The sequence below is a fragment of the Dendrobates tinctorius genome, unplaced genomic scaffold (genome assembly GCF_039654945.1).
Source record: "Dendrobates tinctorius isolate UK_male_01 unplaced genomic scaffold, ASM3965494v1 ptg000126l, whole genome shotgun sequence".
Lineage (NCBI taxonomy): Eukaryota > Metazoa > Chordata > Amphibia > Anura > Dendrobatidae > Dendrobates > Dendrobates tinctorius.
The window spans coordinates 1,374,024-1,518,202 of NW_027361794.1; the positions used below are offsets into that span (position 1 = coordinate 1,374,024).

Here is a 144,179-nt window from a genome sequence, read left to right on the forward strand (position 1 = left end):
ACACACAGAAATAGCAATGTCGGGTATAGGTACATTAGTAGCGGGAGGAAACACCAGGAGTTCAGTCTTTGACAGGTTCAGTTTCAGATATAGTGAGGACATGATATTAGACACAGTGTTTAGACAATCGCCAGTGTTTTCTAGAAAGGCTGGCGTGATGTCAGGAGAAGAAGCGTATAATTGGGTGTCATATGCATAGAGATGGTACTGGAAACCAAATCTACTGATTGTTTGACCAATAGGGGCAGTGTACAAGGAGAAGAGGAGGGGGCCTAGAACCGATCCTTGAGGAACCCCAACAGTAAGGGGAAGGTGAGAGGAGGAGGAACCGGCAAAAGAAACAGTAAAGGAGCGGTCGGAGAGATAGGAGGAGAACCAGGAGAGAACGGTGTCCTTGAGGCCAATGGAATGGAGCATAGTGAGGAGGAGCTGATGATCCACAGTGTCGAATGCTGCAGAGAGATCCAAGAGAATTAGCATGGAGTAATGACCATTTGATTTAGCTGTTAGCAGATCATTAGAGACTTTAGTGAGGGCAGTTTCGGTGGAGTGTAAAGAGCGGAAACCGGATTGGAGAGGGTTGAGAACAGAGTTTTCTGAGAGATAGCGGATAAGACGGGAGTGGACCAGGCGTTCCAGGAGTTTAGAGATGAAGGGAAGATTAGAGACAGGTCTATAGTTAGCGGCACAGTTTTGGTCGAGGGATGGTTTTTTAAGTAGTGGATGTATGATGGCATGCTTAAATGAGGAGGGAAAAATACCAGAAGAGAGAGAGAGGTTAAATATTTTAGTTAGGTGAGGGGTGACAGAAGGGGAAAGGGACTGGAGATGTGACGGAAATGGGTCACTGGTGCAAGTAGTTGGGCGAGAAGATGCAAGGAGGCTGCTTACTTCTTCTTCTGTGACTGGTTCAAAATCAGAGAGTGAGTTAGATGCAGTGGGGGAGGGAGGACAGTGCATGGTATGAGGGGATTTGGAGATAATTTCCTGTCGGATCTGGTCAATTTTTTCTTTGAAGTAATTGGCCAGATCGTCAGCTCGGAGCTCCGTGGTTGGGGCCTGTACTCTTGGATTGAGTAAAGAATGAAAAGTGTCAAAGAGACGTTTCGGGTTATTGGACAATGAGGTGATGAGGGTGTTGAAATAGGTTTGTTTGGAGAGGTGAAGGGCAGTGTTGTATGTTCTAAGCATAAACTTAAAATGGATGAAATCTTCGTGTAGATTGGACTTTCTCCACAGACGTTCGGCGCACCTGGAGCACCGCTGCAGGAAACGTGTTTGCACCGTGTGCCAGGGTTGTCGCCGTCTGTGTTGTGGTGTTCTATTTATAGGGGGTGCAAATTCATCCAGGGCACTTTGAAGTGTTTCATTGTAATGCTTCAATGCAGAATCAGGACATGAGAGGGAGGAGATAGGGGCCAATGAAGACTGCAAGTTCTTCAGAAGTTTCTGGGTGTTAATGGCCTGTATGTTTCTATAAGTCTGGACAGTGGGGGTGACCTGAGCAGCCTGGCAGTTCTTTATAGAGAATGAAAGAAGATTGTGGTCAGAGAGCGGGAGAGGGGAGTTTGCAAAATCATCCACTGCACAAAGCCGAGAGAAGACCAAGTCGAGGGAGTTTCCGTCTTCATGCGTTGGAGAATTAGTAAGCTGCGAAAGGCCAAATGAGGAGGTTAGAGATAAAAGGTGAGTAGCAGATGGGGAGAGGGGAAGAGCAATGGGGATGTTGAAATCTCCCATGATGAGGGTAGGGATGTCACAGGAGAGAAAATGTGGAAGCCAAGTGGCAAAATGATCCAGGAACTGATGGGAGGGGCCGGGAGGACGATACACCACCGCCACTTGCATGGAGAAAGGGGTGTAGAGTCTGACGGCATGGACCTCAAAAGAAGGGAGGACAAGTGAGGGTACTTGAGGGATAACCTGAAAGGTACATTTTGGTGATAGGAGCAGACCAACGCCTCCACCAGCTCTATTGTCTGATCTTGGGGTATGAGAGAAGTGTAGCCCCCCGTATGAAAGAGCAGCAGCAGCGGTAGTATCTGACTGCTGGATCCAGGTTTCATTAAGACCTAGGAGGTTAAGAGAATTAGAAAGGAAGAAGTCATGAATGAAGGAGAGTTTGTTACACACTGAGCGAGAATTCCAAAGTGCACAATTAAGAGAGACAGATGGCATGCAGGGAATATTAATAAGATTAGAGGGGTTTCTGAGTGTAGCAGTGGGGGGGTTTGACTTTCTATAACATGGGGGACCAGGGTTGGGAGCAATGTCTCCTGCGACTAGGAGAAGGAGGATAGAAAGAGTGAGCAGATGGTTAAGTGATTTGTGAGAGCGTCTCTGGTGTTGAATGGTGGGACTGCCTGGATCTGTGCAATTTAACAATGTGAAAAGAGCGTGAGTGCTATACATAGGAGATGAAAGAAGCGAGGGGCCAATATGGATGGAGTGTGGAGAGTTAATGCCAGGGCGGTGGATGTGTGTGAATGCAGCGGCATATGGTATATATTTATATAAACTTATTACCCTCACCCACAAAGCCCTCCATGGCTCAGCACCACCCTACATCTCCTCCCTTGTTTCAGTATACCACCCTACCCGCGCCCTCCGTTCTGCTGATGACCTGAGGTTAGTATCCTCAATGCAATATGAACGCCGTCTTAGCTCTATCTTCTTCTGACATGGGCAACTGCCAGTACCCACTGGCCAAGTCAAGGGTCGAAAAATATGTTGCCTTCCCCAACGCGGACAGGGATTCTTCTATGCGGGGCAGTGGGTACGAGTCTTTAATATTGCAAGCATTCAGTTTACGATAATCCACACAGAATCGTAGCGTACCATCTTTCTTCCGGACCAACACAATTGGGGCCGCCCAGGGGCTTTGACTTTCCCGTATCACCCCTTTTCACAGCATTTGGGCCAGCAAAGTTTTCACATCTTGATAGAGTTGTGGTGGAATCTGTCGATATCTTTCTCGGATAGGGGCCACTCCTGCTGTGGGGATCTCATGAGTGATGGAGGTGGTACACCCAAAGTCGTCCTCATGGCTAGCAAATACTTCATGGTACTGTCCAAGCAATATTTTTATCTGTGAGAGTTGGACTGCAGTTAATTCAGAAACCTCGGCACGCATCTGCTCCAAAATATTTTGGCCCTTCTCTTGTGCCGAGACTTCATGGGCCTGTAAGGTTCGTATTGTTACTTCCCAAGGATCCTCGGGGTGTACTCGTAATTGAACCGCAGGAGATGGCAGCACTTCTTCTAAAGGCCTTACTAGTTTGGCCAGTACAGTCCGTGTTTTTAGAACGGTGTCTCGGTCTTCAAGGTTAACACAGCGTACCAGGATGGTTCCTTTTTGCACCGTAGCGAGGGAACGGGCCACCAGTATGCCAGGAGGTAGGTGCTCTGAGTGACACAGCTCCACCTGCACCTCCACACCCTCCAAAGGTATCGAGGCTCGAATTGGCAGGGCCACCACTGTTTGTCCAGGAGGCAGCACAAGCAGGGGAGCCGCTGACGCGATGACCTTGCCTAGAGCCTCACCCTCCTGGCAGTCCTGATGCACCTGCGCACCCCGCACCAGCTGCTGGAATACCTGTCGATGAGCTGTGCGAGAACCCCACTGCTTCAGTATCTTTTGTGTGGGATCATTAAGCAACAGGTTACCAAACTCTTTTAAAACATTCATGCCTAGGGTGACGGGGTGTCGTTGATCAGCTCCTCCTTGAGTCAGCACCACCCCTCTGCGGCCAAGGGGTTTACCACACAGCGTCACCTGCACCCACACTACCCTGGCAACCGGGACCGGCAGTTGGTTAGCGGCTACTAGTTTGATCATGGGCCCCCACTGAGGCCTTGCTGCCTCTGGAAAGTTTTGTTGAAAGTACGTTGCGGACATAGTGGTTACTTGTGACCCCGTGTCCACCAGACACCGGACGGCCCGGCCCTCTACTTCTGCCCAAACTACCAGACACTTTGCTACCAAATCTTCGGGACTTCCACCACCCCTAGTTGTGGTTTTCGGCTCCGAGCGGCGTCCCCCCAGCCCGGAGCCCTTTAGTTTAATGGCCGCCGAGGTGGGTATTTCCCACGCTGCGGACACTCTCGGGCGAAGTGGCCTGGTTCTCCACACTCATAACACCGGGCCGGTATAGACCGACCACCCCACGGAGAGCGTGACCCCCAGGGACCGGGATTAACGCTATGTCGTCCAGTCCCAGGCTCGGTTCTTCTCTTTACTTCAGCCAACTCGCCCTTAATATTTTGCAATTCTTGCTTCATTTCCTCCACCCACTGAGGCTCCTCAACTGCGTTCGAGGAGGCCTCCACCCCTCGGACCTTTCCCACGGGGACCGCCATCCCCTGCTCTTGCTCTCCAAGCCGTGCCTGACTTCCCACTTCTGAAAAGTCTATTTGGGGATTCATTCTGATCTGCTCCCGTAATGCCTGCTTTATTAATGGATCTCGCAGTCCAGTCATCAGTAGGTCACATAGGGTAATGTCAACAGGTCCTACCCCTTCCCCGTCTTTTCTTTCAATAGCCGTATGCAAGTCTTGGAGTACATTCATATACTGAGTAATCGTCTCCCACTCTGCCTGCATTCGACTAAACAGACCGGTCCTTAACTCTCCCACATTAGTGGGATCCCCATGGGTCTGTTCCACTATCTGTAACACCTTTTCAAAAGTGTTGCGGTGCCCCAGAGGTTTCAACATCACTGACCTCCGTACCTCCCCGTCTAGGGCCATAAGTGCCACTTCGGCTTCCAGGTCAGGGGTCATTGGGTGCATCCGAAAGAGCCCCCGCATTCGCTCTGTCCAGCTCCATAGCATAGTATTGGAGCCGGAGAATCTAGGCAGGTTGTTCAGCATGGCCCCCAATGAAATGCTGGTACGGGGACCCTCATTATTTACAGAGCTTACAGCTCCCCAATGTTCTGGGCCACCACTGTCCGCGCTCCGAGACTGCATCCTGCCGACTACGCCAAGTGTAGGGTTCGAGCAGGCTCACAGGATGCAGTGACGAGACACGAGACTGAATGTGGTGTGAAATAAACTTTTATAAATTTCAAGCCGCAAGGGCTAAACTGTTTCAACAAAAAAGGGGTAACACCTATTTGTCCTCGCAGGGACTCGGAAAACAACGTACAAACTAAGGGTCCTTATTTCTCTATAGTGCACTTAGCCTTCCGGGCGTTGCTCGAGTTCACAGATACGACCACTCAGGGATTGCAGATGTGGCTGCCTTGTGATCCACGATTTACCGGAAGGACTTGGGCTCGTCCGGCCCTGAAGAAACCAGAACGGTGGGGTGCAGCAGGCCCTGAACCTATAGCGAGGTGGCGTCCCCTGAGGCCGGTGATGATGGGGCCGCAGCTGTGGGAGAAGACAGGGGGGCAGTGTCCTGGCCGCTGTACCGGATTGCTGCCTCGTCACAGCGGTCGCCTGAGATCCCGGTCCTGTCACACCACGGAGAGAATCAGCGGGTGTCACTTTATCTGAATGTATGCGGGGAGGGACTCCAGGGGAGAGTCTCTTACGCGTCGCTTGTCAGTCAGTCCCAAGGTTTCCCTTTGCAGTCTCCTGCCTGTCTCTCTTCCACACACCGTCAGTTACCGCAGTCCTCTCTGTCACATGGCTCCCTCTCTCCGGTCAGGCTCTCTCCCAACTGCCACCTCAGCGCGCCCCCTGCTCCTTTTGCCCTAGCCCCGCCCCCTGTTTTCCTGACAACTTCAGTCGCATGTCTCCCTTTGTAATCCCCCTGATGTGGTTCCTTTAATAACCCTGATGGCGGTCCCCTTGGTTCCGGCCCAATCACTATATGGGGGTCCTCCTCTCCACACATATATGTATACCCCACTTGGGTAATGTTTTGTACTTTTTGAAACCTTTGCACATCTCTACCTCTTATAATAACTGCAAAGTGTATTGTGATGTTCCCATCATGGTGTCTTTCAGCTGGTCTGAGACAGATGCCTTGGCTATTTTTTTTTTTTAAATTGGCACATTGTGCAAAAGGTGAAACTTGTACTCCCTATCTCTACCTCTTGTAATAACTGCTAAGTGTGCTGCTAGCCAGTCGAGGTTGCATACTGCTGTGCGAGATGTGAGCACGTTGTGCATTTGGAAGCCCAGATACTGGATCTAAATGTGCAGCTGGCAACACTGAGATCCATAGACAATATGGAAAGGAGTCTTCTGCTCACTGAGCAGACGCTCAGTGGGATAGATAAGGGGGGATGCTAGGTTGAAGCTGCAGGACAGTGAAGCAGCAAGCTGGATGACAGTTAGTAGGCGGGGTAGAGGGAAGAGTGCCAGGGAGGCTAGTCCTGATCTGGCACAACCCAATAAGTTTGCTAAGTTGGTAGATGAGTGTCAGTGCAGGGGTAGCACTGCTGCAGCAAGGCATGTCCTCTGAAAGCTGGAGGAGTGTCTGCTCCAGTAAGGAGGGAAATTGGAGAGAAGAGCAGGCCAGACAGGTGCTGGTAGTGGGGGACTCAGTTATTAGGGGAACAGATAGATCAATCTATAACAAAGACAAGGATCGTGGAACGGTGCGCTGCCTTCCTGGAGCTCAAGTCCGACACATCGCTGATCGAGTTGACAGATTACTGGGAGGGGCTGGTGAGGACCTAGCGGTCACGGTGGAAGGTCCTTAAAGATTATTTCAGGGAATTAGGCTGCAAGCTTAAAGCAAGGACCTCCAAGGTGGTATTCTCTGAAATTCTGCCTGTACCACATGCCACACCAGAGAGGCAATGGGAGATTAGGGAGATAAGTAAGTGGCTCAGGAATTGGTGTAGTAAGGAGGGGTTTGGGTTCCTGGAGAATTGGGCCAACTTCTCAGTTGGCTATAGGTTCTACGCTAGAGATGGGCTGCACCTCAATGGGGAGGGTTCAGCTGTACTGGGGAGAAAATGGCTAGAAGGTTGGAGGAGTGTGTAACCCTAGCATGCATGAAGTCACAAATCTACACTTTTACGTAACGGGGGTGTAATAATACTACAATTATGCCTAGATTCAAAGTTCCCTTCTAGAATGTTCCTCACACTAAGCTCTGCTACATCTATAGCTGCGAGCCTGTTTCCCCCTAGCTCTCTTCTTCCTCCCTCTGCCTGCGTGTGTGTAAAAGGCCCGTTACACTAAGCGATATCGCTAGCAATATTGCTATAACGTCTCTATCGCTATGTGTGATACTTACCTCCGACCGGCTACCCCGCTGGTTATCGTTGATCGTGCAAGAATGTCCTTGGCGGTTTCTCATCGGCCACTTCCTGCTGGGCTTCCTGCTGTGGTGACGAGCGACGCGTGCGGGAGGACGTCAGGATCGCCTCGTCTAGCAGGTAAGTAGCGACCCCCGACCGCTGCTATGTCGCTGGTGAGATCTGCCTGTTTGGCAGCTCACTAGCAACCACTTAGCGATGCACCAGCGATCCTGACCGCGTTATATCGTGGTCGGGATCGCTGGTGCATCGCTAAGTGTAACGGTATCCTAACACTAAACCTCTCACCCCTCCCTCAGGAATATAGTAATTAGCAGAAACCAGTCCTTTGTCTAAGACTGTGTGCTCTGTGTTTCAGTGCTATCCTATGAGGGGGGCAGCATGATACCCTATGAGGGGCTGCATTAGACTATATGAGGGGAGTTGCATTATATTCTATGGAGGGGCTGCATTATACCTTATGAGGGGGCTGCATTATATTCTGTGGGGGGCTGTATTATACTATATGAAGGGGGCTACATTATACGCTATGGGGGCTGCATTACACTCAGGCTGGTTGCATTATAAACTATGAGGGGGCTACGTTACTGTATATTCTATGAGTGGGCTGCATTATATTCTGTGACTGGGTTACATTAAACTATATGAGGGGGCTACTTCATATACTATGAGGGCGCTATATTGTACCCTATGAGGGGGCTACTTTATATTCTATAAAGGGGGGGCTATCCCAACCCCTGCTACATAATTAAGACGTGTACTACTTTATATTATATCCTGATATTAGCTCATTTTACCGCACAATTGGTGGTCTTGTATTTATTTCTATGTAGCTACATAGTGACCCCAAGAATGGTTTTTCTGGTGGGCCCAAGGTACTCCAGTCCGACCCTGGCTGAGCGCCTCTGCGATTGGGTGCTGGTGTAAGCTCTATATGAGAGCTGACTCCCTGACATAACTCCCATGATCAGTGCTAGCACCGATCGTGGACACTTAACCCCTTTGATGCCGCTGTAAAAAGAGACAGCGATATTCAGGGGCATCGGTCAAGGAGTGAGCTCACTGTGTCCTTCCATCAGCACAATGCGATGAGATCACATTATGCTGATGGTCTCCATGGGGACCCTTGGCTGCAAGATGGCCATGGGGTCCTTTAGGAAAGGTGGACTGTGTGTGCCTGTTATGAGGAGGAGCCACCTCCCTGCCTGTCAGACACTGTTTTGATGCTCTGCAGTGCAGAAGCATTGCAGATTATCAGATCAGCAATCTGTCACTATTCAGTGATGTCCCATAGTGGTACAATGTAAAAAAGGATATTAAAAAGTGTTAATATTTGTAAAAATCCCCAAATAAACAAAAAAAATTAATCCAATAAATACATTACCTTATGTAAAAAAATGGAAAAAATTACAAATATTTGGTTTTATGATTGAGTCACCGTAGGAGGCAAAAACAGAAATGCTAGCTAAGTCCAGAAAACCAGAGAAGTTGGCAGCTATCGGATTGCAGACCCCTGAATCTATCCACAACAACTAGCAGTAGCCGTGGGGGGTTCCTACGATGCCCTAGACCCCTCGATCACAGCCGAAGAATTAAATAGGCCTAAAGAAAGAAAGGGGAAATCTAAACTGCCCCAGAGCAGACCCCAAAGCAATAGGCAGCCCCCAACATATAATGACGGTGAAGCAAGATGAAAACACTAACACAGACAGAAAAATAGACTGAGCAAAGACGGGGCCCAAACTAACTAGATAGAAAAGGACAGGAAGGCTGCTGTCTGCAATCCATGAAAAACCCTATGAAAATAAGAGCCAACTAACTGACAGTGAAAAAGGCCCTGTAGACGCTAGGCTTCAAAAAAGCTATGTCAGTACTCAGGAATATTCTGAAGACAGAGCTACAGGCAAAAGGAGATTCAGCTCACCCAGCAGGGAATGGCAGAATACAGAAAAGCAAGGAAAACAACAATCAAACACAAATGCTAACAGGCAAAGCAGAGAACTTAGCTTTAGACGAGCAGGAATCAGACTGGTGTCCTAGAGGTCCACAGAGAAATCACCCGCAGGGCAGAAGGGCGTCGGCAGCCTTATATCCAGTCCGTGACTCCACTCAGCCAGTCATCCTCATTAGGCTCAGGTGCCTGATAATCAGGCTCATTACCTTCCTTTACCAGAATAGGGAGTTCACCAGATGTCAGTGACGAAGGGGAAAATGAACTCACAACAATTTGGTATCGCCGCGTCGGTAACGACAACCTAAAAAACTGTCCCACTAGTTAATCCCTTCAGTGAACAGCGTAAAAAAAACCAATGCTTTATCATCATACCAAAGAAAAAGTGCAATAAAACATGATAAAAAAGATGAATGTAAATAAGAATGGTACTGCTGAAAACGTCATCTTGTCCTGCAGAAAAAAAGCCATCATACATACAGCTCCATCAGCGGAAAAATAAATAAGTTATAGCTCTCAGAATAAAGCAATGCAAAAACAATTATTTTTTTATAAAATAGCTTTTATTGTATAAAAGCGACAAAACATACAAAAGATATAAATGTGGTATCACTGTAATCACACTAACCCGAAGAATAAAACAGTCTTAGCTATTTTACCACATTTGACACAAATGGGTTTGAATGACTACTAAAGATAATATCCTCACCAGTGACCTGTTTGCTTGCAATCATTGTGTGTGCATAAAAGCTGAGTGAGTTTGTGGGATCCAGACAGACTCTTGCATCCTTCATCCAGCCACTGACATTTCTGGATTGTGAGTCATGGGAAAAGCAAAAGAACTGACAAAGGATCTACAGAAAAGGTAGCTTAACTGTATAAAACAAGAAAGGGATATAAAAAGATATCCAAGAAATTGATAATGCCAGTCAGCAGAGTTCGAACTGTGATTAACAAATTGAAATTCAGGGGCTCTGTAAAAGCAAAACCACTGTCAGGTAGACCAACAAAAATTTTGCCCACAACTGCCAGGAAAATTGTTCGGGAAGCCAAGAAAAACCCACAAATAACATCAGCTGAAATAGTGGACTCTCTAAAAATTAGTGCTGTGGCTGTTTAAAGATGCACAATAAAGGAGGCACTTGAAGAAAAATGGGCTGCATGGTCGAGTCATCAGAAAAAAGCCATTACTACACAAATGCCAAAAAGAATCTCGCCTACAAAACAAAACAGTACAGAGACAAGCCTCAAAACTTCTGGAACAAGGTAATTTGAGACTAAAATTTAACTTTTTGGCCACGACCATAAATGTTACATTTGGAGAGAGGTCAAAAAGGTCTATGATGAAAGGAACACCATTCCCTACAGTAAAGAATGGAGGTGGATCGCTGAAGTTTTGGGGATATTTGAGCTACAAAGGCACAGGAGTCTCGGTCAAAGTTGAAGGAAAGATGAATGCAGCATGTATCGGAAAATACTGGAGGCAAATTTGCAAACATCAGCCCGAAAGTTGCGCATGGGACGTACTTCGAGGTTTCAACATGACAACGATCCAAAACACAAGGCCAAGCATTTACAGAAACTGGAGGCTTTTTGAGAAGAACTTTGCCATCTGAGAAAATAAAGAACCTCATCCGCAACTGCCACAAAAGAATTCAAGCTGTCATTGATGTTAGAGGGGGCAATACACGGTATTAACAAATGGGGTATGTGAACTTTTGATCAGGGTAATTTGCATGTTTTGGGTTATCATTATGATTTAAAAAGAGAAAACACAGTACTTTGACAATAAATGGCTTCACCCAACCACTAACCATGAGTGGAGAAAAAGTTTTGGTGTTATCACTCATATTCTCTGAAAAAAGGCCAAGAAAGCAAAAATTATGCAGGGGTATATTAACTTTTGAGCACAAACTGTATGTGATTTACTAAGAAAAAAGAGGGGGAGAAGCCAGCGCTGCTTGTGGTCAGAACGTAATACAAGAAGTGTGAAAACACACATAGGTTTCAATCTGTATTCAAAAATGAGACATTTAGCAAAAAATTGATCAATTGTTTGAGCTACCCCGCCACGTCAAGGCAGTCTCGTATGGGGAGTCCTACTCTACGTTTTTTATATTCGCTGTGCCATTACGGCCTCCTAAATGTATAAAAGCAAGACCTCATTACATGCACACTGTACCTCAAGCATTTCAGAATCGCTCCTATGGCACCAGAGAGGACAAGCGCAGATAAAGATTAGCCAGGTCCATGCAGACATTTCAGGTCCAACCTCCACACTGCCTGTCCAGCACCACATGATAAAGGACGATCCAGGCCCAGATACAGGTGCGTAATCAAATAAAGCCTAGGGCAGGGCAGGGCTGCCGTTTAATGTGAACAGCAGCCTAGATCAATCACTGAGAAAACAGAAAGAATGGCGTACCTGACCCAGCGCGCACGGCTACAGTGGTGGTCAGCCACAAAACCAATATCAAGAAAAAAGAGGGGGAGAAGCCAGCGCTGCTTGTGGTCAGAACGTAATACAAGAAGTGTGAAAACACACATAGGTTTCAATCTGTATTCAAAAATGAGACATTTAGCAAAAAATTGATCAATTGTTTGAGCTACCCCGCCACGTCAAGGCAGTCTCGTATGGGGAGTCCTACTCTACGTTTTTTATATTCGCTGTGCCATTACGGCCTCCTAAATGTATAAAAGCAAGACCTCATTACATGCACACTGTACCTCAAGCATTTCAGAATCGCTCCTATGGCACCAGAGAGGACAAGCGCAGATAAAGATTAGCCAGGTCCATGCAGACATTTCAGGTCCAACCTCCACACTGCCTGTCCAGCACCACATGATAAAGGACGATCCAGGCCCAGATACAGGTGCGTAATCAAATAAAGCCTAGGGCAGGGCAGGGCTGCCGTTTAATGTGAACAGCAGCCTAGATCAATCACTGAGAAAACAGAAAGAATGGCGTACCTGACCCAGCGCGCACGGCTACAGTGGTGGTCAGCCACAAAACCAATATCAAGAAAAAAGAGGGGGAGAAGCCAGCGCTGCTTGTGGTCAGAACGTAATACAAGAAGTGTGAAAACACACATAGGTTTCAATCTGTATTCAAAAATGAGACATTTAGCAAAAAATTGATCAATTGTTTGAGCTACCCCGCCACGTCAAGGCAGTCTCGTATGGGGAGTCCTACTCTACGTTTTTTATATTCGCTGTGCCATTACGGCCTCCTAAATGTATAAAAGCAAGACCTCATTACATGCACACTGTACCTCAAGCATTTCAGAATCGCTCCTATGGCACCAGAGAGGACAAGCGCAGATAAAGATTAGCCAGGTCCATGCAGACATTTCAGGTCCAACCTCCACACTGCCTGTCCAGCACCACATGATAAAGGACGATCCAGGCCCAGATACAGGTGCGTAATCAAATAAAGCCTAGGGCAGGGCAGGGCTGCCGTTTAATGTGAACAGCAGCCTAGATCAATCACTGAGAAAACAGAAAGAATGGCGTACCTGACCCAGCGCGCACGGCTACAGTGGTGGTCAGCCACAAAACCAATATCAAGAAAAAAGAGGGGGAGAAGCCAGCGCTGCTTGTGGTCAGAACGTAATACAAGAAGTGTGAAAACACACATAGGTTTCAATCTGTATTCAAAAATGAGACATTTAGCAAAAAATTGATCAATTGTTTGAGCTACCCCGCCACGTCAAGGCAGTCTCGTATGGGGAGTCCTACTCTACGTTTTTTATATTCGCTGTGCCATTACGGCCTCCTAAATGTATAAAAGCAAGACCTCATTACATGCACACTGTACCTCAAGCATTTCAGAATCGCTCCTATGGCACCAGAGAGGACAAGCGCAGATAAAGATTAGCCAGGTCCATGCAGACATTTCAGGTCCAACCTCCACACTGCCTGTCCAGCACCACATGATAAAGGACGATCCAGGCCCAGATACAGGTGCGTAATCAAATAAAGCCTAGGGCAGGGCAGGGCTGCCGTTTAATGTGAACAGCAGCCTAGATCAATCACTGAGAAAACAGAAAGAATGGCGTACCTGACCCAGCGCGCACGGCTACAGTGGTGGTCAGCCACAAAACCAATATCAAGAAAAAAGAGGGGGAGAAGCCAGCGCTGCTTGTGGTCAGAACGTAATACAAGAAGTGTGAAAACACACATAGGTTTCAATCTGTATTCACGCTGGGTCATGTTCGCCATCTTTTCTGTGTTTATTGTGATTGATCTAGGCTGCTGTGCACACTCACGGCAGCCCCGCCCTGCCCCAGGCTTTATTTATTTTTGCATCCATGTCTGAGCCTGCATTGCCCTTCATCTGTGTTTGCTGGTCAGGCAGTGTGTGGAGGTCAAACCTGAGATGTCTGTGTTCAGACCTGGTTGGCCTTCATCTGCACCTGCTCCATCTGGCCGCACAGGAGTGATGCAGTCATGCTTCAGGTATGGATTGCATTTGATATGGTCTTGCTTTTAAAACATTTAGGAGGCTGCAATGGCACAGTGAATAAATACAAATGTAGAGTAGGACCCCCCATATGAGATTGCCTTGGCGTGGCGGGGTGGCTCAATATATTGATCAATATTTTGCTAAATGTCTCATTTTGAATGCAGTAAGATATGTGCATATGCACCTCATGTTATGCGTTCTGACCACTGGCAGTGCTGGCTCTTTTCTCTTTTTATTGCAAATTGGTTTTGTGGCTGACCACCACTGTTGCCGTGCACGCTGGGTCATGTTCGCCATCTTTTCTGTGTTTATTGTGATTGATCTAGGCTGCTGTGCACACTCACGGCAGCCCCGCCCTGCCCCAGGCTTTATTTATTTTTGCATCCATGTCTGAGCCTGCATTGCCCTTCATCTGTGTTTGCTGGTCAGGCAGTGTGTGGAGGTCAAACCTGAGATGTCTGTGTTCAGACCTGGTTGGCCTTCATCTGCACCTGCTCCATCTGGCCGCACGGGAGTGATGCAGTCATGCTTCAGGTATGGATTGCATTTGATATGGTCTTGCTTTTAAAACATTTAGGAGGCTGCAATGGCACAGTGAATAAATACAAATGTAGAGTAGGACCCCCCATATGAGATTGCCTTGGCGTGGCGGGGTGGCTCAATATATTGATCAATATTTTGCTAAATGTCTCATTTTGAATGCAGTAAGATATGTGCATATGCACCTCATGTTATGCGTTCTGACCACTGGCAGTGCTGGCTCTTTTCTCTTTTTATTGCAAATTGGTTTTGTGGCTGACCACCACTGTTGCCGTGCACGCTGGGTCATGTTCGCCATCTTTTCTGTGTTTATTGTGATTGATCTAGGCTGCTGTGCACACTCACGGCAGCCCCGCCCTGCCCCAGGCTTTATTTATTTTTGCATCCATGTCTGAGCCTGCATTGCCCTTCATCTGTGTTTGCTGGTCAGGCAGTGTGTGGAGGTCAAACCTGAGATGTCTGTGTTCAGACCTGGTTGGCCTTCATCTGCACCTGCTCCATCTGGCCGCACGGGAGTGATGCAGTCATGCTTCAGGTATGGATTGCATTTGATATGGTCTTGCTTTTAAAACATTTAGGAGGCTGCAATGGCACAGTGAATAAATACAAATGTAGAGTAGGACCCCCCATATGAGATTGCCTTGGCGTGGCGGGGTGGCTCAATATATTGATCAATATTTTGCTAAATGTCTCATTTTGAATGCAGTAAGATATGTGCATATGCACCTCATGTTATGCGTTCTGACCACTGGCAGTGCTGGCTCTTTTCTCTTTTTATTGCAAATTGGTTTTGTGGCTGACCACCACTGTTGCCGTGCACGCTGGGTCATGTTCGCCATCTTTTCTGTGTTTATTGTGATTGATCTAGGCTGCTGTGCACACTCACGGCAGCCCCGCCCTGCCCCAGGCTTTATTTATTTTTGCATCCATGTCTGAGCCTGCATTGCCCTTCATCTGTGTTTGCTGGTCAGGCAGTGTGTGGAGGTCAAACCTGAGATGTCTGTGTTCAGACCTGGTTGGCCTTCATCTGCACCTGCTCCATCTGGCCGCACGGGAGTGATGCAGTCATGCTTCAGGTATGGATTGCATTTGATATGGTCTTGCTTTTAAAACATTTAGGAGGCTGCAATGGCACAGTGAATAAATACAAATGTAGAGTAGGACCCCCCATATGAGATTGCCTTGGCGTGGCGGGGTGGCTCAATATATTGATCAATATTTTGCTAAATGTCTCATTTTGAATGCAGTAAGATATGTGCATATGCACCTCATGTTATGCGTTCTGACCACTGGCAGTGCTGGCTCTTTTCTCTTTTTATTGTATGTGATTTACTGTCCTCGGCTCAAGGAGCTGAACTGATATTGATTTTACAGTGTCAATAATTTTATGTTCATCGGAGGACGTCTCCTCCTGATTTGACAACTGTATCTATAGGTATAGTCAGTTCAGTAGGACCAACCATAGGAAATGGGATGAGTCATTTATTAGTAATGGCTCATCTGAAGAAGTTTTAATATGAAACGTGCGTTGAGGCGGTGGAGACCTGTCTTATTTTACATCCATGTAAGTGTTGCTATCTTGCTTGTTTTAATTATGTATGTTTTTAATTAGTGGGAATTGTGATCCCTAAATATTTGTGGTACATGGTCTTTGGGAAAAACTTGCTAGATATGGCTTGAATACATTAGTTTATATATTACATGATGTTGATCCCCCTATTTTGTCAAATGCCCAGTAGTATTTATGCACTGTAAAATATGTTTTTTAATATTTATTGATTACAATAAAAATATTTTTATGGGTTACACTTCTTTTTGGTCATTTTCTTTTCTAACCATTTCTTGCTTATAAGCGTTTTTTTAGCTAAATACAATATATATATATATTGTGAGGTAGCGCTGTCATTTAAGTAGGGGATCACTCGCTTGGCAGCCACAAAATCAGATCCGGCACCAGGTTTTCCATAAACTCAGAACGGTCCATGCGGTTTATTAAACATCATAAACCATGACCAGCAATATATAAACGGCATAGCGTCCATGACAAAGCTTCACTCTGTTAGCAATGTCCAATACGCAGGCTTTTGAGCCTCACAGTTATATCTCAACCCGTCAGGGTTCTCTCATGGCTGCTTCTCCATATTGCAAACATTCATTCCCTCCAGGGAACTCTCAGGCACTTGCAACCCTTACTCACAGTGTCCACACGTGCTGTCAGGCAGGAAGCCCCATCTCAGTGGGACCTTCCACACTGGACCAACCGGGTCCAAGCATTCACCCCCTGTGACCTACCCTGGCCACATCATATGGTTCATAGCCACGCCCACCGGGTCACATGACTCTGACCTCATCACAGGTCCTTCAAGCATTTACACACTCTTTCCAACAGTGCTTTAAACGCACCCCCTGGGTGGGTTTGTAGGTAACCAGGCCCGCCCATCTCTCTAGTTGCCTGGAGACTTCTCCCTTACACATTGAAACAACACTTCAGCAATATCATTGCTGAACAACACATAAGTCTCCATCCCGAAGCCACCCACTTTGGGATACATAACGGCCATTCCGTATTCTGCCATTCATCCTTTCTCCTGGGACATCCACACAGCACCCCCTAGTGGACTCAGTGGTTACTACACCACAATATTTATATATATATAAGGCTCAACTGTGTGCATGTATCTATGTATGTGTGTATGTCCGGGATTGGCATCCACACCGTTGCAGCTACAGCCACAAAATTTGGCACAGTCACACGTCTGAACCCCGAGAGCGTCCTAGGCTATGTTGTGAGGCAAAATTTTAACCCCGCGTGTTCCAATTCACCAAACAATTTTGCCCCTATCTACATAATGGGGTAAAAGTGTGTGTATCAAGCCCCGCCCCTCATTATGATGTCATAATGGTTGCCATGGCGATGCTGATGTCATCATAGGTTGCAAGCTCCGCCGCTCATTATGATGTCATAATGGTTGACTATGGGATGGAAGATGTGTGATGGGTATATGGGCACTGGACTATGGGATGGAGGATATGTATGACGGGTATATGGGCACGGGACTGTGGGATGGAGGATATGTATGACGGGTATATGGGCACTGGACTATGGGATGGAGGATATATATGACGGGTATATGGGCACGGGACTATGGGATGGATGATGTGTGAAGGGTATATGGGCACTGGACTATGGGATGGAGGATATGTATGATGGGTATATGGGCACGGGACTATGGGATGGAGGGGATATGTATGATGGGTATATTGGCATGGGACTATGAGATGGAGGATGTGTGATGGGTATATGGGCACTCGACTATGGGATGGCGAATATGTATGATGGGTATATGGGCATGGGACTATGGGATGGAGGATGTGTGATGGGTATGTGATGGGTATATGGGCATGGGACCATGGGATGGAGGATGTGTGATGGGTATATGGGCACTCGACTATGGGATGGAGGATATGTATGATGGGTATATGGGCACGGACCTATGGGATCGTGGATATGCATGATGGGTATATGGGCACAGGACTATGGGATGGAGGATATGTATGATGGGTATATGGGCACGGACCTATGGGATCGTGGATATGTATGATGGGTATATGGGCACAGGCCTATGGGATGGAGGATAATTATAATTTGCTATAACTGACCACAGTTAGTTACTATGCCCGGGCAGCGCCGGGCTCTTCAGCTAGTGTATATATATATATATATATATATATATATATATATATATATACACACATATATACACACGCACACACACACACACACACAGCTCTGGAAAAAATTAAGAGACCACCACATCAAAACCCTGTCATGGGCAGCCCATTATCCAGACCTGAACCCCAATGAAAACCTCTGGAATGTAGTCAAGAGGATGATGGATAGTCACAAACCATCAAACAAAGAAGAACTGCTTATATTTTTGAGCCAGAAGCAGAGTGAAAGACTGGTGGCAAGCATGCCAAGAAAGCTGTTTTTTAAAATCATGGTTATTCCTCAAAATATTGATTTCAGAACTCTTCCTGAGTAAAAACATTAGTATTGTTGTTTCTAAATGATTATGAACTTGTTTTATTTGCATTATTTGAGGTCTAAAAGCACTGTTTTTTTATATTTTGACCATTTTTCTTTGTTAGAAAAAAAATGCAAAATTTATTGCTTGGAAGTTTGGAGACATGTTGTCAGAAGTTTATTGACTAAAAGATTTACATTTTACTCAAAAATATACCTATAAAGAGAAAAATCAGACAAACTGAAAATTTGAAAGAGGTCTCAATTTTTGCCAGAGCTGTATATATATAGTGGGATTTTTGATGCTTAAATGGGTTGTCCACTACTTCGACAACCCCTTTTCATTCCTCAGGTTTGATCCTGTTAAAATAAAAACAATTTTACAAACCTCCCATACAGATGACCTTCCAGAGGTGTCGGCACCCGGGGCTCATGTGAGCCCTGAACAAATCAAACATTAAAGAGAAATTGGAGAGCAGCCATACCCCTGGCTTACAGTTGATATTCAACACGTCCGAAGGCGGGGACAGTGAAGCTGGCCTTGATTGGGTGCAGGGCTTGTGTAATGTAACGTCACATGAACCCTGGGAACGCGAGTTCCGACAGCGCTGGGAATGGCACTGGCAAGGTAGGAGATTATGACTGATTTTACTTTAATGAGGTCAAACATGAGGAATGACAAGAGGTTACCTGGTAGTTGACAACACCTTTAAGAAGGTACATTTTTCAGTTAAAACATTTACATTCTGAATACGAAAATGGCTTCTACCCTGTGTGACTGCTCATGTGACTAAGAAGAGATGATTTCGTTACAAAACATTTCCCACATTCTGAACAAGAAAAAGGCTTCTCCCCTGTGTGAGTTCTCTGGTGCCTAAGCAAACTTGTTTTCTGATTAAAACATTTCCCACATTCTGAACATGAAAAAGGCTTCTCCCCTGTGTGAGTTCTCCGATGCTTAAGCAAATCTGATTTATGGTTTAAACATTTTCCACATTCTGAACATGAAAAAGGTGTCTCCCCTGTGTGAATTTTCTGGTGCCTAAGCAAATTTGATTTATCGTTAAAACATTTCCCACATTCTGAACAAGAAAAAGGCTTCTCCCCTGTGTGATTTCTCTGGTGCTTAAGCAAACTTGTTTTCTGATTAAAACATTTCCCACATTCTGAACATGAAAAAGGCTTCTCTCCTCTGTGAATTCTCTGGTGCTTAAGCAAATCTGATTTTTGGTTAAAACATTTTCCACATTCTGTTTTCAAATATTTTTTATTAGGTATTTTAGCAGAATTTACAAACATGCTCTTTGTTTATGTAGTAATTCACCTTGATAAGTAGGGAAAGGGGGGAAGGAAAGGGATAGGAGTAGGGAAGGGAGAGAAAGGAGTTTTGATAGTAACATAGACAGAGCTGTACATATTTGTATATCTACTACAAAAAAAATTTATCTGTCTTAGTAAGATAATCTTTGAATTTCCATGTTCAAACTATGTACATTGAAAATAGCTGGGAAGCTACTTTTAGCTTAAGGGTAAGAAAAAACTTATTAACAAGAAAGTCTTAACTAAACTAAACTAAATCTTGGTATTCAGTGTTCCATATGCTCCATTTATTGTCATATTTATGCAAGCATCCATTTGCTATTGAGAATTTTAGGTCCAAGCTATTATGTGTCTTTAGTCTATCCACAATGTCAGAAAATCTTGGTATGTCAGTTCTTCTCCAGAAGGAGGCTATCATATTTTTAGTTATCAGTAAAAGGTGTATTATAACTTTTTTAGTTGAGTAATGTACCTCTTCCAAGCCCAAGGAAAAAAGAGCTGTTTGAGGGGAAAGTGTAAAGTTCTTGTCGAGAAGTTCACCAATATATATGGAAATCTTATTCCATAATTCTGTGAGAGCTGGGCAGGACCAGAAAATATGTTTCAAATCTCCCTTGAGCCCGCACCCCCTCCAACACAATGGGGATGAATCTGTTTTGAAATGTCATATTCTAGAGGGAGTTAGGTACCATCTTGTTAAAATTTTGTAGAATGATTCGTGAAGTAGTATTGATATGTTGGAAGAGTACGAGTCCCTTATTGCCCTTTCCCATTGACCCTTTGTTGCGCAGAACTGGAAGTCTTTCTCCCACTTGAACATATATTTGTTTTTTGTGAAGTCGCCATCTTTATTGAAAGAGCTGCAAAGGAATTTAGTGCTCCAGAAAATCTTATGGTTTGGACTGTTTAGAAGAAGGTGAACCACCTCTGTTTTCGGAGGGACCAAGCTGACAAATTTTTGTATATACTCCTTGATTATGCAATATTGCATAAAGTCTGAGAAGGGTAGGTTGAATTTGTTTCTAATCTCGGAAAAAATGAGTAATTTATCCATTACAAGAACGTCTCCCAACTTTCGAATGCCATTTTTTGACCATATTTCAGGCACAGTAAATCCGTAAATAGACGCGATCAGGGATATTGGGAAATTTTCTTTCAGTTTTGGCTTCTCAGCTCTGTTCGGTGAGGCCAAATGATCCCAAGCTTGGGTAATTGCCAGAAAAATAGGGTGATTTAGTCTATATCTTTTTAGATGGAATATATGATTGAGGAGAAGATTTTTAAGTGGGTTTGAGGAACTATGGTCTCTTTCTAGCATCATCCAAGAAGGTTCTGCATTCTCACTTATCCAATATTGGCTTTGTTTGATAAGAATGGCGTAGTAGTAAGTTAGAATGTTCGGAATCCCCATTCCTCCGTTATATTTATGTTTATAGAGAATTGTTCTGTCTACTCTAGCTCTCTTCTCTCCCCAAACAAAGGAGAAGATTTTTTTGTTGCAGCTATTAAAGAATGTTATTGGAAAGGAAAGAGGGAGAGCCCTAAAAATGTATAAAAGTTTCGGGAGTATCACTGTTTTTATTGCTAGCACTCTGCCCACCCACGACAGGCCTATGTTTTTCCAGGGTTGGAGATCATTTGTGATAGTGGCTAGAAAAGTCTCGCAATTTGCTTTAACTGTATTGCGTAATGTTTTTTTGAACACAATACCCAGGTGTGATATTTGGTCCTCCTCCCAACCAAACTCTGATATATTTTTAATAGAGTTTATTGTAGTATCTGAAAGGTAGAATTGCAAGATTTTCGATTTACTATTATTAATTTTAAAGTTTGATATTTGTGAAAATTCCTCTATTATCTCGAGCAGTGTTGCAATGGATTGTGTCGGGTTTGTGAGTGAGAGCAGCATATCGTCTGCAAACAGACTTATTTTGAATTGTTTAGATGGAGTGTTGATCCCTGTGATTTTTTTCGTTTATGCGAATTGCTTTGGCTAAAGGTTCTATCGCCAAGGCGAACAGCAGTGGCGAGAGGGGGCACCCTTGTCTTGTCCCATTATTTATATAAAAAGATTTGGATAAGGTGTTATTTATGTAAATTTTGGCCCTTGGTTGGGAGTATAGGGTGAACACCATTTCTATCCATTTGTTGTTGAAACCAAAATTTAGTAGAACAGTTTTTAGGTATGACCAATTGACCCTGTCGAACGCCTTTTCGGCATCTAGTGTTAGGAGTATTGAAGGAGTTCGAGTAGAGTTAATTCTGTTAATAATGTTGACAAGTCTCCTAGTGCTATCAGAAGTTTGACTGCCTTCAATGAAGCCTGATTGATCATCATTGATTAGTTTTTGTAGTATTCTCTTTAATCTTGTAGCCAGTATTTTGGAAAAAAATGTTATATCTGAATTTATCAGGGAAATTGGGCGAAAATTTTTCACTTCTTCTAGGTTATTTAATGTCTTGGGTATCACAATGAGAATTGCCTCCAACATCTCCCCCGGAAAAGATCCACCCTCCGAAGCTTGATTGAAAATTTTAGCCATATAAGGGATGAGTATATCTGCAAAGTTTTTGAAGTATTCATTTGTTAGTCCGTCTGGGCCCAGTGATTTTTGTAGCTTTAGTGAGTTTACCGTTTCTATAATTTCTGAAATTGGTATAGGTGAGTTAAGTTGTGATAGGTCTGGAGGATTGATTTTAGGAAGTTGTAGTTTCTTAATAAACTCATTTATTTTTTGGGGGTCTGGTTGAGGGATTACGTTCTTTAGGTTATATAGTTTCCTATAGTAAGATGCGAATTCCTCTACAATATCGGTTGGGTGATGTTTTATATCTCCGGCTGCATTTTTTATTTTGTATATTCTACTACGGATTCTCTCACTCTTCAGTTTGGACATCATGAATCTCGTTGGCTTGTTCATTTCAGAGTATACTTTAAATTTTGATACTTTAACGATTTTATCAAAGTCGTCAAGAATAGCCCTATTTAATTCTTGTCTCAAGTTAAGTATTTCCCTGTAAATTTGCTGAGATTTTATGTTAGTCTTAGGCTGGTTTCACATTAGCGCTTTTTAAGCGCACGCACGGCCGGGGTAGCTCCGCCCCCGAGCCGGCTCTCTGCCCGGCGTGCCCGCCCCTTGCTTGTATCGCCGCCTCTTAGCGCACAGCGGCGCCTGCGATCGGCGCACCCTATCTTTAGCATAGGGTGCACAGATCGTGCGCAGGCCGTGCGCTAGTTGCGCTTTGACCTGCGCTGCGCACTTTTGACGGTGCGCCGTGCGCGCCAAAATCAAACTTTTCGGATTTTGGCGCGCACGGCGCACCGTCAAAAGTGCGCAGCGCAGGTCAAAGCGCAACTAGCGCACGGCCTGCGCACGATCTGCGCACCCTATGCTAAAGATAGGGTGCGCCGATCGCAGGCGCCGCTGTGCGCTAGGAGGCGGCGCTACAAGCAAGGGGCGGGCACGCCGGGCAGAGAGCCGGCTCGGGGGCGGAGCTACCCCCGGCCGTGCGTGCGCTTAAAAAGCGCTAATGTGAAACCAGCCTTAGAGAGATCATTTTCCTTTGAATTTATTTGTTTTTGTATAGCTTTAATTTTTTCTCTTTTTTTCGCATTATGTCTTGCTGTAATTTGGATCAGTTTCCCTCTTATTACCGCCTTATGTGCACACCAGACTGTAAGTGGGTTCATTTCCCCTGTGTCGTTTTCTTTAAAGTATTGTTTTAATGTCGTGACAATTTTGTTTCTATATTCTGGAATATTCAGTAGAAAGTTATTGCACCTCCATACTGTGGAATTTTTAAAGAATGGGCCAACCCAAATTTCCGACAAAATGGGAGAGTGATCAGAGATTGATCTGTCTAGTATGGATGAGTTTTTTATTTTAGTGAGAGTGAAAATGTCTGTGAGAAGTAAATCTATTCTCGCCGAAGTTTTATGTGCCGCTGAGAAGTGCGAATATTCTCTGGATGAGGAATTCAGTCATCTGTATGTGTCATATAGCTCGTTATTTTGAATCCATTTACTGAGATTACCCGATAATTGGCGAGTTGAAGAAGTGGAGTCCAATACTCCGTCAGGAACCATATTAAAGTCTCCTAGAATGAACAGATTGCCCCTCTTTTTTAACTGGACTTTCCTCATCACTTTGTTGAGAAAACTCAGTTGTTTTGTATTAGGGCAGTACACATTAACAATTGTACATTGAGTCGAATTGATTTCGCACACCAAAACATGGTACCTGCCAGCGGGGTCCACCACCTCCTCTATAAGATGGAATGGCACTGTGTTTTTTATCAACGTGATCACTCCTGCCTTTTTTTGGGAGATGAGGCTGAGAAAGAATGTAGAAAGTCCCTATGGGTGAAATTTGGATGATTACCTTTTTTAAATTTCGATTCCTGGATGCAGACGACGTCTGCGTGTGAATTCTTAATTTCTTTCCACAATGTGTATCTCTTCCATGGGCTATTAAGACCTCTGACATTGTAGGACATACATTTCAGCTGCATAATTCGATGTGTTAAAGGCGCTAAAGGAACACCAAAAGAGAAACAGAAAAAATTTCAACAATCAGAAACAAACGGATTTGTCAAATACAGTACAGTATGACTGGTATGAGCAAGAAATTCAATTCTAGGTCTTTTCCCTGAGGAAGTCTCGACCTGTTGGGGGAAAAGTTCGTGAAAAAAGAAGAAAGTTCTCCGTTTTTTACCCCATGGTTATTGAGACGATTGCCCTGACTTTTCCAAAGTCTCTTTAGTTCTTTAAAGTCAGATCAGGGATGAGATTTAAATAGAGCCATGCCTTCCTCCAAAGAATTAATCACTACGAATTTATCTCTATGGTTGAACATCAGTTTAGTAGGGAATCCCCATCTGTACTGGATGTTTTTGCCTCTTAAAATATCTGTTAAAGGCTTGAAGGATCTGCGGGAATCCAGAGTATGTTTTGAAAGATCTGTAAATATTTTTAGTTGGTGGTAAGGTTCCGGGAGCGAGCCCTTGGCTTTGACATAATTCTGTATCTTTTCCTTGGTGGTAAAGAAATGCAGACGAAGGATCGTATCTCTTGGTTTGTCTGCTGTGATGCCTTTGGGTTTAGGAAGTCTATGGATTCTGTCAATGCACAGGTCTAGAGTATTGAGGTTTGGTATTGTTTTTTTGAAAATTTGACAAATTCTGGTAGTTCTGATTGGCTTACTTCTTCGGGGATACCTCTGATTTTCAAATTATTTCTCCGACTCCTGTCCTCTAAGTCAGCCATTTTGGTTCTGATATCGTTAACTTCTTTTTTTAGAGCGATGTTTTGACTGGTTAGTGATTCTGTCTTCTTTTCAAGGACGATTATTTTGGATTCATAAATTTCTAGTTTTTGGGTAAAACCTCTGCAAACCTCCTCGAAAGCGGCGTTATGTTTAGCAAAGCCCGTATTTAGTTTTTCGTCAATTAGTGAAGTTATTTTTTGAAAGAATATCTCCTCGTGGCTCATGTTTGGAGCCATTGATTCAGATTCAGGTCGATCTTTTTTATTTTTATTTTCTGATTCCGAATTTCTCTCCTCTTCTGGAGCACTTCTCTTAGTCGAGACAGAAGTATCCATCAGCTGATTCGGTGCAGAGGAGGAAGTCATCGAAGAAGGAGGGTTTTTACTTCTAGTAACTGGAGTGGTATTTTGAAAGGTGGATTTAGCACCGTTTGATTGTGTAGTTATTTTATGAGTTTTATAGTCATCAGCTTTTTGGGGAGATCTAAGTTTAATAGGGCTCAGCTGGTTGGGAATATCTGTATTTGATCTGGAATAAGATGCGGAGGTTCTTCTTTGGTTTTGTAATGGTTTTTTGTTATCAGACTTTTGTTCCATTTAGGAAATTTGGTGTATAAGCAAGCTATTTAAATTGGGTCTCCTAATTTCAGTAGACAGGTTCCCGGCTTTAAATAACTAGAGCGGCAGGATGGACACCCTCCGTGTAAGTCACATATAACTCAAGTTTGGAACTACCTCTTTAAATGCCAAAGCTAAGAAGGAATAAAGCTATTATCCTCAAATTCTCAATTGTCACAGAGAAATATTTATTTATCCACTAGGTGGAGCAGTGGCGTTGAGAGGAGATACTAGGCCAGACTTTATTATGGGTACTATGTACCTTAGAGATTTATTATCAATCCACAGTGACTGCTTTATATTCCACAGCGTTGCTCCCTGTCCCTCAATAAACAGCAATTTCACCTATAGCACCTCCCGTCCACTTTATGTAAAAATTGCGCTCTGCAGTCTATAATTCTACAATTTGACTCCCGGTCTCTTGGACCTTGAACTGTGTAAGTTACACTTTGTGAAATTCCACAACATGCCCCTCGCTTAAGCAGTAACCCCGTCTCTCTCTCATATGTTAATGCTGGGGAAGTGATTTCCCAATTATAGTTTATATCAAACTCCACAGCAAAGTCACTCACTGGCCAGTCCAGGGTACAACCCCCTCTCTATATTTGCAGAATGTTATAGTCCATAGGGGAATCCCGTTACCGGGCTTACCTTGTACCCCTATTTGCAGGGAGGGTGCTGACACTACTGTGTCGCTACTGTGCTTCAGATTGGTGACGCAGTTTCGGTGATCAAGAACCCAGACTCCGGTCTCCGTCCCCCGACGCTGCAGGGGGTAGAAGTGGCCCGCGGTTCCTCTCCACCGGCGCTTCCACGTGACCAGGCGCAGTGTCCTCCGGTGGGTCTGTCCTTCACAGCAGTTTCCTCAGCAGTGGTCCGGGTAAGTCCCCGGAGCGATCGCTGTCAGTCTCCGGTCCCTGCCCTGGTTGCGATTGGCAGTGTAATGATGTGTAGATGCAGGAGCTCCGGCTATGAAACCGGCGGCGCATGAGACACCGCAACCTCCCCAGAAGACCGCTCCGCAGCTGCGGCCCCAAAATCCTAGGTCCCAACCGCTCTTCAGCTGGCAGGCAAGGGACCTCCTGATAGCCGGGGGAGAACAGACAGTTTCTTCCTCTGTTTTCTGCCGCAGGTCGCAGTACAAACAGGGTCTAAGATGGCGGTGTGACCATGAGGGCTCCCAGCTCAAAATGTTCAGATCTTCTTATCACAAGATCTTTTTAGTCTAGAGAACTGAATTTGGTCTCAAATTAAGCCCTGTGAGTTAGGCTTTAGGTAGGAGGCTAATCCTGGCCAGTAATGGGTCTCAGAGTCGCTTTTGACGCTTTTTGGTGGGGTTTCTGTGGGAGCTTAGGACTCTTGCTTCTTCATGTGGCAGAAGCCAGGCCACACCCCCCCATTTTCCACATTCTGAACAAGAAAAAGGCTTCTCCTCTGTGTGGGTTCTCTGGTGTCCATCAAGTTGCGTTTTCTGGTTAAAACATTTCCCACGTTCTGAACAGGAAAATCTATTCTCTGCTGTGTGAATCTTAAGAAAAGACTTTTCTAGGGGAAAACTGTTTCCATATTCTGAACGTGAAAATGGCTTCTTTGCTTTAGGACCAGTAAGTTTTTTAATGCTTATTTTGCGACTTTGATTTTCCTCAGTAATTGGTAATGAATCAGAAGACAGAACCTGTTTAAAGGAATCAGATGATTGATCTTTGCTGTGAAGGGATGATGATATATATGAAGTAATGGCATTCACTTCAGTTGTATCCTGTGGGATCTCAAAATCTTTCGGTTTAAAAACTGAAGATGTCAGCTGTCCCTCTGATCTCCTGGTACAGTCATCTGCTAAGAATAAAACCTATTATTTTTGGATAAAATATTCTTGAATTTTTCATTTTTTAATATTTCCACTTAAACTGTTAGTAAAAATGACAAGTTATATAAAATATTGAATCATTGACTGAGACAATGAGAGTTCATAGTCTAATAGAAAATATCACAGGATGAACCAGCAGAGCATCAACTCATCTCATAAAAAACAAGTCTCTACATAGGTCCATCGTCTGTCAATGGAAAAACAGAGGTCTCCACATCATTAGTGGCTCAAAGGCTCTTAAAAAGCAACAAGGCTTCCATAAACCAATCCAGCAATATCTACTATCCCAATGTTAGCATCCATGTGTATCATAAGTTGAGGATCCAAGAAAAGCACTTCTGAGCATCCGCGCTGCTTTAGTGATAAGAATTCTTCAGAAATCCATATAAATCTTTCAAGTTCTTTATTATATGTACTACAGAAACTACGCGTTTCGAGGTGACAAACCGCACCTCTTCTTCAGGTTACAGTACAGAGTTGAAACTCTGTACTGTAACCTGAAGAAGAGGTGCGGTTTGTCACCTCGAAACGCGTAGTTTCTGTAGTACATATAATAAAGAACTTGAAAGATTTATATGGATTTCTGAAGAATTCTTATCACTAAAGCAGCGCGGATGCTCAGAAGTGCTTTTCTTGGATCCTCAACTTATGATACCTAGTGGACGCTGTCCACCTGCACGAGCTCTGCAGCAGCTATATGACTGCAACAAACGTTGAGAGTGGTTGTGTCTGAACACAACCCATAAAGGGTGAGTACTCCAGAGTACTTTTATATTTTAATTGATTTATACCAGGTGAAGCCCTATGTCTGCGCCCCCGCCCTTGTTTTCTCTTATACAGCATCCATGTGTAGGGAGAGTGTCTGGGCCAGAACCAAGGGGACTGCCATCTAGGTGCCTAAGGGAACTGTACCCGGGGAATGGAGGAGGATAGTGGACGGCTGAGAGTGACAGAACAGCAAGGGGACGGGCGAGTATAAAAGGGGCAGGGAGCACGCAGGGGAGTCAGTTAGCGGAACGGCAGATACGGAGCAAGAGACTGTGGGGGTGTGAGAGAGCCAGAGCGACAGACGGTGACCAGAGAGGAGACCACCAGCAGAGGGGAGATTTACAGTGGCCTTCGGGGAGGAAGCGCCGAGCTTACTGACAAGAGACTACCGCTTCACAACAATCCGGGGTCACGAGCTGTCCACGGTCGTCCATAGCCATTGCCGCTGTGCTCCAGCCCGTTGCGGCCTGTCCGCTGCCTCTCGCGACCGCTGCCACTTCACTCCAGCCCGTGGTTGCGGCCTGCCCGCTGCCTCCCCGCTTCAGCCCGTGGCTGCAGCATGTTCATCACCGCCCGCAGCTGCCATCACCCCGCTGCAGTCGGCAGTTGGGCCCTGCTCCTCGCCTACAGAGAGACTATTTGCACAGGCCCAGGCAGTGCACATGGCCTACCAACCGCCACTCCTCGTAACTGCGACACAACCCTGCTTGGAGACTGGAGTCTCCTTGAACTCGCTAATGAGCGGAACCCCGCTGTTTTTACAGGGGGTTACCTCATCAATGGACTCCCTCAGGGCCTCTTGTGCCCCAACTCCTCCTGGGCGCTGGGGCGCCCAAAGACTACGCCAGATCTTCAGCAGCTGGGCCCAGCGGCTGCGGCGCCAAAGCAGCTTTGTAGGATAGGCGAGGGGAGTCCTCATCCAACAGGAATGGGGGGGTGATCCACTTCTTGCCGCCGACAGACACGAGACAGAGACAGGAGTTATATTCAACAGGTCCGTTTTTATTGGCCGCCTCTCTGACGACCACCGCACTTCATCACAGGAATTTCACTGTTCTCTTGCTCACAGACACGGGTACCTTCACTTTTAAGTTTCACCGTCGTGGCGTCCTTTGTGGCTCTTCCCACCGTGGCTGCCCTAGGCAATTCCACCACAGCGTTTCACCATCAAAGTACACTGTCCACTTGGTACCCCCAGACCGTCTCCGTCTGCGGCTAGTGTCCTTTTGGGTCACCCCCCGTGACCGTCTCCACTGTGAGTCACTGTCTGAAGGCTTTTACCGTCTTTCTCCCTACGGTAGATCTTCCTCTCTAGTGAGCTCCCCTGGCTGACTGGACCTTCCAGAACCTTCCCTCAGCCTTTATACTCCCAGTCCTGGTAGCTCCGCCCACTATTACCTGACAGTTACCTTTGACCAATGACAGTTACCTCGACCCATGGCAGTTACACAGTCACTTTCTCCTACACTCCCCACTGCTCTCTAATGGTCAAACTACCACATGACACCCCTTTCTCTGTATCTCAGCCTATACTGCGCTATCCCTCTGCCTTTCTCCACAGGCAGACCTGTCAGTCAGTTCAACCTCCCCACAGCTTCATCAGAGACGCCGAGGGACGTCAGGACGGATAAGTGACACTATAGGAAATAAGGACCCGTAGTCGACCATACCGCGGCCCTATAGTAACCGGCCTTTGCCGGGTTAGTCATGTTCTCTTTAATAGTGTTTGTTTGTGCTGAGTCCCTGCGAGGACAATAGCTGTTACTTTGTTTTGGTTGCTTAGTATAGCCCTAGAGGCTTCAATTTATAAAAGTTACTTCCCAAAGTACAACTCAGTCTCACGTCTCGTCACTGCATCCTGCGTACCTGCTATCACCTACACATGTATTTGGCATTACTATAATGAGAGGAAGCCACTTAATTTACAGTGTGTGTGTCTCCTGGGGCACAATCTGGGCGCTATGTGCTGGGTAATAAAAAGGTATATTTGCAATTATCACTCCAACATCCACTGTGTGCTAATTTCCAGAAAGAGCCTGTGGATAAATTCACTGAGGGTTATAATTTCCCAAATTTTGCAACTTCATGGATATTTCTACTGCTCTGATTTTCTGCCCTTTTGACATATTAGGGCTTCTGCAAATGGTGAGTCCCATCTCCTCTGGGATCTGCTCCTGCGATGTCTGCTTCTGTCACCAGGTGCAGCCTTATTCATTTTCCAGGTGTCGCTGGTAATGGAAGAGACGTTGGAACCAGAAGCTCTGGGTGGCACAAACTCTATCCAGCCACTAAAATTAGGGTGCCTGTGACCAGTAATAGCATCTAGTCTAGCAGAATGGATGAGTGAGCTGTCCAGCTGGAGTAATCTGCTCCCTGCTTCAGCCAACTGGAAAGCACCACACTACTGAAGCTCGAAGCATATAGCTGGAATCTGCCACATACAGCCATGTTCTCCTCTGGTTCAGTCCTCTGTGCTCAGCTCCAGATTTGTGTATTTGTTTCCTGTTGTGACCCCTGCCCGTTTACGGATTATTTTTGCAACTTCTGATTTTGTATTTTCTTACAGGCCCATCATAACATTTTTTTTCAAGTGATTTTCTAAGTTGTCAGCACATTCTACGTATCCTGTCATATGACTTTATAACAGTAGCGTAGCTACCGGGGGGGGCAGAGGGGGCGGTCGCCCCGGGCCCTGCTCTCTAAAGGGGTCCACCGGAGCTACACTAATGTAACTGTATCGGCGTGCACAGCGCGCCCATACAGTTACATTCTGCAGCAGAGCAGGGAGAATCGATCTCCCTACTCTGCCGCCCAGCCGCTATGGGCCCCTGAGAAAGCAGTGGGGGGCCCCCCCGCTGCCAGCAGTGGGCTCACAGCCAGCAATGTTATCCTGAGTTAATCTGTGCGTTCAGGACCTGTGATGAGGTCACACAAGGGGCGGAGTCAGGGGGTCACATGATCAGGGACTTCAGTGGCTGGCTGCAGGACTCTGCTGTGCTGGTTGTCATGCATTGGTGCTGGATAAGGTGAAGTTTATGTGTGGGGTCGGGAGGGGTTTACAACCAGGTGGATGTAGCAGAGCTGTGTGTGTATGAGGTGTACAGAGCGGAGCCGTGTGTGTAGAAGGTGTACGAAGCAGAGATATGCATGTATGATGTGTACGGAGGAGCGGAGCCGCGTATGTATGGGGTGAGCGGAACTGTTTGTGTACAAGGTGTTCGGAGCAGAGCTGTTTGTGTACAAGGTGTACGGAGCGGAAACGTGTGTCTACGGGGTGTACAGAGCGGAGCCTTATGTGTCCAAGGTGTATGGAGTGAATGGGGGGTGCTGCCTTATATTACAGGCTGCCTATAGGGGGGTTGGGGGGGTGCTGCCTTACATTACAGTCTGCTTATGGGGGGCTGAAATATACTATTGACTTTGCCCATGGGGGGGCTGCATTATACTGTAGAGTCTGCCTATGGGGGCTGCATTATACTATATTGAGGACTATCTGGTGTATTATACTATATGGAGGCTATCTAGGGGGCCATCATACAATGTGGAGATTATTGAGGGGGCAATCATGCAGTGTTGGAGCCATCATTGGGGGATACTAAGGGGTCAGTATGTATACAGTGAGGGGGCATATTACTGTGTATAGGGGAGCTGTACATGGGGGGACTCAGGACATTAATAAATGTAAAGTGGGCACTTATTGTTATAGGGGAACTCAGGTTACAATGACTGTCAAACGGGGCACACAGAGGGCAATATTACATTCTAGGAGACAATATGTGGGCACTGTTTTCTAGGGCAATTGCACCCGGCATTACTATATTATAGAGGGATGCTTTAGCATTTAGAGGTCACACAGAACCACACAGTAGGTGCAGTAAAAGGGACACATATGGCAACAGCGGCTCAGTATTGGGGTATCAGTGCAGTAATAGGGACACGTCAGCAGCGGCTCAGCATTGGGGTATCAGGTGCAGTAATAGGGACACATACGGCAGCAGCGGCTCAGCATTGGGGTATCAGGTGCAGTAATAGGGACACATATGGCAGCAGCGGCTCAGCATTGGGGTATCAGGTGCAGTAATAGAGACACATACAGCAGCAGCGGCTCAGTATTGGGGTATCAGGTGCAGTAATAGGGACACATACAGCAGCAGCGGCTCAGCATGGGGGTATCAGGTGCAGTAATAGGGACACATACGGCAGCAGCGGCTCAGTATTGGGGTATCAGGTGCAGTAATAGGGACACATACGGCAGCAGCCACTCAGCATGGGGGTATCAGGTGCAGTAATAGGGACACATACGGCAGCAGCGGCTCAGTATTGGGGTAGCAGCAGGATGAGGAGTTTGTGCAGGTTGGGGATAGATGGTGATGGGGCTGGAATATGAGAAGTGAAACATGTCTTTGTTGTATTCTCCGTAGCAGAGTCGTGGCTGGAGAAGTTGTCATGTCGGTCTGGGCCAGATGGAAAAGACGTGAAAAGTGAACGATTCCATCAGAAAGAACGTCAGCGGTAAGGCAACTGTAACTGTGTAACTGTGCAGTAATCATTTGTATGTTTTGTAGGAATGGTATTTACCACTGACCATGTAATATCCATGTTGGTCTTTATATTGGGATTATTTTCAGTAACAGCGCAGTCATCTTCTACATCCACTATTAGTGTGCGTCACCGAGTTGTAATCGAAGTTACCTTGTTAGGGGCCCACTCAGAAGTTTCGCCCCCCCTAAAGCAAAACCCTAGCTATGCCTCGGCTTTATAGTTTACAGATTTGCGAAGGTAACAATCAGCGACTTTCACAATTTCGCAAAGTAATTTTAACATTTTCAGATGGAGGAGAATATTGTGGTCTAAAGGCAAAATGGTGATCACACAATTGTGATATGGCCGGACTACACCACCGATAAAGCAGCCACAGTCAGTGACTGAGAAGAATCTGTGAGTAATCTGCATTTAGTGGTTACTACTCACCTGGGCGGCTATCTGTAGGAATCTCCTCTTTACACCGCTCATCACCCCTCACATATGTCTCTGTAGTATTAATATGGGTCAGATCTTCACCCTGAAACAAATATTGTAAAAGTCACAGACAGATGGAGAAGTCACATCTATGATCAGCTGTAATCCTGCCATCTCCACCTTCTCTCCATCTACCTGATGATCCTGAGGAACATTGGGATCTTCTTGTTTACAGTCCTGTGGAAGAAGAGGATGGGGACATCTCTCTGGTGTTGTCCTCTTACTGGATACATCTGGAGGAAACACATACAGGGACTGAATTCATTCTTTACATAGAGATAATTATAGGCCGTGTGTATTTAGTCCTGTTCATTACCTGGTGATGTGAGGGGCTGGGGAACCTCCATCATGATGTCCTTGTACAGATCTTTGTGTCCTTCTAAATACTCCCACTCCTCCATGGAGAAATAGACGGCGACATCCTGACACCTTATAGGAACCTGACACATACAATGATACAGTCATCCCCCCAATCCCTTCATAGCGTTGCTGTATAATGTCCCAGCATTCCCAGCAGTGTCACCTCTCCAGTCAGCAGCTCAGTCATCTCGTAGATCAGTTCTAGGATCTTCTGGTCATTAATGTCCTCATGTATCAGGCAGTGAGGTGTAGGCCTTGTGATTGGGCTCAGGGGTCTTCCCCATCCCTCAGACCCAGGGTCCTGACTGCGCTCACTAGAGGTCTTCTTCACTACTGTGTAATCCTGGTAATGGAGAGACACATTAATAAATCTCACTACAGACATTTCCAGAGTCCTCACCTCTCCAGTTCTGTCCATCTGTTATTCCCATAGATAAGAATGATGTAATGTGACGTCATCAGGATCTCCCACCTCTCCAGTAAGCTGGAAGAGGATCTCTAGGGTGAGGTGTAATATCCTCTCTGCCATCTTGTCTCTGTCCATATCCATCCTTGATGGGTAAATCAGGAAAATTCTCTTCTATAGAAGATCTTCACTGAGAGGATCCGATATTGTAGAGACCTGAATGAGAAGATGAGCCGATGTAACATCATAAAAATCCTGTGTAATAATACAATTACTGGAGATAATAAGGGAAACATATGAGGAGATTTATTATTATTATTATTACAGTATTTAGTTTTCTTCTTTACACCTAGTAATAAAACCTTTATATTTTAGGCCACAGACAACAAGCAGTTTCTTCCTCGGAGTCGGCAGCTGAATACGTTTCTCATAGACTCATCTTCCATAACGCTAATTCTCGTCTCATTTACCGACACTGGAATTGGCATTAGCAATACTGCAGGAGATATTCATTACACGTGACAGGAGAAATAACTACTTCATGCATCTGTTTTCTCTCAGAAAGGAAATGTAACATCAACTGTTCTTCACTATCCTATTAAGTGAATAGAAGAATCCAGGATATCTATAAACAGAAAGATAGTGAGGAAACACTTAGCTAACCTAAATGAATTCAAGTCTCCAAGTCCAGATGAATTACACCCCAGAGTACTGAAGGAGATAGCAGAAGAAATTTTTGAACCCCTCTCCATAATCTTTGAAAATTCTTGGAGAACAGGAGAAGTCCCAGAAGACTGAAGAAGAGCAAATGTTGTTCCTATCTTCAAAAAGGGGAAGAAGGTGGACCCAGGCAACTATAGGCCGGTGAGTCTGACTTCTATACCAGGAAAGATCTTTGAACAAATTATTAAACAACATGTATGTCAGTATCTGGATAAGAATGAAGTGGTTAAACAGAGTCAGCATGGGTTTGTAACTAATAAGTCATGTCAGACTAACTTAATTTCCTTCTATGACGGAGTCACTGATTGTGTGGATCAAGGAAATGCTGTAGATATAGTATATCTTGACTTCAGCAAAGCATTTGACAAAGCATCTCATACAATACTTATTGAAAAAATGACTAAGTATGGAATGGACAAGGCAACTGTTAGGTGGATTCATAACTGGCTTAGTAATCGGACCCAAAGAGTGGTCGTAAATGGCTGCACATCCAGTTGGAAGAATGTCTCAAGTGGGGTACCACAGGGCTCTGTCCTGGGCCCTGTATTGTTCAACATCTTTATCAATAATTTAGATGAAGGAATTGAGGGTAAACTGATTAAATTTGCTGATGACACAAAGCTAGGAGGGATAGCTAATACTAGAGAAGAGAGAGAGGATTCAAAAAGAATAAATAAACTGGAGCAGTGGGCAGCAACTAACAGAATGGTTTTTAACAGGGAAAAATGCAAAGTACTACATCTGGGCAATAAAAATGAAAAAAGCATAAACAGAATGGGAGGAATAGGCCTAAGCAACAGCACATGTGAAAAAGACTTGGGTATACTAATAGATCACAGACTGAATATGAGTCAACAGTGTGATGCAGCAGCAAAAAAGGCAAATGCAATTCTAGGATGTATTAACAGAAGCATACAGTCTAGATCACGTGAAGTCATTATTTCCCTCTACTCCTCTTTGGTCAGACCTCATCTGGAATATTGTGTCCAGTTTTGGGCACCACATTTTAAAAAAAGACATCAACAAACTGGAGCAAGTTCAGAAAAGAGCGAAAAGAATGGTGACCGGTCTGCAAACCCTGTCTTATGCGGAAAGGTTGCAGGATTTGGGAATGTTTAGTTTGCAAAAGAGAAGACTGCGAGGAGACTTAATAGCTGTCCACAAATATCTAAAGGGCTGTCACATTGTAGAAGGATCAACTTTATTCTCATTTGCACAAGGAAAGACTAGAAGCAATGGGATGAAACTGAATGGGAGGAGACACAGATTAGATATTAGAAAAAAACTTTTTGACAGAGTGATCAATGAGTGGAACAGCAGCCACGAGAAGTGGTGAGTTCTCCTTCAATGGAAGTCTTCAAACAGAGGCTGGACAGACATCTGACTGGGATGATTTAGCGAATCCTGCTTTGAGCAGGGGGTTGGACCAGATGGCCCAGGAGGTCCCTTCCAACTCTACGATTCTATGATGAGGACGACATCTTCATCTTCTACTACGGCTCTAGAAACATATTTGGCCAGAGTCCGTCACTGACACCATCCCCACCGGCCGTCTATATGAAGGTTTCCCGTCTTCCCCGCACTGTAATCTTCTATCACGTTAGATCTCAGGTCTGAGTCACACACAGAAGTTTGAGGCTTTTATAAAAGATTTTTTGCAAGAACAAGACAGGAGATATCTGAGGCCAATGTCTCCATGTACAGAGATTGTTTCCTATGGATATGATGTGTTTAGCATTTTCTTGTAGGCTTCCATATGGAAAACACCAAGAACAACAAAAATTGGGGATGGAGGATTTCTAGGAACATTATACTGTGTGTGCGAACCAAGAAAGGCACCGTACTATTTTTTTTGGTATGCCATCCCTGCATTACATAAGCACGTATTACAGAATATCAGCTGTGCTCTGGCCAATGCAGTCATAGGGAAGGTCCACTTAGCTACAGACACATGGACAAGTTCTTATGGACAGGGATGATACATTTCCCTGCGGCACACTGGGTTATCCTGGTGGTGTCTGGGTCAGAGTCACAGGCTGGGACATCACACATCTTTCCCACACTAAGAATAGCGGGCCCACCTTCCATCAGGGTTTCAAACTCCTCATATTCCAGCTCATGTCTCTCCTCCTCCTCAGTGGAACTAGCCTCCTCATGAGTTCCCAGCTGGGAAATCTGCAGCATAGTAACATAGTTATTAAGGTTGAAGGAAGACTTTAAGTCCATCTAGTTCAACCCATATCCTATCCTAACTTTCCCTAACATGTTTATCCAGAGGAAGGCAAAAAAAAAATCATGTGGCAAACAGTGAGCTTCACATTGGGGAAAAAAATTCCTTCCTAACTCCACATACGGCAATCAGACTAGCTCCCTTGATCTACGCAATATTAAACAAACTAGTGTGTATAACATGTAATATTAAACTTTTCAAGAAAGGCATCCAGTCCCTTCTTAAATTTTATTAGGGAATCACTCATTACAACATCATATGGCAGAGAGTTCCATAGTTTCTCTGCTCTTACAGTAAAGAATCCGCATCTGTGAGTATGCTTAAACTTTCTTTCCTCCAGACGTAGAGGATGCCCCCTTGTCCTGTCACAGGTCTAAGAGTAAAAAGATGATTAGAAAGGTCTTCGTACTGTCCCCGCATATATTTATACGTTGTAATAAGATTACCCCTAAGCCTTTGATTTTCCAAACTAAATAACCCCAAGTGTAATAACCTGTCTTGGTATTGCAGACCCCCCCAGTTCCCTAATAACCTTAGTCGCTCTTCTCTGCACCCGCTCCAGTTCAGCTATGTCTTTCTTATACACCAGAGACCAGAACTGTACACAGTATTCTAAGTGTGGTCACACTAGTGACTTGTATAGAGGTAAAATTATGTTCTCCTCATGAGCATCTATGCCTTGTTTAATGCATCCCATTATTTTATTTGCCTTTGCAGCAGCTGCCTGACATTGGCCACTAAATGTGAGTTTGTTGTCCACCCATACACCTAGGTCTTTTTCAGTGACAGTTTTGCCCAGTGTTTTACAATTAAGCACATAATTATACATCTTATTTCCTCTGCCCAAGTGCATGACCTTACATTTATCCCCACTAAAGCTCATTTGCCATTTATCAGCCCAAGCTTCTAGTTTACAAAAGTCCTCCTGTAATATAAAATTGTCCTCTGTATTGATTACCCTGCAGAGCTTAGTGTCATCTGCAAATATTGAAATTCTTCTCTCTATGCCCCCTACAAGGTCATTAATAAATATGCTAAAATGAAGCAGACTGTGAGACTGGAGAGCTCCGGGAGTTGAACCCTCAGGACCGTGACGACGAACCTCCCTCGGGCAAGCTGGCCAGGTGTACCACCCCCGTTACAGGGAGTATTAGGGGCAGACCCAGGGGAGACTATCGCCGCAAAAGCTGATACCTGGGAACAGCCGGAATGAGACACAGGCAGGGAACGTACAGCCGAGCAGATGGGAGATGGCGACAACCACAGGGGAGACTGCTGTAGCTGCGGGGACGGAGGTGGACGGCAAGGGAGGAGGCAGGAACGGATTCTGGGAGAGACACTGAAACAGGCAGACGAAAGCAGGAACGGACTGGTCCTGGAAGGGAACACAGGGAGGTCACAAGTAGGGAAGTAGTGGAGGACCAGGAAAGGTACAAAGTGCAGAGACAGGAGGAACGCAGGAGAGTGTGGACCCGATATCAAACGTGAACCACAATTGATAGTCAAGCAGAGAGCATAGGGTGAGGCTGCATGATATAGGGCACGCTGCAGGACTTCCGGGTCAGGGTGCAGCAGTATCATGGGGGCCAAGGGATAGGGCACCTTAGTCTAGGGGGGCGAGCCTAGGTGTGTACCTGCGTACCTGAAAGGCAACAGCGGCCGACCGCAGGACAGGAAGAGAGGCAGTTGATTGACAGGCGCCTGCAGTGGAGGCGGGCCGAGAAGACCAGGAGCGCCGGGGAACCCTGGGCGGCGTGGAGACACGGGAGGCGGCCGGGACCACCGGTGCTGTGACAGGGGGAGCCGCGGCAGAGGCGGCCAGAGCAGCGGTGACAGGAGCAAGGGCAGGGGAAGCTGCGGCAGCGGCGGTCAGAGCAGCAGCCGCAGAAGCCGCAGGGCAAGCGGGAGCCGTGGAACAAGAGGTGAGCGTGACAGTACCCCCTCCTTACGCCCCCTCTTCTTAAGACCGGAAAGGACTCTGGCCAAAATACGAGGAGCCTGGATGCTTTCCCGGGGCTCCCAAGATCTCTCCTCAGGACCGAAACCCTTCCAATTGATTAAGAAGAGGGTCTTACCTCTAGATCTTTTCATAGCGAGAATGTCTTTAACTTCAAAGACATCCTGTGTGGACACAGGCGGGGGCGAGCAACCAGTGGAAGGATGAAAGTGGTTAAGTATAACAGGCTTTAATAGGGAAGCATGGAAGGAATTAGGAATCCTTAGCGAGGTGGGAAGTTTTAACTTGTAGGCCACATCATTGATACGAGCTAAGACCTCAAACGGACCTATATACCAAGGATCCAGTTTATACGAGGGTTGCTTCAGACGGACAAATTTTGAAGACAGCCATACTTTATCTCCGGGTTGGTACAGTGGAGAATACAGGCGTTTTTTATCGGCATGTCTCTTGATCCTGCCTTGAGCTCGAACAAGCGTGGTTTTGGTCTCCTGCCAGACCCTGGAGTACTCCTCAGTCAGAAGATCGGCCGCCGGCACACCCGAGACAGGAGGTACCGGCAGAGGAATAACAGGATGTTGCCCGTAGACAATAAAGAAGGGTGATTTGGAGGAGGATTTACTGGTATGGTTGTTGTAGGTGAATTTGGCCCACGGGAGCAAGCTGGACCAGTAGTTCTGGTGGGCGTTGGAAAAATGCCGGAGATAAGTCACAAGGATCTGATTTGTACATTCTGCCTGGCCGTTGGTCTGGGGATGATAGGAAGAGGAGAAGTCCAGCGTTCCTTCCATCATACCGCACAGGGCCCTCCAAAACCGCGAGGTGAACTGAACCCCTCTGTCGGAAACGATATGCTTGGGGAAGCCGTGAATCCGGAAAACATGGGTGACGAAGATCCTCGCCAACTTGGGCGCAGAGGGTAAACCTGGCAGAGCAATAAAATGGGCTATCTTGGAAAATCGATCCACCACGACCAAGATGACGGTGTGGCCAGAAGACCGAGGCAGATCAGTAATAAAGTCCATTGCGACATGCTGCCAGGGAGCCGAAGAAACCGGAAGCGGATGTAAGAGTCCAGAGGGTAGGTGCCGAGGGACTTTGTTTCTGGCACACGACGGGCAGGAGGCGATAAAACTTCGGACATCTTGAAGAACAGATGGCCACCAATAGAAACGAGAGATGAGAAGGAACGTTTTCTTGAGGCCCACGTGGCCGGCTAGCTTGGAGGCATGACCCCAGCGTAACACTCGCTTCCTCTCGCTTTCTTGCACAAAGGTCTTACCCGGCGGCAATGAAGTCAAGCTAATGGGTGCAACCATGATAACTTTACTGGGGTCTACAATGTGTGATGGCTCTTCCTCATTATCAGAGACCAGAAAGGACCTGGATAAAGCATCTTCTTTGAGATTCTTGTCACCGGGACGGAAATGAAGCTCAAAATCGAACCGGGCAAAGAATAGCCTCTGTGCTGACAGGATGTATGCCAGGTTTTTGTGGGGAGTACTACAACCCGTCTGTCCCACTGATAGTGTGAATTATCCAGGAACAGAAATAGCACTATACAAATTCATAATAAAACATATATTTTATTGAAAACACATTAAAACAAACAACTGATGAAATCTCTGTGATAAGACACATAATCGGCTTATGAGTACAAAATATAACATGAAGAAAGAGTGGGACAGACGGGTTGTAGTATTGTATTTTGGCACTTCAAAATTATTTGTTGGATCTTGTTTTTTGATTTAATCTTATGGTCAGTGTAGATTTTAAACGGATGTACAGCCCCCTCCAGAAGATACCGCCACTCCTCCAAGGCCAATTTGATGGCGAGCAGCTCTCTGTCACCAATGGCGTAGTTTCTCTCTGCGGTAGAGAACATCTTAGAAAAGAAACTGCAGGTGAGCAGTCGACCGAAGGAAGATCTCTGGGAAAGAACTGCCCCGGCTCCAATGGCCGATGCATCTACCTCGAGGATAAAGGGTTTGTTAACTTCAGGACGATGGAGTACGGGCGCTATAGCAAAAGCTTGTCTCAAGGTTTGAAAGGCATTTTCAGCTTTCCGTGACCAGAGGTGAGGGTTGGCTCCCTTACGGGTTAAGGCGGAGATAGGAGCGGTCAAGGTAGAAAAGTGTGGAATAAACTGCCGGTAGTAATTAGCAAAACCAAGGAATCGTTGGATCGCCTTGATTCCCTGGGGACACGGCCATTTGAGCACGCTGACACTTTTCCAGGGTCCATACGTAGGCCAGAGTCAGAAATGATATAACCCAAGAACGGCAGGGAGGACTGCTCGAAGGCGCACTTCTCGAGTTTGGCACAGAGTCGATGCTCTCTTAAACGTAGTAAGACTTGGCGGACGTCTTTTCTGTGGGTAGCCAGGTCCGAGGAAAACACCACCACACAGGAGTAGAGAAAGTCTCGAAACACATCGTTGACAAACTCCTGGAACACTGCGGTAGCATTGCACAGGCCAAAGGGCATGACCAAATATTCATAGTGGCCATCTCGGGTATTGAAAACGGTAATTAGACCTACCGGTAATTGTGTTTCCAGGAATCTATCCTGACAGTACACTGGAGGACGTCCTTCTCATCCGGAGTGGGACAGGAAACCAGGAGAGTTCAAAAGGATCCTCCCCCTACCATCCCTCAGTGATCTCACAAAGTAACACATCTGGATGGATGCAAACATAGTTTTTATTCAAACCAACATTCTTCATACACATGTTACATCACAGTTGTATGGAAAGTATTATCGGGAGGGATCTAACAGTGCTGTCAGGATGGATTCCTGGAAACACAATTACCGGAAGGTCTAATTACCATTTTCCAGGTCACCACCTGACAGCACACTGGAGTAGTACCAAAGTATATTGGTCTTAGGGTGGGATCACTGCGTGGAGTACCTTTCTCCCAAAAGTAAGCTGTGTGGATGTTATGTCTAGTTTTTAGTGCTTGGAGACAGTACTAAGACTGGTCCAAGATGCTGCCCTGCAGATCTGTTCTGCCGAAGCTCCCCCCCTTTCTGCCCATGAAGCGGCCATGGCCCTAGTTGAGTGGGCTCTAAGGTTCCCCAGGGGAATCTGACCCTGCGCTCTGTATGCCATGCTAATAGTGGATCTAATCCACCTTGCTATTGTTGATTTTGACGCTTTCTTCCCCTTGTTGGGGCCTCTGTATTGGACGAAAAGGTTGCTATCCTGCCTCCAGGGTCTGGTGGCGTCCAGGTACCTGAGTACAGTTTCCCTTACGTCCAAATTATGGTAGGCTTTTTCCCTGCTATTCTTGGGAGACTGGAAAAAGGAAGGGAGTACTACTTCCTGGTTCATGTTAGAGTTTGAGATAACTTTGGGCAGGAAAGCCAGGTCAAGTCTTAGGACTAAACAGTCACTAAACACCTGTAAATAGGGATCTTGGGTTGATAAGGCCTGTAGTTCTAACCTTTTGGTTGAGGTGACTGCCACCAGAAAGGCTGTTTTGAGAGAGAGATTACCGATATTTATCTCTGCCCCTAGCTGATATGGCTGTTTGCATAACGTATTGAGGACTAGGTTAAGGTCCCAGGGTGGTATGCTCTTCCTAATTAGGGGTTTAAGCCTTTTCACCGCTCTCGAGAACCGGGCTACCCATGGATGTGATGAAAGAGCTGTGTCATAGAACACGCTCAAGGCTGCTATCTGCACTCTCAGAGTGCTGGGTCTAAGGCCCTTTCTGAACCCTTCCTGCAAGAAATCAAGTATCTTCGGGATGTTGGGCTGGTCAGTTCCGACTGTCGCCTCTCCACAAAAGCTGCAGAACTTTTGCCTGATCTTGTTATATATCGCTGCGGTCACGGGTTTCCTACTGGCTTGTAAGGTAGAAATAACTTCGTCCGATAGCCCCCTTGCTCTTAGGACCTGCCGCTCAGGATCCAGGCTGACAACTGGAAAGCCTCCGGTCTTTGATGTAGGACCAGGCCCTTCTTCTTGGCCAGTAGGGAACCACCAGTATGACCCTGGCTCTGTCCTCGCAGATTTTCCTGAGGACCCGTGAAATGAGGACTAGGGGCGGGAAGGCGTACAACAGTCCCCTGCTCCAAGATTGTGATAGGGCATCTATTCCTGCCAGATTTCCCAGGGGGTTCAGGGAGTAAAAGGTCCTGAGCTTTGCGTTCCCTTTGTCCGCGAACAGGTCTATTGCCGGTTGTCCCCAACGATCGCACAGGCTTCTGAACACTTTGTTGTTGAGCTCCCAGTCTGTCGCAGTTATCCTTTTCCTGCTGAGGAAGTCTGCGATTTGGTTCCGAGAGCCCTCCAAATGCATGGCCAAGATTGAGAGGACCTCCTTTTCTGCCCATCTGAAAATCTGATCCGCTAAGCCCTGAAGTGTTGGGTGTCTTGGTCCGCCCTGGTGATGGAGAAAGGCCACTGTTGTGGTATTGTCTGACATAATTATGACATGTCTGTTCTTCACGTGAGACCCGGCGACGAGCAATACTTTCCAGACTGCATGTAATTCTGACGTTGGAGGACCTGTTGCTGTCCTCCGGACTCCATCGCCCCTGGTAGTACCTCCCTGCGAAATGTCCGCCCCAGCTGAATAGACTCACGTCCGTTGTTACTACAACCTCCGGAGACTGAACCCATGAGACACCCCTCTTTAGGTTTCTCGGAATGGTCCACCACAATAGCAATCTTCTGGCTTGGGGGGTCAACAGTACAGTATCTTGCTGTCCAGTGAGCCCTGCCTTCTGTCCCAGGATGCTAGGACTGTGCGTTGCAGGTCGCGGGAGTGGAACTGACTCCATCTGACACAGGAAATGCATGAAGTCATCAGCCCCAGGACTATCATTGCGTCCCTGATCGATACCCAATTCTTTGAGAATTGCCGGATCTTCTTCGGCATCAGGGTCTGCTTTTCGGTTGGTAGATAAGACATTCTTCTTTCTGAGTCTAGCATGACCCCCAAGAATTTAATTCTGGGCTTTGGTATAAGATCTGACTTTGACCAATTTATGATCCATCCTACACTCTGCAGCGTGGAGATCAAGGACTGACAGTCGGCCCTGAGCTGGGCTGCCAAATCGGCTAACAGGACCATCAAAATCTTCCGGTCCCTTAAGTAGGCTACTACCTCTATCATTATCTTTGTGAAGACTCTTGGGGCTGACGCAAGGCCGAAGGGTAGGCAGCGAAACTGATAATGGTAAATCGTGCTGTCTCTTTCGACCGCGAATCTGAGGTACTTTTGGTGATCCGGGTGGATAGGAACATGATAATACGCGTTTTTTAAATCTAACGTGCACATTACTGCTCCCTTCCCCAGGAATGGAATCGTAGATCTTATTGATTCCATTTTGAAGCGTCTGTATGTTACCCATTTGTTTAGGGGTTTGAGGTTTATTATGGTTCTGTTTTCCCCCGAGTGTTTTTTTTTTGCAAGGAGGCTTGAGTAGTGCCCTCTGCTTTCTTCCTGGGTGGGAACCGGAGTGACCGCTCCCATGTGTAGGAGATCCTGAATGTCCAACCACATGGGGGAAGCTGAACTGAGACGCGAACTGGTGACTAAAAACTTGTTCGGGGGCAGGGAGTTGAATTCTATCTTGTACCCCTGAGAGATGATCTGTAGTACCCAGGGGCTGGAGGTAATTTTCTGCCATTCTCCTGCAAACTTGAGCAATCGCCCCCCTACTCTGGTGGAGTCATTTTTTCCGGGAGCTGGACCCGGGGCCGGAAAAGATGTTATCTCTGTTCCTATTTCTACCCTCGCCTCCTTTGGGGTAGCTCCATCGACCTGACTTCCCCTTCCCCCTGTAATCCGTTCTCTGGTTGTAACGGGGTCTACGAAAGGGCTGGTATCTCCTACGCTTCTCTTCAGAGAACCCCTTTTTTTCATCTGATGCTTTTTCCAGGATGTCATCGAGCACAGGCCCGAAGACCCTGCCCCCCGAGAAGGGAATTGAGCACAGTTTATTTTTTGATTGCATGTCGCCCGCCCAACTATTAAGCCAGATAGCCCTTCTGGCTGTGTTGGACAAGGCCTGGCTCCTGGCCGTGAACCTAACTCATTCTGCCGAGGCGTCGGCCAAAAACCCAGTAGCTAACTTAAGTAAAGGGAGGGACTTCAGAATGGTTTCCCTCGGGGTTCTATCTGACAAATGCTCTTCCAGGTCATCTCTCCATAGATGCATGGAGCGTGCTACTGATGTTGCAGCTATATTCATCTTTATGACCGCCGCTGAGCTTTCCCAGGCCCTTTTTAAGAGCCCACCTGCCTTCCGAGGGGTTCCTTCAAGCTTGAGGAATCCTCGAACGGAATTGCCGTCTTCTTTGACACCTTTGCTACGGGGATGTCTATTTTGGGACCTCCTCCCAGACTTTGACCTCTTCCGGGTCAAACGGCAGACGCAACCTAAAGTCTCTGGGGATAGTTAACCTTTTCTCTGCCTCTTCCCATTCCTCCAGTATCATTGCCCGTATAGGGGTATTTACTGGGAAGACCATTGAAGTCTGGGAGCGCAATCCCCCCAAACATTTCATCCTGAATTGAGAGGGAAGGAGTGGGTTCCTTGATCTGCATAGTCTGCTGTACAGCTCCCAATAGTTCGTCTGTATCCCCAGACAAAAACAGATATTTCCTTCCCCTTTCCGGGTGCTCTCTGATCTCCTCCTCCTCTGCGTCTGACTCAGACAGAATGTCTTCAGAAGACGTATCCGACTCCCTCTGTCTTTTTCTGGATGACTGGGGATTCGCCTGCGGGGTCTGGGAAGTGGCTAGACCGGATACCGAGGCCTGGACTTCCTCTCTGATTATCGCTCTCATGTTAGACATGAAAGTAGCCTGCTCCTCCCCCACTATACGCTTTGCACATGCATCACAGAGGGTCTTTTGCCACGTGTCCTTTAGCTTCTTAGAGCAAACTGGACACTTCTTATCCTTCCGCTTAGGGTCCTTTCAGAAGTAGAGGCTCCCACCTAGAACATATAAAATATGGGTTCTGTAGGGTCTATCATTATGGGCTTTGCAGTGACCTCTTCAGAGGTTACTCACGTGACCCTGGCTCTCTGCTCCCGTCTCCGTCTTAGCCTGGTCCTCCATTGGTAATGATGGAGATCGCCGCTGTCTGTCGGCCACTGTGGAGACACAGACCTTTAAGTGGAGACGTGTCTCCTTCCTGGCCCCCCTGAGCAGAGCCTGCGTACCACCTTGTAGCTGCGATGTTGATCCGTTCCTACGGACGCCTGCCCACTTCCCTGGTGGGTCTATGCCGCTGCGGTTTGTGGTACCGGGCGGTCGCTGTCAGAGGGCTTTGCAGCTACGCGACCGGCAGTGACGCATCCCCGGCCGATGATGCGACCAGAAGTGACGCGACCGGAAGTGACGTGTCCCCGGCTGACGACGCGCCCCCGGCCCTCGACCCGCTCCTGCTGGAAGTACCTTCTGCGCGCCCCAGCCTGCGCGTCTGGATGGGGGCGACTGCTGCGGTGCCCTCGGTCTATGCCGCGCGCCTGCTGCTGCATGCCTCTGTCTCCGGGCATGGCGACTCCCAAGTTCCCTGGAGCAGGTGGGGGAAGGCGCGGTAACTGTCAGTGAGCCGCTTGTGGGCTCAGTGGGCTCCCAGAGGCGGTCTGGCAGTGGTGGAGTCCAGAGTCGAGAGCCCCCATAAGGAGGAAGCGACTTTACATCCGGGAGCAGCACTACACCGGGATAGCTGAGGGACCCTCTGTCGGGTGTCAGCTGCAGATCTCTCCAGGTAGGAAGGGAAAAGGCTGGGCCCCCCGATCCTGACCATCTGCATGGAACGGTCGGATATTCCTCTCGTCATTCCTATCCACAGTGGGACAGGAAAAACACTGAGGGATGGTAGGGGGGAGGATCCTTTTGAACTCTCGTGGTTTCTTGTCCCACTCCGGGTGAGAAGGACATCCTCCAGTGTGCTGTCAGGTGGTGACCTGGAAAGCGGTCTTCCATTCGTCTCCGGAATGAATGCGAATCAGATTATAGGCCCCTCGGAGATCCAATTTCGTGCAGACCCGTGCTCCCCGTAGGCGGTCGAATAGCTCCGGAATGAGAGGCAGCGGGTATTTGTTTTTGATGGTGATATCATTGAGACCCCGGTAGTCAATGCAGGGCCGAAAGGGATCAATCCTTCTTCTTAACAAAGAAGTAACCTGCTCCTGCAGGCGAAGACAACTTATGAATAAAGCCTCTGGCCATGTTTTCTTGGATATATTTTGTCATGGCCAGAGTCTCGGAGGGGGATAGTGGATAGATCCGACCACGGGGTGGAGTCGAACCGGGGACAAGGTTGATTGGGCAATCGTAGGGCCGATGCGGGGGCAGGACCTCCGCCTCCTTCTTGTTAAAGACCAATATTTAGGAATGGTGTGCACTCAGGTCGTATTAGAAGAGATAGGTGCTGGTGAATTGGACCACTGGGGCCCTAAACATGAATAGAACAAATGATTCACCGCACTCAATAACTTGATAGTAGGCAAAAATTCGTAATTTTATTCAAAGTGTCCAATCCATCAAAGAATGTGCCCAAACAAGATTAGGATATGTACAATCAAAAATACCCGACGTTTCGATCTTCCCGGATCTTAATTATGGGGTACACTAAAACGAAAAAGAACGTTGAACAATAATTATGCAGTAAATATTCAAATAATAATAATAATAATAATAAATTTTATTTTTATAGCGCCGACATATTCCGCAGCACTTTACATTTCAGAGGGGATTTGTACAGACAATAGACATTACAGCATAACAATAATCACATACAGTAGATTATAACAAATACCAAGAGGAGTGAGGGCCCTGCTCGCAAGCTTACAGTCTATGAGGAAAGAGGTAGACACGAAAGGTGGGTGGTAACAGTTGCCTTGATTGTATGGACCAGCCATAATGTTAAGTGTGTAACAGTACAGACACAGAGGGCTAATGGATGCATAAAGCATGTGGGAACATGATGCTGGGAACCTGGTTATGGTAAAACTTTTGGCTCTGCCACACAGGGATAGGTTAGGTTAATGTGTTGAGGCGATAGGCCAGTCTGAATAAATGCGTTTTCAGGACACGCTTAAAATTGTGGGGATTGGGGACTAATCGTATTGACCTGGGAAGTGCATTCCAAAGAATTGGTGCGGCACGTGTAAAGTCTTGGAGACGGGAGTGGGAGGTTCTGACTATTGAGGATACTAACCTCAGGTCATCAGCAGAGCGGAGGGCGCGGGTAGGGTGGTATACTGAAACAAGGGAGGAGATGTAGGGTGGTGCTGAGCCATGGAGGGCTTTGTGGGTGAGGGTAATAAGTTTATACTGAATTCTGGAGTGGATGAGTAGCCAGTGTAATGACTGGCACAAGGTAGAGGCATCGGTGTAACGATTGGTGAGGAATATGATCCTGGCTGCAGCATTCAAGACAGATTGGAGAGGGGAGAGTTTTGTAAGAGGGAGACCGATTAGAAGAGAGTTACAATAGTCGAGACGAGAATGAATAATTAAAACAGTAAGAGTTTTTGCAGAGTCAAAAGTAAGAAAAGGTCGAATTCTAGAAATGTTTTTGAGGTGCAGATGACAAGAGCGAGCCAGTGATCGAATGTGGGGGGCAAAGGAAAGCTCGGAATCAAGTATGACCCCAAGATAGCGGGCATGTTGCTGGGGAGTAATAGTGGAACCACAGACAGAAATGGCAATGTCGGGTGTAGGTACATTAGTAGCGGGAGGAAACACAAGGAGTTCAGTCTTTGACAGGTTCAGTTTCAGATATAGTGAGGACATGATATTAGACACAGCGTTTAGACAATCGCCAGTGTTTTCTAGAAAGGCTGGCGTGATGTCAGGAGAAGAAGCGTATAATTGGGTGTCATCAGCATAGAGATGGTAATGGAAACCAAATCTACTGATTGTTTGACCAATAGGGGCAGTGTACAAGGAGAAGAGGAGGGGGCCTAGAACCGATCCTTGAGGAACCCCAACAGTAAGGGGAAGGTGAGAGGAGGAGGAACCGGCAAAAGAAACAGTAAAGGAGCGGTCGGAGAGATAGGAGGAGAACCAGGAGAGAACGGTGTCCTTGAGGCCAATGGAATGGAGCATAGTGAGGAGGAGCTGATGATCCACAGTGTCGAATGCTGCAGAGAGATCCAAGAGAATTAGCATGGAGTAATTACCATTTGATTTAGCTGTTAGCAGATCATTAGAGACTTTAGTGAGGGCAGTTTCAGTGGAGTGTAAAGAGCGGAAACCGGATTGGAGAGGGTCGAGAACAGAGTTTTCTGAGAGATAGCGGATAAGACGGGAGTGGACCAGGCGTTCCAGGAGTTTAGAGATGAAGGGAAGATTAGAGACAGGTCTATAGTTAGCGGCACAGTTTTGGTCGAGGGATGGTTTTTTAAGTAGTGGATGTATGATGGCATGCTTAAATGAGGAGGGAAAAATACCAGAAGAGAGAGAGAGGTTAAATATTTTAGTTAGGTGAGGGGTGACAGCAGGGGAAAGGGCCTGGAGGAGATGTGACGGAAATGGGTCACTGGTGCAAGTAGTTGGGCGAGAAGATGCAAGGAGCCTGCTTACTTCTTCTTCTGTGACTGGTTCAAAATCAGAGAGTGAGTTAGATGCAGTGGGGGAGGGAGGACAGTGCATGGTATGAGGGGATTTGGAGATAATTTCCTGTCGGATCTGGTCAATTTTTTCTTTGAAGTAATTGGCCAGATCATCAGCTCAGAGCTCCGTGGTTGGGGCCTGTACTCTTGGATTGAGTAGAGAATGAAAAGTGTCAAAGAGACGTTTCGGGTTATTGGACAGTGAGATGATGAGGGTGTTGAAATAGGTTTGTTTGGAGAGGTGAAGGGCAGTGTTGTATGTTCTAAGCATAAACTTAAAATGGATGAAATCTTCGTGTAGATTGGATTTTCTCCACAGACGTTCGGCGCACCTGGAGCACCGCTGCAGGAAACGTGTTTGCACCGTGTGCCAGGGTTGTCGCCGTCTGCGTTGTGGTGTTCTATTTATAGGGGGTGCAAATTCATCCAGGGCAGTTTGAAGTGTTTCATTGTAATGCTTCAATGTAGAATCAGGACATGAGAGGGAGGAGATAGGGGCCAATGAAGACTGCAAGTTCTTCAGAAGTTTCTGGGTGTTAATGGCCTGTATGTTTCTATAAGTTTGGACAGTGGGGGTGACCTGAGCAGCCTGGCAGTTCTTTATAGAGAATGAAAGAAGATTGTGGTCAGAGAGCGGGAGAGGGGAGTTTGCAAAATCATCCACTGCACAAAGCCGAGAGAAGACCAAGTCGAGGGAGTTTCCGTCTTCATGCGTTGGAGAATTAGTAAGCTGCGAAAGGCCAAATGAGGAGGTTAGAGATAAAAGGTGAGTAGCAGATGGGGAGAGGGGAAGAGCAATGGGGATGTTGAAATCTCCCATGATGAGGGTAGGGATGTCACAGGAGAGAAAATGTGGAAGCCAAGTGGCAAAATGATCCAGGAACTGATGGGAGGGGCCGGGAGGACGATACACCACCGCCACTCGCATGGAGAAGGGGGTGTAGAGTCTGACGGCATGGACCTCAAAAGAAGGGAAGACAAGTGAGGGTACTTGAGGGATAACCTGAAAGGTACATTTTGGTGATAGGAGCAGACCAACGCCTCCACCAGCTCTATTGTCTGATCTTGGGGTATGAGAGAAGTGTAGCCCCCCGTATGAAAGAGCAGCAGCAGCGGTAGTATCTGACTGCTGGATCCAGGTTTCAGTAAGAGCCAGAAGGTTAAGAGAATTAGAAAGGAAGAAGTCATGAATGAAGGAGAGTTTGTTACACACTGAGCGAGAATTCCAAAGTGCACAATTAAGAGAGACAGATGGCATGCAGGGAATATTAATAAGATTAGAGGGGTTTCTGAGTGTAGCAGTGGGGGGGTTTGACTTTCTATAACATGGGGGACCAGGGTTGGGAGCAATGTCTCCTGCAACTAGGAGAAGGAGGATAGAAAGAGTGAGCAGATGGTTAAGTGATTTGTGAGAGCGTCTCTGGTGTTGAATGGTGGGACTGGCTGGATCTGTGCAATTTAACAATGTGAAAAGAGCATGAGTGCTATACATAGGAGAGGAAAGAAGCGAGGGGCCAATATGGATGGAGTGTGGAGAGTTAATGCCAGGGCGGTGGATGTGTGTGAATGCAGCGGCCAGGATAAAAATTACACAAATGCATATGGTATATATTTGTTGTACTCCAAATGTACAGAGAGTAGATGTATATAAATATCTTACCTGTCTCTTGCCCTGTCTAACTGCCATGTTATAACTGCCAGAAGTACTTCGATTACATGTGCATAAATGCCACCCCTGCATAAATGCTCCCCCTAGCTAGGTCTGAATATATAGGAGGTTAAGGCTAAGTTTTTTTTTTTTTTTGTTTTTTTTGTGGCTCTCTCTGCTCGTTAATCAATCACACTAAATTGAGTGTGAACCTGAAACGATCATTTATAATGTCACGCTCACCTGTTGTAGCTGTCAGGAGTGGCGTGACAGGCGAGCGTCAGCGGGCCCTGAAGATGCTGAGACTCCAGGGGAAGGAGTCTATGACAAAGAACTCTATGACAAATAAATACTGTCATGAGTTATTCAGGATTCTGGACAGATGGTGCAGGGGTTAATAGGGAGAGCCTCTCTTTGATGCCAGGGAGGGTTTTTATAGCCTTAGGTGAGCACCCCTCCCTGTCGTTTATACTCCTAACTAGAGTGTGCCCGACCCTGCATCGCTAGTGCCTCTCGCCTTTTCTCGTACGTTGTTTGGTGTATGATCTGTTCTGGACTTGGTTTACGTCTCTTGGTTTCAGATATGGTACTGTACTGCTCGACCCGTGTATGACCCTCTGCTTCCCCTGACTGCTCTCTATCATCCTGATTCTGTGCTGCGTTGCCCGACCCGTCTGACCCTCTGCTGCACCTGACGATCCTCTGCCATTCTGAGTCTGTACTGCGTTGCTAGATTTGTGTATGACCCCCTGCTTTATCTGACTATCGCCGCTGCTCAGCCCCTGTGTGACTTAGTCTCCTGCCTGTCACCGCTGCATCCCGGGGGGTAAGCCCCGCCCCCTCCTCTGACAAGCGGTCACATGGTGGAAGGTCCTGCGGGTACTGAGTGCCTCTCCATCGCTCCTCCCCTCCCGCAGGTCCTGTGACCGTTTTCCTGATCTCAGATACTGCGCCCCTGCCCGGCCACCAAGAGTGACCTTCCCCTGGAGTCTCAGCATCTTCAGGGCCCGCTGACGCTCGCCTGTCACGCCACTCCTGACAGCTACAACAGGTGAGCGTGACATTATAAATGATCGTTTCAGGTTTTTTTTTCCTCTGAAGAGGAAAAAAAAAAAAAGGGAAGTGTGTGTTATCCTCATGGATCCAATGCAGGCTCTATCCGAGCAAGTTAAGCAGCTTTCACAAATGTTCCAAAAAATGAACGTAGAACAACGAAGTCTGGCGCACACTCAGCAGCAGCTGGTCAGTACTGTGCATGGGGCTATGGCTCCTGAGAGGGATGTGTCCCTCACGTCCCCTGAATCTCCGGTTAAATTACCTGATTTCTTTTCCGGAGACAAAAAGGAGTTCAGGGCTTTTCGGGAGGGATGCAAATTATTCTTCTCTCTGAGGCCCCGTTTGTCTGGGGGAGAATTTCAAAGGGTGGGGGTAGTGATTTCCTTGCTATGGGGTGCCCCTCAAGCTTGGGCATTTTCACTAGCACATACAGAACCCGAACGTATGACTGTAGATGCGTTCTTTGAGGCCTTGGGCCGTATTTATGACGAGCCTGACAGAGTACGCCTGGAGGAGGACATGATGATGAGGGCATGTCAGGGTCGGCACTCTGCGGAGTGGTTTTGCTCGAAGTTTCGGCGGTGGTCAGACGAAGTCACTTGGAATGATGCTGCACTCCGGGGACTCTTTCGTAGAGGTCTGTCGGAACGCCTTCAGGACGCTCTGGCCCTGCACCCGCCTCCCGATACTCTGGACGAGGCTATGACCCAGGCGGTACGGATGGATCGCCGGCTGAGAGCCAGAGGAGTGATGCACTCTGAAACATCTTTGTTCTTCGGAAGCAAGGAGGTGGAGGCCAGTTCTGTGCCCATGGAAATTGGCGCCACCTCGATCCGAGAAAAGTAGAGGAGATGTCGGCGTGATAAACAACTATGTTTCTACTGCGGGGAATCAGGACACTGGAGGAGAGACTGCCTGTCTTGTCCGGCGCCTGCCAAGCCGTCGGGAAACTACTAGGTCTGGGTAGTGATCGAGGAGGCTGCCCAGACCCTCAGGTAGGGAGGAGGAGGAGGCGCGCCGAGGAGATGGCTGCTCTGGCATGAGGCTCCTGAGTTTTTTAGTTTTTTACCCCGTTTAATTGTTAATTCTCCCTTTGGTTCACTCACCATTGCGTAGCTACCGGATTCGGCAGAGCTGGGAGTAGTGTGGAGACTGCGATCAGCTGGGACCAGTGTCTTTCTGTCCTCGTGGAGCTCCGTGCCTGGATTCAGCTGGGAGAGTGAAGCTGCTGGCTGGCTGCCTGCCAACTTTCCTATAACTTGTACCCATTTCCAGCAAGCAGATGATCCCTGGATAGGAAACCTGGTGGAGTGTGCGGTGCTGGAGTTGTTCTGGAGATCTTGTGGTCCACGTGGAGCTGTAGGACTACAGGATTTGGCAGAGCTGGGAGTAGTGTGGAGACTGTGTGGAGACTGCGACCAGCTGGGACCGGTGTCTTTCTGTCCTCGTGGAGCTCCGTGCCTGGTTTCAGCTGGGAGAGAGTGAAGCTGCTGGCTGCCTGCCAACTTTCCTACAACTTGTACCCATTTCCAGCATGCAGATGATCTCGGGATAGGAAAGCTGGTGGAGTGTGCGGTGCTGGAGATGTTCTGGAGATCTTGTGGTCCAGGTGGAGCTGAAGGGGTGAGCTGGGCAGGTTTGGACTGACTGTTGGCGTGTCCCCTGATGTCTCTGTCTTGTTGCACCCATGCCCTCCCCCCCAGCAGTGCTGGGAGCACCCTTTATGGAAAGTTGTACATTTAACTCTGCTAAGCTGTGACTGTTCAGTCTTTATAGCTACAAGCTGAGTGTAATCATGGCCACTGCACTCTGTAAACCTACTCTTATGATTTCAAGGGACGATTTATTATTGTGGAATCATCCGCAATTTCTCATGGACTCCCCTTCTTGGAGCATGATTGCTAATTCAACAATTGAGTACATAAAATCCATTACTTCTGTGAAACCTGTAGAGGTGTACTGCAAGAGAGGTAGGAGAGGAGGCGTCCTGGCACGCCTTCGGAGGAGAGGGTTCAGAACAGCTCTTCCTTCACTCCACTTGGCTAATGTCCGCTCCTTATCTAACAAAATGGAGGATCTGAGCTTACTTTGTAACATGAGATCTGATATGGCCAATTCAGCTGCTCTTTGTTTTACTGAGACCTGGTTGAATGAGACCATCCCTGATTGTAGTCTGGATCTACCTGGTTTTGTTATCTACAGAGCTGACCCTGATTGTGTAGCTTCAGGTAAACAAAGGGGGGGTGGGGTATGTCTCTACATCAACACTAGCTGGTGCTGTGATGTTAACATACTGGGAAAAGGTTGCTCTCCAGATCTAGAGTACCTTGCACTCAATTATAGACCATTTTACTCTCCAAGAGAGTTTTCATCTATGGTTCTGGTTGCAGTATATATTCCCCCTCAAGCATCTGTTAAAGCTGCTATTGGTGAATTAGCTTGCAAAATATCAGAATGGGAGAAAGGATCTCCAGAAGCATTTGTGATCGTAATGGGGGACTTTAACAAAGGAAAACTCAACCTGGATCTCCCCAAATTTACTCAACATATAAACTGCTTCACGAGAGAGAACAATACGCTTGATCACTGCTATACAGTCATAAAAGGGGCCTACAGGGCAGGGAGGAGAGCAGCAGTGGGCTTTTCAGATCATTGTCTAATTCATTTAATTCCAGCCTATAGGCAAAGGTTGAAAACATCCAAACCTACAGTTTATACAAAGAAGACATGGTCTGAGGAGGCAAAATTGCAACTACAAGCATGCTTTGAATGCACAGACTGGGAGGTATTCCAGGAAACATGCTCGGGTCTGGATGAATGGGTTGATGCAGTGTCCTCATATATCCGTTTTTGTGAAGACACGTTTATTCCATCCAAATCTGTCCACTTTCGGGGAAACAACAAGCCGTGGTTTACAAATAAAGTCAGGTTGATCCGTAAGAGAAAAGAGGAGGCTTATAAAGCAGGCGATATTACTGAATTCAAGAAACTTAGGAACTCTCTATCTAAAGAGATCAAGTTAGCCAAACACGAGTATGCAAAGATTCTGGAGGAAAGGTTCTCATCAAAAGATACTAGATCTGCATGGAGAGGATTAAGAGAGGTCACCAATTATAAAAGCCACCCCACTATAGTGAACCCCAGCAGAAGTCTGGCAGCAGAGTTAAATGAATTCTACTGCAGATTTGAGGCAAGCTCTACACACAGTGGCTATTCATCTCTAAGCTCCTCAGTCTGTTCATATAAAGATCATTCATTGTGCAACACCCAAGTAGTGATCTCCGAGGCAGAGGTGATACGCATCCTAAAGGGACTTAAGGTCAAGAAGGCACCTGGCCCTGATGGTGTATCTCCAATGTGTCTGAAAGTATGTGCTACCCAGCTTGCCCCTATACTGACAAATATATACAATGTGTCACTGAAAGAGTGCGTTGTACCTCAGTGTTGGAAAAATTCCACAATTATCCCTGTCCCCAAGAAAGTGGGATCCTCTGAGTTGAACGACTATAGACCAGTAGCACTCACATCTGTAGCTATGAAAGTCTTTGAAAGAATTATGATGTCCCACCTGATAAAATTCACACAGAAGCTATGGGACCCGCTTCAGTTTGCCTATAAGGAGAATCGTTCAGCAAACGACACTGTTAATCTGGCACTGAATTACATTTTGGATCATACAGATGAACTGCACTCATATGTCCGGATTCTTTTCATGGACTTTAGCTCAGCGTTCAATACCATTGATCCGAATTTACTTCATAAGAAAATGGTAGCTCTTGGAGTCCCTCTCAACTTATGCTTGTGGATTTATAACTTCCTGACAGCCAGGATAAAGAGTGTAAAAGTTGGACCATTCACTTCGGACACCTTGGTCACAAACATCGGGGCACCTCAGGGGTGTGTTTTGTCCCCATTACTGTTTTCTCTCTATACGAATGATTGCATCTCTTCAGCAGACTCAGTAAAAATCTTGAAATTTGCCGATGATATGACACTGATTGGTCTCATCAGGGGAAATGCTGAAGACTTGTATCGGAGTGAGGTGGAAAGAATATGTGACTGGTGTAAAGCCAATAATCTTGTACTCAACACTAAAAAAACTGCTGAGATGGTTGTGGATTTTAGGAAAGATCAACATGAGATACTTCCAATCTACATCCATGACGAAGTGGTTCTTAGGGTCACAGAGACCAAATTCCTTGGTGTTATCATCTCCCATTATCTTAAATGGGGGAAAAACGTGGATGTTGTTATAAGAAAAGCACAACAGAGGATGTTCTTCCTGCGTCAGCTGAAAAGATATGGTTTGTCTAAGAATCTGCTGATCTTATTCTTTAATGCTGTCATCAGATCTGTGATTTGTTCCTCTCTGATAGTCTGGTATGGGGGAGCCACTGCGCATGACAAACTCCGCTTACAAAGGACTTTCAGAACAGCAGAGAGAATTATAGGTTCCCCCCTGCCTAAAATCCAGGATCTTTATGATAAGAGTATTCGATCCCACGCATTGAAAATTTCATCCGATCCCTCTCACCCGGGATACTCCTCATTCCAACTACTCCCTTCAGGACGTCGCTTCAGAGTCCCCAAATGCAGCACCAACCGCCATATGAACAGCTTCTATCCACTCTCTGTTCAACAATTAAATCGTCATGTGTAGACTATATACTGTATCTGTCTTGTTAGATGTTACTTGTTGTATCTGTTGTTATATATTATGTTGCCTCTTTGCCACAAAGAATTCCTTGTATATATGTAATATGTACTTGGCGATAATAAATTTGATTTGATTTTGATTTGAGGTACTTTTTTCCTCATGCCCTAAATTTTTTGCTTAATATCGAACTGGTGGTAGACAATCGTTTTATTTCTACAGCCTTGGTGGACTGCGGTTCATCCCTGAACTTGGTCAGTTCCAGCACCGTCTCCAGGGTCAAGATAGGGACAGTCAGGTTGGAGACCCCCCCTGAAAATAGTAGTCATTGACTCTTCCCCTCTCACCCGTTCAGGTATCTGTTATGTGACCAATAATTTCGTTTTACAGGTTGGTTCCTCCCATGTTGAGGACATAAGATGTTTTGTGATGGACAATCTGCCCGAAGGGCTGGTATTGGGCATGCCGTGGCTTCAACGGCACAACCCGGTAATTGATTGGGAGAAAAGAATAATTGTTAAATGGGGCCCGAATTGTATTGACTGTTCCTATAAAACTATTTGTTGTGTTTCCCCTGCAAAACCTGTCTTTGAGTCTTCTATTTGTCCGGAGGGTATTCCGGAATACCTGAAGGAGTTTGAGGACATGTTCTCCGAAAGCGAGGCCGAGGCATTACCCCCACACAGGGCCTACGACTGCACCATTGACCTGATCCCTGGGGCCAAATTACCCAAAGCCCGTCTATTTAATTTGTCAGGGCCCGAGCGTCTGGCAATGAAAGATTATATTGCAGAAAGTCTCCGTAAAGGACATATTAGACCTTCAGTTTCCCCAATAGCAGCGGGATTCTTCTTTGTCAAAAATAAAGATGGTGGCCTGCGTCCCTGCCTCGACTTTCGAGAACTCAACAAAATTACCATCAAGAATGCATATCCCTTACCCTTGATTCCAGATCAGTGCAACCAACTCTCGGGAGCAAAGTGGTTCTCCAAATTAGATCTTAGGGGGCGTATAATTTGATACGAACAAAAAAAAGGGAGACGAATGGAAAACTGCTTTCCTCACCACTGAGGGGTTATTTGAAAACCTTGTGATGCCATTTGGCCTCTCTAATGCTCCAGCAGTTTTTCAAAACTTTATCAATGTAATATTTGCGCACCTAATTGGCCGCTTTGTTGTCACTTATTTAGACAATATTTTGATTTATTCAGCTGCCAAGCACTCTCATTTATCACATGTGAAAACCGTTCTTCAGAGACTCAGGGAGAATCAATTGTTTGTCAAATTGGAAAAGTGTACATTCTTTGTTCAGGAACTAACCTTCTTAGGGCTAATAATTTCTCCACAGGGGTTTCGGATGGATCCCAAAAAGGTGCAGGCCATTGCAGAGTGGGTTCAACCCCAGGACCTAAAGGGCCTTCATCGCTTTTTGGGATTCGCAAATTATTATCAGAGATTTATTAGAGGCTTTTCACAGATAGTGAAACCCCTCACCGACTTCACATGTAAAGGGGCCGATAACAAAGATTGGTCTCTCTCGGCCAAACAATCCTTTTTGATTCTGAAAAATTGTTTTATGTCCGCTCCAATACTGGTACAGCCTGATCCATCACTGCCTTTTGTTGTGGAGGTCGATGCTTCCGAGGTGGGGGTGGGGGCTGTTTTGTCTCAGGGACCAGCTACTCTGACTAATCTCAGACCCTGTGCATTTTTCTTCAAAAAATTCTCTCCGGCGGAGAGAAATTACTATGTGGGAAATAGGGAGCTCCTGGCAATAAAGCTGGCTTTTGAAGAATGGAGGCATTTTTTGGAGGGGGCAGAACATCCAATTACGGTCATCACTGACCACAAAAATCTGGAGTACATTAAAACAGTGAAAAGATTGACTCCCAGACAGGCCCGGTGGTCACTTTTTTTTTCTCGGTTTCAGTTCTCTATTACCTTCCGGCCTGGATCTAAGAACATGAAGACGGATGCTTTGTCACGAAGTTTTGAACCAGTGTCTGCCCCCGAGCCACCGTCATCCATTCTTCAACCCGGGGTGGTTATAGCAGAGCTATCATCAGAATTGGAGCAGGAGATTGTGGGGGCTCAATCTTTAGCTCCAAGGGCCAAGCCTCCTCATAGATTGTTTGTACCACAGCATCTACGTTCTGAGTTGTTATGGGAGTTTCATGACTCTAAGTTGGGTGCTCACCCAGGTATTGCAGCCACATGTGAGGCAATAAAAAGAGTGTTTTGGTGGCCATCTATGTCTGCAGAAATTAAGGAGCAGGTCACAGCCTGTGGGGTTTGCGCCCGTTTTAAGAGCTCTCATTTCCGGCCGGCCGGGGAATTGGTACCTTTACCAATTCCGAGAAGACCATGGACTCATCTGTCCATGGACTTCATCACCAATCTCCCTCCATCCCGGGGTAACACGGTGATCTGGGTAGTCGTGGATAGATTCTCAAAAATGGCACATTTCATACCCATGGCCAAACTAACCTCAGCCGAGGTTCTTTCTAAGCATTTTCCTTCCCAAATCATTCGTCTCAATGGGGTACCTACTAATATTGTGTCCGATAGGGGGACACAATTTATAGCAAAATTTTGGCAAGCTCTTTGTAGGAAGTTGGGAATTTCTCTGTCTTTCTCCTCAGCATACCACCCGGAGAGCAATGGACAAACGGAGCGCACCAATCAGTCATTGGAACAAATCCTCCGGTGTTTGACTTCAACATTGCAAGATGATTGGTGTGACGCATTGCCCTTGGCGGAGTTCGCTTTTAATAATCGGATTAATAAATCCACTGGTAGGTCACCTTTTTTCATTAATCTGGGATTAAACCCGCATTTTGGTGAGTTTTCAAGTTTGGATTCAAACTGTCCGGGGGCCGAAGATTCGGTTAGACAGATTGGTGATCTGTGGGCTAAGGTTCGAGCAAGTATTGGGAAGGCGCAGGAAAAGTACAAACACTTTGCTGATAAGAGGAATCCGGGTCAGACCCTACACTGTGGGGATAAGGTATGGCTCTCGACACGAAACATAACTTTAAAACTGCCGTCCGCGAAGCTGGGCCCCAAATTCATTGGTCCCTATGTGATTACGGAAGTGATTAACCCGGTGGCTTATCGCTTGCTCCTTCCGTCTTCTTTGAAATTGCATAACGTTTTTCATAGATCCTTACTCAAACTGGTAGGGTCGGTGAGGGAAGAACCCACACCGTTACCGCCCCCGGTATCGGTGGAAGGTCATCTGGAATTTGAGGTACAAAACATTGTGCAGTCTCGATGGGTTTGTGGTTCTCTGCAGTATCTCGTCCATTGGAAGGGGTATGGTCCAGAGGATCGATCATGGGTACCGGCCAGGTCAGTGCACGCAGATCGTCTGGTCAGGGCGTATCATGCGCTATACCCGGGGAGGCCTCGGGGTCCGGAGGCCCCCCGTTGAAGGAGGGGTACTGTCATGAGTTATTCAGGATTCTGGACAGATGGTGCAGGGGTTAATAGGGAGAGCCTCTCTTTGATGCCAGGGAGGGTTTTTATAGCCTTAGGTGAGCACCCCTCCCTGTCGTTTATATTCCTAACTAGAGTGTGCCCGACCCTGCATCACTAGTGCCTCTCGCCTGTTCTCGTACGTTGTTTGGTGTATGATCTGTTCTGGACTTGGTTTACGTCTCTTGGTTTCTGATTTGGTACTGTACTGCTCGACCAGTGTATGACCCTTTGCTTCCCCTGACTGCTATCATCCTGATTCTGTACTGCGTTGCCTGACCCGTGTCTGACCCTCTGCTGCACTTGATGATCCTCTGCCATTCTGAGTCTGTACTGCGTTGCTAGATTTGTGTATGACCCCCTGCTTTATCTGACTATCGCCGCTGCTCAGCCCCTGTGTGACTTAGTCTCCTGCCTGTCACCGCTGCGTCCCGGGGGTAAGCCCCGCCCCCTCCTCTGACAAGCGGTCACATGGTGGAAGGTCCTGCGGGTACTGAGTGCCTCTCCATCGCTCCTCCCCTCCCGCAGGTCCTGTGACCGTTTTCCTGACCTCAGATACTGCGCCCCTGCCCGGCCACCAAGAGTTACCTTCCCCTGGAGTCTCAGCATCTTCAGGGCCCACTGACGCTCGCCTGTCACGCCACTCCTGACAGCTAAAACAGGTGAGCATGACATATACAAGACATAACCAGAGGATGGATAGATAACAAACAATGTATATATACAATGACAAATATATAGAAGGACAAAAGAACAAAAAGACAGAAACATACAAAAATATTACTGAAGCGTTGCTAACCAGCTATAGCATTTCGGTGTGGTTGATTGACAAAAATGAAAAAAATTTAAAAAATTGAAAAAATAGCTTCAGGAAATTAAGAGACTAGAGACTATTAATTTACCTTAATGGAAATAGTAGCGGACCTAGGGCACTTGGACAGGATATACGTCCCCTCTAGGTAGGTACTATAGGTGAAAATATATATAACTGTTAGTTGCTACATATAGATAGAGTGACAGGCTAAGAGAAAGGTACATGGTATACCTGGAAGGCTTAGAAAATGTTGAAAAGGGCTCAAGTGGATGCTGCCAGATTTTCGTAGCGGAAGTACTATAGGTACTATAGATAAAAATATATATATATAACCGTTAGTTGCTACATATAGACAAAACGACAGGCTAGGAAAAAGGTACATGGTATACCTGGAAGGCTTAGATAATGTTGAAAAGGGCTCAAGTGAATGCTGCCAGGTTTTTGTAGTGGAAGTACCATATATTAGTTTTGGCTGGATTAATGAAAAAGAAAATAAATTAGCATAATGTCTTCTATGATTAACCTATCTTTTATCTTATTTTTCCAATTTTACTTTTATTTTTATTTTAATTTTTTATTATTCCCCCCCTTTTTTTGTGTTTTTTCATTTTTCATAATTTTTTCATTTTTTTTGTCTTTTTGCTTTTTCTTATTTCTATTTTTATCATTTTGTTTTTTATTTTCTGTTTTTCATTTTCATTAGTATTTCTTCAATGTCTTTCCCCATCTACAAGATTGCTTTTTATTACAACCTATATATTACTAATATGCTGCCCCTTGCTGTAATCTATCCTATCCACCATTAGAATATCAGCCCGACCTCAGTGCAATGTTCCTATCTCCCCCCTTCTGCCTTTACTACGCCTTTGTCTGCACACAAGTACGCCCCCTTCTCCATGACAATGCTGCAATAACATTGCAGCTCTCGTTTTGGCCGCACAAGCGCGGTCATTCATATATTATCGCGGTCTCTGCAACCACTGTGCATGCACGGTGTCTCCTTTCAATACAGTGCTGTGTCACTTCCGGGCCGGATGACGCACTTCCGGTCCGGCCGTACACAGCGCGGCATTTAAACCCCGCCATGCCACGGACCAGCACAGTCTTCCATCCACCCCAGGACAGGGCGCGGGAGCATCGCCTTTACCGCCTCTTTCCCTATCTCAAGGACTCCCCAGGTAACCTGCGGCACTCAAGTGCATTTTATATTGCACCCTGATACTGGTAACATTTCCTTCACTGTGTGCCACTCACTCTACAGGTGGAAACTATTACATGACGGCCATTACAGCCCCAGGCGAAAACCGCCCTACCACAAGGTATACTATTGAACTTGGTATATACCTCTAATGATCTTTATAGACATTATGCTAATTTATTTTCTTTTCATTAATCCAGCCAAAACATATATATGGTACTTCCACTACAAAAACCTGGCAGCATTCACTTGAGCCCTTTTCAACTTTATCTAAGCCTTCCAGGTATACCATGTACCTTTTTCCTAGCCTGTCATTTTGTCTATATGTACAGTTGTGGCCAAAAGTATTGACACCCCTGCAATTCTGTCAGATAATACTCAGTTTCTTCCTGAAAATGATTGCAAACACAAATTCTTTAGTGTTATTATCTTCATTTAATTTGTCTTAAATGAAAAAACACAAAAAGAATTGTCCTAAAGCCAAATTGGATTTAATTCCACACCAAACATAAAAAAGAGGGTGGACAAAAGTATTGGCACTGTTCGAAAAATCATGTGATGCTTCTCTAATTTGTGTAATTAACAGCACTTGTAACTTACCTGTGGCACCTAACAGGTGTTGGCAATAACTAAATCACACTTGCAGCCAGTTGACATGGATTAAAGTTGACTTAACCTCTGTCCTGTGCCCTTGTGTGTACCACATTGAGCATGGAGAAAAGAAGACCAAAGAACTGTCTGAGGACTTGAGAAACCAAATTGTGAGGAAGCATGAGCAATCTCAAGGCTACAAGTCCATCTCCAAAGACAAAAGTAGAGCTTTTTGGGCAAAGGCATCAACATAGAGTTTACAGGAGAAAAAAAGAGGCATTCAAAGAAAAAAACACGGTCCCTACAGTCAAACATGGCGGCGGTTCCCTGACGTTTTGGGGTTGCATTGCTGCCTCTTGCACTGGACTGCGCTTGACCGTGTGCATGGCATTATGAAGTCTGAAGACTACCAACTAATTTTGCAGCATAATGTAGGGCCCAGTGAGAGAAAGCTGGGTCTCCCTCAGAGGTCATGGGTCTTCCAGCAGGACAATGACCCAAAACACACTTCAAAAAGCACTAGAAAATGGGTTGAGAGATAGCACTGGAGACTTCTAAGGTGACCAGCAATGAGTCCAGACCTGAATCCCATAGAACACCTGTGGAGAGATCTAAAAATGGCAGTTTGGAAAAGGCACCCTTCTTTATCAAGCAATGTGCTCATAGTCAGTACAAACTTAAATAGTAGTAACACATGTGTATACAATTTCAATAATTAATCTGTTTTACATATGTGTTACTACTATTTAAGTTTGTACTGACTATGAGCACATTGCTTGATAAAGACGGGTCACCGTTGAAACTGAAGACGAAACAACCTCCTCCATTATTCTAGTCATCACCCACAAAAAATGCTGGATGCAATTCCATATAGTCAATATCTACGTGCTAAGAGAATAGTTAGCAAAGATGAAAAACTAACAGAGACAGTCGACAATATGAGTAAAAAATTTGTACAGAGGGGGTACCCCAAAAGTATATTGGCTAAACAAAAAAGGAGACTGGATGAGGTGGAAAGGAGAGATTTGTTTGAGGAGAAAAAACGGGATGATATGAGTAGAATTCCTTTTGTAAGTAACTTCTGTGAAGAAAGTCCACAAATATCTAAAATTATAATGAACCATTGGCCGATTTTGAATAAGGGGTGTCCACAAATAGAGGAATTTAAAAAAAAACCAATTCTTGCATATAGAAAGAGTAGAAGTCTGGGTGACAGATTGATTAAAGCAGACATTGGGTCATTAAAGCAAACTAAGCAGTTGACTCTAACAAATACTCAGCGGAAGGGTTGTTTTCCCTGTTTATCTTGTGTAAACTGCCCATTAATGCTTAAAGGCTCCACATTCCAAAATCCGCGTACAGGACATACATTAAACATCAGACATTTTTTAACGTGCAACACAGATTATGTAATATACATGTTACAATGTCCATGTCCACTTTATTATATTGGAGAAACAACATGTGATCTGAAGACACGGTTAAATCAGCATAGGTGCGACATACGGAAAAAACGCAAAGATCTGCCTGTCCCTAAGCACTTTAATGAACAAGGACATACAGAGAAAGATCTGAGATTTAGAATTATAGATTATGTACCGGTACATAGACGAGGAGGGAACCGTACGGAAGTTTTAAAAAAATTGGAAATGAGATGGATATACGAATTGGGGACATTAAAACCGGCAGGATTAAACGTTGATTTTAAGGTATATATGTATTGAGAAACTTACCTTTTTTGGTTATAACTTTCCATGTAACCTGACTTCTGTGTGATGTAAGTGCTATTGATATTTTACTATATATGGATATGTTTATAATTATATCCTTTTTATTTTTTTTCCAGTTCTATGATGCTGTGAAGATAGTGACTACAAGATTATGAAGGGCACTTAATAAAAGGCGTTATGTAAAAATATGTATTTTTTCATTTTTCTATAGAATGAGTTTCATGGCCATTTCACTGCAGTGTACTAATGCCTGGTATGTGTGTAATAGAGTGAATGGGAACTGCATAGAGAGTGACATCTGGTGGTGAAAGGGTATTCAGGATTGGGTAATGCTGTAAAGAGAGACTATGTGAGGTCGTTATCTCTTGTAAAAACAGCAACACAACCATATTGTCACCTTGGTGGGTGCCTCTAGGGTTTGTGACCTTTCCAGTTGTAAATCCGCAACCCCAGGCACTAATACATGTATCTACATGGAATCAGCAAAAGGGCTGTGGCGCCCTGAAGGAAAATGGCAGTTCTGAACAGTATGTTTAGTGAGCATGCTCAGGTATCCTGCATTGATCGGCCTTGCAGTGATGAATCACATGTTGGAGCTGGGCAGCGACAAACAACACTGACCACAGCTAATTGCCAGCAGTGACAGAGAGCTGCATGGATATGAGTAAAGTATACCATTTCTTTAACTATATAAGCCTTAGTACCTTCATAAGTTGTGTCATGATCGTTTTTATTGACAAGCTGAGTCTTTTTAAAGCACTGTATATGCACTGTTGCACTTTGTAATCTAGATCTTCGGACATATGCACATATGTTGTATGGAGCACCTGTAAATGTTACTATGGCAATGGCCATTTTGAATATGTAAAACAGATTAATTATTGAAATTGTATACACATGTGTTACTACTATTTAAGTTTGTACTGACTATGAGCACATTGCTTGATAAAGACGGGTCACCGTTGAAACGTTGCCACTTGAGGATCAGTAAAGTATCCACTTTTTTTTTTCACATTTAATTTGAGTGCTGCCTATTTTTTTTACTTTTGTTAATTTGGCTGTTGGGACACTGCTGAATAGGTTTTGCACCAACTATTTAATTTTGGTAGTGCTGCCCTTTTTTTGATTTATATATATATATATATATATATATATTCATCTTTAGTACCTATAGTACTTCCGCTATGAAAATCTGGCAGCATCCACTTGAGCCCTTTTCAACATTTTCTAAGCCTTCCAGGTATACCATGTACCTTTCTCTTAGCCTGTCACTCTATCTATATGTAGCAACTAACAGTTATATATATATATATATATATATATATATATTTTCACCTATAGTACCTACCTTAACCCCTTACCTACAATTGACGTAATATTCCGTCCATGTGTCCATGGACCTAATTACCATGGACGGAATATTACGTCATCGCGATCAGCGGCGCCCACGTGGTGAGCGCCGCTGATCGCGGCCGAGTGTCAGCTAATTATCATAGCTGACACCCGGCACAATGTGTCAGGGGCGGTCACGGACCGCCCCCGACACGTTAACCCCTTGCACACCGCGATCAAACGCGATCGCGGTGTACCGGGGGTTAAAGGGAAGCATCGGCAGGGAGGGGGCTCCCTCCGTGCTTCCCTGAGCCCCCCACGGCAGCGCAATGTGCAGCGCTGCTGCGGGGGGCTCTTTCCCTACAGGCCCCCGGATCCAAGATGGCGACGGGGGCCTGCAGGGAGCTGACTTCCTCACTGCCTGCAAAGCGCAGGCATGAGGAAGTCTGCAGCAGTGCCTGTGACAGATCGCTGATCTGTCACAGTGATCTGTGATGTGACAGATCAGCGATCTGTCACAGGACAGTGATGTCCCACCTGGGACAAGGTAATAAAGTAAAAAAAAAAAAAAAAAAAGTGTTAAAAATAATTTAAAAAAAATCGCTAAATAAATCAGTAAAAAAAAAAAAAATATTCCCCAATAAATCCATTTTTTCAAAATAAAAAAAACCAAAAACAATAAAAGTACACATATTAGGTATCGCCGCGTCCGTAATGACCTGCCCTATAAAACTGTCCCATTAGTTAACCCCTTTAGCGAACCCCTTAAAAAATAAAAATAAAAAACGAAGCAAAAAATAATGATTTATTATCATACCACCGAACAAAAAGTGCAATAACGCGCGATCAAAAAGACGCATATAAATATGCATGGTACCGCTGAAAACGTCATCTTGTCCCGCAAAAAACAATCCACCATACAGCATCATCCGCAAAAAAATAAAAAAGTTATAGCTCGCAGAATAAAGCGATACAAAAATAATTATTTTTTATATAAAATAGTTTTCATTGCAAAAAACCGACAAAACATAAAAAAACGACCTAAATGAGGTATCGCTGTAACCGTACTGACCCGAAGAATAAAACCGCTTTATCAATTTTACCGCACGCGGAACGTTGTAAACGCACCCCCCCAAAAGAAATTCATGAAACGCTGGTTTTTGTTCATTCTGCGTCCCAAAAATCGGAATAAAAAGCGATCAAAAAATGTCACGTGCCCGAAAATGGTACCAATAAAAACGTCAACTCGTCCCGCAAAAAATAAGACCTCACATGACTCGGTGGGTCAAAATACGGAAAAATTATAGCTCTCAATATGTGGTGATGCAAAAACTATTTTTACAATAAAAAGCGTCTTTTAGCGTGCGACAGCCGCCAAACATAAAAACCGCCATAAATCGTAAATCAAACCCCCCGTTATCACCCCCTTAGTTAGGGAAAAATAATAAAACTAAAAGAAAATGTATTTATTTCCATTTTCCCGGTAGGGTTAGGGCTAGGGTTAGGGTTAGGGCTAGGGTTAGGGCTAGGGCTCAGATTAGGGTTAGGGGTGTGTTGAGGTTCGGGTTGGAGTTATAATTGGGGGTTTCCACTGTTTGGGCACATCAGGTGCTCTCCAAAGGCAACATGGCGTCTGATCTCAATTCCAGCCAATTCTGCGTTGAAAAAGTCAAATGGTGCTCCTTCCCTTCCAAGCTCTGCCATGTGCCCAAACAGTGTTTTACCCCCACATGTAGGGTATCAGTCTACTCAGGACAAATTACAAAACAACTTTTGGGGTCCAATTTCTCCTGTTACCCTTAGGAAAATAAAAAATTGGGGGCAAAAATATAATTTTGCGGAAAAAAATGTTTTTTTTATTTTCACGCCCAGGCGTTATAAACTTCTGTGAAGCACTTGGGGGTTCAAAGTGCTCTCCACACATCTAGATAAGCTCGGTGGGGGGTCTAGTTTCCAAAATGGGGTCACTTGTGGGGAGTTTCAATAGTTTAGGTACATTAGGGGCTCTCCAAACGCATATGACACCCGCATACCAATCCATCAAAGTCTGCATTCCAAAACGTCACTACTTCCCTTCCGAGCCCCGACGTGTGCCCATACAGTAGTTTTCTCCCACATATGAGGTATCAGCGTACTCAGGACAAATTGGACAACAACTTTTGGGGTCCAATTTCTCCTGTTACCCTTGGGAAAATAAAAAAAATGGGGACTAAAAGATGATGTTTGTTGAAAAAATACGATATTTTTATTTTCACGCCCGGTCGTTATAAACTTCTGTGAAGCACTGGGGGGTTCAAAGTGCTCACCACACATCTAGATAAGTTCATTAGGGGGTCTAGTTTCCAAAATGGGGTCACTTGTGGGGGGTTTCCACTGTTTAGGTACATCAGGGGCTCTCCAAACGCAACATGACACCCGCAGACCATTCCATCAAAGTCTGCATTCCAAAACGTCACTACTTCCCTTCCGAGCCCCAACGTGTGCCCATACAGTAGTTTTCTCCCACATATGAGGTATCAGCGTACTCAGGACAAATTGGACAACAACTTTTGGGGTCCAATTTCTCCTGTTACCCTTGGGAAAATAAAAAAATGGGGACTAAAAGATCATGTTTGTGGAAAAAATACGATTTTTTTATTTTCACGCCCGGACGTTATAAACTTCAGTGAAGCACTGGGGGGTTCAAAGTGCTCACCACACATCTAGATAAGTTCCTTGGGGGGTCTAGTTTCCAAAATGGTGTCATTTGTGGGGGGTTTCTACTGTTTTGGTACATCAGGGGCTTTCCTAACGCGACATGGTGTCCGAACTCAATTCCAGCCAAAAACGTCAAATGGCGCTGCTTCCCTTCCGAGCTCTGCCATACGCCCAAATAGTGGTTTACCCCCACATGTGGGGTATCAGCGTACTCAGGATAAATTGCACAATATCTTTTAGGGTCCTGTTACTTTTGGAAAAATAAGAATTGAGGGTGAAAAGATCATTTTTGTGGAAAAAATATGATTTTTTAATTGTACTGCTGTACGTTATAAACTTCTGTGAAGCCCTTGGGGGTTCAAAGTTCTCACCACACATCTAGATAAGTTCCTTGGGGGGTCTAGATTCCAAAATGGTGTCATTTGTGGGGGGTTTCCACTGTTTTGGTACATCAGGGGTTTTCCAATCGCGACATGGTGTCCGATCTCAATTCTAGCCAAAAACGTCAAATGGCGCTGCTTCCCTTCCGAGCTCTGCTATGCGCCCAAATAGTCATTTACACCCACATATGGGGTATCAGCGTACTCAGGACAAATTGCACAATAACTTTTAGGGTCCTGTTACCCTTGGAAAAATAAAAATTGGGGGTGAAAAGATCATTTTTGTGGAAAAAATATGATTTTTTAATTGTACCGCTGTACGTTATAAACTTCTGTGAAGCCCTTGTGGGTTCAAAGTTCTCACCACATATCTAGATAAGTTCCTTGGGGGGTCTAGTTTCCAAAATGGGGTCACTTGGGGGGGTTTCCACTGTTTAGGTACATCAGGGGCTCGCCAAACGTGACATGGCGTCCGATCTGAATTCCAGCCAATTTTGCATTGAAAAAGTCAAACGGCGCTCCTTCCATTCTGAGCTCTGCCATGCGCCGAAACAGTGGTTCCCCCCCACATATCAGGTATCAGCGTACTCAGGACAAATTGCACAATAAGTCTTGCAGTCCAATTTCTCCTGTTACCCTTGGTAAAATAAAGAAAATTGAACCTGAAGTATTTTTTTTGTGAAAAAAAGTTAAATGTTCATTTTTTTTTTAATATTCAAAAAATTCCTGTGACGCACCTAAAGGGTTAATAAACTTCTTGAATGTGGTTTTAAGCACCTTAAGGGGTGCAGTTTTTAGAATGGTGTCACTTTTGGGTATTTTCTATCATATAGACCCCTCAAAGTGGCTTCAAATGTGAAGTGGTCCCTAAAAATAAACTGGTGTTGCAAAAATGAGAAATCGCTGGTCAATTTTTAACCCTTATAACTTCCTAACAAAAAAAAATTTTGGTTCCAAAACTGTGCTGGTGTAAAGTAAACATGTGGGAAATGTTATGTATTAAGTTTTTTGTGTGCCGTATCGCTGTGATTTAAGGGCATAAAAATTCAAAGTTGGAAAATTGCAAAATTTTCAAAATTTTCGCCAAATTTCCGTTTTTTTCACAAATAAACGCAAGTTATTTGAATGCAATTTTACCACTAACATGAAGTACAATATGTCACGAGAAAACAATGTCAGAATCACCGGGATCCATAGAAGCGTTCCAGAGTTATGACCTCATAAAGGTACAGTGGTCAGAATTGTAAAAATTGGCCCGGTAGTTAACGTGCAAACCACCCTTGGTAGAGAAGGGGTTAAGGGGACGTATATCCTGTCCAAGTGCCCTAGGTCCGCTACTATTTCCATTAAGGTAAATTAATAGTCTCTAGTCTCTTAATTTCCTGAAGCTAGTTTTTCAATTTTTTCATTTTTGTCAATCAACCAAAACGAAATGCTATAGCTGGTTAGCAACGCTTCAGTAATATTTTTGTATGTTTCTGTCTTTTTGTTCTTTTGTCCTTCTATATATTTGTCATTGTATATATACATTGTTTGTTATCTATCCATCCTCTGGTTATGTCTTGTATATATTTGAATATTTACTGTATAATTATTGTTCAACGTTCTTTTTCGTTTTAGTGTACCCCATGATTAAGATCCGGGAGGATCAAAACGCCAGGTATTTTTGATTGTACATATCCTAATCTTGTTTGGGCACATTCTTTGATGGATTGTACACTTTGAATAAAATTACGAATTTTTGCATACTATCAAGTTGTTGAGGGCAGTGAATCATTTCTTCTATCCTTCTTGTTAAAGATGTCAGCGAAAGCCCAATAGGCTGAAGGTAAATCTGTAGAGACAGAAGTGGGAGGCATGAAGTTCTTCGGTTGAACGGAAGACAGACATTTGTCTTGACACGACTGTCCCTAACGCAGGATATCCCCGGAGCACCAGTCCAAGATAGGCTCGTGAGTTCTCAACCAGGGTAGGCCCAAGAGGATGGTATGATAGCGAGGCCAGCACATAAAAGACTATCTTCTCCCGGTGTAAGGCTCCAATCTTAAGTTCCACTTCTTCGGTGACCAGAGTAACGGATATCCGCAAGGGTCAACTGTCGACCGAAGCAATATGCCGAGGAGTCTCCAGGGATCGGACAGGGATCCGAAGTCTCTTAACCGCCTTGAACTGAATAAAGTTGCCAGCTGCACCCGAATCAACGTAAGCCCACTCAGATGAACGTTTGGAGTATATAAGCAAAAGGACAGAAAGAATCAAGGGTAGAGAGGAATCACAATTACCTAGGGAGGCCTCTCTTACCTGTCCTAGGCGGAGGCGTTTCCTGGGCGTATAGGACAGGAGCGGAGGAAGTGGGTTGCACTTCCAGAATAGAAGCAGAGCCTCTGTTCTACCCTCTCTCTCTGACACTCCTCCACCAGTTTGAGACGACCCACTTGCACGGGTTCCGGTGCAGGAGCCGCAGAAGACGACACTGAACGGGTGCGGGGTGGACTACGGGCGGCTGGAAGAACGCGAGGTCTTCTCTCTCTAGCTGCTTCTCGGGATCGCTCCTGAAAGCGTAGGTCAATGCGGGTGGCCAAGGAGATCAGATCCTCCAGGGAGGCTGGAGTATCTCGTCCCGCCAACTCGTCCTTGACTCGACCAGAGAGCCCCGCTAAAAGACTCCCAACAAGGCCTCATTGTTCCACCCCAACTCTGAGGACAGGGTGTGAAACCAAATGGCGTACTGACCTACAGAGAGCGTGCCCTGGTGGAGATTAAACAGCGCCTCGGTAGTAGAGACCAAGCGACCTGGTTCATCGAACACCTTACGAAAGGTATCCAAAAAAATGGGGAGTTGGGAGACAATGGGGTCGTCCCGCTCCCAGAGAGGGTTTACCCAAGCTAAGGCTTCACCCTCCAAGTGGGACACAACAAAGGCCACCTTGGCCCGGTCAGTAGGGTACTGCAGAGGGGACAGCTCGAAGTGTAGCTGACATTGATTCAGGAACCCCTGCATAATTTGGGATTGCCGTTATATAGTGGGGGTTTCGCCAAACGGGGTGGTGGGTGGGGGGTTGCCACCTGGGCTGGAGCAGAGGCCACTGTCTGGAGAGCCAGGAGATGGTTATCCACTGAGGCCATGTAATTTAAAATATGGGCCTGACTGTCACGCTGGTGTGCGAGCTCTTGCTGGAGACCCGCCATCTGGGGAGCGCTAGTGGGGTCAGAGGCCTGTAAGGAAGACAGACGGGATTCCATGGATGTGAGGAAGGACATTATCCTCATCTGGTTCTCCTGTAAGAACAGGAGTTCCTTTTGAGTCAGGGTCGAGGTACCAGCGGGGTCCAGGGCCTGACTATACTGTGAGACTGGAGAGCTTCAGGAGTCGAACCCTCAGGACCGCGACGACGAACCTTCCTTGGGTGAGCTGGCCAGGTGTACCACCCCCTATACAGGGAGCGTTAGGGGCAGACCCAAGGGAGACTATCGCCGCGAAAGCTGATACCTGGGAACAGCCGGAAGGAGACACAGCCAGGGAACGTACAGGCAAGCAGATGGGAGATGGCGACGACCACAGGGGAGACTACTGTAGCCGCGGGGACAGAGGTGGATGGCAAGGGAGGAGGCAGGAATGGGTTCTGGGAGAGACAGTGGAACAGGCAGACAAAAGCAGGAACGGACTGGACCTAGAAAGGGAACACAGGGAGGACACAAGTAGGGAACTAGCGGAGGACCAGGAAAGGTACAAAGCGCAGAGACAGGAGGAACGCAGGAGAGTGTGGACCCGATATCAAACGTGAACCACAATTGATAGTCAGGCAGAGAGCATAGGGTGAGGCTGCCTGATATAGGGCACGTTGCAGGACTTCCAAGTCAGGGTGCAGCAGTATCCGGCCAAGGGATAGGGTGCCTTAGCCTAGGGGGGCGTGCCTAGATGTGCGCCTGCGTACCTGAGAGGGAACAGCAGCCGACTGCAGGACAGGAAGAGAGGCAGTTGATTGACAGGCGCCTGCAGTGGGGGCGGGCAGAGGACCGGGAGCACCGGGGAACCCTGGGTGGCATGGAGACACTGGAGGCAGCCGGAACTGCCGGTGCTGTGACATGGGGAGCCGCGGCAGAGGCGGCCAGAGCAGCGGTGGCAGGAGCAAGGCCAGGGGAAGCTGCGGCAGCGGCGGTCAGAGCAGCGGCCGCAAAAGCCGCAGGGCGAGCGGGAGTCGTGGAACAAGAGGTGATCGTGCAAGTGGCCCAATATTGACCCCTGTGGTACCCCACTGCTAACCGTGACCCAGTCCAAGTGTGCTCCATTAATAACCACCCTTTGTTTCCTATCCCTGAGCCAGCTCTTAACCCACTTAAACATATTTTCCCCTATCCCCATTGTTCTCATTTTATGCATCAACCTTTTGTGTGGCATCGTATCAAAAGCTTTTGAAAAGTCCATGTACACCACGTCCACTGCATTCCCTTGGTCCAGTCCGGAACTTACCTCTTCAAAGAAACTCATCAGATTAGTCTGACAGGAACGGTCCCTCGTAAACCCATGTTGATATTGGGTCATGAGGTTATTCTTCTTCAGATACTCCAGTATAGTATCTCTTAGAAAACCCTCCAGGATTTTACCCACAGTTGAGGTTAAGCTTACTGACCTATAATTTCCAAGTTCAGTTTTTGTCCCCTTTTTGAATATTGGCACCACATTTGCTATACGCCAATCCTGTGGTAAAGACCCTGTTATATTGGAATCTTTAAAGATTAAAATTAATGGTCTATGTATGACTGTACTTAATTCCTGCAGTACCCGGGGTTGTATCCCATCTGGGTCCGGGGATTTGTCAATTTTAGTGATTTTTAGACGCCGCCGTACTTCCTGCTGGGTTAGGAACAGAACACGAGACACGCACAAAAATGAACAGGTCAGTAAGACCCTGTTCACACCACCCAAAGACTAAGACACAGAAAGAACACACAGTATGACAAATGTGCATGAATACTCTGTTGTAAAATATATGTAACAATAAGCAGCAAGTGCTGGTAAAAGATAACAAAAACAGGGTATTTAGTTGATACTTTTTCTTGCAAAGAATGTATATGAAGCCACTCCACCACGTCACGGTATACCCTTCTCGGAGCAGTCCTATCTAATGAATTTAAACCTGATCATGTGAAAAATACCTACATGAGCAGGATTCAGAAAGGCGCTGCCCAGTATGGGCACGCTGGGCAAAATGGCTCTTCATGTGCAAGTCCCACAACACATGGGACATGCACAAGAATGAAGAGGTCAGTAAGACAATGTTCACGTCACCCAAAGACTGTCTTTGGGTGGTGTGAACATTGTCTTACTGACTTGTTCATTCTTGTGCATGTTGCATGTGTTTTTAATTTATTAATTTCTTGCTCATGCAAGATAGGACTGCTCCGAAAAGGGTTACCGTGACGAGGTGGAGTGGCTTAGCGTACATTTTTTGCAAAAAACCTATCAACTAAATACCCTGGTTTTGTTAACATCTTTTACAAGCACTTGCTGCATACTGATACATATATTTTACAACAGAGTATTCATGCACGTTTGTCATACTGTGTGATCTTTCTGTGTCTTCGTCTTTGGATGGTGTGAACAGGGTCTTACTGACCTGTTCATTTTTATGCGTGTCTCATGTGTTCTGAATCTATTGATTTCTTGCTTATGCAAGCTTTGGGAGATCCCCGCCTCTCTCTTTTGGGACACACACATAAAAAGCCATTTTGCCCAGTGTGCCCATACCGGGAAGCACCTTTCTGAACCCTGCTCATGAAGGTATTGTTCACATGATTAGGTTTTAAATATATTAGATAGGACTGCTCCGAAAAGGGTTACCGTGATGAGGTGGGGTGGCTTAGCGTACATTTTTTGCAAAAAACGTATCAACTAAATACCCTGGTTTTGTTAACAACTTTTACAAGCTTCGGCTGCTTACTGTTACATATACTTTACAACAGAGTATTCATGCACGTTTGTTATACTGTGTGTTCTTTCTGTGTCCTTCCTGCTGGGTTAAGCAGGTGACATTTAATGGAGAATTTTCTTATCACTGATCATGTTATCAGTCATGGGATTTTCTTGTGTAAATACTGTTGAGAAAAAAGTCATTTAGCATATTAGCATTTTCCTCATCCTCACCCACCATTTCACCCAGACTATTTTTCAGGGGACCAACACTATAATTTTTTAGTTTCTTACTATTTATGTAGTTAAACAATATTTTGGGATTATTTTTACTTTCTCTGGCAATGAGTCGCTCTGTCTCAATCTTTGCAGCCTTGATTTGCTTTTTACAGAATTTATTTAATCTTCTGTGTTTATTTAATGCCTCATCTCCAGGAGTGGAATATCGGTTGCAGGGATCGCCACTGTGTCCGGGCCCAGTAGTTCAGAGGCACGCCAACGGCAAGACCAGCACAAGTTAAACTCTGTTGCTGTGCAGGAGATTCCTCCCACAGGGCAACAGTTAACAGCCGTCGGCCAATCACAGGCCGGCAGCTGACGTCGCCGATGTATGATGGCAGCAGCAGGGCGGCTATTGTGCAGGGGAAGCATCATGATTCTGCCATAATCCCACTATACAGACAGCCGGCTGCATCACCAGCTCTCAGCGCTCACCCGTCTTTCAGGTTCTATTCTTGGAATGACGTCATCAGGCTGCATTCCTGAAATGCCCCTCCACTCCGCTATACAGGTGATGCAACCCTGGCCGGGAGAGAGAGGCTCACACACTGCGCTGCTCTGCTGCCTGCATACGGCTGCCAGTCTGCACTCAGCACCAGGGACCCTCAGTGACACAGAGCAGGTAAGGGCAGAGGGGCTCCTGCTTCCACTCCTGGCAGCCGCCGGAAACTTCTACACCGAACTTTTCTTTGTGCAGTTGTTTTCCCCCTTCTGGGTCCTTTGTATTTCTCAGCTTTACTACTTGTGTGGCACAGATGTTCCCAGCTGCAGGACATTAGCAGTCTCATCCACTTTCTGATAGTTTTGTGTTTTTGTCACAGAAATAAAAAAATTGACCTGCGCTCAAGGACACCACAAAATATTGAAATGATTGAAGCTAGCTGGAGTAAAAGAGAGAAACCCACTGAGGGTATTGAACAGCCCAGAAGCAATAAATCATAAAATAAAACCCAATTAGATAGGGAAGTAATAAGGTTTCTAATAGGGCACATAAATGTACATGAAATGCATGGATCACGCACACACAGTTGCAATTGCTGAGAGTAAAAGGGTTAAAACATGTGCCTATAAAATGAGCCTATAAACGAAATAAGTGAACTGTCCCGCAAACTTGCACAGAGATATAACAGCACCAAAAAACATATACCATGTGGATATGATTAGTCCTGTGCCACATAAGTAATGGAGCAATAAGAGTTCAGGTGCACTCACCAGGGCGAAAGGTAAACAGGAGACACTCGCGGTGGCTGTAACGGGTGGATGACTCCGATAGATGCCGATTCACACTGCGAGGACTAATTATAGGGTAAGGATGAGGGTAAGTTTATGTGTTGGGTCAGGAGGAGTTTATAGGGTGGTTGTAGCAGAGCCATGTGTGTACGAGGTGTACGAAGTGGAGATGTGTGTGTACGAGGTGTATGGAGCGGAGCTGTGTGTGTACAAGGTGTACGGAGCGGAGCCGTGTGTACGAGGTGCACAGAGCAGAGCCGTGTGTGTATGAGGTGTACGGAGCGGAGCTGTGTATGTACAAGGTGTACGGAGCAGAGCCATGTGTGTATGGAGCGGAGCCGTGTGTACGAGGTGTACAGAGAGGAGCCGTGTGTGTACAAAGTGTACCGCGCGGAGCAGTGTGGGAACGAGGTGCACGGAGAGAAGCCGCGTGTGTACGAGGTGTACAGAGAGAAGCCGCATGTGTACGGAGCGGAGACACGTGTGTACGAGGTGTATGGAGTGGAGATGTGCATGTACAAGGTGTACAGAGTGGAGATGTGCAAGTATTTTGGCATTGGGGGGCCCATTTGAAAGTTCGCATGGGGGCCCATAACTTTGTAGTTACGCAACTGCTCATCACTACTTACTTGCTTTAATTCTCTAAATGCTTTCTTTTTGTCACTTATTGCGCCCCTTACAGCTGTATTTAACCATAGTGGTTTCCTCCTATTTCTAGCATGTTTATTCCCATACGGTATATATTGTGCACAGGTCCTATTCAGGATGCTAATAAACGTCTCCCATTTTCTTTGTGTATTTTTATGTCTCAGGATATTGTCCCAGTTAGTTGCACCAAGATCATCTCTCATCCATTGGAAATTTGCTTTCCTGAAGTTCAGTGTCCTTGTAACCCCACTACTACACATCTTATTAAAGGATACAAAGCAGCAGCACGCTCTGCTGAAGCTCATCTGTTTAGGTGATTAAGCTCACAATGCAACCGAGCTGTTGAAAGGGATAAAAGAACAGACCAATCAGTGGCTCTCCCTGCTGAACCTCCAACCAGGTCTGGTTGTGTGTGATAATGGGTGTAGCTTGGTGGCAGCTTTAAAGCTTGGCAAGCTGGTACACGTACCATGCATGGCCCAAGTGCTGAACTATGCTGAACAGCATTTTTTAAAAACATACCTTGACTTTCCTGACCTACTTGCAAAGGTACGCCATGTCAGGTCACATTTCCAAAAGTAATTTCAGGCTTTCGCTGGTCTAGCTTCACTGCAGCAGCGCTTTAATTTGCCTCATCACTGACTGATTTGTGACCTGCCGGCACTCTGGAATTCGACCTTCCATACATTGGCAAGGCTTAGGCTACTTTCACACATCCGTCTTTTGTAATCTGGCATGATGCCGTGAAAATTGTAAAAACCAGATTCGTTTTTTTCACATAGAATGTAATGATCGCCACATCGTGCCGGATGGACATGCGGTGCCTCCGTTTTTTGCCGGATACGGCAAACATGCGCCGTCCGGCGTCTGCAAAAAACGTTCTCTGATATGTTTTCTTGCACTGCCGGAACGACTTTTTAAAGAGCGCATGCCCGGACACTGTCAGTTTTAGCCCCACAAGTGCCCGGCGAATGTGAATCTCTCTCTCTCGTCCCCCGGTTCAGCATACCTTTCTGTGGCTGGCTTCTTTAAATCTGGTCAAAGCCGTATCAGGCGACGCATTTAAATCCGGTGTCAGTGCTGCAGCCCGGATCCGGCAGTACGACTTTTCACCACACGCCGCCGGACAAAACACCAAATGTGTGAAAGTAGCCTTAGTGAGTAGCAGAGGCCAGTCTCTGAATTCCAGATTCTCAATGCCCATCAGACTAACACTCAGCCCCCACACATAACAACTGCCGAGGGTTTGTGGATTGCTGACCTATGTGAGATTCTTGACATCTTTGAGTACTGCATCAAGATGGTGAGCGCTAATGATGCTATTATCAGCATAATAATGTACAGGGGTTGGACAAAATAATGGAAACACCTAACGTTTTGGCATCATAATCTTCGAACATGTTATAAACATGCAAACCGTGACATATGGTAATGTTTTGTAGTGGATTATTTGTGTTATGTGATATATGTATGTAAATTAACTGTTTGTTTTGCAGAATTGTAAGAACATTGATGAGAACCTGATACCAATGGCAGACCTCTCGGATTTTCAAAGAGGCCAAATTGTTGGTGCTCGTATGGCAGGCGCTAGTGTAACAGAAAGTGCCCGAATGCTTGGCGTGTCAAGAGGTACTGTCTCCAAAGTAATGACTGCGTTTGAAAGAGAAGGAAAAACGTCCGCAGCAAAGCACAGGTCCGGCCGAAAGTCGAAGTTGACTGAGAGAGACCGTCGGACTCTAAAGCGAATTATGAGAGAGGATCGCAAGACCACGGCTCCGAAAATCAGTGCTGAGCTCAATGAACACCTACAGAACCCAGTTTCCATGAAAATTGTTCGTTGGGAGCAGCACAAATCTGGATTCCACGGAAGAGGTGCAATAAGAAAACTGCTGCTCTCAATGACAAATGTTTTCAAGCATTTAGAGTGGTGTAGAAACCTCCAGAATTGGTCCCTCGAGCAGTGGAAACGTGATATTCTCAGACGAATCATCGTTTACCCTATTTCCGACCTGCGGCCGAGTGTACGTTTGGAGACAGCCGAAAGAAGCATTCCACCCAGACTGCCTTCTCCCAACCGTAAAACATGGCGGAGGTTCTATGATGATCTGGGGTGCTATTTCATGGAGATCCCTTCATGGAAGAATTAACAGCCGAGATTATATAGGCATTTTGGGCGACCAAGTGCATCCTATGGTTCAAGCACTGTTCCCGGAGGGGAACGCCATCTTTCAGGATGATAATGCACCAATTCATACAGCTAGAATCATTAAAGCATGGCACGAGAAACATTCTAATGAAGTTGAGCATCTCATCTTGCCCCCACAATCCCCAGACCTCAACATTATTGAGCATTTATGGTCGATTTTAGAGATTCAAGTTAGACATCGATTTCCGCCGCCATCGTCGCTCAAAGAATTGGAGGGTGTTTTAACTGAAGAATGGGCTACAATTCCTTTGGAAACAATTCACACCTTGTATGAATCCATACCTTGGAGAATTGAGGCTGTAATCGCCGCAAAAGGTGGACCTACACCATATTAAACTAACTTTTGTTGATGTTTCCAGGTGTTTCCGTTATTTTGTCCAACCCCTGTATATATATATATATATATATATATCTCATGTGGTGTAGTGACCACTATGTCCACTAGGGGGAGCTGTATGAGTGTCCCAGGAGAGTGGATGAATGGCAAGATACTGAATGACCGTTATGTATCTCAAGGTGGGTGGCCTTGAGATGGAGATTTATGTGTGTGTTAATCAGCAGTGATACTGCTGAGGTGCTGGTTCAATGTGTCAGGGACTAGTTACCTACAAACCCACCCAGGGGGTGTGTTTAATAACACTATTGTATCGTGTATATGTGTGTGTGAAGGACCTGTGATGAGGTCATAGACATGTGACCCGTGGGTGTGGCTACGGACTATATAAGGTGGCCAAGGTAGGTCACATGGGGTGAATGCTGGGACCGGGTTGGTCCAGTGTGGAAGGTCCCATCTGAGTGAGATGGGGTTGCCTTCTGACAGCAAGTGAACGCTGTGTTAATGGCTGCACGTGTCTGAGAGTTCCCTGGAGTTAATGGATGTCTGCCGCATGATGGTGAAGGAACCATGAGTGATCCTGACGGGGTGAGATAACACTGAGCCTGAAGAGCCTGTGTAATGGACATTTGCATTACCTGTGTGATATAAGGATAACCAGAGTGAAGCTCTATAATGGATGCTATGCTGTAATGCTGTTGCATATTGCTTTGGTTTATGATGATGAATAAACCTCGTGGACTATGCCAGTGGCGTATCCAGGGGGGGGCAGCCAGGGCAGTTGCCCCGGGCGCAGGCAGCAGGGGGGCGCAGTCGGGCCGCCCGGCCGCCTAATGCAGCGGTCGGCAGTGTCTCTCCCCCGGCGGCTGCGTTCTGCCGCCCCCCGTCCTGTGTGTCGGCGGTTCTCTGTGTCAGCTGTCAAGCTGACAGCCGGCGCAGAGAAGGAGGCCACGCCGACTCCCAGGCAGCAATTGTACTGGCGTCTATACAGACGCCAGTACAATTGAAGCTCTGACCGCCGGGCCAGAGCGACGTCAGCAGCGTGATCAGGTCATGTGATCACGCTGCTGACGTCACTCCCAGAGCAAACGCTGGTGGTAAGTGTGTTCCACTGTGGAGCTGAAGAACCACCGAAGATGGGAGATGGGGGTTAATGGGTGGAGATGGGGGTGTTCATGAGTGGAGATGGGGGTTAATGAGTGGATATGGGGCTTAATGTGGGGATGGGGGTTAATGAGTGGAGATGGGGGTTAATGTGGGGAAGGGAGTTAATGTGGGGATGGGGGTTAATGAGTGGAGATGGGGGTTAATGAGTGGAGATGGGGGTTAATGAGTGGATATGGGGCTTAATGTGGGGATGGGGGTTAATGGGTGGAGATGGGGGTGTTCATGAGTGGAGATGGGGGTTAATGAGTGGATATGGGGCTTAATGTGGGGATGGGGGTTAATGAGTGGAGATGGGGGTTAATGTGGGGAAGGGGGTTAATGTGGGGATGGGGGTTAATGAGTGGAGATGGGGTTAATGAGTGGGGGGTTAATGGGTGGAGATGGGGGTTAATGTGGGGATGGGGGTTAATGAGTGGGGGGTTAATGAGTGGAGATGGGGGTTAATGTGTGGGGGTTAATGAGTGGAGATGGGGGTTAATGAGTGGAGATGGGATTAATGTGGGGATGGGGGTTAATGTGTGGAGATGGGGTTAATGTGTGGGGATGGGGGTTAATGAGTGGGGGGATAATGAGTGGAGATGGGGGTTAATGTGTGGGGGTTAATGAGTGGAGATGGGGTTAATAAGAGGAGATGGGATTAATGTGGTGATGGGGGTTAATGTGGATGGTTAATGAGTGGAGATGGGGGTTAATGTGGGGATGGGGGTTAATGATTGGGGGGTTAATGAGTGAAGATGGGGTTGACTGTGGGGGTTAATGAGTGGAGATGGGGGTTAATGAGTGGGGGGATTAATGAGTGGGGATGGGGGTTAATGTGTGGGGGGATATGGAGTGGGGGTACATAATGTGTGGGGGGATTTGGAGTGGGGGTACATAATGTGTGGGGGGATTTGGAGTGGGGGTACATAATGTGTGGGGAGATTTGGAGTGGGGGTACATAATGTGTGGGGGGATTTGGGAGTAGGGATGAGGGGTTATTTAATGTGTGTGGGGGATTAGTGATGGGGGATTTGGAGTGGGGATGGTATTTAATGTGTGTGGGGAGATTTGAGGACACAAAATGAAGAGTATGAGGAAACAGTATGGGGGTTGGGTGCAGACAGTAAGGGGTGCGAACGGGTGAATGTATGTGGACACAGTATGGGGAGTCGGGGATATGTGTGAGCAGACAGTATAGAGAGTGAGGGGGTAAATATATGTGGAGACAGTATGAGGAGGGAGGGGAATAGTGTGAGGAGACAGTATATTGCAGATATTTGTATTCAGGAGCATTATAATGACACTTCTATCTTTAAGGGGATCGTGTGGAGATTTGCTGCAGAAGACCGGAGAAGATGGAAGTCTACAGAGATGGCTGTGGATGAGAAAACTTATCATGGGGTCTGGACAAGATGAAGAAAAGGAGAACGACTGCAGAGACGACATCATCTATAAGGTACCTGGATGTAAATGTTATTTGTGACACTGACTAAGTCTCATGTTTTTATTTGTTAGGAGCATTACAGGGGTTCTCCAGGTTTGTGCTGAGTCTGCAGACATTCTATGTGACTGCAGACTTCTGAATTCTCACAGTGCTCACTGAACGCTGTCAGGATTCTCTTGTGCCGGTAATTTACATACATGCGGTCACATGCTGACTAGACGTGTGTGGCCTCACTCAATGAAAATGAACGGAGCGAGTCCGGGCACGTCTAGTCGGAATGTGGCCAGAAGTATATAAATCACATACTTGTGCTGATATGATTGTAAATCGGCAAGGGAGAATCCTAAAAGTGTGCAGTGCATTCGTTGTGAGAATTCAGAAGCTGCAATGTCAGGATTCAGCTCTGCAGGTTCCAGTAGTCATCACACGGACACTTCACTCATATGCGATTTTCATAGTTATGGTCCTGTGACAACGAGCTTCTCTTCCTGCTTTCAGTTTTTTACTGAACATTGAGAGCATTAGGGAGAGCAGCTCGTGGGTACATGGCTAAGTGTGCAAGTCGCATATGTACTTGGGGGGGGGGGGGGGGGGCGCCGAACCAAATTCTTGCCCCGGGTGCCAGAAAGCCTAGATACGCCTCTGGACTATGCTTGCTTTATGAAAACTTATGCTGTATCTGGGTTTGTGGCAGCTAAGCGAGAATCCCCTAACTGAATGACAGCGCTACCTCACTATATATACAGTGCCTACAAGTAGTATTCAACCCCCTGCAGATTTAGCAGGTTTACACATTCGGAATTAACTTGGCATTGTGACATTTGGACTGTAGATCAGCCTGGAAGTGTGAAATGCACTGCAGCAAAAAAGAATGTTATTTCTTTGTTTAATTTTTTTTCAAATTGTGAAAAGTTTATTCAGAGGGTCATTTATTATTCAACCCCTCAAACCACCAGAATTCTGTTTGGTTCCCCTAAAGTATTAAGAAGTATTTCAGGCACAAAGAACAATGAGCTTCACATGTTTGGATTAATTATCTCTTTTTCCAGCCTTTTCTGACTATTTAAGACCCTCCCCAAACTTGTGAACAGCACTCATACATGGTCAACATGGGAAAGACAAAGGAGCATTCCAAGGCCATCAGAGACAAGATCGTGGAGGGTCACAAGGCTGGCAAGGGGTACAAAACCCTTTCCAAGGAGTTGGGCCTACCTGTCTCCACTGTTGGGAGCATCATCCGGAAGTGGAAGGCTTATGGAACTACTGTTAGCCTTCCACGGCCTGGACAGCCTTTGAAAGTTTCCTCCCGTGCCGAGGCCAGGCTTGTCCGAAGAGTCAAGGCTAACCCAAGGACAACAAGGAAGGAGCTCCGGGAAGATCTCATGGCAGTGGGGATATTGGTTTCAGTCAATACCATAAGTAACGTACTCCACCACAATGGTCTCCGTTCCAGACGAGCCCGTAAGGTACCTTTACTTTCAAAGCGTCATGTCAAGGCTCGTCTACAGTTTGCTCATGATCACTTGGAGGACTCTGAGACAGACTGGTTCAAGGTTCTCTGGTCTGATGAGACCAAGATCGAGATATTTGGTGCCAATCACACACGTGACGTTTGGAGACTGGATGGCACTGCATATGACCCCAAGAATACCATCCCTACAGTCAAGCATGGTGGTGGCAGCATCATGCTGTGGGGCTGTTTCTCAGCCAAGGGGCCTGGCCATCTGGTCCGCATCCATGGGAAGATGGATAGCACGGCCTACCTGGAGATTTTGGCCAAGAACCTCCGCTCCTCCATCAAGGATCTTAAGATGGGTCGTCATTTCATCTTTCAACAAGACAACGACCCAAAGCACACAGCCAAGAAAACAAAGGCCTGGTTCAAGAGGCAAAAAATCAAGGTGTTGGAGTGGCCTAGTCAGTCTCCTGACCTTAACCCAATTGAAAACTCGTGGAAGGAGCTCAAGATTAAAGTCCACATGAGACACCCAAAGAACCTAGATAACTTGGAGAAGATCTGCATGGGGGAGTGGGCCAAGATAACTCCAGAGACCTGTGCCGGCCTGATCAGGTCTTATAAAAGACGATTATTAGCTGTAATTGCAAACAAGGGTTATTCCACAAAATATTAAACCTAGGGGTTGAATAATAATTGACCCACACTTGTATGTTTAAAATTTATTAAAATTTAACTGAGCAACATAACTTTTTGGTTTGTAAGATTTATGCATCTGTTAATAAATCCTGCTCGTGTGAAGTTTGAAGGCTCTAACTTATTTGCATCTTATCAAACCTGCTAAATCTGCAGGGGGTTGAATACTACTTGTAGGCACTGTATATATATATATATTATATATATATATATATATATATACACAGTATATATATCTATATATATATATATATATATATATATATATATATATATATACAGTACAGACCAAAAGTTTGAACACACCTCATTCAAAGAGTTTTCTTTATTTTCATGACTATGAAAATTGTAGATCCACTCTGAAGGTATCAAAACTATGAATTAAAACATTTGGAATTATATAATTAACAAAAAAGTGTGAAACAACTGAAAATATGTCTTATATTCTTGGTTCTTCAAAGTAGCCACGTTTTGCTTTGATTACTGCGTTGCACACTCTTGGCATTCTCTTGATGAGCTTCAAGAGGTAGTCACCGGAAATGGTTTTCCAACAGTCTTGAAGGAGTTCCCAGAGATGATTAGCACTTGTTGGCCCTTTTGCCTTCACTCTGCGGTCCAGCTCACCCCAAACCATCTCGATTGGGTTCAGGTCTGGTGACTGTGGAGGCCAGATCATCTGGCGTATCACACCATCAGTCTCCTTATTGGTCAAATAGCCCTTACACAGCCTGGAGGTGTGTTTGGGGTCATTGTCCTGTTGAAAAATAAGTGATGGTCCAACTAAAAGCAAACCGGATGGAATAGCATGCCGCTGCAAGATGCTGTGGTAGCCATGCTGGTTCAGTGTGCCTTCAATTTTGAATAAATCCTCAACAGTGTCACCAGCAAAGCACCCCCACACCATCACACCTCCTCCTCCATGCTTCACGGTGTGAACCAGGCATGTAGAGTCCATCCGTTCACCTTTTCTGCGTCACACAACGACACGATGGTTGGAACCAAAGATCTCAAATTTGGACTTATCAGACCAAAGCACAGATTTCCACTGGTCTAATGTCCATTCCTTGTGTCCTTTAGCCCAAACAAGTCTCTTCTGCTTGTTGCCTGTCCTTAGCAGTGGTTTCCTAGCAGCTCTTTTACCATGAAGGCCTGCTGCACAAAGTCTCCTCTTAACAGTTGTTGTAGAGATGTGCCTGCTGCTAGAACTCTGTGTGGCATTGACCTGGTCTCTAATCTGAGCTGCTGTTAACCTGCGATTTCTGAGGCTGGTGACTTGGATGAACTTAACCTCCGCAGCAGAGGTGACTCTTGGTCTTCCTTTCCTGGGGCGGTCCTCATGAGAGCCAGTTTCTTTGTAGTGCTTGATGGTTTTTGTCACTGCACTTGGGGACACTAAAAGTTTTCCCAATTTTTCAGACTGACTGACCTTCATTTCTTAAAGTAATGATGGCCACTCATTTTTCATTACTTAGCTGCTTTTTTCTTGCCATAATACAAATTCTAACAGTCTATTCAGTAGGACTATCACCTGTGTATCCACCAGACTTCTGCACAACACAACTGATGGTCCCAACCCCATTTATAACGCAAGAAATTAAACCTGAGAGGGCACACCTTTGAAGTGGAAACCATTTCCGGCGACTACCTCTTGAAGCTCATCAAGAGAATGCCAAGAGTGTGCAAAGCAGTAATCAAAGCAAAAGGTGGCTACTTTGAAGAACCTAAATATAAGACATATTTTCAGTTGTTTCACACTTTTTTTTGTTAATTATATAATTCAACATGTGTAAATTCATAATTTTGATGCCTTCAGAGTGAATCTACAATTTTCATAGTCATGAAAATAAAAAAAACTCTTTGAATGAGAAGGTGTGTCCAAACTTTTGGTCTGTACTGTATACACAGGGTGGGCCATTTATGTGGAAGCACCTAAGTAAAATGCGAATGGTTGGTGATATCAACTTTCTGTTTGTGGCACATTAGTATATGGGAGGGGGGAAACTTTTCAAGATGCCTGGAGACCATGGCGGCCATTTTGAAGTCGGCCATTTTGGATCCAACTTTATTTTTTTCAATGGGAATAGGGTCATGTGACACATCAAACTTATTGAAAATTTCACAAGAACACAATGGTGTGCTTGGTTTTAGCGTAACTATTCTTTCATGAGTTATTGTAGTGCTAAAATGTCAAAAGACCATCGGGAACCCATATAGCCTGTCTTTAAGGACTCCTTTAAGACAACTTGTCTTTGAAGATCCTTTTAAGACTACTTTAAGAAATATTTCACAGTAACAGTCTAGTCTTTATTAGGCTGGTTTTACACTTGCCATGTTTTTGTGGGCTGATTTTGCGGCCCCAATGCATTTCTATGGTTTCCCAAAATCGGCCCGCAAAAATTCCAGGGTGCACCATGTACCGTATGGCCGTGAGGGCCGTATATGCGGTCGTGAAAAAAGATCTAGCTTGCTCAATCTTTTTCACGGTGTACGGACACGGCCCCCATTGAAAGTCAGTGGGTCGGCAAAAACAAACGGAAGTTTTTTTTTCTTGTGGTGCACCGTGTCTTCCGGTTTTGCGGACAGCCGTTTTTTACATCGTATTGGGAAATAAAACACAGAGGATCAGCAAACTTTTTTGCGGCCCGTTATTGCGGAAGACCGCCTCTTTTGCGGCGATATGGCCCGCAAAAACGGGCAGCAATAATGCGCAAATGTAAAAGTAGCCTTAGCGCTATAACTCTTTTGACATCTGGTAATTAATGTTAGTCTGTTATCAGTGTTCAGAAAGAACATGTTTATAGTATCAGCCAATTACGGCAGTCTGCTATCAGTGTACCTGTGTGATTAATGTTAGTGAGAAACAAGTCTTATTAGTCTTAAGTGTGTAAGTCTTTGTATTATTGTAGACTATTCGGTGCCAGGAAGCTTTTGGGCATGTTTTATGTGATGATGTATTTGTCCGGGGTAGATTGACATCTGAAGAGCTGGACACTCAGAAGAAAGATACTATACTGGACAAATAAAATTTGCTATAGCTTGTGAATATTGGGTTACACAAGCATTTTTTCAAGAGTAAGTTGTAAACCAGTGAAGACTTCAGCTAAGACAGAAGCCTGTAACCTATAGATCGGAAGGGGACGCCCATGTGGATCTATAGTGTGGATATCCCAGGAATTCTCTGTCTTCGCCGTTTGGCTTCTCACGGTTGACATGGATAGATGATGCTTTTTCCTGGTGAAGTTTTTCTTGTGTAGTGTATAATGTAAGTACTTTACCTTTGTAATGTATATTATGCAAAAGCGTACGCTATATCACACTATTTCCTGTAATCATTGAATTATTGTAATAAAATTAATCGCCTTCTTGAAAGCCGTATCCGATCCCTTTGGATACTTGGCAAAACAGTTATTTACAAGTTTCTCTTTGTTTACAGCCATTGACATGTCGCAGAGGCTAACACATGAGGAGCGGATAGAAATTGCGTTGATGTGTGGTGAACGCAGTATCTGGGTCATTGCAGCAGATTTCAATGCAAGAAACCTTGCGCAAGAAAACAGTCACCATTCCCATTTTATTTAGGTGTATCCATATAAATGGCCCACCGAAAAAAGTTTGCCTCATCACTGAACATTTTGCTCTGTGTAAACTGAGGTTCCTGTTCCATTTTTTGTTTTGCCCATTGTGCAAATTCAGCACGTAGATAAAAAGCCAGCAATTCATCTGCCATGTACAGTAAAATCACAGCGGGAGCAGGAACCGACAAGATAGAATAGATGGATTACGCAAGTATATACACATAGAATAGACAGATATACAGATGTCAGTGACACATGCAGTTAATACAGTGTGTGTGCAGCTTACTGTACATATGTTTAATTATTAAAGGATTGTTTTTCTGAAAAAAAATGGCTTGAGTGGAATTTTCTTAATTAGCAGAAGGAAAGCCAATGGCTGGGGACTGATGTTTATAACCTGGGAAGGGGGTAATACCCATGGAGATTTCCAGGCTACTAATATCAGCTCACAGCTGTATACTTAGCCTTTACTGGCTATTAAAATGTAGGACCTCCACCCAAAAATTGACGTAGGGTTCCCTATAACTAATAAACAGGAAAGGATACAGACAGCTGTGGGCTTATATTAATAGCCCAGGAAGGGGCCATGGATATTGCTCCCCAGGTTAAAAACATCAGCTCTCAGCCAACCAAGAAAGGGCGCATCTATAAGATGTGCCAATTCTGGCACTTAGCCTCCCTCTTCCTACTTGCCCTGATGCAGTGGCAAATGGGTTAATACTTCAGTGGGTCGATGTCACCTTTGTATTGTAAGGTGACATCAAGCTCAAAGGTTAGTAATGGAGAGGCATCTACAAGACGCCCCTATTACTAACCCTATAGTCATATTGTATAGAAACACACACACACCCAGAATAAAGTCTTTTAATTGAAAGAAAGACAGACTCCTTTAATAATGAGTCTGTGTCATTCGTAATGGTGAACACTCTCAGTTCATTCTTCTCGACCTCTCTTCAGCTTTCAACACTGTTGACCACCACCTCCTCCATGCTTCAATCAACAGGCATAAAGGACTCTGCTCTCTCCTGGTTCTCTTCCTATCTTTCTGACCTTTCCTTTAGTGTATTGTTCAACTTCTCCTCTTCCTCTCACTATTGGGGTCCCAGGGTTCAATACTTGGCCCTCTTCTCTCTCTACATGGCCTCAGTTGGACAGACCATCAGCAAATTTTGCTTTCAGTACCATGTTTTAGCTAATGACACACAACTATAAATGCCATCCCCTGACTTGACCCCCACTGTACTACAGAACACCAGTGACTGTCTGTCCACAGTCTCCAACATCATGTCCACTCTATCTGAAACTCAACCTTTCCAAAACTGAACTTCTTCTGCTCTTGCCATCTACTCACCTCCCTAAAGCTGACATCTTCCTCTCCATGTGTTGCACCACAATAACGACCCAGTAGCAGGCACGCTATCTGGATGTTATGTTTGACACCAATCTTTCCTTCACAATTGATTTCATAGAATCATAGAATCGTAGAGTTGGAAGGGACCTCCTGGGCCATCTGGTCCTGCTCAAAGCAGGATTCACTAAATCATCCCAGTCACTGACCCTATGAAACCTATGGCACTTTATGCTGATGGCACCGTGAGCATGAGAACTTTCTCTCAATCGCAATGACATCAGGCAGGTTATAGGAGTTCACCGGGAGACATTATTTGAAAAAAAACAAAACACACTTTTCCATTTTTATTTACTCACCTAACACCTAATCCTTTATCTTCTGTAATAAAACAAATAAAAATAATATCTCTCACCTGTCCATCGTTCTGTCCCACTCCATAATCGATATCTGGGGGATAAACAATTTTCAACCAGGACGGTACCAAAATGCAACTGACCATGCTGAGAACCATTGATAAATGAGCTGCTGTGAGCGCAGCGTCAGGGAGTAGCAGAGATGACATCGAGGTTACTGCTGGTCACTAAGGCTGCATCCCCAGCAGGGCTGAACTGCGGTGTTCAGTATAGATTCCGAACTTTACTGTTCAGGATTAGTGATGAGCGAATACATTCATCACTATTTGTCACTCGCACAAATATTTGGGCTATTCACTACTAGGCAAGTAATTAGGTATTCGCCTTGGTATATTCGAGTGACCCGCCCAGCATGTTTGGTGCTTTATTTGTAGCCAATGATCATGCTGGACTGGTTTGCCAATCACAGTAATGAGGTGGAGTGCAGTGATTGCCCAAATATTTGAGCACCCATGGCCAGGAGCAAGCCACTTTGAGGAAGGTCAATTCATGTCTGAAGTGGTAGAAGATAATCATGACGGACAGTTGCCATTAGGTCAGCCTCAAATTGCAACTCAGAAGGAGGATCACACTGAAGAATTGGAAGACGACATGGTTGTTCATGAGGCCACTGAACAAACCTGGCACGCTTAGCGAGCACAGCAATGCAGAGAGGGATGGACCCGTAGCAAGAAAACAGGTAAGAAGAGGTAGCGGTTTGACCAGAGGGAGAACTCGTCAACTGTTCCACAGATCCCCCCCACTCAGCTAGGTAAGAGGCCAAGGGTGCATTATTACCCTGTATGCCAGTTTTTTTCTGAAAGTCCTTCAGATAAAAGAACTGTAATTTGCAGCATCTGCCAAAACAAGCTAAAAAGAGGCAAGAACACTGCCAACCTGAGCACCACCAGCATGGAAAAGCACATGGCAGTCAAGCACCCCAGTAGGTGGGCGGAATGCATGGGTACAAAATCTGTGTGTGAGGGTCAAACCACTGCCCCTTCCCCTGTGTTACGGCATTCTCAATCTGCTTACCATGAAGCAGGCTCTGATGCCTCCTGCCCACAACCAGTGGTTGCATACACACAACAGTCAGCGACCACATCCAGTTCATTGTCCCAGCGCAGCATTCAGTTGTCCCTGCCCCAGACCTTTCCCAGAAAGCAGAAATATCCAGCCACCCACCGGCACAAACGCTAAACACCCACATTGCCATATTGCTAGCCCTGGAAATGTTGCCGTTTCGACTTGTAAAAACTGAGTATTTCCGCGACCTCTTGGTGGTGGCAGCCCCATGGTACTCGATTCCCAGCTGCCACTATTTTTACTGGTGTGCCATCCACGCATTACATAAGCACGTATTACACAATATCAGCCGAGCTTTGGCCAATGCAGTCATAGGGAATGTCCACCTAGCTACAGACACATGGACAAGTTCTTGTGGACAGGGATGATACATTTCCCTGACGGCACACTGGGTTATCCGGGTAGAGTCTGGGTCAGAGTCACAGGCTGGGACATCACACATCTTACCCACACTAAGAATAGCGGGCCCACCTTCCATCAGGGTTTCAATCTCCTCGTATTCCAGCTCATGTCTCTCCTCCTCCTCATCCTCAGTGGAACTAGCCTCCCCATGAGTCCCCAGCTGGGAAATCTGCAGCATAGTAGCATTGTAACATAGTTATTAAGGTTGAAGGAAGACTTTAAGTCCATCTAGTTCAACCCATATCCTGTCCTAACTTGCCCTAACATGTTGATCCAGAGGAAGGCAAAAAAACCCATGTGGCAAACGGTAAGCTTCACATTGGGGAAAAAATTCCTTCCCGACTCCACATACGGCAATCAGACTAGCTCCCTGGATCAACGCAATATTAAAGAAACTAGTGTGTATACCATGTAATATTATACTTTTCAAGAAAGGCATCCAGACCCTTCTTAAATTTTATTAGGGAATCACTCATTACAACATTATACGGCAAAGAGTTCCCCAGTCTCACTGTTCTTACAGTAAACAATCCGCATCTGTGATTATGCTTAAGCCTTCTTTCCTCCAGACGAAGAGAATGCCTCCTTGTCCCCGTCACAGGTCTAAGAGTAAAAAGATCATTAGAAAGGTCTTTGTACTGTCCCCGCATTTATTTATACATTGTAATAAGATCACCCCTAAGCCTTTGATTTTCCAAACTAAATAACCCCAAGTGTAATAACCTGTCTTGGTATTGCAGACCCCCCCAGTTCCCTAATAACCATGGTCGCTCTTCTCTGCACCCGCTCCAGTTCAGCTATGTCTTTCTTATACACCGGAGACCAGAACTGTACACAGTATTCTAAGTGTGGTCACACTAGTGACTTATATAGAGGTAAAATTATGTTCTCCTCATGAGCATCTATGCCTCTTTTAATGCATCCCATTATTTTATTTGCCTTTGCAGCAGCTGCCTGACATTGGCCACTAAATGTGAGTTTGTCGTCCACCCATACACCCAGGTCTTTTTCAGTGACAGTTTTGCCCAGTGTTTTACAAGTAAGCACATAATTATACATCTTGTTTGTTCTACCCAAGTGCATGACCTTACATTTATCCTCACTAAAGCTCATTTGCCATTTATCAGCCCAAGCTTCTAGTTTACATAAATCCTCCTGTAATATAAAATTGTCCTCCTCTGTAATGATTACCGTGCAGAGTTTAGTGTCATCTGAAAATATTGAAATTCTACTCTCTATGTCCCCTACAAGGTCATTAATAAATATGCTAAAAAGAAGCGGCCCAATACTGACCCCTGTGGTACCCCACTGCTAACCGTTACCCAGTCCGAGTGTGCTCCATTAATAACCACCCTTTGTTTCTTATCCCTGAGCCAACTCTTAACCCACTTACACATATTTTCCCCTATCCCCATTGTTCTCATTTTAAGCATCAACCTTTTGTGTGGCACCGTATCAAAAGCTTTTGAAAAGTCAATGTACACCATGTTCACTGCATTCCCTTGGTCCAATCTGGAGCTTACCTCTTCATAAAAGCTTATCAGATTAGTCTGACAGGAACGGTCCCTCGTAAACCCATGTTAATAATGGGTCATGAGGTTATTCTTCTTCAGATACTCCAGTATATTATCTCTTAGAAAACCCTCCAAGATTTTACCCACAGTTGAGGTTAAGCTTACTGGCCTATAATTTCCAAGTTCAGTTTTTGTCCCCTTTTTGAATATTGGCACCACATTTGCTATACACCAGTCCTGTGGTACAGACCCTGTTATTTTGGAATCCTGGGTTAAGCAGGTGACATTTAATGGAGAATTTTTTTTTATCACTGATCATGTTATCCTTCATGGGAGTTTTTTGTGTAAACACTGTTGAAAAAAAGTCATTTAGCATATTGGCTTTTTCCTCACCCTAATCCACCATTTCACCCAGACTATTTTTAAGGGGGCCAACACTATCATTTTTTAGTTCCTTACAGTTCCTTTAGTTCCTATGCAGTTAAAGAATATTTTGGGATTATTTTTACTTTCTCTGGCAATGAGTCTCTCTGTCTCAATCTTTGCTGCCTTGATTTGCTTTTTACAGAATTTATTTAATGCCTCATCACCGGGGGCGGAATTTCCACAGTTGCAGGGGTCGCCACTGTGACCGGGTCCAGCTGTTCAGATGCCCGGCAGGTCAGAGGCACGCCGACAGCGAGACCAGCACAAGTTAAATTCTGTTGCTGTGCAAGAGATTCCTCCCACAGGGCAACAGTTAACAGCCGCCGGCCAATCACAGGCCGGCAGCTGACGTCGCCGATGTATGATGTCAGCAGCAGGGCGGCTACTGTGCAGGGGAAGCGCCATAATTCTGCCATAATCTCACTATACAGACAGCCGGCTGCATCACCAGCTCTCAGAGCTCATTCGTCTTTCAGTTACTATTCTTGGAATGACGTCGTCAGGCAGCATTCCTGAAATGCCCCTCCACTCCGCTATACAGGTGATGCAACCCTGGCCGGGAGAGAGGCTCACACACTGCGCTGCTCTGCTGCCTGCATACGGCTGCCAGTCTGCACTCAGCACCAGGGACCCTCAGTGACACAGAGCAGGTAAGGGCAGAGGGGCTCCTGCTACCACTCCTGGCAGCCGCCAGAAACTTCTACACCGAACTTTTCTTTGTGCAGTTGTTTTCCCCCTTCTGGGTCCTTTGTGTTTCTCAACTTTACTACTTGTGAGGCACAGATGTTCCCAGCTGCAGGACATTAGCAGTCTCATCCGCTTTCTGATAGTTTTGTGTTTTTGCCACAGAAATAAAAAATTGACCTGCGCTCAAGGACACCACAAAATACTGAAATGATTGAAGCTAGCTGGAGTAAAAGAGAGAAACCCACTGAGGGTATTGAACAGCCCAGAAGCAATAACTCTAATATATAAAGCTCAATGTGGGTGTGTATGTATGTATGTCCGGGACTGGCATCTGCACTGTCGTAGCTACAGCCACAAAATTTTGCACAGTCACACGTCTGGACCCCAAGAGCATCATAGGCTATGTTGTGAGACAAAATTTTAACCCCGTGCGTTACAATTCACCAAACAATTTGGCCCCTATCTACATAATGGGGAAAAAGTGAAAGGAAAAGTGTTGGAGGCAAATTGACAGCTGCCAGATGTGAACAAGGGGGACTTAAAGAATGAGAGCGATGGCGCCAAAGAGTATATACCGTACATTTGCTAAGGTGGGGCCCTGACATGGGATACTCACCACACACGGGGATATGAACACACACACAAAATGCGCCACACACTACCACGTGCTTCAACACATATACCACCCTCAGCACACATTTCACCACACATACACCAACCTCGCCACATAAAAGTCGAAACACAAAAGTTGCCACTCAAAACTCGCCACGCTGTCCCAGAGCTGTTTAAAAGATGAAAAATGAGCTGTGATTGGTTGCTATCAGCAACAGTTTTCTTTGTAGACAGTTGTGGTAACTGAGGCCTATTATTCTTATCATTTCTATGGTGTTATCGTCCTTCTGTAAAGCTGGAAATAACACAATTTATTACCGTACCAACCCAGACCACCCTCTGACACAGACTGCAGGGGGAGCCCAATGAAAAAAAGTTTTTTATAGTTCCAGCACACGATGTGAAAAAATTAAGAAAAGCCTTTATTTAATCCATAATTAAAAAATGCAATTCCAGTGATGATAAAAGCATGTGTAGGCTTACGCGTTTCGGATCATATTTGACCCTTAATCATAGCATAAAATACTGAATAAATGTTGCACTTATCAAGGAAAAGCAACCAGAGAAGGCTGCCTTGGGTAACACCCACCAAAATCAGCTGTGAAACTGACATCACTAATTCAAAGTTAACAATAGTACCTCACTGGTTTAACCCTATGATGCATTCATCTTATACAAACATATTACAATGTGAATTCTCACTTAATAATAATCTGATGATTAAACCAAAAACAAACAAACTTCAGCCTCCCTAGTAGCTGGGATTAAAGGCACATACCACCGCACCCGGCAAAAGAAAAAAAAAAAAAAAACTCAAAAAAAAAAAACATATTAATATAGATACATCAATTCATGCTTCAAATTTAATCCTGCTGGATATCTAGTATTAAGTTTTAGTATCCATCGAGCTTCAATCATCTGGAGTAATTTAAATCTATCGCCACCACGCCGAGGAGCAGGAACAAATTCCAAAGCACTTACTCGCAGGCTATTCAATTCTCCCTTATGTTCATGCAAAAAATGTTTAGAAGCCCCCGAAAGACTACGGGTAGTAATATTATTGATGTCATAAATGTGTTCCGACAATCTTTTTCTTATGCTACGACTTGTGGATCCTACATACTGTTTTCTGCATGTCGTGCAAAAGATGATATAAACACAGTAATCAGTGGCACAATTCATAAAAGTTTTGAGCTTAAATACTTGACCCTCATTACTTATAACAGACTTATTATTATTTATCATGAATTTACATAAACCACATAACTTCTGCCCGCATCTAAATGAACCTTTAGTAGATAACCATGTACAACCTATTTTATCTGTGTTCTCACTGAGTTCACTAGGAGAGATTATATTTCCTATCGTCAAAGATTTTTTGGGGACAAATTTGCAACCATTTTTCAAAATTTCCCTAAGTGTACTATCAGTAGTTAATAATGGTAGATGTTTACGAACAACATTAATTACTTTGTAATAATTACTATGATATGTAGTAGAAAAAATCATTTCATTAGAAAAATCTTTCTTATCTGATTTTTTCGACTGGAATAAATACTGATCTCTGCTTTTTTCATTGGCTTTAGTTTCAGCTTTTTTAACCATTTTAGGATTATAACCCCTGTGTTGTAACCTTTTTTTAATATTATCGCATTCTTCCTTATACTTGCTGTCATCGGTACAACACCTACGGGCTCTGATAAATTCCCCTGTGGGGATATTCCTAATTCTCCCCATCCCTGGCTAATCTGTACATGAACTGGTGGGAGTCGAAATTTATTTATTCTGAATTTAATCCTTATTCAGATTATATAGAACAATATTTACGATTCATAGATGATATTTTGATAGTGTGGAAAGGATCAGATGACCTAGTGTCCAGCTTTAAAGATTATATTAATGATAATAATCTAAATCTGTCTTTCGTAGTAGATACCAATAGGGATATGATTTCCTTTCTCGACATACAATTGGGTGGTGATAGTCTGAAGAAAAAAGTAGATTGTCAGCTTTTTCGTAAAAAAATTTCAGGAAATTCCATTTTGCATGCTTTTAGTCAACATCCACAACATGTGATTAGGAATATCCCCACAGGGGAATTTATCAGAGCCCGTAGGTGTTGTACCGATGACAGCAAGTATAAGGAAGAATGCGATAATATTAAAAAAAGGTTACAACACAGGGGTTATAATCCTAAAATGGTTAAAAAAGCTGAAACTAAAGCCAATGAAAAAAGCAGAGATCAGTATTTATTCCAGTCGAAAAAATCAGATAAGAAAGATTTTTCTAATGAAATGATTTTTTCTACTACATATCATAGTAATTATTACAAAGTAATTAATGTTGTTCGTAAACATCTACCATTATTAACTACTGATAGTACACTTAGGGAAATTTTGAAAAATGGTTGCAAATTTGTCCCCAAAAAATCTTTGACGATAGGAAATATAATCTCTCCTAGTGAACTCAGTGAGAACACAGATAAAATAGGTTGTACATGGTTATCTACTAAAGGTTCATTTAGATGCGGGCAGAAGTTATGTGGTTTATGTAAATTCATGATAAATAATAATAAGTCTGTTATAAGTAATGAGGGTCAAGTATTTAAGCTCAAAACTTTTATGAATTGTGCCACTGATTACTGTGTTTATATCATCTTTTGCACGACATGCAGAAAACAGTATGTAGGATCCACAAGTCGTAGCATAAGAAAAAGATTGTCGGAACACATTTATGACATCAATAATATTACTACCCGTAGTCTTTCGGGGGCTTCTAAACATTTTTTGCATGAACATAAGGGAGAATTGAATAGCCTGCGAGTAAGTGCTTTGGAATTTGTTCCTGCTCCTCGGCGTGGTGGCGATAGATTTAAATTACTCCAGATGATTGAAGCTCGATGGATACTAAAACTTAACACTAGATATCCAGCAGGATTAAATTTGAAGCATGAATTGATGTATCTATATTAATATGTTTTTGTTTTTTTTTTTCTTTTGCCGGGTGCGGTGGTATGTGCCTTTAATCCCAGCTACTAGGGAGGCTGAAGTTTGTTTGTTTTTGGTTTAATCATCAGATTATTATTAAGTGAGAATTCACATTGTAATATGTTTGTATAAGATGAATGCATCATAGGGTTAAACCAGTGAGGTACTATTGTTAACTTTGAATTAGTGATGTCAGTTTCACAGCTGATTTTGGTGGGTGTTACCCAAGGCAGCCTTCTCTGGTTGCTTTTCCTTGATAAGTGCAACATTTATTCAGTATTTTATGCTATGGTTAAGGGTCAAATATGATCCGAAACGCGTAAGCCTACACATGCTTTTATCATCACTGGAATTGCATTTTTTAATTATGGATTAAATAAAGGCTTTTCTTAATTTTTTCACATCGTGTGCTGGAACTATAAAAAAACTTTTTTTCATTGAGCATTTCTCCCAGATGGGGATGGATCCACTCCGTGCACCGAGATTATGGAAAGGAGGACTGGGCAGGCTGAACCAGGTGAGCTGAAGATCTATCCTACATTGTTTGCAGGGGGAGCCCAGTATCACACCGGATAGGAATAGATACACAGCTCAGCAGGCAGTATCACACAGGAGAGGATTAGATACACAGCTCAGCAGTCAGTATGACACATGAGAGGATTAGATACGCAGCTCAGCCCACAGTATCACACAGAATAGTATTAGATACACAGCTCAGCAGTCAGTATCACACAGGATAGGATTAGATGCATGGTTTTTATGTGCAATATAATCATTATAATTTGCTATAACTAGCCACAGTTGGTTACTATGCCCAGGAAATGCCGGGCTCTTCAGCTAGTCATAAAATAAAACCCAATCAGATAGGGAAGTAATAAGGTTTCTAATAGGGCACATAAATGTACATGAAATGCATGGATTACTCACACACAGTTGCAATTGCTGAGAGTAAAAGGGTTAAAACATGAGGCTATAAAATGAGCCTATAAACGAAGTAAGTGAACTGCCCCGCAACCTTGCACGGAGATACAACAGCACCAAAAAACATATACCATGTGGATATAATTAGTCCTGTGCCACATAAGTAATGGAGCAATAAGAGTTCAGGTGCACTCACCAGGGCACAAGGTAAATATGAGACACTTGCGGTGGCTGTAACAGGTGGATGACACCGATAGATGCCAATTCACACTGCAAGGACTAATTATAGGGTAAGGATGAGGGTAAGTTTATGTGTGGGGTCAGGAGGAGTTTACAGAGCGGATGTAGCAGAGCCATGTGTGTACGAGGTGTACGAAGCGGAGATGTGTGTGTACGAGGTGTACAGAGTGGAGCCGTGTGTATGAGGTGTACGGAGCGGAGCCGTATGTGTACGAGGTGTACGGAGCGGAGCCGTATGTGTACGAGGTGTACGGAGCGGAGCTATGTGTGTACAAGGTGTACGGAGCAGAGCCATGTGTGTATGGAGCAGAGCCGTGTGTGTACGAGGTGTACGGAGTGGAGCCATTTGTGTATGAGGTGTACGGAGAGAAGCCACGTGTGTACGAAGTATACAGAGCGGAGTCCTGTGTGTACGAGGTGTACGGAGAGAAGCCGCGTGTGTACGAAGCGGAGCCGCATGTGTATGAGGTGGACGGAGAGGAGCAGTGTGTGTACAGAGTGGAGCTGTGCGTGTACGAGGTGTACGGAGTGGAGATGTGCATGTACGCGGTGTACAGAGTGGAGATGTGCGTGTATTTTGACATTGGGGGGGCCCATTTAAAAGTTTGCAAAGGCCCATAACTTTGTAGTTACACCTCTGCTCATCACTACCTACTTACTTTATTCCTCTAATTGCTTTATTTTTGTCACTTATTGCGCCCCTTACAGATCTATTTAGCCATAGTGGTTTCCTCCTATTTCTAGCATTTTTATTCCCATACGGTATATATTGTGCACAGGTCCTTTTCAGGATGCTAATAAACGTCTCCCATTTTCTTTGTGTATTTTTATGTCTCAGGATATCGTCCCAGTTAATTGCACCAAGATCATCTCTCATCCATTGGAAATTTGCTTTCTTGAAGTTTAGTGTCCTTGTAACCCCTCTACTACACATCTTATTAAAGGATACAAAGCAGCAGCACGCTCTGCTGAAGCTCATTTGTTTAGGTGATAAAGCTCACAATGCAACCGAGCTGTTGAGAGGGATAAAAGAACAGACCAATCAGTGGCCCTCCCTGCTGAACCTCCAACCAGGTCGGGTTGTGTGTGATAATGAGTGTAGCTTGGTGGCAGCTTTAAAGCTTGGCAAGCTGGTACACGTACCATGCATGGCCCAAGTGCTGAACTATGCTGAACAGCATTTTTTAAAAACATACCTTGACTTTCCTGACCTACTTGCAAAGGTACACCATGTCAGGTCACATTTCCAAAAGTAATTTCAGGCTTTCACTGGTCTAGCTTCACTGCAGCAGCGCTTTAATTTGCCTCATCACTGACTGATTTGTGACCTGCCGGCACTCTGGAATTCAACCTTCCATACATTGGCAAGGCTTAGTGAGTAGCAGAGGGCAGTCTCTGAATTCCAGATTCTCAATGGCCATCAGAGTAACACTTAGCCCCCACACATAACAACTGCAGAGTGGATGTGGATCGCTGACCTACATGTGAGGTTCTTGAAAACTTTGAGAACTGCACCAAGATGGTGAGCGCTGATGATGCTATTATCAGCATAATAATGTCTTTTAAAAGGATCAAGAATATCAAAGAGGAAGCTTTGAATGTCGAGCAGGAGGCTATGGAGCAAGATTTTACAGTGGCTGATACCACACACCCAAGTGTCACACAATATTTTCATGCAACATGGGGCGATGATGAGGTACAGGAGGAGGATAATGAGGAATAGGAGTTTTTGGTCTGCACATTAGAGGGGGCTCAAAATCCCAGCTTCATGCCTGTCCAGCATGGATGGCCTGAAGAGGAGGAGGAGGATATGCATCGTGAGGAGGAGAGGATGGTTGGTGTTCTTTCTGGTGAGGACACTGAATATTAACTGATTCTTCAGTTCCCTTTAACTATTGGTTGTCCGAGCTGCACACTTGGCCAGACCTCTCCTTGTACGCCTTTGGGGTAGTGCCATGCCCTGCCGTGAGTGTGTTGTCTGAGCGGGTTTTAAGTTTGGCAGGTGCAATCATAACGGATAGGTGCACACGCCTGTCAATGGAAAATGCAGACAGGCTGACTCTTCTAAAAAATTGAACAAGGTCTGAATTTCCTCCGACTTTGTAAGTCTTACGGATGACAGCAATATTATGTAAATGCAGGGTAAATTTTTTTTTTTTTTTTGGGGGGGATGTTATCTTAACATCCTTCCCTTACCATCCAAAACCATTTTGTTCAGGGAATCGGCCCCTCCTCCTCCTCCTGCAACAAGTACTTAGAGTTCATATATGTATACCCCACTTGGGTAATGTTTTGTACTTTTTGAAACCTTTGCATATTGTGCAATGCTGAAACTTGCACTCTATCTCTACCTCTTGTAATACCTGCAAAGTGTATTGTGATGTTCCCAACATGGTGTCTTTCAGCTGGTCTGAGACAGATCCCTTGGCTAATTTTTTGAAAAATTGGCACATTGTGCAATGGTGAAACTTGTTCCACCACATCTCTACCTCTTGTTATACCCACTAAATGTATTGTGAGATCCCCATCACGGCCTCTTTTAGCTTGTATGATACAGACGCCTTTGAGTAATTTTTGGAAATCTTTGTACACTGTGCAATGGTCAAATTTCTACTCTCAATCTCTACCTCTTGTAATAACTGCAAAGTGTGCTGCCAGCCAGTCGAGGTTGCCAATTGCTGTGCGAAATGTGAGCACCTTGTGCATTTGGAAGCCCAGATACTGGGTCTAAATGTGCAGCTGGCAACATTGAGATCCATAGACAATATGGAAAGGAGTCTTCTGCTCACTGAGCAGACGCTAAATGGGATAGATGAGGGGGGATGCTAGGTTGGAGCTGCAGGACAGTGAAGCAACAAGCTGGGTGACAGTTAGAAGGCGGGGTAGAGGGAAGAGCACTAGGGAGGCTAGTCCTGATCTGGCACACCCCAATAAGTTTGCTAAGTTTGTAGATGAGGGGAGTGTCAGTGCAGGAGTAGCACTGCTGCAGCAAGGCATGTCCCCTGAAAGCTGGAGGAGTGTCTGCTCCAGTAAGGAGGGAAATCATAGAATCATAGAATCGTAGGGTTGGAAGGGACCTCCTGGGCCATCTGGTCCAACCCCCTGCTCAAAGCAGGATTCGCTAAATCATCCCAGTCAGATGTCTCTCCAGCCTCTGTTTGAAGACTTCCATTGAAGGAGAACTCACCACTTCTCGTGGCAGCTTGTTCCACTCATTGATCACTCTAACTGTCAAAAAGTTTTTTCTAATATCTAATCTGTGTCTCCTCCCATTCAGTTTCATCCCATTGCTTCTAGTCTTTCCTTGTGCAAATGAGAATAAAGTTGATCCTTCTACAATGTGACAGCCCTTTAGATATTTGTAGACAGCTATTAAGTCTCCTCGCAGTCTTCTCTTTTGCAAACTAAACATTCCCAAATCCTGCAACCTTTCCTCATAAGACAGGGTTTGCAGACCGGTCACCAATCTGGTCGCTCTTTTCCGAACTTGCTCCAGTTTGTTGATGTCTTTTTTAAAATGTAGTGCCCAAAACTGGACACAATATTCCTGATGAGGTTTGACCAAAGAGGAGTAGAAGGAAATAATGACTTCACGTGATCTAGACTGTATGCTTCTGTTAATACATCCTAGAATTGCATTTGCCTTTTTTGCTGCTGCATCACACTGTTGACTCATATTCAGTCTGTGATCTATTAGTATACCCAAGTCTTTTTCACATGTGCTGTTGCTTAGCCCTATTCCTCCCATTCTGTATATGCTTTTTTCATTTTTATTGCCCAGATGTAGTACTTTGCATTTTTCCCTGTTAAAAACCATTCTGTTAGTTGCTGCCCACTGCTCCAGTTTATTTATATCTTTTTGAATCCTCTCTCTCTATTCTCTAGTATTAGCTATCCCTCCTAGCTTTGTGTCTTCAGCACATTTAATCAGTTTACCCTCAATTCCTTCATCTAAATCGTTGATAAAGATGTTGAACAATACAGGGCCCAGGATAGAGCCCTGTGGTACCCCACTTGAGACATTCTTCCAACTGGATGTGCAGCCATTTACGACCACTCTTTGGGTCCGATCACTAAGCCAGTTATGAATCCACCTAACAGTTGCCTTGTCCATTCCATACTTAGTCATTTTTTCAATAAGGATTGTATGAGATACTTTGTCAAATGCTTTGCTGAAGTCAAGATATACTATATCTACAGCATTTCCTTGATCCACCCAATCAGTGATTTCATCATAGAAGGAAATTAAGTTAGTCTGACATGACTTATTAGTTACAAACCCATGCTGACTCTGTTTAATCACTTCATTCTTATCCAGGTACTGACATACATGTTGTTTAATAATTTGTTCAAAGATCTTTCCTGGTATAGAAGTCAGACTCACCGGCCTATAGTTGCCTGGGTCCACCTTCTTCCCCTTTTTGAAGATCGGAACATTTGCTCTTCTCCAGTCTTCTGGGACTTCTCCTGTTCTCCAAGAATTTTCAAAGATTATGGAGAAGGGTTCAAAAATTTCTTCTGCTATCTCCTTCAGTACTCTGGGGTGTAATTCATCTGAACCTGGAGACTTGAATTCATTTGGGTTAGCTAAGTGTTTCCTCACTATCTTTCTGTTTATAGATATCCTGGAGTCTATTCCTTTAATAGGACAGTGAAGAACAGTTGATGTTACATTTCCTTTCTGAGAGAAAACAGATGCAAAATAGGAATTTAAAAGTTCAGCCTTCTCAACATCCTGTCTTATCATTTCATCATTTTCATCCTGTAAAAATCCTATAGCATCTTTGACTTTTCTTTTACTTTTGACATATCCCCAAAATCCTTTATTATTGCTTTTGACATCTCTTGCAAGCCTCAATTCATTGTCAGCTTTAGTAATCTGATTTGTGCCCTGCAGGTTCTGCAGACAGCATTATATTCTTCTTTAGATATGCCTCCCTCTTTCCATTTTATAAACATTTTTTTCTTCCTTTTTAGCATGTGCTTAAGTTCTGTGTTCATCCATCCTGGCTTCCTTAAATGCTTCCTATTCTTCCCTCTTTTTGGAATTGTTAACAATTGTGCTTTGAGAATTTCATTTTTCAAGATTTCCCATCCTTCCTGGACATTTTTGTCTTTAAGGATATCCAGCCATTGGATCTCTCCAATTCTCTTTCTGAATCCCTTAAAATCTGCCTTTCTGAAATCTAACCTTGACGTCTGAGTCTTCACAGGTCTTCCTCCTCTAGTTATCCAAAATTCTAAAATAGCATGGTCGCTACCTCCTAGGGTCCCAGCCACTTTTACCTCCTCAACCATTTCCTCCCTGTTTATAAGGATTAGATCCAAGGTAGCAGTTCCCCTTGTTTTCTCCCCTACCTTTTGGAAGATAAAGTTGTCAGCAAGAGAGGATAAGAATTTCCTTGACCTGTTAGTTTTGCCTGAGAGAGATTCCCAACAAATGTCTGGATAGTTGAAATCTCCCATGACAACTATGTCATGTTTTTTGGAGAACTTGGCCATTTGATGCATAAAGAGTTCATCCATACCTTCAGCTTGCACAGGCGGCCTGTAGTAAATGCCTACAATGGTGTCCTTTCCATTGTTCTGTCCTTGTATTCTTACCCAAACAGTTTCCACAGAACTCCCAGTCTCTGAAGCTTCAATCTCTGTGCAGATATACGCGTTTCTAACATACAATGCGACACCTCCTCCTCGTTTATCAAGTCTGTGTCTTGCAAATAAGTTGTATCCTTCTAGTCTTGTATTCCAATCATGTGTATTGTCCCACCAAGTTTCAGTGATTCCAATGACATCATATTTCTTTTCCTGTGTTAGTAGTTCCAATTCTCCATGTTTGTTGCCCATGCTTTGTGCATTAGTATAGAAACATTTTAGTTTGTGATTGGTTTCTCTTTCTCCAATATTTTTATTAATTAGATTCTTTTGTCTTTGTTCTTCCTTTCCACTTCTAATAGCAGAGTTCTCAATAGCATTTGTCAGGTGTATGGCTTTTTCTGGACTTTTGCTTCCCTTCCCATGTTGTTCTAGTTTAAAGAACAACATGGAGAGGAAATAGGAGAGGGCAGGCCAGACAGGTGCTGGTAGTGGGTGACTCAATTATTAGGGGAACAAATAGGGCAATCTGTCACAAAGACAGGGATCGTCGAACGGTGTGCTGCCTACCTGGCGCTTGAGTCCGACACATCGCTGATCGGGTTGACAGATTACTGGGAGGGGCTGGTGAGGATCCAGCAGTCATGGTGCACATTGGCACAAATGACAAAGTTAGAGGTAGGTGGAAGGTCCTTAAAAATGATTTCAGGGAATTAGGCTGCAAGCTTAAAGCAAGGACCTCCAAGGTGGTATTCTCTGAAATTCTGCCTGTACCACATGCCACACCAGACAGGCAATGGGAGATTAGGGAGATAAGTAAGTGGCTCAGGAATTGGTGTAGTAAGAAGGGGTTTGGGTTCCTGGAAAACTGGGCCAACTTTTCAGTTGTCTACAGGTTCTACGCTAGAGACGGGCTGCACCTCAATGGGGAGGGTTCAGCTGTACTGGGGAGAAAATGGCTAGAAGGTTGGAGGAGTGTTTAACCCTAGCATGCATGAAGTCACAAATCTACACTTTTACACAACGGGGGTGTAATAATACTACAATTATGCCTAGATTCAAAGTTCCCTTCTAGAATGTTCCTCACACTAAGCTCTGCTACATCTATAGCTGCGAGCCTGTTTCCCCCAGCTCTCTTCTTCCTCCCTCTGCCTGCGTGTGTGTAAAGGGCCCGTCACACTAAGCGATATCGCTAGCAATATCGCTATAACGTCACTAGTTTTGTGACGCAGCAGCGATATTGCTAGCGATATCGCTATGTGTGATACTTACCTCCGACCGGCTCCCCCGCTGGTTATCGTTGATCTGCTGGGGCGATGAGTGACAAGTGGACGCGGGCGGGAGGACGTCAGGATCGCCTCGTTTAACAGGTAAGTAGCGACCCCCGACCGCTGCTATGCCGCTGGTGAGATCTGCCAGTTTGACAGCTCACTAGCAACCACTTAGCGATGCACCAGCGATCCTGACCGCGTCATATCGTGGTCGGGATCGCTGGTGCATCGCTAAGTGTAACGGTACCCTAACACTAAACCTCTCAACCCTCCCTCAGGAATATAGTAATTAGCAGAAACCAGTCCTTTGTCTAAGACTGTGTGCTCTGTGTCTCAGTGCTATCCTATGAGGGGGGCAGCATGATACCCTATGAGGGGCTGCATTAGACTATATGAGGGGAGTTGCATTATATTCTATGGCATTATATCTTATGAGGGGGCTGCATTATACTCTGAGGGGGCTACATTATATTCTGTGGGGGGCTGTATTATACTATATGAAGGGGGCTACATTACACTCAGGCCGGTTGCATTATAAACTATAATGGGGCTACGTTATATTCTATGAGTGGGCTGCATTATATTCTGTGACCGGGTTACATTACACTATATGAGGGGGTTACTTCATATACTATTAGGGCACTATATTGTACACTATGAGGGGGCTACTTTATATTCTATAAGGGGGGGCTATCCCAACCCCTGCTACATAATTAAGACGTGTACTACTTTATATTATATCCTGATATTTAGCGCATTTTACCGCACAATTGGTGGTCTTGTATTTATTTCTATGTAGCTACATAGTGACCCCAAGAATGGTTTCTCTGGTGGGCCCAAGGTACTCCAGTCCGACGCTGGCTGAGCTCCTCTGCGATTGGGTGCTGGTGTAAGCTCTATATGAGAGCTGACTCCCTGCCATAATGCCCATGATCAGTGCTAGCACTGATCGCGGACACTTAACCCCTTTGATGCTGCTGTCAAAAGTGACAGCGATATTCAGGAGCATCGGTCAAGGAGTGAGTTAACTGTGTTCTTCCATCTGCACAATGCGATGAGATCACTTTATACTGATGGTCTCCATAGGAACCCTTGGCTGCAAGATGGCCATGGGGTCCTTTAGGAAAGGTGGCCTGTGTGTGCCTGTTAAGAGGAGGAGCCTCCTCCCTGCCTGTCAGACACTGTTTTGATGCTCTGCAGTGCAGAAGCATTGCAGATTATCAGATCAGCAATCTGTCATTATTCAATGATGTCCCATAGTGGGACAATGTAAAAAAGGTTATTAAAAAGTGCTATAATATTTTTAAAAATCCCCAAATAAACTAAAAAAATTAATCCAATAAATACATTTCGTTATGTAAAAAAAAGCAAAAAATTACAAATATTTGGTTTCGAAGCATCTGTAACGACAACCTAAAAAACTGTCCCACTAGTTAATCCCTTCCGTGAACAGCGTAAAAAAACTATGCTTTATCATCATACCAAAGAAAAAGTGCAATAAAACGTGATAAAAAATGAATGTAAATAAGAATGGTACCGCTGAAAACGTCATCTTGTCCTGCAAAAAATAAGCCATCATACATACAGCTCCATCAGCGGAAAAATAAATAAGTTATAGCTCTCAGAATAAAGCAATGCAAAAATAATTATTTTTTTTATAAAATAGCTTTCATTGTATAAAAGCGACAAAACATACAAAAGACATAAATGTGGTATCACTGTAATCGTACTAACCCGAAGAATAAAACAGTCTTAACTATTTTACCACATTTGACACAAATGGGTTTGAATGACTACTAAAGGTAATATCCTCACCAGTCACCTTTTTTGCTTGCAATCTGTGTGTGCGCATAAAAGCTGAGTGAGTTTCTGGGATCCAGACAGATTCCTGCATCCTTCATCCAGCCACTGATGTTTCTGGATTGTGAGTCATGGGAAAAGCAAAAGAACTGACAAAGGATCTACAGAAAAAGGTAGCTCAACTGTATAAAACAAGAAAGGGATATAAAAAGATATCCAAGAAATTGATAATGCCAGTCAGCAGAGTTCGAACTGTGATTAACAAATTGAAATTCAGGGGCTCTGTAAAAGCAAAACCACTGTCAGGTAGACCAACAAAAATTTTGCCCACAACTGCCAGGAAAATTGTTCGGGAAGCCAAGAAAAACCCACAAATAACATCAGCTGAAATAGAGGACTCTCTAAAAATTAGTGTTGTGGCTGTTTAAAGATGCACAATAAAGGAGGCACTTGAAGAAAAATGGGCTGCATGGTCGAGTCATCAGAAAAAAGCCATTACTACACAAATGCCAAAAAGAATCTCGCCTACAAAACAAAACAGTACAGAGACAAGCCTCAAAACTTCTGGAACAAGGTAATTTGGAGTCATGAGACCAAAATTGAACTTTTTGGCCACGACCATAAATGTTACATTTGGAGAGCATGGATGTGAATCGCTGAAGTTTTGGTGATATTTGAGCTGCAAAGGCACAGGAGTCTCGGTCAAAGATGAAGGAAAGATGAATGCAGCATGTTATCAGCAAATACTGGAGGCAAATTTGCAAACATCAGCCCGAAAGTTGCGCATGGGACGTACGTCGAGGCTCCAACATGACAACGATCCAAAACACAAGGCCAAGCATTTACAGGAACGGGAGGCTTTTTGAGAAGAACTTTACCATCTGAGAAAATAAAGAACCTCATCCACAACTGCCACAAAAGAATTCAAGCTGTCATTGATGTTAGAGGGGGCAATACACGGTATTAACAAATGGGGTATGTGAACTTGTGATCAGGGTAATTTGCATGTTTTGGGTTGTCATTATGATTTAAAAAGAGAAAACACAGTAGTTTGACAATAAATGGCTTCATCCAACCACTAACCATGAGTGGAGAAAAACTTTTGGTGTTATAATAAATAATAATAATCTTTATTTTTATATAGCACTAACATATTCCGCAGCGCTTTACAGTTTGCACACATTTTTCATCATTGTCCCCGATGGGGCTCACAATCTAAATTCCCTATCATTATGTCTTTGGAGTGTGGGAGGAAACCGGAGTACCCGGAGGAAACCCACGCAAACACGGGGAGAACATACAAACTCCTTGCAGATGTTGTCCTTGGTGGGATTCGAACCCAGGACCCCAGCGCTGCAAGGCTGCAGCGCTAACCACTGAGCCACCGTGCTGCCCGCATATTCTCTGAAAAAAGGCCAAGAAAACAAAAATTATGCCGGGATATGTTAACTTTTGAGCACAAATTGTATATGATTTACTGTCCTCAGCTCAAGGAGCTGAACTGATATTGATTTTACAGTGTCAATAATTTTATGTTCATCGGAGGGCGTCTCCTCCTGATTTGACAACATTTCAACTGTATCTATAGGTATAGTCATTTCAGTAGGACCAACCATAGGAAATGGGATGAGTCATTTATTAGTAATGGCTCATCTGAAGAAGTTTTAATGTGAAACGTGCGTTGAGGCGGTGGAGACCTGTCTTATTTTACATCCATGTAGGTGTTGCTATCTTGCTTGTTTTAATTATGTATGTTTTTAATTAGTGGGAATTGTGATCCCTAAATATTTGTGGTACATGGTCTTTGGGAAAAACTTGCTAGATATGGCTTGAATACACTAGTTTATATATTACATGATGTTGGTCCCCCTATTTTGTCAAATGCCCAGTAGTATTTATGCACCGTAAAATATGTTTTTTAATATTTATTGATTACAATAAAATTATTTTTATGGGTTACACTTCTTTTTGGTCATTTTCTTTTTCAACCATTTCTTGCTTATAAGCGTTTTCTCAGTTAAATACAATATAACTATATATATATATATATATATATATATATATATACACACACACACACACACAAACACACACACACAGCTCTGGAAAAAATTAAGAGACCACCACATCAAAACCCTGTCATGTGCAGCCCATTATCCAGACCTGAACCCCAATGAAAATCTCTGGAATGTAGTCAAGGGGATGATGGATAGTCACAAGCCATCAAACAAAGAAGAACTCCTTATATTTTTGAGCCAGAAGCAGTGAAAGACTGGTGGCAAGCATGCCAAGGGGCAACAAAGCTGTTTTTTAAAATCATGGTTATTCCCCAAAATATTGATTTCAGAACTCTTCCTGAGTAAAAACATTAGTATTGTTGTTTCTAAACGATTATGAACTTGTTTTATTTGCATTATTTGACGTCTAAAAGCACTGTTTTTTTATATTTTGACCATTTTTCTTTGTTAGAAAAAAAAAACAAAATTTATTGCTTGGAAATTTGGAGATATGTTTTCAGAAGTTTAGAGACTAAAAGAACAATTTACATTTTACTCAAAAATATACCTATAAAGAGAAAAATCAGACAAACTGAAAATTTGAAAGAGGTCTCAATTTTTGCCAGAGCTGTATATATATAGTGGGATTTTTGATGCTTAAAGGGGTCCACTACTTCGACAACCCCTTTTCATTCCTCAGGTTTGATCCTGTTAAAATAAAAACAATTATACAAACCTCCCATACAGATGACCTTCTAGAGGTGTAGGCACCCGGGGCTCATGTGAGCCCTGAACAAATCAAACATTAAAAAGAAATTGGAGAGCAGCCATTCCCCTGGCTTATAGTTGATAATCAACATGTCCGAAGGCGGGGACAGTGAAGCTGGCCTTGATTGGGCGCAGGGCTTGCGTGATGTAACGTCACATGAACCCTGGGAACGCGAGTTCCGACAGCGCTGGGAATGGCAAAGGCAAGGAAGGAGATTATGACCGATTTTACTTTAATGAGGCCAAACATGAGGAATGACAAGAGGTTACCTGGTAGTTGACAACACCTTTAAGAAGGTTCATTTTTCAGTTAAAACATTTACATTCTGAATATGAAAACGGCATCTACCCTGTGTGACTGCTCATGTGACTAAGAAGAGATGATTTCATTACAAAACATTTCCCACATTCTGAACAGAAAAAAGGCTTCTCCCCTGTGTGAGATCTCTGATGCATAAGCATATTTGTTTTCTGATTAAAACATTTCCCACATTCTGAACACGAAAAAGGCTTCTCCCCTGTGTGAATTCTCTGGTGCGTAAGCAAATGTGATTTATGGTTAAAACATTTCCCACATTCTGAACAAGAAAAAGGCTTCTCCCCTGTGTGAGTTCTCTGGTGCATAAGCAAACTTGTTTTCTGATTAAAACATTTCCCACATTCTGAACATGAAAAAGGCTTCTCCCCTGTGTGAATTCTCTGGTGCTTAAGCAAACTTGTTTTCTGATTAAAACATTTCCCACATTCTGAACATGAAAAAGGCTTCTCCCCTGTGTGAGTTCTCTGGTGCATAAGCAAACTTGTTTTCCGATTAAAACATTTCCCACATTCTGAACATGAAAAAGGCTTCTCCCCTGTGTGAGTTCTCTGGTGCATAAGCAAACTTGTTTTCTGATTAAAACATTTCCCACATTCTGAACATGAAAAAGGCTTCTCCCCTGTGTGAATTCTCTGGTGCATAAGCAAACTTGTTTTCTGATTAAAACATTTCCCACATTCTGAACATGAAAAAAGCTTCTCCCCTGTGTGAATTTTCTGGTGCCTAAGCAAATCTGATTTATGGTTAAAACATTTCCCACATTCTGAACTTGAAAAAGGTTTCTCCTCTGTGTGTGTTCTCTGGTGCTTAAGCAAATTTGTGTTCTGATTAAAACATTTCCCACATTCTGAACATGAAAAAGGTTTCTCCTCTGTGTGTGTTCTCTGGTGCTTAAGCAAATTTGTTTTCCGGTTAAAACATTTCCCACATTCTGAACAGGAAAATCTATTCTCTGCTGTGTGAATCTTAAGAAAAGACTTTTCGAGGGGAAAACGGTTTCCATGTTCTGAAAGTGAAAATGGCTCCTTTGCTTTAGGAGCAGTAAGTTTTTTAATGCTTATTTTGCAACTTTGATTTTCCTCAGTAATTGGTAATGAATCAGAAGACAGAACCTGTTTAAAAGAATCAGATGATTGATCTTTGCTGTGAAGAGATGATGATATATCTGAAGTAATGGCATTCACTTCAGTTGTATCCTGTGGGATCTCAAAATCTTCTGATTTAAAAACTGAAGATGTCAGCTGTCCCTCTGATCTCCTGGTACAGTCATCTGCTAAGAATAAAACCTATTATTTTTGGATAAAATATTCTTGAATTTTTCATTTTTTAATATTTCCACTTAAACGGTTTGTAAAAATGGCAAGTTATATAAAATATTGAATAATTCACTGAGACAATGACAGTTCATAGTCTAATAGAAAACATCACAGGATGAACCAGTAGAGCATCAACTCATCTCACAAAAAACAAGTCTCTACTTAGGTCCATCGTCTGTCAATGGAAAACCAGAGGTTTCCACATCATTAGTGGCTCAAAGGCTCTTAAAAAGCAACAAGGCTTCCATAGACCAATCCAGTAATATCTGCTATCCCAATGTTAGCATCCATGTGTAGGGAGGAGGGCCCCCGCAGAGTGTCCGGGCCAGAACCAAGGGGACCGCCATCTAGGTTCCTAATGGAACTGTACCCGGGGAATGGAGGAGAGTGGACGGCTGAGAGTGACAGGACAGCAAGGGGAGGGGCGAGTATAAAAGGGGCAGGGAGCACGCAGGGGAGTCAGTTAGCGGAATGGCAGATACAGAGCAAGAGACTGTGGGGATGTGAGAGAGCCAGAAGGACAGACGGTGACCAGAGAGGAAACCAGCAGCAGAGGGGAGATTTACAGTGGCCTTCGGGGAGGAAGCGCCGAGCTTACCAACAAGAGACTGCCGCTTCACTTCAATCCGGGGTCACGACCTGTCCACGGTCGTCCACAGCCGTTGCCGCTGTGCTCCAGCCTGTTGCGGCCTGTCCGCTGCCTCTCGCGGCCGCTGCCCCTTCACTGCAGCCCGCGTGTTGTGAACTCATTTTCTGGTCTACCTCTGGCTTCTGGTGAGGGTGGTGGAGCTGGCTGTGTTGACAGAGGAGTCGTGAGTTCTCCATCCGGGCTCCCTCTAGTGGTGACAGTAGGTAATGAAGCTGATCTAAATGGCAGAGACCTGCCACCTGAGGAGGAGGACTGTGAGTGGACATCAGGAGTCTCTGACTGGATTTAAGTCAGCCGACTCCCTAATTTTGTGCTGGTGATTTTTTCCTGCCCTGAGGTTCCGGTTTCCAGTTCTGTTCCTGCCTTCTCAAGCTAAGTGTGCTCTGCTATTTTCTCACATGAGATTTGGTCTGGTTTACTCAATTTTTGTGGTCAGCCAGCCCCTGCTGGGGTTGTGCTGAATTTCCATTCTTATGTCTCTGTTTATGCCAGTTTGCTTTTTGTCCCTGATCAGATTGGTCTCTTTTTGCTCTGTCTTCAGAATATACCAGAGTGCTGATATAGGGAATTGAAGTCTAGTGACTTCAGGGTTTTTGTTATCAGAAAGTGTTGGACATTTTTTTGGCAGGGTTTTATGCGTGATTGCAGACAGCATCTTTTCTTTCCTGTCCTTTCTAGTTAGTGTGGGCCCCATCGTTTGCTCAGCCTATTTTTCTGTGTTTGTGTTTTCATCTTGTCTCACCGACAATACATGTTTGGGGGCTGTCTATTGCTTTGGGGTCTGCTCTGGGGCAGTTTAGATTTCCCCTTTTCTTGCTTTAGGCTTATTTAGTTCTCCAGCTGTGACGAGGCATCTAGGATCATCGTAGGTATGCTCCACGGCTACTGCTAGTTGTGTGGATAGGATCAGGGGTCTGCAATTCGCTTAGTTACCAACCTCTCTGGTTTTCTGTGGCTTAGCTTGTTTTTGTTTTTCCTCCTCGGTGACTCATTCATAACAGAATCACCAGCCATACCGCAGATTCTAGGGTACTCAAAAGCAGGAAAAAAAATTGTAAAAAAAAAAAAAGTGTCAGAATTTTTTTTTTTATATGTATTTTTTCCTCTTTTTCTCTGGGGCCATAGGAGGATTTTTTCCTTAATGGAGATTAAGCAATTGTCTGATCATGTGGAGCACCTCGCTGCTGAAGTGCGGGGAATTTCCACCTATCTCGCTCAATCACATGCTGTTGAACCAAAAATCCCTACTCCTGATGTGTTTTCTGGGGATCGGTCTAAATTTTTGAATTTTAAGAATAATTGTAAATTATTTCTTGCCTTGAAGCCTAACTCATCGGGGAGCTCTGCGCACCAGGTTAAAATTGTCATCTCCTTGCTGCGCGGCGATCCCCAGGATTGGGCGTTTTCTTTGACACCTGAAAATCCTATTCTGACTAATGTGGATGCATTTTTTCAAGCCTTGGGGTTGTTGTATGATGAACCTAATGTTATTGATCAAGCTGAGAAAGCCCTATTGGCATTGAACCAGGGTCAGGATTCTGCAGAGTTATACTGTTAAAAATTCCGAAAGTGGGCGGTCCTTACTACATGGAATGATGGTGCCTTGGCAGCTCTCTGTCGTAAGGGTTTATCAGAAACCGTAAAAGATGATATGGTGGGATTTCCTGTTCCCTCTGGTCTTCACGATTCTATGTCATTAGCCATTCAAGTTGATCGGCGTTTACGTGAACGTAAAACTACACGAGAGGTGTTGCCACCTTTTGAACAAATGTCTGAACCTACGCAAAGTGATAGAGCTTTGTCTAGGGTGCAGCGTCAGGAGTATTGAAGGCGTAATAAGCTGTGTTTTTTTTGTGGAGATGCCTCTCATATTATTTCTGTCTGCCCTAAACGAGAGAAACGTTTTGCACACACATTTGCTGTGGGTGGCATACAATCTAAGTTTCTTTTGGCAATTACTCTGATCAGCTCTTTATCCACATTTTCCGCCAAGGCTTTTGTGGATTCAGGAGCGGCTTTGAATCTGATGGATTTGGATTTTGCTAAATGTTGTGGTTTTCCCATGATACCTCTGCGGACGCCTATTCCTTTGAGGGGTATTGATGCTACTCCTTTGGCGGAGAATAAGCCTCAGTTTTGGACCCAGGTCATAATGCGGGTCCCCCCAGACCACCAAGAAAATTGTAGATTTTTGGTACTGTATAATTTGCATGATACTATTGTTCTGGGTTTTCCCTGGTTGCAAATCCATAATCCAGTTTTGGATTGGAAATCTGTGTCTGTGGTGAGTTGGGGCTGTCGGTGTGCTCTTGGTGACACTCCTGTTTTCTCCACCTCTCCCCAGTCTCATGATGTTCCTGACTATTTGGCTGATTTTTATGATGTATTTAGTGAGAGTAAGTCTGTGTTCTTGTCTCCTCATAGGAGTTATGACTGTGCAATTGAGTTGAGGCCTGGGTGTAAATTTCCCAAGGGTCGGCTTTTCAACTTATCGGTACCTGAACACGAGGCTATGTGATCTTATATTAAGGAGTCGTTGGAGAAGGGTCATATTAGACCATCCTCTTCACCCTTAGGTGCTGGGTTTTTTTCGTGGCTAAGAAAGATGGTTCATTAAGGGCTTGTATTGACTATCGTTCCCTTAACAAGATTACGGTTAAATATCAGTATCCATTACCCCTGATTTCTGATTTATTCTCCAGAGTTAAAGGTGCCTGCTGGTTTACTAAGCTTGACCTCAAGGAGGCGTATAATCTTATTCGCATCAAGCATGGGGATGAATGGAAGACGGCGTTTAATACTCCGGAGGGACATTTTGAGTACCTGGTGATGCCTTTTGGGCTCACTAATGCCCCTTCTGTCTTCCAATCCTTCATGAATGATATTTTCCGGGACTTTGTGGATAAGTTTTTGATCATCTATTTGAATGATATTCTGATCTTTTCCAGTGATTGGGATTCTCATGTGGAACATGTTCGGACTGTGTTCTGGATTTTGAGGGAGAATTCCCTGTATGTTAAGGGATCGAAATGCCTTTTTGGTGTACAGAGGATTTCATTTTTGGGATTTATTTTGTCTTTGTCAACTATTGAAATGGACCCGGCCAAGGTACAGGCCATTTATGATTGGGTTCAGCCCACTTCTTTGAAGGCTCTCCAGACGATTTTGGGTTTTGCTAATTTTTATCGTAAATATATAGCTAATTTTTCTGGTATTGCCAAACCACTGACTGATCTGACCAAGAAGGGCGCTGATGTGCTGAATTGGTCTCCAGAGGCTGTTTTGGCATTTCAGGAGCTAAAGCGGAGGTTCACTTCTGCTCCGGTTTTACGGCAACCTGATGTCTCACTTCCATTTCAGGTAGAGGTAGATGCTTCGGAGATTGGTGAGGGAGCTGTTTTGTCCCAAAAAGATCCGGTGACTTTTAAAATGAATCCCTGTGCCTTCTTTTCCCGAAACTTCTCCCCATCTGAACGCAACTATGATGTGGGGAATCAGGAATTGTTGGCCATGAAATGGGCATTCGAGGAGTGGAGACATTGGTTGGAGGGAGCTAGACATCAAGTTGTGGTCCTCACTGACCACAAGAATTTGATTTACATGGAGTCGGCCAAACGCTTGAATCCTAGACAGGCTAGGTGGGCCTTGTTTTTCACGCGTTTTGATTATGTGGTCTCCTTTCTTCCCGGCACTAAGAATGTTAAGGCAGACGCCCTTTCTAGGAGTTTCTGTCACGGTCACGTGTGTCTGGACGCAGCGAGTACCGCAAGGCGAACCCATATGACACACGTGACCCTGGATACACTGCCTCCAGTTGGGCAAATTTAAATAAGACGTGCAGCTGGATACACCGCCTGCAACTGGCGAATTTAGGTATTACAAGTATTTATACACTAGTCTGCAAACCCCGCCTCCAGTAAGGCGAATTTAAATAATAAAGGGGAACCTGGGTAACATTAACAATGGTCTTTAGTAGTGTTTGTTTGTGCTGAGTCCCTGCGAGGACAATAGCTGTTACTTTGTTTTGGTTGCTTAGTATAGCCCTAGCGGCTTCAATTTATAAAAGTTACTTCCCAAAGTACAACTCAGTCTCGCGTCTCGTCACGGCATCCTGCGTACCTGCTATCACCTACACATGTATTTGGCATTACTATAATGAGAGGAAGCCACTTAATTTACAGTGTGTGTGTCTCCTGGGGCACAATCTGGGCACTATGTGCTGGGTAATAAAAAGGTATATTTGCAATTATCACTCCAACATCCACTGTGTGCTAATTTCCAGAAAGAGCCTGTGGATTAATTCACTGAGGGTTATAATTTCCCAAATTTTGCAACTTCATGGATATTTCTACTGCTCTGATTTTCTGCCCTTTTGACATATTAGGGCTTCTGCAAATGGTGTGTCCTATCTCCTCTGGGATCTGCTCCTGCGACATCTGCTTCTGTCACCAGGTGCAGCCTTATTCATTTTCCAGGTGTCGTTGGTAATGGAAGAGACGTCGGAATCAGAAGCTCTGGGTGGCACAAACTCTATCCAGCTACTAAAATTAGGGTGCCCAGGACCAGTAATAGCATCTAGTCTAGCAGAATGGATGAGTGTGCTGTCCAGCTGGAGTAATCTGCTCCCTGCTTCAGCCAACTGGAAAGCACTACACCCTACTGAAGCTCGAAGCATATAGCCGGAAGCTGCCACATACAGCCTGGTTCTCCTCTGGTTCAGTCCTCTGTGCTCAGCTCCAGATTTGTGTATTTGTTTCCTGTTGTGACCCCTGCCCGTTTACGGATTATTTTTGCATCTTCTGATTTTGTATTTTCTTACAGGCCCATCATAACATTTTTTTTCCAAGTGATTTTCTAAGTTGTCAGCACATTCTACGTATCCTGTCATATGACTTTATAGCAGTAGCGTAGCTACCGGGGGGGGCAGAGGGGGCGGTCGCCCCGGGCCCTGCTGTCTGAAGGGGCCCACCGGAGCTACACTAACCACTTTCACAATTTCACAAAGTAATTTTAACATTTTCAGATGCAGGAGAATATTGTGGTCTAAAGGCAAAATGGCGATCACATAATTGTGATATGGCCGGACTACACCTCCGATAAAGCAGCCACAGCCGGTGACTGAAAATAATCTGTGACTAATCTGCATTTAGTGGTTACCACTCACCTGGGCGGCTATCTGTAGGAATCTCCTCTTTACACCGCTCATCACCCCTCACATATGTCTCTGTAGTATTAATATGGGTCAGATCTTCACCCTGAAACAAATATTGTAAAAGTCACAGACAGATGGAGAAGTCACATCTATGATCAGCTCTAATCCTGCCATCTCCACCTTCTCTCCATCTACCTGATGATCCTGAGGAACATTGGGATCTTCTTGTTTACAGTCCTGTGGAAGAAGAGGACGGGGACATCTCTCTGGTGTTGTCCTCTTACTGGATAGATCTGGAGGAAACACATACAGGGACTGAATTCATTCTTTACATACAGATAATTATAGGCCGTGTGTATTTAGTCCTGTCTATTACCTGGTGATGTGAGGGGCTGGGGAACCTCCATCATGACGTCCTTGTACAGATCTTTGTGTCCTTCTAAATACTCCCACTCCTCCATGGAGAAATAGACAGCGACATCCTGACACCTTATAGAAACCTGACACATACAATGATACCGTCATCCCCCCCGATCCCTTCATAGCGTTACTGTATAATGTCCCAGCATTCCCAGCAGTGTCACCTCTCCAGTCAGCTGCTTAATCATCTTGTAGATCAGTTCTAGGATCTTCTGGTCATTGATGTCCTCATGTATCAGGGGGTGAGGTGGAGGCCCTGTGATTGGGCTCAGGGGTCTTCCCCATCCCTCAGACACAGGGACCTGACAGCGCTCACTAGAGGTCTTCTTCACTACTGTGTAATCCTGGTTATGGAGAGACACAGTAATAAATCTCACTACAGACATTTCCAGAGTCCTCACCTCTCCAGTTCTGTCCATCTGTTATTCCCATAGATAAGAATGATGTAATGTGACGTCATCAGAATCTCTCACCTCTCCAGTAAGCCGGAAGAGGATCTCTAGGGTGAGGTGTAATATCCTCTCCGCCATCTTGTCTCTGTCCATATCTATCTTTGATGGGTAAATCAGGAAAATTTTCTTCTATAGAAGATCTTCACTGAGAGGATCCGATATTGTAGAGACCTGAATGAGAAGATGAGCCGATGTAACATCATAAAACTCCTGTGTAATAATACAATTACTGGATATAATAAGGGAGACATATAAGGAGATTTATTATTTTACAGTATTTAGTTTTCTTCTTTACATCTACTAATAAAACCTATATATTTAGGCCACAGACAACAAGCAGTTTCTCCCTCGGAGTCGGCAGCTGAATGCGTTCCTCATAGACTCATCTTCCATAACGCTAACGTTAACTAGTGGGACAGTTTTGTAGGGTGGGTCATTACGCACGCGGCGATACTAAATATGTGTACTTTTATTGTTTGTTTGTTTTTTTATTTACAAAAAGAAACTATTTATTGGGGAATATTTTTCTTTTTTTTTAGATTTATTTAGAGACTTTTTATAAATTATTTTTACATTTTTTTTACTTTATTTTATTGTCCCAGGGTGGACATCACTGTCTAGTGTCAGATCGCTGATCTGACACTTTGCACAGTGCTGTGTCAGATCAACGATCTGACAGGCGCTGCAGAGGCTTTCTCAGTGCCTGCTCTCAGCAGGCACTGAGGAGGACGCCTCCCTGCAGGACCCCGAAGGCCCCTGTGGCCATATTGGATCCGGGGGCCTGCAGGGAGGAGACCCTTGGAACAGCGCAATCACATCCCTGCCTACGTGATTCGTCCCTGTGCCCCAGGTACACTGTGCAGTGTGCCAGGGGTTAATGTGCCGGGGGGCGGTCCGCGACCACCCCTGGAACATGGTGCCGGGTGTCAGCTGTGATAATCAGCTGACACCCGGCCGCGATCAGCGGCGCTCCCCCGTGAGCGCAGCTCATCGCATATGACGTACTGTCCCGTCCATGTGAATTAAGTCCCAGCTCACATGGACGGGATAGTATGTCACAAGGCAGAAAGGGGTTAATGTTGTTGATCATTACAGTAACGTTTGCCCAGAAAGACTGGACCTGGTCTTGTAGGGACCATATGAGCACATTCAGCAGCACAGAAGGGAGAGAAGGTAGATTCATCCAATAAGATATCAGGGTTCTAGGAAGTCAGCAGCATCATTACCCTCCGCTTTCTCTTACAGGCCCATCATAATATTTTTCTTCATGTGATTTTCTAACTTGTCAGCACATTCTATGTACGCTGTCATTTGGCTTCAAAGCTTACAGATCTGGACAGGTAACATCTTCTAATTTAGATAGGTGGATCTTCAATTATGTAATTTCTATAGTAATGCCCCCCCCCCGTGAGCGCCACTGATCTTACTGATTTACTATCCCGTCCCCGGTCATACGGGCCCGGGTACCATGGACGGGATAGTACGTCAGATGGCTGAAAGGGGTTAATAAAGTGCAGGGACCTGCACAAACAGTACAGTTCCTGGTATCTAGTGGAACAAAGGACACAGAGAAATTACACCAAAGGCTAGTCAGAATGTTCTTGCCTTTGCGGTTCCTAAAGACAAGGTACAAACACAACAGTGCACTTTTGGGGTCAGCGTCGGACTGGAGCACCTTGGGCCCACCAGAGAAAATCATTCTTGGGGCCCACTATGTAGCTACATAGAGATAAACACAAGGCCACCATCTGTGCGATATAACACGCTAATATCAGGGCATAACATAAGGTACTACACGTCTTAATGACACAGCAGTGGTTGGCGCTCACATTTTGGTTCAAACTCAAAGATAAATGTTCCCTGGTGTTTATTAACCACTAAGCCAATGTGTTCTAGCCCCAGTGTAGTGGAGGGGATTTTATGACATCTCATCTATACGCTGAGAAACTCCACGGTGGGTATTGACCGACGCAGATTTAACATATTCACCACCGATTTCATCCTTTGCCATACAAAGAGTCAGGTCAGTGGTAAAGGTGCGACATTACATAGTAGTAAATGCAGCAGTATATCTGCACAATGTGAATATTTCTGCTGTTAATTTGCTGTTTGTCAGGGTGATACAGGGGGATGTGGCGCAGCCAGTGGTGATACACGGGGGGCACAGTCAGTCAGGGTGATACAGGGGGAAAGAGGCGCATTAAGGGTGATACAGAGGGAGGTGGCGCAGTCAGGGTGATACAGGGGGAGGTGGCGCAGTCAGGGTGATACAGGGGGGACACAGTCAGTCAAGGGTGATACAGGGGGAGGTGGCGCAGTCAGGGGTTATACACAGGGGGGACACAGTCAGTCAAGGGTGATAAAGGGGGAGGTGGTGCAGTCAGAGGTAACACAGGAGGAAAGAGGCTCAATCAGGATGATACAGGGGAAGGTGGCACAGTCAGGGGTGATGCAGGGGTAGAGGGGCTCAATCAGGGTGATTCTGGGGTGAGGGGGATCAGCAGGGGTGATACTGGGGTGGGGGTGCAGTCAGTGGTGATAGGAGGGAGCAGGGGGCATAATTACCGCGGTCTCAGTGGAGACGGGGGCCACAGTGCTTAGGGGTCCGATCGCGAGTATGCACCTTGAAGGAGAGCTGTGTGTGTAGTGGGCATGTCAGGGGTAGTGGCAGCCTCTGGGAGCTGCAGCTGCTCATTGGCTGTGCAGCTCTGTGCTTTAATTGGCTGCAATTGGCCTGACATGATGGCTGTTCTGTGCACACAGGACCTGTGATGAGGTAACAGGAGGGGAGGAGTCAGGGATCACATGATCAGGGCCCTCAGTGTATGCAGGACTCTGCTGTGCTGGTTGTCATGGTGCTGGATGAGGGGAAGTTTATGTGTGGGGTCAGGAGGGGTTTACAGGATAGATGTAGCAGAGCCGTGTGTGTACGAGGTGTACAGAGCGGAGCCGTGTGTGTATGAGGTGTACGGAGCAGAGCCGCGTGTGTACGAGGTGTACGGAGCAGAGCCGCGTGTGTACGAGGTGTACGGAGCAGAGCCGTGTGTGTGTACGAGGTGTATGGAGCGGAGCTGTGTGTGTAAGAGGTGTACGGAGCGGAGCCGTGTGTGTGCGAGGTGTACGGAGCGGAGCCGTGTGTGTGCGAGGTGTACGGAGCAGAGCCGTGTGTGTACGAGGTGTACGGAGCAGAGCCGTGTGTGTACGAGGTGTACGGAGCAGAGCCGTGTGTGTACGAGGTGTACGGAGCAGAGCCGTGTGTGTACGAGGTGTACGGAGCAGAGCCGTGTGTGTACGAGGTGTACGCAGCAGAGCCGTGTGTGTACGAGGTGTACGGAGCGGAGCCGTGTGTGTACGAGGTGTACGGAGAGGAGCCGCGTGTGTACGAGGTGTACACAGCAGAGCCGCGTGTGTACGAGGTGTACGGAGCAGAGCCGCGTGTGTACGAGGTGTACGGAGCAGAGCCGTGTGTGTATGAGGTGTACGGAGCAGAGCCGTGTGTGTACGAGGTGTACGGAGCGGAGCCGTGTGTGTATGAGGTGTACGGAGCAGAGCCGTGTGTGTACGAGGTGTACGGAGCGGAGCCGTGTGTGTACGAGGTGTACGGAGCAGAGCCGTGTGTGTACGAGGTGTACGGAGAGGAGCCGCGTGTGTACGAGGTGTACGCAGCAGAGCCGCGTGTGTACGGAGCAGAGCCGCGCGTGTACGAGGTGTTCGGAGCGGAGCCATGTGTGTACGAAGTGTATGGAGCGTACCCGTGTGTACGAGATGTACGGAGCGGAGTCGTGTGTACAAAGTGTATGGAGCGTAGCCGTGCGTACGAGGTGTATGTAGCGGAGCTGTGTATGGAGCAGAGCCGCGTGTGTGCGTGGTGTACGGAGCGGAGCCGTGTGTGTACGAGGTGTACGGAGCGGAGCTGTGTATGGAGCAGAGCCGTGTGTGTACGAGGTGTACGAGCGGAGCCGTCTGTGTACGAGGTGTACGGAGCAGAGCCGTGTGTGTACGAGGTGTATGGAGCAGAGCCGTGTGTATGAAGTGTATGGAGCGTAGCCGTGTGTGTACGAAGTGGAGCCGTGTGTATACAAGGTGTACAGAGATCAGCCGTGTGTGTACGAGGTGTACAGAGCGGAGCCGTGTGTGTACGAGGTCTATGGAGCAGAGCCGTGTGTACGAAGTGTATGGAGCGTAGCCGTGTGTGTACGAAGTGGAGCCGCATGTATACGAGGTGTACAGAGAGCAGCCGTGTGTGTACGGAGCGGAGCCACTGCTCTCTGAGGAGCTCTGAGCAGGAGGCGGGAGTAGTAGTGATGTCACGCTGGGAGGCGTCCTGCTCTCGGCTCCTCCCACATAGCAGTGAATATTAATTTTTCTTTAGCAGCGGGGACAGGAGCAGCCGGCTTTTGCTTCCTGTCACCCACTGCTGCTCCGCTGGCACCGGGGGCCCCTGGAGCAGTGGGGGCCCTTGGCAGCTGCTGGCCAGTATGCCAGCAGCTGCCTATGCTTGGGTCCACCAGAGAATCCTCCGGTTCTCTGGTGGGCCAGTCCGACCCTGTTTGAGGTCATTGGACTTTTGGCGTTTTGGAGACAGCACATTCCACACCTGGACTAAATACATCTTTCTACAAGGTAACTAGGAAAAAGTATCAGTCTGAATGGGGTGAGGAGCAACAGATGACGTTTGAATGAGCAAAAGAAGCAGTGCAAAAAGGCATTGGATGTGTTGCCGGTGTTGGAGGATAAACCCGTGGAACTAAAAGTGTCAGTACAGGAACTGTTATGAATGGGTCACCGAGGAGGAAAAAATAAAACAAACTAAGTCACAGAAAACCAGAGAGGTTGGTAACTATGCAGATTGCATATCCCTGATCCTAACCACACAACTGGCAGCAGCCGTGGAGCGTTCCTACGATGATCCTAGACGCTTCGTCCCAGGCCGGAGGACTAAATAAGCCTAAAGCAAGAAAAGGGGAAAACTAACTGCCCCAGAGCAGACCCCAAAGGAAAAACAGCCCCCACACATGTATTGACAGTGAAACAAGATGAAAACACAAACACAGGCAGGAAAATAGGCTGAGCAAACGATGGGGCCCAAACTAACTAGAAAGGATAGGACAGGAAAGACACTGTCTGCAATCTGCCAAAAAACCCTACAAAAATAATGTCCAACACTTCTGATACCAAAATTAACCCTGAAGTCACTAGACTTCTCCCACTATATCAGCACTCTGAAATATTCTGAGACAGGTCAAAAAGAGGCCAATCTAATAAGGGACAAAAAGAAAATTGGCAAATACAGATAAATAAGAGTGGAAATTCAGCACAGCCCCAGCCAGGGCTGGCTGACCACAAAAAACTGAATAGACCAACAAAATCAAGTGTGAACATTAGCAGAAAAACTTAGCTAGAGCTGACTGGAACAGAGCTGAGAACCAAGACCTGACAAGCCAGAAGGAATCACCAGCACCAGAATAGGGCGTCGGCTGCCTTAAATCCAGTCTGAGATTCCTGAGGTCCAATCGTCATCCTCCTTATCAGGTGGCAGATCTCCACTGATTAAATCAGCCTCACTACTTCCTGTTACCACCAGAGGGAGCCTGGAAGGAGAACTCACAACTGGTAGACCAGAAAATGAACTCACAACAGTACCCCCCCTTGAGGAGGGGTCACCGAACCCTCATCCACGCCACCAGGCCGATCAGGATGGGCCCGGTGAAAAGCACGAACCAATCTATTGGCATGAATATCAGAGGCAGAGACCCAAGAATTATCCTCCTGGCCATAACCCTTCCATTTGACCAAATACTGAAGTCTCCGTCTAACCAAACAAGAATCCAATATTTTCTCTACCTCATATTCCACATTGCCTTCAACCAACACAGGGTCAGGAGGTGCTGCCATAGGAACCACTGGCTCAACAAACCTCTTCAACAAAGATTTGTGAAATACGTTATGGATCTTGAACGTAACTGGAAAAGCCAATCGAAAAGAAACTGGATTAAGAATCTCCAAAATCTTATAAGGTCCAATAAATCTTGGCTTACATTTTGGAGATGCAGCCTTCATAGGAATATTCTTAGACAACAACCAAACGATATCACCCACTTTAAACCGGGGATCAATGGTCCTATGCCGGTTGGAAAATCGCTGGGCCTTTTCCTGAGAGAGTGACAACTTATCCACCACTTGGTCCCATATCTGCTGCATTCTCTCAACCACAGTGTCCACACCTGGGCAGGGCGAAGATTCCTCTTGCCCTGAAGAGAATCGAGGATAAAACCCAAAATTACAGAAAAAGGGTGACATCAAAGTGGCAGAACTAGCTCTATTGTTCAGCGCGAATTCAGCCAAGGGCAAAAATGAGACCCAATCATCCTGATCAGCAGATATAAAACATCTTAAATAAGACTCCAAGGTCTGGTTTGTTCTCTCAGTCTGTCCATTGGTCTGGGGATGAAACGCGGAGGAGAAGGATAACTGAATTCCCAGATTGGAACAAAAGGCTTTCCAGAATCTGAAAACAAACTGGACTCCTCTGTCGGACACAATGTTCTCAGGAATCCCATGTAACCAAACCACCTGTTGTAAAAACAAGGGTACCAACTCAGCGGAAGATGGCAACTTTGGGAGTGGTACAAGATGGACCATCTTCGAAAATCTATCACAAATCACCCAGATAACAGTCATTCTCTGAGAGACAGGAAGATCAGAAATAAAATCCATTGAGATATGGGTCCATGGCCTCTTGGGCACCGGCAGGGGCATCAGCAACCCACTAGAACGAGAACAGGGTTTAGACCGGGAACAAGTCCCACAGGACTGTACAAAATTCCTGACATCACGAGATAAGGCAGGCCACGAAAAAGACCGACTCACTAAATCTCTGGTACCAAAAATACCTGGATGACCAGCCAATGCGGAGCAATGAATTTCAGACATTACTCTCTTTCTCCACTGGTCAGGAACATATAATTTTCCCATAGGGCAACGCTCAGGTTTATCCTCCTGAAATTCCTCCAGGGCGCATCTCAAATCGGGCGAAATGGCAAAAAGAACTACCCCCTCACCTAGGATGGTAGTAGGCTTGGTCACATTAAGAGAATCGGCAAAGAAACTCGTAGAAAGGGCGTCTGCCTTAACATTCTTAGTGCCCAGAAGAAAAGAGACCACAAAATTAAAACGCGTGAAAAAGAAGGCCCATCTAGCCTGTCTAGGATTCAAGCGTTTGGCCGACTCCAGATAAATCAAATTCTTGTGATCGGTGAGGACCACAACATGATGTCTAGCTCCCTCCAACCAATGTCTCCACTCCTCAAACGCCCATTTCATGGCCAACAAATTCCCGATTCCCCACGTCATAGTTGCGTTCAGATGGGGAGAACTTTCGAGAAAAGAAGGCACAGGGATTTATCTTAGAAGTAACAGGGTATTTTTGGGACAAAACAGCTCCTGCACCAATCTCAGAAGCATCTACCTCCACCTGAAATGGAAGTGAGACATCAGGTTGCCATAAAACTGGAGCTGAAGTAAATCTCCGCTTAAGTCCTGAAATGCTGAGACAGCCTCAGGAGACCAATTCAGCACATCAGCGCCCTTCTTGGTCAGATCAGTCAGTGGTTTGACAATACCAGAAAAATTACCTATAAATTTATGATAGAAATTAGCAAAACCCAAAAACTTCTGGAGGGCCTTCAAAGCAGTAGGCTGAACCCAATCATAAATGGCCTGCACCTTGGCCGGGTCCATTTCAATAGTCGACGGAGACAAGATAAATCCCAAAAATGAAATCCTCTGTTCACCAAAGAGGCATTTTGATCCCTTAACAAACAGGGAATTCTCCCTCAAAATCCAGAACACAGTCCGGACGTGTTCCACATGAGAATCCCAATCACTAGAAAAGATCAAAATATCATCCAGATAGATGATCAAAAGCTTATCCACAAAGTCACGGAAAATATCATTCATAAAGGACTGGAAGACAGAAGGGGCATTAGTGAGCCAAAAAAGGCATCACCAGGTACTCAAAGTGTCCCTCCGGAGTATTAAACGCCGTCATCCATTCATCCACGTGCTTGATGCGAATAAGGTTATACGCCCCCCTCAGGTCAAGCTTAGTAAACCAGCAGGCACTCTTAACTCTGGAGAATAAATCAGACATCAGAGGTAACGGGTACTGATATTTAACCATCATCTTGTTAAGGGAACGATAATCAATACACGGTCTTAATGAACCATCTTTCTTGGCAACAAAAAAAAACCCAGTACCTAAAGGTGACGAGGATGGTCTAATATGACCCTTCTCCAACGACTCCTTAATATAGGATCGCATAGTATCATGTTCGGGTACTGATAAGTTGAAAAGCCGACCCTTGGGAAATTTACACCCAGGCATCAACTCAATTGCACAGTCATATCTCCTATGAGGAGGCAAAGACGCAGACTTACTCTCATTAAATACATCAGAAAAATTGGCCAGATAGTCAGGAATATCATGAGACTGAGGATAGGTGGAGAAAACAGGAGCGTCCCTAAGAACACACTGACAACCCCAACTCACCACAGTCCCAGATTTCCAATCCAAAACTGGATTATGAGTTTGCAACCAGGGAAAACCCAGAACAATAGTATCATGCAAATTATGCAGCACCAAAAATTTACACTTTTCTTGGTGGTCTGGGGCAACTCGCATTATCACCTGGGTCCAAAACTGAGGTTTATTCTCCGCCAAAGGAGTAGCATCAATACCCCTCAAAGGAATAGGCGTCCGCAGAGGCGTCATAGAAAAACCACAACGTTTAGCAAAGTCCAAATCCATCAGATTCAACGCTGCTCCTGAATCCACAAAAGCCTTAGTGGAAAACGTGGATAAGGAGCAGATCCGAGTAATTGCCAAAAGGAACTTAGGTTGTACACTGCCCACAGCAAATGTGTGTACAAAACGTTTTACTTGTTTAGGGCAGACAGAATAGTATGAGAGGCGTCACCACAGAAAAAACACAGCTTATTACGCCTTCTAAACTCCTGACGTTGCGCCCTAGACAAAACCCCATCACATAGCATTGCATAGGTTCAGACGTTTGTTCAAAAGGTGGCAGCGCCTCCCGTGTAGTTTTACGTTTACGTAAACGCCGATCAACTTGAATGGCTAATGACATAGAATCATCCAGACCAAAGGGAACAGGAAATACCACCATAACATCTTTTACGGTCTCTGATAAACCCTTCTGAAAGAGAGCAGCCAATGCACTATCATTCCATGTAGTAAGGACCGCCCACTTTCACAATTTTTGACAGTATAACTCTGAAGAATCCTGACCCTGGTTTAATGCCAACAGGGTTCTCTCAGCTTGATCAACAGCATTAAGTTCATCATACAACAACCCCAAGGCTTGAAAAAATGCATCCACATTAGTCAGAATAGGATTTTCAGGTGTCAAAGAAAAAGCCCAATCCTGGGTATCGCCACGCAGCAAGGAGAAGACAATTTTAACCTGCTGCACTGAGCTCCCCGATGAGTTAGGCTTCAAGGCAAGAAATAATTTACAATTATTCTTAAAATTTAGAAATTTAGACCGATCCCCAGAAAACACATCAGGAGTAGGGATCTTAGGTTCAGCAGCATGTGACTGAATGAGGTAGGTGGAAATTCCCTGCACTTCAGCAGCAAGTTGCTCCACACGATCAGACAATTGCTTAATCTCCATTAGGAAAAAAAAAATCCTCCTACGGCCCCAGAAAAAAAAAAGAGGAAAAAATACATAAAAAAAAAAAATTCTGACACTTTTTTCCTTTTTTTTTCTTTTTTAACAAGTTTCTCCTGCTTTTGAGTACCCTAGAATCTGCGGTATGGCTGGTGATTCTGTTATGAATGGGTCTCCGAGGAGGAAAAAACAAAACAAGCTAAGTCACAGAAAACCAGAGACATTGGTAACTATGCAGATTGCAGATCCCTGATCCTAACCACACAACTAGCAGCAGCTGTGGAGCGTTCCTACGATGAACCTAGATGCTTCGTCATGGCTGGAGGACTAAATAAGCCTAAAGCAAGAAAAGGGGAAAACTTACTGCCCCAGAGCAGACCCCAAAGGAAAGACAGCCCCCACACATGTATTGATGGTGAAACAAGATGAAAACACAAACACAGGCAGGAAAATAGGCTGAGCAAACGATGGGGCCCAAACTAACTAGAAAGGATAGGACAGGAAAGACACTGCAATCTGCCAAAAAACCCTACAAAAATAATGTCCAACACTTCTGATAACAAAATTAACCCTAAAGTCACTAGACTTCTCCCACTATATCAGCACTCTGAAATATTCTGAGACAGAGCAAAAAAAGGCCAATCTAATAAGAGACAAAAAGCTAATTGGCAAATACAGATAAATAAGAGTGGAAATTCATCACAGCCCCAGCCGGGGCTGGCTGACCACAAAAAACTGAATAGACCAACAAAATCAAGTGTGAACATTAGCAGAAAAACTTAGCTTGAGCTGACTGGAACAGAGCTGAGAACCAAGACCTGACAAGCCAGAAGGAATCACCAGCACCAGAATAGGGAATTGGCTCTCTTAAATCCAGTCTGAGATTCCTGAGGAGAATCGTCATCCTCCTTAACAGGTGGCAGATCTCCACTGATAAAATCAGCCTCACTACCTCCTGTTACCACCAGAGGGAGCCTGGAAGGAGAACTCACAGCTAGTAGACCAGAAAATGAACTCACAACAAGGAACAGTATGCTAACTGGAGTTTGTGGTAAAAACAGGGAAAGAGTAGCCAATATGCCGAACTTTATGCGATCTACAGTGTCTTGAGACAGGAGTCACTGAGTGAATGTTATTTGTATACAGATTCATGGTCTGTGGTGAATGGGTTAACTACCTGGTTATAAATTGAGCTCAGAATGATTGGAAAATATACAGCAAGGAAGTGTGGGGGAAAGAACTGTGGCAAGATATTTGGGCAATTGTACAAAGAATGTAAGTGACTGTGTTTAATGTTGATGCTAATTGAGCTTCAGGTACACTGGAAAGACTCCAACTCAGTAGCAGAAGAACATTCCAGAATATCAGTTGCTGATGCCAGTGAAGACCCTGACTCAGATGAAAAACAACTTGGATTGACTCAGTGAGCCCACCAGAAATGTGGACATCTGGGAGAAAAAAAGCTACTTATCGATGGGCACAAACCAGAGGGGTGAGCTCAGGTTAGGTGTGATGAAGGATAGTGACTTGTTGATTCAAAAAGGAGATAAGGTAGCTCAATTGTTGATTTTGTCTCTCCAGAAAGTGGAGATGATTAAGAGAACAGCCCCTACGGTAATAACAGTCAGAGGGGATAAAGATTTTGGCCCCACTCATTCATTAAATGATGGTGCAAAAATTTGGGTAAAACAACCTGGAGATAAAGGTCCCCCACAGCCTGCAGAGGTGACTGCTAGAGGGGCAGACAATGTGTTCATAATGATGAAACCAGGACAAGAAAAGTGGGAACATGTTCCAGCAGACAGGTGTTATCTCGGAGAATGAGTCTATTCTTTCCTTTTAGTGTCCAATTCAATTCTGTAGATGGTGGCTGATCGGTGTTACAGGTATGGACCTTTTGGCCTCTGTCATTACCCAACCAGTGTATCAACAAAGACTGCTACCAATATACTAGAAGCTTGCATGGTAGCTATACCAACCCCTTTACAACTGCGGACAAAATTGATAGGGGGTTAGCCAAGATGAGGAGATTGAAGACGGAGATATGATCCAGAATTCTACATACAACCCATATTATGCTTGTATAAACTGTACCGGGGAGGATTTCCTTACTGAAGATCTAAAAACTCAGAATATCGCATCTGCTGAGTTATGTTATCAAATGACTTGTAATAAAATAGGCAAATGACAGCAAATAAAAATAGGAAGTAACCAAAGGCACAATGAAGATAATATCATGTGTGGTATACAATTAGATAGAAATTGTAAGAGAATGAGGGAGGGGAAAAACATGAAATCTAACAAAACAGTAATATCTCCCTCACATACTGTACACAACATGCAAAATTGGCCAAGGGGTGGATGTTTTCTTGTGGGAATACCAACTTTTAATTATATTCCAGCTAATATAACAGGTAGGCCATGTGTTATTTCTAGATTAGGCCTAATGATGTATCCTTTGTTTCCATCCCATAGAGCTAGACGTCTAAAAAGGGGATTTTCCCGATTAGCTGAAGATTGTAATTATAATGTAAACCTTTTAACTGAATCAGAAATTCTAGGGTTATCCCTTATGATGGTCGGATCTCCTGTCATAACCTCATATGCTGCTATGGCTGTAGGAAGATTAGCCTGCCTTGTGGCTAGATCAATAAATGCTAGAGCCTTAGAAGATATATTATTAGATATACAAAGTTACCAAAAAGCCATCTTACAGAATAGAGCAACTATAGATTATTTGTTATTAATTCACCACCATGGGAGATTGAAAGCATGTGTTGTTTTAATTTGTCAGATCCTAGGACGCACAGTCTCAGATCAGTTACATGATGACATTGCTCACATCACACAAAGTAGTGGTACATGGTGGGATTGGTTATTTTCCTGGTTGCCTGATCTTGGTTATTTACGCTAGGAGTAATTTTTGCTGTAATCTGTGCTTGTATTGCTTTATATTGTTGTATACAATGTATTCCAGGGGTCCTCAAACTTTTTAAACAGGGGGCCAGATCACGGTCCCTCGGACCATTGGAGGGCCGGAATATAGTTTAAAAAAAATTATGAATAAATTCCTGTGCACACTGCACATATCTTATTTAGAAGTAATAAAACAAAAATAGGAACAAATACAATATTTAAAATGAAGTTAAATCATCAAACTTAACGATTTTTTGGGTTCTTCAAATATCCTACACTTCGAGTCAATTTTTTCTCTTTCTTGATATCATTGTTTCCTAGGGATTCAAAATTGCTATTAGTAAAATACCAACATATATACAGCGCTACAAAAACAATATACCAGCAATAAAATTGCCCACACAGAGACATACAGACTGCACTGCCCATCAATGCGGCCTGATCAGTGCCCATCAATGCAGCCGGATCAGTGCCCATCAATGCAGCCTGATCAGTGCCCATCAATGCAGCCTGATCAGTGCCCATCAATGCAGCCTGATCAGTGCCCATCAATGCAGCCTGATCAGTGCCCATCAATGCAGCCTGATCAGTGCCCATCAATGCAGCCTGATCAGTGCCCATCAATGCAGCCTGATCAGTGCCCATCAATACAGCCTGATCAGTGCCCATCAATGCAACCTGATCAGTGCCCATCAACGCAGCCTGATCAGTGCCCATCAACGGAGTCTGATCAGTGCCCATCAACGCAGCCTGATCAGTGCCCATCAACGCAGCCTGATCAGTGCCCATCAACGCAGCCTGATCAGTGCCCATCAATGCAGCCTGATCAGTGCCCATCAACGCAGCCTGATCAGTGCCCATCAACGCAGCCTGATCAGTGCCCATCAGCGCAGCCTGATCAGTGCCCATCAATGCAGCCTGATCAGTGCCCATCAGTGCAGCCTGATCAGTGCCCATCAATGCAGCCTGATCAGTGCCCATCAATACAGCCTGATCAGTGCCCATCAATGCAGCCTGATCAGTGCCCATCAATGCAGCCTGATCAGTGCCCATCAATTCAGCCTGATCAGTGCCCATCAATGCAGCCTGATCAGTGCCCATCAACGCAGCCTGATCAGTGCCCATCAATGCAGCCTGATCAGTGCCCATCAATACAGCCTGATCAGTGCCCATCAATTCAGCCTGATCAGTGCCCATCAATGCAGCCTGATCAGTGCCCATCAATACAGCCTGATCAGTGCCCATCAACGCAGCCTGATCAGTGCCCATCAACGCAGCCTGATCAGTGCCCATCAATGCAGCCTGATCAGTGCCCATCAATGCAGCCTGATCAGTGCCCATCAATGCAGCCTGATCAGTGCCCATCAACGCAGTCTGATCAGTGCCCATCAGCGCAGCCTGATCAGTGCCCATCAACACAGCCTGATCAGTGCCCACCAACGCAGCCTGATCAGTGCCCATCAATGCAGCCTGATCAGTGCCCATCAATACAGCCTGATCAGTGCCCATCAATGCAGCCTGATCAGTGCCTATCAATGCAGCCTCACCAGTGCCCATATTGGTGGAACTCCACTTTTACCTCAGGCCCAGACTGGTGTGGTGCAAGAATCCCCAATAGGTAGCATTGGTCCCTAAAAGGCAGGTAAATGTCCCCAAAGGCAGCATATGTCTCCAATAGGCAGGTAAATGTCCCCAATAGATAGCACAGGTCCCCAATAGACAGGTATATGTCTCCAATAGGCAGCATAGGTCCCCAATAGGCAGGTAAATGTCCCCAATAGGCAGCACAGGTCCCCAATAGGCAGGTAAATGTCCCCATTAGGCAGGTAAATGTCCCCAATAGGCAGCACAGGTCCCCATTAGGCAGCAAAGGTCCCCATTAGGCAGCTAAATGTCCCCATTAGGCAGCACAGGTCCCCATTAGGCAGGTAAATGTCTCCATTAGGCAGGTAAATGTCCTCATTAGGCAGCACAGGTCCCCAATTGGCAGGTAAATGTCCCTTTAGGCAGCACAGGTCCCCATTAGGCAGGTAAATGTCCCCATTAGGCAGGTAAATGTCCCCATTAGGCAGCACAGGTCCCCATTAGGCAGGTAAATGTCCCCATTAGGCAGGTAAATGTTCCCATTAGGCAGCACAGGTCCCCATTAGGCAGGTAAATGTCCCGATTAAGCAGGTAAATGTCCCCTTTAGGCAGCACATGTCCCCATTAGGCAGGTAAATGTCCCCATTAGGCAGGTAAATGTCCCCATTAGGCAGGTAAATGTCCTCATTAGGCAGCACATGTCCCCATTAGGCAGCACAGGTCCCCATTAGGCAGGTAAATTTCCCCATTAGGCAGGTAAACGTCCCCATTAGGCAGCACAGGTCCCCATTAGGCAGCACAGGTCCCCATTAGGCAGCACAGGTCCCCATTAGGCAGGTAAATGTCCCCATTAGGCAGGTAAATGACTCCAATAGGACCCGGCGTTAAAAAAAAAGTACTCACCTATGTCCCCCGCTGCTCTGAAGAGGCGCCGCTCATCTCAGTCTTCTTCCTGCACAGGCACACAGGCGGTGTGATGTCATCAAGCCGCGCAGGCGGCGTAATGAGTCATCACGCCCTCTGTGTGCACTGTGCTCTGCTGCATACGGAGGGCTGCGCGCCTTTCCTCGGTGCCTCGTCCCACCCGCAATTACAGGGCCCGCCGGCATTGAACTGCAGTGCAGCTCATGAGTTCAATGTCAGCCTGGCGGGGGGCCGGATAAAAGTCCTTGGCGGGCCGCATGTGGCCCGCGGGCCATAGTTTGAGGACCCCTGATGCATTCCTTCTCTTATAGCAATGTGCCGTTTATCTGCTGAAGCTTTTCCCCTGGGATATGGTACTGAATATAAATGATATATGATTTCCCAATGGTCAAGGGTGGATTGTAGTGCTAAAATGTCAAATGACCATCAGGAATCCATATTGGTAGCCTATCTTTAAGGACTCCTTTAAAACAGCCTGTCTTTAAGACTTCTTTAAGAAATATTTGACAGTAACAATAAAGTCTTTATTAGCTCTGTAACTCTCTTGACATCTGGTGATTAATGTTAGTGAACATGTTTATAGTACCAGCAGTCTGCTATCAGTGTGCCTGTGTGATTAATGTTAGTGAGAAACAAGTCTTATTAGTATTAAGTGTGTAAGTCTTTGTATTATGGTAGACTATTCGGTGCCAGGAAGCTTTTGGGCATGTTTTATGTGATGATGTATTTGTCCGGGGTAGATTGACATCTGAAGAGCTGGCCACTCACAAGAAAGATACTATACTGGACAAATAGAATTTGTTATAGCTTGTGAATATTGGGTTACACAAGCATTTTTTTTCAAGAGTAAGATATAAACCAGTGAAGACTTCAGCTAAGACAGAAGCCTGTAACCTATAGATCGGAAGGAGACACCCATGTGGATCTATAGTGTAGATATCCCAGGAATTCTCTGTCTTCGCCGTTTGTCTTCTCACGGTTGACGTTATGGATAGATGATGCTCTTTCCTGGTGAAGTTTTTCTTGTGTAGTGTATAATGTAAGTACTTAACCTATGTAATGTATATTATGCAAAAGTGTACGCAATATCACACTATTTCCTATTTATTGCAATCATTGAATTATTGTAATAAAATTAATCGCCTTCTTGAAAGCCGTATCCGATCCCTTTGAATACTTGGCAAAACAGTTATTTACAAGTTTCTCTTTGTTTACAGCCATTGACATGTCGCAGAGGCTAACACGTGAGGAGCGGATAGAAATTGCGTTGATGTCTAGTGAACGCAGTATCTGGGTCATTGCAGCAGATTTCAATGCAAGACACCTTGCACCAGAAAACTGCCACCATTCCCATTTTATTTAGGTGTTTCCATATAAACGGTCCACCCAAAAAAGTTTGCCTCATCACTGAACATAATGTTCTGTGTAAACTGAGGGTCCTGTTCCATTTTTTGTTTTGCCCATTCTGCAAATTCAGCATGCCGATCTGGGTCACCAACCATTCCCATTTTATTTAGGTGTATCCATAGAAATGGCCCACCCTATATATATATATATATATATATATATATATATATATATATTACACAAATTAAAAGCAAAGATAAAAAGCCAGTAATACATTTGCCGCGTACAGTAAAATCACAGAAGGAGCCGACAGGATAGAATAGATGGATTACACACAGTATATACACATAGAATAGCTAGATATACAGATGTCAGTGACACATACAATTAGTACAGTGTGTTTGCAGCTTACTGTACATATGTTTAATTATTAAATAATTGTTTTTCTGAAAAAAAAATGTCGTGAGCAGAATCTTCTTAATTAGCAGAAGAAAAACCAATGGCTGGGGGCTGATGTTTATAACCTGGGAAGGGGGTAATAACCATGGAGCTTTCCAGGCTATTAATATCAGCTCACAGCTGTATACTTAGCCTTTACTGGCTATTAAAATGTAGGACCTCCCCCCCCAAAAAAAAATACATAGGGTCCCCTTATAACTAATAACCAGCAAAGGCTAGGCAGACAGCGGTGGGCTTATATTAATAGCCTAGGAAGGGGCCTTGGATATTGCCCCCCAGGCTAAAAGCATCAGCTCTCAGTTGACCAAGAAAGGGCGCATCTATAAGATGTGCCAATTCTGGCAATTAGCCTCCCTCTTTCCACTTGCCCTGATGCAGTGGCAAGTGAGGTAATACTTCTGCAGGTTGAGGTCACCTTTGTATAGTCAGGTGACATCAAGCTCAAAGGTTAGTAATGGAGAGGCGTCTACAAGACGCCCCTATTACTAACCCCATAATCATATTGTATAGAAACACACTGTGATGGACTCAGTTTCTGCTGAGCCCATTTTTTGAGTGGACCCTCTGGGTCGTAGCACCCACCCACCGAGGGCGAGCTGACCTTGAGGTACCACCCCCTATACAGGGAGTGTCAGGGGCAACACCAAGGGGGTGAGACACCACAACTGCTGGGACCAGACAGCCGGCTCAGGGGGACACTATGGGAGTGTCTGACGACCAGGGACAAGCAGGAAACAAGACAAGAGGTAAGTGCAAGGTATCTTCATTAAGATCTTCAGGATCACATTCAGTGCAAACGTGAAAACAAGCAAAACGTGCAAGGTGCGCGCGTGGGCACGCCAAGGTCCATAGCATAGTACGTGCCAGGTGGCACGCCTAGGTACAGGTAAAGGCACAATGGCATCGGACACCGGACCGCTGGCAACGATCGACATTATCAAGGCATCAGGCTGCGGACATCAGCTCCGGACATCAGGCCGCAGTCATCCAGCTTACAATCTCTGTCAGCGATCGGCAGGTTCCGGGCATCCGGCAGGCAAACCAGGGTTCAGGCAAGGAGGCACAACAGATATCCAGGCATGGTGCATGTTAGAGAACACGCCAAGGTCCAAGGCTAGGTACAAGGCAAGGTGCGTGTGTAGGGGACACGCCAGGGTTCAAGGCTAGGTGCAAGGCAAGGTGCGTGTGTAGGGGACACGCCAGGGTTCACAAAACGAGACAGGGTGCATGTTAAGAGACACGCCAAAGCACAAGGTACAAGACAGAGTGCGTGTGTAGAGACACGCGAAGGCACAAGACAGAGTGCGTGTATAGAGACACGCCAAGGCACAAGGTAACAAAGCAGAGTCCTGCGCGTGCAAAGAGACAAAGAAACATGCCAGGGTTAGGGTTCAAGGCAGGGTGCGTGCTAGGAGCCACGCCAGGGACAGAGTACAAGAACAGGGTTAGGACCTGTGCGTGCAAGAGGGCACGACAGGATACATGGCAAAACCTGCGCGTACTATTATAGAAGCACGGGGAGGTATGCCATGGGCAGGCAAAGGCCTGCGCGTGCTTTAGAGAGCACGGAAAGCACAGTGCGGAAACAGCGTGAAGTGCAAGGAAGCACAGAAAGCACGGATGGGGGACTGGCTAGCTGATTAGGCTGTGGCACTGACAGACGGGCAAGACTCCAGCGAACACTGGCGGAGGCATGGCAGTCGACTCAGCTGTCACTGACCGACGAGCACGGCTGAGGCACAAGCAGGCAGGCACGGCTAGGGCGGGCACGGCTGAGGCACAAACAGGAGGCTAGGAAGGCCAGGCGCATGCAAAGAGCACACGAAGCAGCAAGGGAAGGCAAGACAAGAAACCAGGCAGAGCTTAGGCAGAGTACGGGACCACGAACAGAAGCATAGGCAGAAACACAGAACAAGAACAGAGCAAGAACAGAGCTAGCAGCGGAGCGTAGGCCGGAGTCCAGAGCCGGGCCAAGGCAGAGCCTTGGGACTAGCCTGGAAACGTGCAAGAGAGCACAATAGGAAAGAGTCCAGCAGCGGAGCGTAGGCGAAGCCCAGAGTCGGGCCAAGGCAGAGCCTTGGGAATAGACATGGAAAGGAGCACCAAAAATAAGAGAGGAGGAATGGCGCGTGTGCCAGAGAGCACTACAGAGCACCATAGGAGAGAGAGGCAGAGCAAGCAAAGGCAGAGACCATAGGTAGGAACACAAGGCAGAGCAAGGAAGGACTACAAGGCAAAGCAAGGCAAAGACAAACATGGCACGAGAGACAACACAAGACATGGCACGAGACAAGAGGCAGAGTACGAGCACGGAGCGTGTGCAGAGACGCACGACAGGGTAGAGTGCACGGGCACAGAATAGAGGGAGCGACCCAGCAGACAAACAGCCATGCAGGGAAGCAACACAACACTCAGGCCCTGAGCATAGGAAGGGGCGGTCTGATATAGGGCATAGCACTACCACTTCCGGGTCAGGACCAGGGAAGAGCTTCCAGTTCAGGTCCTCTAGGATCACAGAGCGCGGTCACATGATCAGGGCTTCAGACCTGCAGAGACGATTGCAGAACCAGACAATGCAGGATCCTAGGAAAGGTCACATGATCAGGGTTTCAGACATGCAGAGACGAATGCAGAACTAGCCTATGCTGGAACATAGGAAGGACACATGATCAGGGATTCTAGACATGACGAGATGATCACAGAAGGCAGAGCAGAAACGCAGGCATCCTGCAGCTCAACAGACATGAGGTGAGTGTGCACACTGCTCTAGGGAACATGCAGGATAGCAGACACGAGATGCGCGTGCACACCGCTCCAGGGGTCATGAGGCAAAACAGACATGGCAGACATGACAGACATGGCGAGCATGACACACACAGAATAAAGTCCTTTAATTGAAATAAAGAGACACCTTTAATAATGAGTCTGTGCCATTCATAACGGTGAGCATTCTCAGTTAATTCTTCTCGACCTCTCTGCAGCTTTCAACACTGTTGACCACCACCTCCTCCTTGCTTCAATCAACAGGCATAAAGGACACTGCTCTCTCCTGGTTCTCTTCCCATCTTTCTGACCGCTCCTTCAGTGTATCATTCGCTGGCTCCACTTCCTCTCCTCCTCTCACTATTAGGGTCCCAGGGTTCAAAACTTGTCCCTCTTCTCTTTCTACATGGCCTCAGTTGGACAGACCATCAGCAAATTTGGCTTTTAGTACCATTTTTATGCTAATGACACACAACTATAAATGCCATCCCCTGACTTGACCCCCACTGTACTACAGAACACCAGTGACTGTCCACAGTCTCCAACATCATGTCCACTCTCTATCTGATACTCACCCTTTCCAGAACTGAACTTCTGCTCTCGCCATCTACTCACCTCCCTAAAGCTGACATCTTCCTCTCCATGTGTTGCCACACAATAATGACCCAGTAATAGGCGCGCTATTTGGGTGTTATGTTTGACACCAATCTTTCCTTCACCTCCCATATACACCTAAAGAACATCTCTAGAATCTGTTCAATTCTCACCATGGAAACAACAAAAACCCTCATTGCTGCTTTTTTCCACTCCCGTGAGACTTGGAGAACAATGACCACATAAGAATAGTAATAAAATTATATGTTTTTGGTCCCAAATCAAAAGTATAAAACATAACAAGCATATTTCATAAACAATTATGTCATTACAGAGATACTGAAACCGGTCAAAAGGGTGCACCAAAATCTGCTGTCACCCCCCCACACATCAATACAGGACAAGAAATATATAACAAAAATATTCGATATAATAACAATGTAAAGTGACTGCAAGTAACAAATCATTGAAGTAATGACCGATTCATAATCACAACCAAATGGGTAGCATAAAGTGCCATAGGTCCCATAGGGTCAGTGACCATTTATATAATTTGCATCCCAATGGTAGTGAAGCAAATCCCATCATTATAGGCTCTTACCCAGGGTTCCTCAAACTACGGCCCGCGGGCCGCATGCGGCCCTCCAAAGACTTTTATCCGGCCCCTGGCCAGGCCAACTTTGAGCTCATGAAGTGCACTGCAGTTCAGTGCCGGCGGGCCGTGTAATTGCGGGCGGGACGAGGCGCCGAGGAAAGGCGCAGCACAGTGCACAGAGACGACGTGATTGTCATCACGCCGCCTGCGCGGTCTGATGATGTCACGCCACCTGGGCCTGTGCCGGAAGAAGACGGAGATGAGCGGGCGCCTCTTCAGAGCAGCGCGGGGACATAGGTGAGTACTTTTTTTTTTTTTTTTTAATGCCGGGTCCTATTGGGGTCATTGTTCTGCCTAGTGGGGATCTGCGCTACCTTTTGGGGACATTTTCCTGCCTATTGGGGACATTTTTCTGCCTAGTGGGGATATTTTCCTGCCTAGTGGGGGCATTTTTCTGCCTAGTGGGGACATTTTCCTGCCTAGTGGGGACCTGTGCTACCTATTGGGGACATTTTCCTGCCTAGTGAGGACATTTTTCTGCCTAGTGGGGATCTGTGCTACCTATTGGGGACATTTTTCTGCCTAGTGGGGACATTTTCCTGCCTAGTGGGGACCTGTGCTACCTATTCGGGATATTTTCCTGCCTAGTGGGGACATTGTTCTGCCTAGTGGGGATCTGTGCTACCTATTGGGGACATTTTTCTGCCTAGTGGGGACATTTTCCTGCCTAGTGGGGGACATTTTTCTGCCAAGTGGGGATCTGTGCTACCTATTGGGGACATTTTTCTGCCTAGTGGGGACATTTTCCTGCCTAGTGGGGATCTGTGCTACCTATTGGGGATATTTTCCTGCCAGGTGGGGACATTTTCCTGCCTAGTGGGGATCTGTGCTACCTATTGGGGATATTTTCCTGCCTAGTGGGGACATTTTCCTGCCTAGTGGGGATCTGTGCAACCTATTGGAGATATTTTCCTGCCTAGTGGGGACATTTTCCTGCCTAGTGGGGACCTGTGCTACCTATTGGGGATATTTTCCTGCCTAGTGGGGACATTTACCTGCCTATTGAGGACATTTACCTTCCTATTGGGGACCTGTGCTACCTATTGAGGACATTTACCTGCCTATTGGGGACCTGTGCTGCCTAATGGGGACCTGTGCTGCCTAATGGGACATTTACCTGCCTATTGGGGACCTGTGCTGCCTATTGGGGACATTTACCTGCCTATTGGGGACATTTACCTGCCTAATGGGGACATTTGCCTGCCTAATGGAGACCTGTGCTGCCTATTGGGGACATTTACCTGCCTATTGGGGACCTGTGCTGCCTATTGGGGACATTTACCTGCCTTTTGGGGATCTGTGCTGCCCATTGGGGACATTTACCTGCCTATTGGGGACCTATGCTGCCTATTGGGGACATTTACCTGCCTATTGGAGACGTATGCTGCCTATTGGGTACATTTACCTGCCTTTTACGGACCAATGCTGCCTATTGGGGATTCTTGCACCACACCAGTCTGAGCCTGAGGTAAAAGTGGAGTTCCACCAATATGGGCACTGGTGAGGCTGCATTGATAGGCACTGATCAGGCTGCATTGGTGGGCACTGATCAGGCTGCGCTGATGGGCACTGATCAGGCTGCGCTGATGGGCACTGATCAGGCTGCATTGATGGGCACTGATCAGGCTGCATTGATGGGCACTGATCAGGCTGCATTGATGGGCACTGATCAGGCCGCATTGATGGGCACTGATCAGGCTGCATTGATGGGCACTGATCAGGCTGCATTGATGGGCACTGATCAGGCTGCATTGATGGGCACTGATCAGGCTGCATTGATGGTCAGTGCAGTCTGTATATCTCTGTGTGGGCAGTTTTATTGCTGGTATATTGTTTTTGTAGCGCTGTATATATGTTGGTATTTTACTATTAACACTTTTGAATCCCTAGGAAACAATGATATCAAGAAAGAGAAAAAATTGACTCGAAGTGTAGGATATTCGACGAACCCAAAAAATCGTAAGTTTGATGATTTAACTTCATTTTTAATATTGTATTTGTTCCTATTTTTGTTTTATTACTTCTAAATAAGATATGTGCAGTGTGCACAGGAATTTATTCAATTTTTTTTTTAAACTATATTCCGGCCCTCCAGCGGTCTGAGGGACCGTAATCTGTCCCCCTGTTTAAAAAGTTTGAGGACCCCTGCTCTTACCCATATCTGTGAGTGTGAGCGTAACACGCGCCCCTACGCGCATTTCGTGATGGCTTCCTCAGGGGGCCAGGATCCTGGGATGCCATTGATTTAAATGGTCACTGACACTATGGAACCTATTGCATTTTATGCTGATGGCACCACGAGCATGAGAACTTTCTCTCGCAGAGACATCAGACAGGTAATAGGAGTTCACCGGGAGACATTATTTGAAAAAAACAAAATACACTTTTCCATTTATAATTAAAAATAAACACATTTATACTCACCTAACACCTAATCCTTCATCTTCTGTAATAAAACAAAAATAAAAACAATATCTCTCACCTGTCCATCGTTCTGTCCCACTCCATAATCGATATCTGAGGGATAAACAATTTTCAGCCTGCACGGTGCCAAAATGTGACCGTTCATGCTGACAACCACTGATAAATGAGCTGCTGTGAGCGCAGCGTCAGTGACTAGCGGTGACGTCATCGAGGTTACTGCTGGTCACTAAGGCTGCATTCCCAGCAGGGCTGAACTGCGGTGTTCAGTATGGACTCTGAACTGTACTGTTCAGGATTAGTGATGAGCAAATAAATTCATCACTATTTGTCACTCGCACAAATATTTGGACTATTTGTAACTAGGCAAGTTATTAGGTATTTGCCTTGGTATATTTGAGTGACCGCCCAGCATGTTTGGTGCTTTATTTGCAGCCAATGAACATGCTGGACTGGCTTGCCAATCACAGTAATGAGGTGGAGTGCAGTGATTGCCCAAATATTTGAGCACCCATGGCCAGGAGCAAGCCACGTTGGGGAAGGTCAATTCATGTCTGAAGAGGTAGAAGATAATCATGACGTACAGTTACCATTAGGTCAGCCTCAAATCAAAACTCAGAAGGAGGATCACATTGAGGAATTGGAAGACGACATGGTTGATGATGAGGCCACTGAACCAACCTGGCACGTCTAGCAAGCACAGCAAAGCAGAGAGGGATGGATCTGTAGTAAGAAAACAGGTAAGAAGAGGTAGTGGTTTTACCAGAGGCAGAACTCGTCAACTGTTCCACAGAGCCCCCCACTCAGCTAGATAAGAAGCTAAGGGTGCACTGTTACCCTGTATGGAAGTTTTTTCTGAAAGTCCTTCAGATTAAAGAACTGTAATTTGCAGCATCTGCCAAAACAAGCTAAGAAGAGGCAAGAACACTGCCAACCTGAGCACCACCAAAATGGAAAAGCACATGACAGCCAAGCACCCCAGTAGGTGGGCGGAATGCATGGGTACAAAATCTGTGTCTGAGGGTCAAACCACTGCCCCTTCCCCTGTGTTACGGCATTCTCAATCTGCTAACCATTAAGCAGGCTCTGATGCCTCCTGCCCACAACCAGTGGTTGCACACACACAACAATCAGCAACCACATCCAGTTCATTGTCCCAGCGCAGCATTCAGTTGTCCCTGCCCCAGACCTTTCCCAGAAAGCAGAAATATCCTGCTACCCACCGGCACAAACACTAAACACCCACATTGCCAGATTGCTAGCCCTGGAAATGTTGCTGTTTCGACTTGTAAGAACTGAGTATTTCCATGACCTCTTGTTGGTGGCAGCCCCACAGTACTCGATTGCCAGCTGCCACTATTTTTCCTGGTATGCCATCCCCGCATTACATAAGCACGTATTACAGAATATCAGCCGTCCTCTGGCCAATGCAGTCATAGGGAAGGTCCACATAGCTACAGACACATGGACAAGTTCTTGTGGACAGGGATGATACATTTCCCTGATGGCACACTGGGTTATCCTGGTGGAGTCTGGGTCAGAATCACAGGCTGGGACATCACACATCTTACCCACACTAAGAATAGCGGGCCCACCTTCCATCAGGGTTTCAGTCTCCTCGTATTCCAGATCATGTCTCTCCTCCTCCTACTCCTCAGTGGAACTAGCCTCCCCATGAGTCCCCAGCTGGGAAATCTGCAGCATAGTAACATAGTTATTAAGGTTGAAGGAAGACTTTAAGTCCATCTAGTTCAACCCATATCCTATCCTAACTTTCCCTAACATGTTTATCCAGAGGAAGGAAAAAAAAAAACATGTGGCAAACAGTAAGCTTCACATTGGGGAAAAAAATTCCTTCCCAACTCCACATACGGCAATCAGACTAGCTCCCTTGATCAACGCAATATTAAACAAACTAGTGTGCATATGTGGCGCCTCTGAGGCTCAGTCGCCGCAGAGGTACTGCACCTTCTCCTAAGGTGTGGTGCCCCACCATCCAGGTAGGTTGGAGGCTCCTGACCACGCTCCAACACTCACACCCCACACAATAGGGTAGTTCAGCACAACCACATTGCGGCTCCTTGCTTAGAGAGAAGCAGAGCACCTTTGGTGGTTCCCTGCTTGGAACACTAGACGTGCTGGGAGGTGGGTGGAGTTAAGAATATATATATGAGCGGGATGGTTTAAGATTACAGGTCAGTCTGACAGGAGGTCAGGGAGGAAGGAAGCCACTCGGTGAGGAGTGGGGATCCCTGGAAGAGGGATAGAGGAAGGAGTGCTGCAGCTGCCTCAGTGATCTGAGCCAGCTGGAACGGGAAAGGAAAGAAGGAGAAGGACATTGAACTGAAACCTGAGCTTCCATAGAAGGGAAAGGACAAGTACGGAACGTAGGAGTAAAGGGAACATAGAGGACGTGGGTTAGAGGAAGAACCCTGCCTAGAAGTTCTAAGTGCAAGGCCGGGGTCCGGTCCCCGAGGTTGTATGAACACTAATAGTTCTGCAGCAGACACCGGTGGAGTAGTGGGCTGTAAATACACTACTCCCATCTAAGACTTGAGGACACAACAGCAACACGGATAGAGAGCCGGGACTTAGGAGTAGAGAGTCCCCGAAGCAGGCTACAGCTGTCTG

At 45.3% G+C, this 144,179-nt stretch overlaps 2 protein-coding genes and 1 long non-coding RNA gene across 5 annotated transcripts; 1 reads left to right on the forward strand and 2 right to left on the reverse strand.

Annotated features, from left to right (window-relative positions):
* Nucleotides 1-26,537: 26,537 nt before the first annotated feature.
* Nucleotides 26,538-46,262, reverse strand: LOC141047157 (oocyte zinc finger protein XlCOF7.1-like). The gene is made up of 7 exons (XM_073542115.1): nucleotides 46,011-46,262; nucleotides 36,615-36,728; nucleotides 33,588-33,767; nucleotides 33,381-33,504; nucleotides 33,200-33,297; nucleotides 33,017-33,107; nucleotides 26,538-27,246 (listed from the first exon to the last, which is right to left on the reverse strand). Exons 1-7 carry the CDS (start codon nucleotides 46,260-46,262, stop codon nucleotides 26,717-26,719), a joined length of 1,389 nt encoding a protein of 462 aa, XP_073398216.1. The 3' UTR covers nucleotides 26,538-26,716.
* Nucleotides 46,263-51,377: 5,115 nt separating this feature from the next.
* Nucleotides 51,378-73,788, forward strand: LOC141047039 (uncharacterized). Of its 2 annotated transcripts, XR_012219738.1 has the most exons (5): nucleotides 51,378-52,030; nucleotides 59,332-59,484; nucleotides 60,695-60,828; nucleotides 70,529-70,568; nucleotides 70,709-73,788. It is a non-coding gene; the product is annotated as an uncharacterized lncRNA (long non-coding RNA). The 2 variants fall into 2 exon arrangements; XR_012219737.1 differs by lacking the exon at nucleotides 59,332-59,484.
* Nucleotides 73,789-108,380: 34,592 nt separating this feature from the next.
* LOC141047244 (uncharacterized) lies at nucleotides 108,381-120,944 on the reverse strand. 2 transcript variants are annotated; one of them, XM_073542236.1, is made up of 7 exons: nucleotides 120,814-120,944; nucleotides 118,212-118,361; nucleotides 117,903-118,082; nucleotides 117,695-117,818; nucleotides 117,514-117,611; nucleotides 117,331-117,421; nucleotides 108,381-111,474 (listed from the first exon to the last, which is right to left on the reverse strand). In XM_073542236.1, exons 2-7 carry the CDS (start codon nucleotides 118,281-118,283, stop codon nucleotides 110,228-110,230), a joined length of 1,812 nt encoding a protein of 603 aa, XP_073398337.1. In that variant the 5' UTR covers nucleotides 118,284-118,361; nucleotides 120,814-120,944; the 3' UTR covers nucleotides 108,381-110,227. The 2 variants fall into 2 exon arrangements, with proteins under 2 accessions (XP_073398337.1, XP_073398336.1); XM_073542235.1 differs by having other exon boundaries at nucleotides 120,756-120,944.
* Nucleotides 120,945-144,179: the final 23,235 nt, after the last annotated feature.

What these genes read in the sequence shown, in the direction of transcription:
- LOC141047157 (XM_073542115.1), bottom strand. Translation starts at nt 46,262, where the DNA reads ATGCCCGGAGACAGAGGCATGCAGCAGCAGGCGCGCGGCATAGACCGA. An exon ending in CCAGCCCCTCACATCACCAG is followed by an intron (nt 33,298 to 33,380) that starts GTAATGAACAGG and finishes TGTTTCCTCCAG; the next exon opens with ATGTATCCAGTAAGAGGACA. An exon ending in ATGTTCCTCAGGATCATCAG is followed by an intron (nt 33,108 to 33,199) that starts GTAGATGGAGAG and finishes TATTTGTTTCAG; the next exon opens with GGTGAAGATCTGACCCATAT.
- LOC141047244 (XM_073542236.1), bottom strand. Translation starts at nt 118,283, where the DNA reads ATGGACAGAGACAAGATGGCGGAGAGGATATTACACCTCACCCTAGAG. An exon ending in TCTTCCGGCTTACTGGAGAG is followed by an intron (nt 118,083 to 118,211) that starts GTGAGAGATTCT and finishes CTCCATAACCAG; the next exon opens with GATTACACAGTAGTGAAGAA. An exon ending in CCAGCCCCTCACATCACCAG is followed by an intron (nt 117,612 to 117,694) that starts GTAATAGACAGG and finishes TGTTTCCTCCAG; the next exon opens with ATCTATCCAGTAAGAGGACA.